The following is a 144,179-nucleotide window of genomic DNA, read 5'->3' on the forward strand; positions in this document are numbered from 1 at the left end:
ATTAAATAGGAAGTGTCAGAAAGGTTCTGACCCCGACTTCTCATAACATCATACACCTGACAGTTTAGCTCTCTCAGTAAGGAAAGTGATAATAGTTCTCTGTAGCCAGATGGAGGAGGCAGCCAGGATCTTAACACATTTCTCAAAATTGTGTTGCTAAGAAATCCCCTGTGATCAGTACCAGACATGTACACATTGTTTTCAAAAGGTGTCAAGGTATACTTTAGGACAACAAAAAATAGTTATAGTAGTAAGAAAACAAATATCATGTGGAAAACTTGGACAAAGATTTTTAAGCAGACATTTCTCAAGACATACAAGGCACAAGCTTCAGCCAGAGGCTGGCCATTCCATTGGCAAGGGCACACAGATCCCATGGAGCAGCTGTGAGGCCGAGACCCTTGCAGTTGCAGGCAGATCCCAGCCAGGGCTCCGCCCTGACTCCAGAGGCTCCTGAACACTCACCCAAGCCAAAGCCCCACACAGAAAAGAGCTGGACAGTTGCACAAGCTTCAGCCAGAGCCCTGCCATTCCATGGGTAAATATGTTCAGATCCCAGAGAGCAGCTGTGAGGCTCAGACCCTACCAGCTGCAGCCAGATCACAGCCAGGGCTCCAACAAGAACCCAGAGGCTCCTGCACACCTGAACAGGCCAAAGACCTCCCAGAAAAGAATTTCACAGGTGCACAAGCTTCAGCCAGAGGCCTGCCATACCATTGGCCACAGTCAAGGACTGCCTAGAAAAGAGCTATACAGGCACACAAGCAATATCCAGATGTTTGCCCCCATATCATTGATAAATGCATGGAGACCCTAGCCAAAACCTGTGCAGACAACAGGAACTGGGATGCACAGCCACCAGGGAAACACCCTTCCAGCTACATAGGGGCCTAGTGAGTGACATGCCTTTATACCATCCCAAGAGTGCACAAGCACCAGCCAGAAGCCCACTGAGACAACAGGTCAGCTCAGGGATCTAGAAGGCCACCTCTTTGAACCCAGAAATTGGTGTGCCAGTGAGTAGCAGATTAAAGGCTCCTTGATGCCTTGCTGAGAATTGAAGATGATTGAGTGAGCAAAAAGTCACCTCAAGAAAGGCACAGCTGGATGCATCTGTTGAAATGAAAAGACACATAAACGTGTCTCAAAACCAAACTTCTAGATCACCTAAGGCAATCCCAAAGGGCAATGAGATGGAACAATCTCATACTGAAACACCTGGATGCCCTGAACTGGGAACAAAAGCAGACCTGGAAAAAATGAAATCAGAAATAATTTCTCAGATAACAGCAGAGATTGTGCCCATAGTAAAAGGCATTATTAATAAATCTACAGTGGACACAGATGAAAAAATAGAGGAATTGAGGAACATGATGGAATCCCAAAGTAGGAAACAAACAGAAACCATAAAACAGATGCAAACAGATTTCCAGGAGATTAAAAATTCCACTGAAACTTTACACAGCAGAATGAGCCAATGTGAGGACAGAATTTCAGATGTAGAAGATAGAATCAAAATTAGTGACCAAAATTTTTTTTTCTTAAAACTAATAAGCGACCACAAGAAATTGATCCAGCACCTAGATGGGGCAATGAAGAATAACATCAGATTGATTGGAGTCAATGAAGAAACAGAAGAGAGTGCAAAGGACATTAAAAAAAGTACTTTTCACATAATTAATGGCAGAAAATACTCCAAATAGGGGAAAAGAATTTCACATACAGATAAATGAGGCATATAGGGCTCCAACTAGCCATGGTAAAAAAATCTACACATACCATAAAATAGTTAAGATTCCAGAAGCCCAACAGAAGAATAAAATTCTACAAGTAGTTAAAGAAAAGAAACAAAACACATACAAAGGAAAGACCATCAGAATCACAGCAGACTTCTGGATGCAAATTCTCAAGGCAAGAAGAGCTTGGAGTGACATATTTTAAGCTATAAAGGAAAACAGCCTCCAACCAGATTGATGTACCCTGCAAAGCTATCTTTCAAAATTGATGGAGAAATAAGATACTTTCATGACAAAGACCACCTTAGGAACTTCATGAGTACCAAACCAGATTTCCAAAAAACTTTAGAAAATGTCCTAAGAAAAGACAATGAGGATCACATCCCCAGGAAGTCCAGGAGAATGAATCTATTGGGCATGACAAAAAATTAAATGCAAAGGGGGAGAACCCAAAAAAGGAAACAGTCATGACAATGATAAGTCAATAAGGATTAGATACAACCATCAATGTTAATGGTCTCAATTCACCAATCAAAATAAATACAATGGCAGAATGGGTCAAGAAGTAAGATCCAACAATATGCTGCATATAAGAAACACACTTAATTCAAAAAGAAACTCAAAGACTGAAAGTTAAAGAGTGGAAAACAATGCTCCATGCAACAGGAACCCCCCAAAAACCAGGACCAGCTATCCTCTTTGCAGACCAAGTGGATTTCAAACCAACACTGATTAAGAGAGTCAAAGAAGGACACTACATCTTTGTGAAGGGAACAATCCAAGAGGAAAAGATGACAATCATTAATATATATGCAGCAAGCATTAATGCACCCAAAGATATAAAACAAATATTAATCAACAAGAAAAATCATATAAGCACTAATACAAAAGTAGTGGGGGACCTCAATACCCCACCGTGACAAATAGGTAGAAATACTATAACTCACTCAAACTCTTGAACAAATGAACTTAACAGATGTTTACAGTGTTCCACCCCACAAAATCAGAATGCACATACATTTCAGCTGCATATGGGTCATTCTCTAAATTACACCACATACTTGCTCATAGACCATGTTCAAGTAAGTGCAAAGGAATTGAAGTTATCCCCTGTATATTAACAGGCCATAGTGTGATGAAATTAAAGATCAACAGCAAAAGAAACCACACGAGTTTCATGGAAATTGAACAACACACTTCTGAATAACCAATGGATCACAGAAGAAATTAAAGAAAAAATCATACAGTTCTTAAAATTAAATGACAATGTCAATACAACATATCAGAATCTATGCGACACAATGAAAGCATTCTTAAGAGGAAAATTCATGGCAGGGAATACTCACATTAGGAAAAAATGAGCTCAATTACACAACCTGATGCTGAACCACAAACTTCTAGAAGAAGAAGAGCAGGACAAACCCAAAGCTCATATAAGGGAGGATATAAAGGTCATGGCAGAAGTGAATGCAATGGAGACTAAGAGAACAATACAAAAATAAATGAAGCCAAGAGTTAGTTCTTCAAAAGAATAAATGAAATTGACAAACCCTTAGCCAGTCTGATCAAAAACTGGAAAGAAAATGCCCAAATCCATGCAATTAGGAATGAAAAGGATGAAATTACAATGACCCAGCAAAAATCCTGAGGCTCTTCAATCCCTACTTTGAGAACCTATATGCCAATAAGATGGAAAATACAGAAGAAATGGACAAATTCCTAGATACATATGAATTACCAAAGTTGAACCAAGATGACCTAAAAATTCTAAATGACCCAATATCAATCAATGAAATTGAAAACATAATTAAAAACTTACCAACTAAGAAAAGCCTGGGTCCTGATGCTTGCACTGCTGAACTCTACAAGGCATTTAGAGAGGAAATCCTGCCAATATTGTTTAAAATCTTCAATGAAATTGAAAGGGGAACAACATTGGAAGGAAGCATCACCTAGATCCCCAAAGCAGAGAAAGACCCAATTGCAAAAGAGAACAATAGGTCAATTTCACTAATGAACATAGATGCAAAAATCCTTAATAACATACTGGCAAATAGAATGAAGAAAATCATCAAGAAGATCATACACCCTGACCAAGTGGAATTCATCTCAAGGATACAGGGATGGTTCAACATATGCAAATCAATAAATGTAACACACTAGACTAATACAGCCAAGGGAAAAAAACCATATGATCACCTGAATAGATGTAGAAAAAACATTTGACACCTTCCAATGTGCATTTATGATAAAAACTCTCCAAAATATTGGAATAGAAGGTCTCTACCTCAATCTGATAAAAGCCATCTATGAAAAACCAATAGCCAATATCAAAACAAATAGTCAAAAACTGTAATCTTTCACACTAAAATCAGCAACAAGACAAGGATGTCCACTATCACCACCCCTGTTTAACATAGCTTTGGTAAAATTGCCCACAGCAATTAGACAAGAGATAGAAATAAAAGGAATATAGATAGAAAATGAAGAAGTCCAATTGTCATTATTTGCAGATGATATGATACCCTATAGAGAAGATACTAAGAATTCTACCAAATTCTTCTACACTTAATAACCAAATTCAGTAAAGTAGCTGGATACAAGGTCAACACACAAAAATCAATAGCTTTCCTGTACACGAAAAACAGACTCTCTGATAGAGAAATGGGGCAATCAATTCTTTCACCATAGCATCCAAAAAATTGAAATGGCTAGGAATCAACCTAACCAAGGAAATCAAAGACCTCTACTCTAAAAATTATAGCATTCTGAAAAAAAGATTGAAGAGGATATCAGAAAAAGGAAAGACATCCCTTGTTCCTAGAAGAATCAACATAATAAAAATGGCCATACTTCCAAAACTGCTATATAGATTCAGTGCAATTCCAATTGAAATCCCAGCAGCATACTTCACAGACCTGGAGAAAACAATCCAAAAATTCATTTGGAAGGAAAAATGACTTAGAATAGCAAAAGCGATAATAGGCAATAAAGACAAGGTAGGGGCTATCACATTTCCCAGCTTGAAACTCTACTATAAAGCCACTGTGATAAATACAGCATGATACTGGAAAAGAAACAGACCCGAGGACCAGTGGAACAGATTAGAAGATGCAGAGACAATGCCAGACACACTCACCAACCTTGTCTTCCACAAAGGAGCCAAACACCCTCACTGGAGGAAAGATAACCTGTCTAATAAATGGTGCTGGAACAATTGGGTCTCAACATTCCAAAGATTAAAATTAGACCTATATGTCTCACAATGTGCTAAACCAAAACTGAAATGGATTAAAGATCTAAGTATTAAAACAGAATTGCTGAACTGGCTGGAACAGAGGTTACATAGAACTCTTGAAGACATTGGTGTAGGAAAAGATTTTACAAACAAAACCTCAGTTGCCATTAAACTAGCACAAACAATAAACAAGTGGGATCTCTTCTTACTAAAAGCTTCTGAACAGCAAGAGAAACAACCAGCAGTGTGAAGAGACAACCCACAATGTGGGAAAAAAAGGTTCACCAGCTGTCACTCAGAAAAAAGGTCTACTATCTAGAAAGTATAAAGAACTTAAAAAATTCCAACCTCCCAAATTTAAAGACTGAAACCAAAAATGGGCCTCTCAAATGAACAGACATTTCTCAGACAAGGAAGTAGAAATAGCAAATAAGCATATGAAAAACTGTTCAACATCACTGGTCATTCCATTGAGAGATCCCAATGAAAACAAGGCTGAGATTCCACCTCAACCCAGAAAAAAATGGCTGCCATCATGAAATCAACCAATAACAAATGCTGGCCGGGCTGTGGGGAAAGAGGAACCCTATTCCACTGCTGGTTGGAGTGTAGACTGGTGCAACCACTGTGGAAATCAGTATGGACATACCTCAAAGAACTAGGATTGGAAGTCCCATTTGACCCAGCTATTCCCCTGCTGAGTATCTTCCCCAAAGAATTAAAAGAATTGTAACAATGATATATGTGCACCCATGTTCATAGCAGCACAATTCATGATAGATAAAACTTGGAAGCAGCCCGATTGCCCATCAACTGAAGACTGGATAAAGAAAATGTGGTTTTTTTATAAAGTGGAGTATTACTCAGCCATAAAGAATGAGAAAGTAGAGACATTTATAGCTAAATGGATGCACACTGAGGTGGTATTATTAAGTGAAATAAATAGGACACACATGTGTAAACACTGAATAGTTTCTCTAGTGTGATAAACTGAAAGTGAAAATAAGGACTAAAAGGTTTAATAGATAATGTGAAATAGGAAGAAAAGGGGCAAAGGGGAAGGGGAAATGGGAGGTGCAGGGCAAAGTAAAGAAGAGAATGGCAATAATATGTGAAAATGAAAGAATGGAAACAAAGTCTTTGTAGATAGGAAGGGGTGGAGGGGTTCAAAGGAGGGCAGGGGAAGGGGGAAAAAATAAGAACCAAGGAGAGATTATGTAAAGGTGCAAATTTCCAATGATGAATGTCTTTATATTGTATACCTTAAATTTACCAATAAAATTAATAGAAAGAAAGAAAGAAAGAAAGAAAGAAAGAAAGAAAGAAAGAAAGAAAGAAAGAGAAAGAAAGAAAGACATACAAATAGCCAACATGTATATGGAAAAATTCTCAATTCCATTAAGGACTGAAGAAAAAATATTAAAACCATAATTAAATATCACCCGATGGCTATTACATTGCTATCAAAAAGAGTTAAAAATTATTTTGAAAGAGGTGTGGAAAAAGGGAAGATTTGAACACAGTTGATAAGAATGTAAATTAGTATAGCCATTGTGAAAACCAGCATAGATGTTCTTCAACATTTAAACATAAAACAAAATATGCAGTCCCAGTTCTGGGTATATGAAGGACAGGAACATCTAATCATTGAACAGATATTTCCATCACAAAGTTCATTGAAGTTATATGGACAATTTCCAAAATATGGAATCAACCTAAATGACCAACAAGAAATGAATGGATAAAGAGAATATGGTATATGATGCAATGGAATACTATTTGATCTCTACAAAAGAGGAAGTGCTGTCATTTATGTTAAGTAAAATATGTCAGACACAGAATACAGATGCTGCAAGATCTCACTGATATAGGGAATCTGAACAACATTGAACTCTAAATGTAGAGAGCAGAGTGATGGTTACCAAGGGCTAGAATGAGGATATGACAAATTGTTGATCAAAGAATACAAATTTTCATTAGGAAATGAGGAACTCTGAGAATCAACTGCTCAGGGAGCCTGAGGCTAGGAGCAGGGAGCTGAGCACTGCAGAATCTGCTGTAGTTGACCGGATTCTTGCACAGAAATAGATGAGGTGATCCTTGCTCTGCACTGTTAGTTGGAGTGGAGGCTTGAGTTCCAAGTCTGAATCTGTGTCAGCTGAAACCAGAATGATCATCACACCTGTGAATTCATTCCCTTATTTCAACCCAATATTAAATGAATAACTGATTCCACATGAAAGCTATTTTTCAGAGAGCAGTACTTATTTCTTCCATCTCACTCCCTTATTTTGGCTTTGCTGCACCTGCACTGAGCTTGTCTGAATATGTGTAGCTAGATATTGGACCTTCTGTGTCACAAAGCCTTTGAATGCAGGGTCACATACATAACTATCTGAAGCAGCAAAATAACTTAAAGAGGTGGCTTCTATCATGACTTATTTTCTCTAAGGGTCATTGAGAAATACACTGTTAACTATGAAGCATATCAAGATTTTATGGCAACATTTACATCAGCTAAAACTTTCAAAGTATTTTCTTACTGGAAGAGATACAGAGGATGTATTAGAATACATGAATTCTCCAGCTTTGAGAAATAATTTAACCAACAGAAATTTGATCATATAAGGTGGTTCTTCCAAATTAAAGATACAGCTTGACATCTTTTACTACTTTGCAATTAGAGAGGCACATTGATTAGACATGTACTTTCTCTTAGAAGTAATACATGTTACATCTGAGGGTGATGGATTTAATGCACTTGTCAGGAAGGTTGAAAACCCCCAAATTTACTGGAACCCATCGCCTGGTACAGATATTCAATTGGTTCACACAGGTATGTATGTGATCCTGTACCCCGAGGCTTTCAAACACACAAGATCCAATATGTAACTAAACAGGACCGTAGGAGCTCATTGGAGCCAATGGCAAGACAAATTAAGGAAGTAACCTTGGAAGACCATAAGCACTGTTCATATTTTCCTTAAAAACCGTTCATTCTTGTAGAAGCAGTTATTAAATTAATATGGGACTGAAATTCAGGGATTGAATTATAGAAGGAAGACCATTATGGTCCATCAGACAAAGACTCAGGTCTTGATCAAAGGCTTCCACTCCAATTGAAGTGAGAAACTATGGTTGTCTGTCTTTTTAAGAATTAGAACAGCTACAGTGAATTTTCCAGTTCCAATTTCCTTCCTCTAAGCCTCAGAATTCCCTGGGTAGAGAACCTCAGACAGTAAGAAAGGACATCTTTGCTAGTGGTTGGTGAGGGAAGTTGAAATGCTTCCGATTTCAGGCTGGATTAGATATTACTTGATTTACTTAATATGTCACAATGTGCAACTCCTAGCTTATCAATCATTACATTTTGAAATTTTTAATTTTCCCATTAGAGGTCTTCATATCACTCAGCAGTCAGCTACTCTTTCTTGGAAAGATCCAAGTGTTGTTCCTTGAGGGATTGCTCACAGGACAAAACCTGTTCAGCAGAGATTACTTCACTTGAATTTGTTCCAAATATCCTCACAAACTAATCTGTTAAAAGTAGTGATGATGCAAGAAAGTCAGAGTGGATCTGCACATGTATACAGAAGAATTATTTTCCTGTTGGGGTGATGCAAGAGATTTCTCTCAGGTCAAATTCAGTACAAGTTGGGGACGTGTCTTCAGCTTGCATGCAGTCCTGGAAGTTGGTGGAAGGTCTCTATTTTCTGGGATGAGATTGGGAAGTATAGTCACATATTTTTAATTAGGAAGAAACAGGCCTTAAAAGATGTGACTTAAATGACTGAAGAATTCTGCTTCTGTTTGTAAGAAACTCCTATGATTCACTTTTTGAAGAAATTAAACCCCAGCATTTGCTCACTAAGTACATGGCTTATTGCTCAGGCACATTAGTGTCTTTGAAAAATCCCAAAAGCACAATCCTTTTTGGTTACTTCACCACGATTAACTGAAAAGGGAAAAAACATATAACTAAGTTTTTCTTATTGGTGACATCATGTATTGAATTGACCAAGAAGGTTTCCACTTAGTAGGTCACCTTTTTACCTTATTATGGAAACATCGCAACTTTATTTTTCTTTGAAGGTGTTTTCCCTGCAGGTGGGAATATACAACACTTTACACTTCTGAATGAGATGATAGGAAGTCTGTTGAGAAAATATGTTAGCTGTAGCCTCTTGATACTAGTCAGCTATGCATTATCTCCTGTTTTGTGAGATATTTTCAGTCAACCTCAGTAATAGAAACATTGATTTTCAGGACCACGGACAAGACCCAAGATGAAAGTTTATAAAAATGACAAGGGAAACTGAAGGAATACTCCTGTGATAGAGTGAAATATAGGTAATATATTGAAAGTGACACAGGAGGTAAGTGAATTAGGAAAATTAAGTTGCAAAAATATAGAAATTAATCACAGTATACCAAATATGTACAAAATATATTTTGTTGTGTTGAAGCCTGGTAGGTGTTTATTTTCCATTTTGCCACATAACAAGTGAAATGTATTATAAGTACAACAAATAAAACATTGGATTTATGACTCTATGGGATATTGTACTTTTCAAGATAGGTTGACTCAGAAGTATAATTATTTTTAGATATATTTGAAATAGAGGTTTTTAAATTGTATAACATAACATGAGTTTCAACAGTGCAAGGGAACAAGTGTATATTTTTTGTGTAAGCTTAATATGAGCTCCTATATATTAATTTCAAGATCATCTCAGCAAACATACTACTGCATATATTTAGAGAAACCTATGATGAAGGAAGTGTCTCATCTATGGTCACTTGTTATTGTAATGTACAAGATAGAGAACTTTTTCAATTCCAGGGTTTTATGAAATATTCTTAAATTTTTATTTTTTGAAGGACTTAATGGTTTATGTTGACAATATAATCATACCACTATTCAACTTTGTAGCATCAAATCTTTGATAACTTAACTATATGGTAGAGAGTGGAGTTTAATTGCTCTACTTTTTGTATTCTTCAAATATTTATTCTGGCCTGCTGAAGATTTGTCTCAGTGAAACCCAGAATTGCTAAAGAAAACAGACACAAAACACTGAAGAGAGGAGTGGAAAAAGAGAATTGTACACAGACTACTTTGTATTCCTATGATCTTCAACAGCTGTGCCCTTTTCTCTATAAAGCTTCAACAAAGGCAGGTTTCTTGAATGTGATGCAAACAGAACTGTGAATGTGACAGGAGGGAGAGTCATTACAGGTGGCTTCAAGGACAGCTTGGACTTTTTCAGCAGGGCTTCCCCTACTACCGCAACCATGTGTGTTGGATCCTCCTGCTTCCTCCTACTCAAAATACAATTGTTCATACATAAATATTGCTAGTACTTATATATTAAAATATGTAATCTGAAGACATACAATTTTACCTTATTCCCCCAAAAGGGTTCATGAGTTATACCTGTACTATTCTTCATCTCCTGTACTATGTCAATAATTCTTATTCAATTGAGAGATTCTGGTGATCTACTCTGATACAATGCTCACAGTGGACCATTCAAAAATGTTAAAAATGGGTATCAGTTATTTAAATTTTACTTGGTACCCCACAGTAGTACATATATTATTACATATAGTAATAACTCCAAGAGGAGATCCTCTGAGTATCCTCATGCTAAAAGAGATGAACTGGAAACACAGGGACATTTAGCAAGTTGCCTAGATAGAAAAGGAATTAATCTGGGATTGAACCCCAAGCTCTAACTTCTCCAGCATGTACATTACTCTTGACTCAGCTATGCACCCTCTCTCTCTCTCTCTCTCTCTCTCTCTCTCTCTCTCTCTCTCTCTCTCTCTCTCTCTCTCTCTCTGAGGATATTTTGGATGCTGTCTAGGTTGATACTGAATGAAAATCTAGAGACATTATTTGGTTACTGTAGTTGTGATATCCAATTTAACACTAGGTAGTTTTATTCAGGGTCCAGTGATGGGCTAGAAAACTTTTACTTGATTATGTAAATGTGAAAAAAGAGGAAAATGTCAAGAGATGAAAAGACTTATGGGCTGTACTGATAGTGTTGTACAAAGCACAATTGGGCACATTCTGAGATTGTCTAGTCCTTTCCCTTTGATTTTCAATGTGAAGACTGAAGCACTTATAATATCATTTAAAAAGTGACTCAAATCTATGCTCTCTCACACAAAGTGTGCACTTATGCCTTCAGGAGGCTGTTCTTTGAGTCTACATCGAGATGTTCTATTTCACAGCACTCTCAATAGTTAAACATTACATAAAATACTCTCTTACTGTTCTCTACATCTCTGTTTAGGTTTTCTTTTCATTGTCCCTCACTACCTATTTCACCAACGAGTTCTGAAAAAAACTAGTACTTGGTGCTAGTGCAGTAGCCAGTGACAGTCATGGGTCAGTTCAGGTTAGTTAAAAAATTCACTAAAATCAGGAGAGTGTATATAAACTTGTGAGGAATTTGGTACAAGCAAGGAGGAAATGAAAGGAATCAGAGCTCTCAAAAAGCAGGAAATGAGAATCATACAAACATTTTGCTACAAAGAGTAGTGTGCTGAGTAATTTTGTAATTTTTTTGTACAGTCCCAGTTAGGACTGTTAGTATGGAATGAGAGATTATAAATACTCACAGTCCTTTTGGATTTGCATGACAAAAGGCTCATATTGAAGTATCATGGTATTGACCTTCTAAGACAGATATCACTTTTGGTGTGGAACAGATTTTCTTGTAACATTATTCCCTACAAATCTATGAATGTGAAAGACTGAATCTATGTTAGTGAATATATTTAGTGTGCATTTCCACTGCTAGAGGGTAGGTTTCTTGAAATCAAAAGCCTTTCTTCTCTTTGTCCTTTCTGATTTCTGTGTCATACAGTAACATATTTGAAAGGAAGTGTGCAATGTGTGAATGACCATGATGCCTTCATCTTTCTCCTGTACAGATATCCACTGAAAAAGAACCTCTGATTTGTAAGCCTAACAAAATCCTTCAGGGACAATTAGAATTATCAGCAGGTCTAGTGGGCTATTTGGAAGAGGATCTCAGTTGATGCTTACACAGTGTTTACTGTGTGTTCACCGCTGTGGAAGATATGATAATGAAGATGCCCTCTGTGACACACTGTGCCATTTTCCTGTTCACAGTTTCATGACAGGTCCTGTTCTCCTGAGCATGCTTCTCTGAAGCAAGCCTTCTAGAAGACTGAATGGAGCACGGTAACAATGTCACAAAATTTGTCCTCCTGGGCCTCACTCAGGATCCCCGTGCACAAACAGCATTATTTGTCATGGTTTTACTCATCTACACTGTGACAATGCTGGGCAACCTGCTTATCCTGGTGACTGTCCTTGCCAGCCCTTCCTTGGGCTCCCCGATGTACTTCTTTCTTGCCAACCTTTCACTCCTAGATGCTGTGTATTCCACTGTCTTCTCACCCAAGTTTCTGATAGACCTGCTCAGTGATAGAAAGACCATTTCCTTCACAGCCTGTATGGCCCAGCTCCTTATAGGGCACTTATTTGCTGGTGCTGAGATCTTCCTTCTGGTGGCAATGGCCTATGACCGCTATGTGGCCATCTGTAAGCCTCTGCACTATTTGACCATCATGAACCAGCGGGTTTGCATCCTTTTTTTGGTTGTGTCCTGGGCTGGAGGTTTTACACACTCTCTGATTCAACTTGTGTTTGTGTATAATCTTCCCTTCTGTGGCTCCAATGTCATCGATCACTTTACCTGCGACATGTACCCATTGCTGGAGCTTGCATGCACTGACACTGAACTTATTGGCCTCTCTGTGGCCGCCAATGGTGGAGCCATGTGTACGGTGGTCTTCATCCTCCTCCTTATTTCCTATGGAATCATCCTAAACTCCCTTAAAACTCACAGTCAGGAAGGGAGACGCAAGGCCCTTTCTACCTGCAGCTCCCACATCACTGTGGTTGTCCTCTTTTTCATTCCGTGTATTGTCCTGTATGTTAGACCTGTCTCCAACTTTCCCTTTGATAAGTTCATAGCCATTTTTTATACCCTGGTTACTCCTATGTTAAATCCTTTAATATACACTTTGAGAAATTCAGAGATCAAAAATTCTATGGAAAAACTCTGGTGTAAGAATTTAACTATGGAGAGAAGCTGTTAGTCATTTTGATGTAAGAAACATGCAATAAATCCTAACAAACAATGATGCTGTCATCTCAGATGTTTAGGGCTGCCTCTCTTTATTTACACGAAACCACTAAAGAAGAAGTACAAGTTATCCTTTGTGTTGTAACTATAGTAGTAGAGTTTGTGGAGATGTGGCGAAAGCACCACTTTTTGTTCTTTTATGTGTGAAGATAAGGAGAAACCTCAACACAGTACACCTTCTAACTTGCTTTTTTCTGTTTAGATTAAAATAGGACTTTTTAAAAAACGGATGCTTTCTTTTTAAAGAAGAAAGAAGGTACTTTTGGAAATTTTCTGTGACCTACCTTCATGAGAAAGGAAGATGTCTAATGCTCATATAATTTCTGGATCTAAAGAAGTTTTCAACTTGTTATGTTCATTTTTTCATCACTATAGCAGATTTGTTAGCTGCCCTATGACCTTTGTTTTAGAATTACTTCTATTCCTCAGGTTCAAAATCTATGTGTTTTCAGTTCAGAGTTTTTGGATAGAAGGTGATATTGTGTTCAGCTAAAAGTATCATCAGTGGACAGGTTTTTTTAAAAATGAGATCCAGTTGACGAGGAAACCAGATTGAAGTTCTTTATTACAATTTGATGTTTTGTTTCAGAAAGCCATAAGGAACCAAGTTGGAATTGTAGTGTTTTGACAAGTACCCACTGTCATGGAACCATCACATTCAAAAGTTTTCAATGTTTATCACCCTAAAATATTTTCTTGCTACATACTGCTTTTGTAGTCAATTTGTCTCACTCCATTATGTCCTGGAAAATACTCATACATATCTGTCCTAATTTTGCCTTTCCCAAATTATTGCTTTAATAAATATGAGCCACACAGTATTTAGCCCTTTGAATCTGGCTTCTTTCTTATAATGCATTTGAGGTCTTTGAGTATTCCTATAGATATCAACAGATAATTTATTTTTACTGATGTATACTGCTCCTGTTTACAAACATATCATAGTTCGTTTAACCTTTTTTTTTTCTTGGTACTGGGGACTGAATTCAGGACCTTGTGCTTCTGAGATAGGTACAGTGCCTCTGAGCTAAATCCCTGGCCCCTCTAGTTTTGTTTTTTGAGAAACCTCCTTACTGACTTCTATAGTCACTGTACAAATTTAGAGTTCCAACAAGAGAGCACAAGTCTGTCTTTTCTCTTCATCCTCTCTGACATTTTTTAGAAGAAAATATTTTTATTAAAATCTCAATCATTTTAAAAGCAAACTTTTGTAGATATGAAAGGAAATGGCTGAAAAGGATTTATTTTTTTTCCTTAAATTCTTTTATTGGTACATTGTAGGTATACAACACAATTACATTTCTCATTGGGAACTGTACCTTTACATGATGCATCTTGGTTCTTATTTTTTCCCCATTCCTAGCCCTCCCTTCACCCCCTCCACCCTTCCCTATTTACAAAGAGTTTATTTCCATTTTTTCCATTTCTCATCATTTTTCCTTTCCCTTCTTTCCTTTCCCCTGCCCCTCCCACTACCCCTACCCCTTTGGGCCTTTTCTTCCTATTTTGCATTATCGATTATTCATTCTAATCATTGGTACATTTTAGGTATACAATATAATGACATTGACATTATTTATCTTGGTCTGTTCCATAATAGCCATCCTAACAGATGTGAGGTGATATATTGAAGGTCTTTTGATTTGCATTTTTCTGATGATTAGTCAAATTGAGAATGATTGCATGTACCTAACAGTCATTTTTGTTTTCATTTGAAAACGTCTATTGATATACTTTCTTCACTTTTTCTTTTTCATAGTTTTCTTCCTTTCTTGATATTGTTTTATAATTTTCTGATTTTTTTTGACTTTCACTTTTTACCAGATACATGAAACACTGGAAAGGTGTACAGAGAGGAAAGCTTACTGTAATAAAAGATGACATTCTAAAAAAGAAAAAAGATGTCACAAAAATAACCAGATTTTACACAAAAGAAATGAGAAAAAGAATAAATCAGCTCCAAGTTAGCAGAGAGAAGGAACTAACACAGATAACCACAGTGACAAATTGAGTACTTCATACACAAAAGCAGAAAAAAAATCAAGAGAACAAAAAGTTGATCTTTTAAGAGGACAAAACAAAAGTGTCAGGTCCTTAACTAATTTTATTTTTTTTCTTTGTTTACATTTATCATTGGGTGTTTGTACCTATATATGATGTATCTTGGTTCTTAATTTTTTCCCCATTACCTGTGCACCCTTCACACCCACCACCCTTCCCTATTTACATAGACTTGTTCCATTTCTTTCTTTTCTCATAATTTTTCCTTTCCCTTCTTTCTTTTCCCCTTCCCCTCCCACCACCCCTACCCCTTTGGATCATTTCTTCCTATTTCAAATTATCAATTATTCATTTTAATCATTATAATCCTTATTTACATTTTCAGTTTGTCACACCAGAGAAACTATTCACTATTTACACGTGTGTGTACTATTTATTTCACTTAAGTGTATGCCCTCAATATGCATCCATTTAGCTATAAATGCCTCTAGTTTCCAGTTCTTTATGGCGGAGAAGTACTCCATTTTATAAAAAAAAAAAAAAAACACTTACTTATCCAGTTTCCAATTAAAGGGCACTTTGGCTGTTTCCAAGCTTTAGCTATTACAAACTCTGCCTATAAACATGTGTGCACATATATTGCTGTGGTATGATTGTTTTAAATCTTTTAGGAAGATACCCAGCAGGGGAATAGCTGGGTCAAATGGGACCTCTAGTCCTATTTCTTTGAGGAATCTCCATACTGATTACCACAGTAGTTGGACCAGTCTGCACTCCCATCAACAATGGAGAAGGGTTCCTTTCTCCCCACAACCCCGTCAGCATTTGTTATTGGTTGGTTTCTTGATAGCAGCCATTCTTTCTGGGGTGAGGTGGAATCTCAGTGTTGTTTTCATCTGCATCTCTCGAATGACCAGTGATGTTGAACATTTTTTCATATGTTTATTTGCTGCTTTTACTTCTTTGTCTGAGAAATGTCTGTTCATTTCAGATGCCCATTTTCTTTAGTTCTTTTATTGGTACATTTTAGGTATACAACTTGTTTACATTTGTCATTGGGTGTTTGTACCTGTACATGATGAATCTTGGTTCTCATTTTTTTCCCCATTACCTGTGGACCCTTCACTCCTCCATCCTTCCCTATTTAGATAGACATCATTTCCATTTTTTTCTTTTATCATAGTTTTTCCTTTCCCTCTTTTCCTTTCCCATTCCCCTCCCTTCACCCCTTCATCTTTGGACCTTTGTTCCTATTTCAAATTATCAATTATTCATTTTAATCATTTTAACCATTGTTTTCACTATCAGTTTCTCACGCTAGGGAAACTATTTGGTGTTTACACATGTGTGTACTATTTGTTTCACTTAAGAGTATGGCCTCAATATGCATCCATTTAGCTATAAATGTCTCTAGTTTTTCTTTCTTTATGGCTGAATAGTACTCCATTTTATAAAATAAAACCACATTTTGTTTATCAGATACCCATTTTTGAATTGGGTCTTTGAATTTGGGGGATCTGATTTTTTTCAGTTCTTTATATATTCTAGACAGTAGACCTTAGTCTGAGGTACAGCTGCTAAAAATTTTTCCCACCTTGTAGGTTGTCTCTTAGTTCTGTTGGTGGTTTCTCTTGCAGTACAGAAGCTTTTTAATAAGATGAGATCCCAGTTGCTGGTTTTTTGTGCTAGTTTCTGATATACTGAGGTTTTGTTCATAAAGTCTTTCCCTATGTCAATGTCTTCAAGAGTTCTATCTAACTTATTTTCCAGCAAGTTTAGTGTTTCAGTTTTTATATTTAGATTTTTAATCCACTTTGATCTTAGTTTAGTGCATGGTGATAGATATGGGTCTAGTTGTTATCTTTGGCAGGTTGAAATCCAGTCTTTCCTACACCATTTATTAAACAGGCTATCTTTCCTCCAGTGGGAGTGGTTGGCTCCTTTGTCAAAGATGAGGTGGCTGAGTATGTCTGGAGTTGTTTCTGCATCTTCTAATCTATTCCACTGATCCTCAGGTCTGTTTCTTTGCCAGTACCCTGATGTTTTTATCACAGTAGCTTTGTAGTATAGTTTCAAGTTTGGGATTGTGATACCCCCTGCCATGTCTCTGTTGCCTAGAATTTCTTTTGCTATCCTGGTCTGTTCTGGTACCAAATGAATTTCTGGATGGTTTTCTCAAGTTCTGAGAAGTATATTATTGGAATTTCAATCAGCATTGCATTAAATCTATATAACAGTTTTGGAAGTATGGCCATTTTCAGTATATTGGTTCTTCCTACCCAGGAGCAAGGGATGTCTTTCCATTTTCTTATATTGCCTCTGATCTCCTTTTTCACAGTGCTGTAGTTTTCACTGTAGAGGTCTTTTGCTTAGCTAATTTTAATACAGAAGAGAAAATTCAAATAAATAAAATGAGAACAAGAACACACAATACAATATAAACTTGAGAAATGATAAAGATCATAAGGGATTATTCTGCACAATTTTAGGCCCCAAATAGACATATATCCATTACATCCAAGAACTGGACATAGTACTGGAAACATAACACCTAAGAAGCCTGAATGCAGAGGAACCCGAACTCTTAAGCAGACCAATAAAACATAAGGCTGAGTCAGTAATCAAAAAACTCACAAGTAAGAAAAGCCAAGACCTAATTTTCTTCATTTTCTAGTTGTAAGTTCAGATGTCAACTGAAAAGGCACCTGCTAAACCATGCACTCACCAAATTCACCTGTGTTACAGGTCATTTTTTTAAAATATATTTTTAATAGTGCTCATTGGTTATACAAAACTTTGGACTTCAATATATTTTCATAGATCCTTAGAATATATTTTGATCCTATTCATCTCTTGTAGTAGCCTCCCTTCCAGATATTGGTCATGATTTTAATGAGAATTTTTGTTTATTTCATTTGTTTGCAGATTTGATTTTCCTTTTTGGTGATTTGGCCTTGTTATTCATTGATGATATCTTCCCCAGAGGATAAGTTCTTGTAAATCTTTTTCTATGTAGTTATTATCCTCACAGTGTCTCTGGAGGGGCATAGTCTACCATCAGAAGGATGCTTACAGTCCCAATGAATTTAATTAATGGAAAATTCATCCCTGGAGATGTGATAAGTGAAGGACTGAGCAATATGTTCAGTGTTTTAAATGTTGATTAATTGTCCACAGACTTTTGCCCTTACCCTTTAGAATGTTCAGCTATATCAATATTCACTGTTTTCCTAGGAATTGAAATGATAGTCTTAAAGCAGGATAAGATAGGGATGAAAAATTTCTCTATCTTTTCGTTCACCCTAAATTCCAATATCCAGGATGAAGCTAGACCAGTACATCTGACTGTGAATCAAAATATTTTAAAGTCTATTTAATTCTTTCACTTTTATTCCTATAAAATACAAATTGCAAATATGTGTCTTAACAATTTGTGATGCTCTATCACAAATATTAGTTTTTTAACATCAAAATGCTCATTTAGTGTTTGGTTTTAGGAGAAATTTTGCCAATAGTGATTTTAGGTGTCTTTGATTATAATCAAGATTCAGATTCATGAGTTTTCAGGACATTCTTGATATTAACTTTAAAAAGTGAAGCAATTTTCTGCAAGCTTGAAGAATCAGACTTTTAATACACGCAATGGAGAGAATAAGTCATATGGAGATGTTTCAAGGCACCATGATGGTGCATGTGTTGTTTTGCTGCCTGTATTTCCTGAGATGGCTTTGGTGTGTGAAGCCCTCACCTTTTAAGAGCACTGAACTCTACACTCCGCACTCAGGAGAGCCACCAAAATCAACAACTTGGACCAAATGACTGTGTCCTTATGCAGGTAACTGAGGAAGGGTGTTTACTTGTATGATTCTGTACTAGGTTTGACATTGTACTACTAGAGTACATGGGTGACATAGGAACTCATAATCTATTAAAAGTCCAACATAATTCTAATGATCAGTTATATATTAGGGAGTCCTATGTGATTGCTAAAATGTGTGTTCACTGATTCTAATCTTTAATAATCTTCTTGGATATTTTAATATAATAAAAATACAGAATGATATGAGCATCTTAAACCTCTGTGTTCTTACAAACTAATTTCCATTGTAACTAGTTGGAGAATATTTTAGTGTCCAGGTTTTGTTAATCTCTTGACAAGATCAACTGAGATGCTTTCTAAAAGTTCTCTAGAATGTTAAAAAATAAAGGATTGTTTAGCATCTGTAGAAGCTAAAGAATGATGTCAGAGAATGTAACATAATAATTGAGTGAGCCCGCTTTTAGTTTAATTCATGGAAATGTTGGCCAAAGTAAGGAGATTCGGACTGATCTCCGGCCTTAAAAAAGTGAAAGGGTCTGCAAAGTAAGAGCAGAGAATTGAGTTGAAGCATGTACGTGAAAAAGCTATGAGGGCAAAGGAAAGAACTTTTAAAACAGAGGTATGGATACACCATGTAAATATGCAGTCAGAATGGTGCAATGTAGGGAGGAGAACTGATGATGTGGAAAGTGGAGGACCAGTGATCTGAAGAGGGATGCAGAGATGAACCTGCAGGAACAGAAACATGGGCCAAGGTTGGGAAGAAAGAAAATCCATGCATTTGGGGGCAAATTGTAGAATTTATGATAGAGGTACTACAAAAGTAAACATATATTTAGAGAGTAACTGTCATGAATAAGATTATTTAAAGAAGTATCTGGGTTAGTGACTGTTGATCCAACTTATAATATAGTTGTTCTCCCTGGATATGAAGACTTCTTTGATTTCTTTCTTTTTTTTTTTTTGGTTAATTTTATTGGTACATTTTAGGTATACAATATAATGACATTCATCATTGGAAATTTGCACCTTTACATAATCTCTCTTGCTTCTTATTTTTCACCCATTACCCTGCCCTCCCTTTAACCCCTCCATCCCTACCTGTTCAAAAAGAATTTGTGGCCATATTTCCACCACTCCCAGGCCAGATGAAGGGGCTTCTGGGCCATTGTTCCACCGCTCCCAGCTCAAAAGAGGTGAGCCACATGGAGGCCAGAAGCCACCCTCAAAGAGAAATGAGAAGACATGTAAACAAGTCTCAAAACCAGGCTTAAAGATCACCTACAGCAACCCCAAAGGAAAATGAGATGGAACACTCTTATACTCAACCACCTGGACTCCCTGAACTGGTAACAAAAGAGAATGTGGAAAAAATGAAATCAGAAATAATTTCCCAGATAACAGCAGAGATTGTGCTCATACTACAAGACATGATTAATAAATTTAGAGAGGAGCTGAGGAACATCATGAAATCCCTACACAGGAAATAAATGGAGTCCATAAAACAGATGCAAACAGATTTGCATGAGATTAAAAACTCCATTGAAAGTCTACAGAGCAGAATGAACCAATGTGAGGACAGAATTTCAGATATAAAAGATAAGATTTCAATTAGTGACCAGTAAAAGAAAAATTGCTTCAAAATTGTAAGGGACCATGATAAATCAATCCAGCAGCTGCTAGACAATTCAAAGAAGAAAAATATAAGACTGATTAGAGTCAAGAAGAAACAGGACAGAGTGCACATAACATAAAAAAGACTCTTCACAGAAGTAATGGCAGAAAACTTCCCAAGCAGGGGGAAAGAACTTGACATACAGATAAGTGAGGCATATAGGACTCCAAATAGCCTTGATTAAACAAAAAAATCTACACATAGGCATATAATTGTTAAGATTCCAGAAACCCAACAGAAGAACAAAATTCTTCCAACAGTTAGAGAAAAGAAACAAATCACATACAAAGGAAAGCCCATCAAAATCACAGCAGACTTGTCAAAGCAAACCCTAAAGGCTAGAAGAGCTTGGAGTGATATATTTGAAGCCCTAAAAGAAAACAGCCTCCAACCCAGATTGATGTACCCTGCAAAACTATCTTTCAAAATTGATGGTGAAATAAGATTCTTTCATGACAAAGAGCACCTTAGGAACTTCATGAATACCAAACCAGTACTCCAAAACATTTAAGACAATATCCTATGAAAAGACATTGAGGATCACAACCCCAGGAAGCCCAGCAGAATTAATCCTTTGGGAGCAACAAGAAATTACATGCAAAGGGGGAGAATCTAACAAAAAAAAAGTCCTGACAATGATAAGTTAATACATATCTGCACTGGCTATTTATCATCTTCTTATGTCTACTTTTTAATTGGGTTGTCTACTAATAAGCTATAAGTGTTCTATATATATTCTGGTCTTAGGTTATATGTGTTATAAATGTGGTCATTTAAGGATTAATTTTCATTTTCTTAACGATGTCATTTAAAATTCTAAATTTTGATGGAATCTCATTTATCAATTTCTTTCTTTTATACATCATGTTTTGTGCATACTAGGAAATTCTTGCCTACCCTAAATTCAAGAACATTTTCCCTTATGCTTTCTTCTTAAAGTTTTATAGTTTTAGTCTTTCATATTTAGGTTCATACACCCTTTCAAGGTAAGTTTATATATGGAAATAAAAGGTTGAGGTTAATTTTTTACATACGAATACCTGGTGTTCTAGTGCCATTTGCTGAAAACATTCTTTTCCTCTGCTGTTGAAGTAAGTTTATGTTCTATAAAATGTTAATGTTAAATAATCTTTCAAAACTCAGTGGACCACATATTTTTGGTTCTATTTCTAGATTCTCTGTTTTATTCCATTGATCTATGTGTCTTTCCTTATGCCAACATTGTCTTGATTACTACAGCTTTAGAGGAAGTCTTAAAGTTAGGTAATGAGTGTCTTCCAATACTGTTTTTTTTTTTTTTACTTTTCTAGGCCCTTTGTACTCCTACATAACTTTTAAATTTCCAATTCTTCATTTATAGCAAGTATACATAAACCTGAATTTTTATATATACCTTATGTTTTCTAACTCTGCTAAATTCGAATACAAGTGTTAGGGGCTCCTAGAGATTTCTTAGTATTTTCTCTGTAGATGATCATTTCATCTACATATAAAGATCTTACTTCTACCTTGCCAATCATATACTAATTGCTTATTTTTATTGCCAGACTATTTTGGTTTGGGGTTATGTTCCAAAGTTTAATGGACAGATGAAGAGTGGGCATATTTGCCCTTGTTCCCCACCTTAGGGAGAAAGCATTGTATCTTTTCCATTCATGTAAGCTATTTTTGCTAGAAGTATGGAGTACATGGCTTATCTGTTGAGAAGGTTCTGTTTTACTTCTAGTCTCCTGATAGCTTTTACCATGAACAGCTGTAAATTTAGTCCCATACTTTTTCTGCAACTATTGACAGGATCATATGGCTTTTTCCTTTACTCTGATAAAATGTTACTTATAGGGGTGGATCTTCCAATGGTGAACCAACAGCGTCATCCCTATAATAAAACCACTTTCTACATACTGTCAGATCTGACTTCTAATAGTTTGTTTTGTTAAACAAATTTGTATCTATGTTTGTACTTTTTTATTCTATTATATTTATTCACTTTTGGTATTAGCACAATGCTGATTTCCTAAAATGAGGGGAGAAGTCTTCCTTTATTTTTTGCTGTAAATGTTTGATATAATTCATCAGTTAAAATGTATATGAGCCTGTTGTCATATGGGTAGGTTTTCAAGCTAGGAATATACTTTCTTTAATAGGTACTGTTCAAATTTTATATTTCCTCCAGAGTCAGTTTCATTAATTTGTCTTCCAAGGTACTTCTTAAAGTTGTCAAATTTATTTCAAGAAAGATTTTTGTAATATGCATTCTATATCCTTTGAAATTCTGGATCCATCCCAGGCTCCTAGAGCCAAGAAGGTGAGCCGGTCCCAGCACCGGGAAGGAAGCTCCCCGCCTCCATGCCAGGCTCCTAGGGCAGTGAAGCTCAGCTGGTCCCAGCACCCAGAAGGAAGCTCCCCAGCCTCCATTCCAGGCTCCTAGGGCAGTGGAGCTAAGATGCTCCCAGCACCCAGAAGGAATCTCCCTGGCTGCCATCCCAGGCTCCTAGGGCCAAGAAGGTGAGCTGGTCCCAGCACCCAGAGGGAAGCTCCCCAGCCTCCATCCCAGGCTCCTAGGGCAGTGAAGCTCAGCTGGTCCCAGCACCCAGAAGGAATCTCCCTGGCTGCCATCCCAGGCTCCTAGAGCCAAGAAGGTGAGCTTGTCCCAGCACCCAGAAGGAAGCTGGGACAGAAGCATCAGGGCCCTGAGCAGCGGACCAAGGCAGTGTGTGCAGAGTGAGGCCTCAGAAGGCTCGCTTGAGTCGGTGCTCACTTTCTGTGCCAGGTATTGGGAGTGTGGGCTCACTGTCTCCCCCAAGGCTGAGTGAGCTGCTTCTGTAGTTGTTGAGCAACCAGTGCCCAGCAAGCTCCCCATGTGTTTGGACCCGGCTGTGCACAGAGCAAAGGGCTCCGACATTTTGCATCGCTGTTGTCCCAAGCTTGGCCACAGAGATCCCAGCAGACGCGCTTTGCTTCCAAGGTTGCCACTTGGTTCCCCGGGCTCGCCTCACTTGCCACACCCCAGCTGGTAGCTAGAGGGCCACGTGGCCCTGAAGAGTTTCACTTCACTTCCCTCTGTTTTGGTTTTGCCATCAGGGCCTTATTTCCTCTTATTGCTTATAATTCATTGTGTTATTTCATCAGTGCATAGTGGTTACATTCATGATGAGGTCGGTACATTTAAAGAGTGGAATGCAAATCAGGCCCCACCTGGGGCTTTGTGGGGAAATCTGTAAACCATGGATTGCTCTCAAAGTCACTTCTATGGAGCACACAGTCCCTGTCCCCTGGCATTGCCAGCTCAAGGCCCTGTTATGTCTGGATGATCCTTTCTTTGTGGCCAGTGCAGTGGGCCGTGGGCCACAGGGTGAGGGCCCAGCAGCATCTGGCCAGGATGGGGTGCATGTCTGTGGTCAGGAAGGGATTCCAGGACAGTGTGGTGCAGTCAGTAGCTGCAGCTGTGCATGGACACCAGAAAGATGGTTCCTGCAGGTTTGCAGGTGCAGCTCTGACGTGGGGCTGTGTACACCTTGCAGCCTGGTGCAGGATTTGGGGCCCCAGGAGTGAGGTCACCCAGGGACAGACTCACCGTGCTCTCTGCCCAGCTCAGCATGTGGAGAGGAGGAAAGCCCTCAGGGACTGCACACACCAGGGCAGTGTGGGAGGGAGGTCAAGTCTCAGCCTGTAGTCACCCACCCAGAATGATGTCACTCACCTGGCATGAGGCAGAGACTCACTGGCCTCTCAGGGAGCAGCACCCCCTCTGGTGGAGCCCATAGCCCTAGCCAGAGATGCTGACCTGACCCAAGCATTAATGGTGGCCACCCAGCCATCGGGATCCATTCGTTTTTCAGAGCCGCTCAGTGAAGCCAGGTGAGGTGGTGCAGCTCTGCTACCCAGCACTCTGGGGGGCCCAGTCTGGGTGACGGCAACTTAATGAGAAGACTCTGAAAATCACTGTCACATATTAAATGGGCTGCTGATGTGGCTCAGTGAGAAGGTCCTGAATTTAATCCCCAGTACTGAAAATAAGTTTTACTGATTTGTAAAGACCTCAGTCCATGGGCAGGGCTGGGCCATACACCCCCAGGAACCTCCAGCCTCTGCTGTCCAGGATGCTCTGTGGTTTCATATTTTAAAAGTAAAATTTAATAGAGATGGAGAGAATGTTCGTCCATCTCCAAGTAGACAGGCTGGGGCTGTGCTGTCCTGTCCCTCTGCCCTCTGAGCAGAGACAGACAGCAGCCAGATCAGACTGTCCCCGGGTGAGCCCAAAGACCTGTGGAGCTGATGTCCAGGAGGTCACCTGAAGCTCGGCCAGGATGGCGTGCTCTGCCCTGCAGACTCCGCAGAAGGAGCCCATCACTGGCCCCGCTCCTGTGACTGTGACCAGAGTCTCTGCTGCCAGGCTTCCACCCTAAAAAGGAGCATTGATGACACAGACACTGGGGACCCTGGAACCAGGAGGGCAGAGGCTGCTGAACCAACTGTGTCACTGGGGCCCTGAATGTGTGGGGTTGAGCTTGACAGGCCAGGTCCCCAAGCACATAATGAGATGGTAGGAGAGCTGAGGCCTGGTGCATCCCCTCCCAGCAGGGAAGACACAGCCTGAACCCTGAGATGCAGACAGGGAGGGGATGCCTAGGGGAGGCCATGGCCCAGTGGGTTTCCTGCTATGGTGCCCTTCGCCTGTCCTTCATTCAGACTGCACACATTATCTTACTGTGATAAATACATCCTGTCTGGCAACACAACCTGGATTACCTACTGAAGAAGCCAATGAAAAATGGCTGGGATCTTTCTAGGGTTTCCCCTTCTGCATAGTGCAAGATTCATCAGCCCCTCTCACGACCGTGTGGCCAAAGGCAAGTCCAACTCACTGGTGTGAACCCTGCAGGCCAGGTGCCCTTGGGGACATGAGAAGAGCAGTGGCCAGGGGCGTAGGCAGGAGCCATCAAGCACAGTGCTCTGCGGATGGGTGCACATGGGAGAAGGCACTTCAGGCCACCACGCTGACCCTTTTAAACACTAAAAGTTTAAGTTTTATTAAAAGCTAGTTCTATTATTTATATAAATCCAAGGAATAAGGGCAAGTGTAAATACCAAAACAAGAGCCAGCATGAGTGAGGGGAACAGTGGGAAGGGGCCAGGACCTGGCCCCAGGCAGAGCTCAGGAGGTGACATCGACCACCGTGCAACCACCGGGTGCCCCAGCACTGCAGCAGGTGAAGGGGCTTCCACAGACTCTGGCTGTGGTCCCAGCACTGGGCAGGAAGCTGCAGGTGGAGCTGGCTCGGGCTCCACACATGGGACTTCAGCTGGGGCTGGACCTGGTCCTGCAGTTCCAAGAGAAGAAAGTCACCAACTGTCCATGTTCCCTCCCAGGGCAAAACCTCCCCACTGCCCATCAGACAGCTCTGCACACAAAACCTCCCCAGGAAGTCCTACCAGACCGTGATGGCTGAGGTGTCAGTGATCCCAGGTCACCCCAGCACCCGGAAGCTGTCTCTGTGTCTAAAGGCCCATCCCTCCCCTCATGCCCACAGGCCCACACCCCATCCTCCTCACCCGTGGGCTGTGCCTCAGTGGGCTCAGCTTGCTCCAGTTGGGCGAGGAGTTCAGCTGGTGGATTCTCCTGGAAGTGTAGCTCCACCAAGAAGTGGAGGACCTGGAAAGGCAGGTAGGAGGCAGAGTAAGAGAACATGCGGAGATGGACAAGTAGGCCTCCTGCCAGGCTGCGTGTGCTCCAGAAAAAGTCAGGCCCACTTCCTGGTCCTGAGAGGCTGCCCGGCTGTGCTCACTGCCACCTTTGCAGGTGGCATAGCCCCTGTGGGTACCATATGGGCCCTGGCCAGGAGTTGCCCTGAGGTGACACGGCAGAATAAAGCTGTGACAGGATGGAAGTGACACAGTGTCCTGTGTGCAGCTCTGTGGGGACAGTGCCCGGCAGCTGGCAGCAAGCACAAGGCTCTGCCTGACCCGTTTGTGCTGTTTCTGCCCCGGGTAACCTTGTGCTCCTGAAACACAAACAGCTCTGTCTCAAGCTTCTACCCCAGAGGACAGGAGAAGGCCCTGCAGGCTGTGGATCATCACTGGGCACGGCCCTTCTCCTCCTCTCAGCCCAGTCCTGGGGGCACAGGCCAGGGCCCCAGGCTCACAGCCTCCCACACCTGCCCCTGCCCAGGAGGAGCCTCCCTCATGACCTTTTCCCCCACCCTCCTCAAAGTGAGGAAGCTGGGTGGGAGTTACACAAGGGACTCACAATGGTGGCCGGGCCTAACTGGACCTGTCCTGGACTCGGTGGCCCTGAGTGTCCGGAGTCCAGGTCCAGGGAGATCTTCCCTGGGCTCCCGCTCATCTCAGGTCCCCAGGTCTCTGGGTCTGGTGAGACCTGCCCTGTGCTGCTCCTGAAGGCCAGGCAGTTCCTGGTGAGTGGCCTGAAGCATGGGGACTTAGCCATCCATCCTCTCACTCATGCCCAAGTGCTTTCCCTGTGTGGGGTCCTGTTGCTGCAGTCTCAAGGCCTGGGAAAGCAGCACAGCATGATCACTGCTGACTCTCTCCAGCCAAGTGAGTGTTAGGCAGCTGTCGCTGGACTGTGGTGCCCATTGACTCCAGGGTTCCGAGTTCTGTTTCTACTTGTTACCAAGGAAGTGAGGTCAAAGTGCTAGGGTCATAAGCCAAACTGCCCCCTCTGATGAGAAGATCCCGAGGTCCCTTCCTTTTGTAGTGGAACACATCTATCTGTGTGCTCCTTAGAAATAGCAATGAGAAACCAGAAAAACTGCCTGTGATGTTAGAGTTTGATGAATCAGAAGTTTTAATTTGGCAAATGTGTAGATGCTTAAGATGCAGCAGGCACAGGGAGAAGTGTGCTTTCCCATCCAAAGGGTCCATTCTCTCTCAAGACAGTGCTCATGTCAGCACTTAGAGATCTGATGGATTTGAGGATGATTTTCTTTCCTGGGTTGACTTCAATTGCCTTTCAATTCCAATAGGGACTATGGAGATGACCCCAAAATGTCCAATACAATTTTCTTTAAAGGATACAAAAGTTTCAGCTGATAACCCCTGGGTGGCCAGGAGTGGAGGATTCACAGCAGGTCGTAACTTTCAAGTGCCCATGGATAGCTACTTAAGCACAGATACGGAACTCAACACAAAGTGCAGTATGCAGTGCAGAGACAGTGTGAGGGGACAGCAGCCTTTGTGAAACCTCCCACCCAGCGGAGGTGCAGAACACTTTCATGCATCACTTGGGAAAGTCTCTTGTGGCGCTGCTATCCCCTCCTGTCCCCTCATCCCAAGCTGACCATGTGCTTTGTGTCCCTGGTGGAGTAGAGAGGGTGAAGCTGGAACCATTCAGTATAAACGTTTCTGGCAGGTCTTCTTCAAGCAGTAACACCAGGCTGGGATCCCTGCTCTGCCTCAGTGGTGGCACCGTCATGGGGGTGGAGCACAGCTGTCCTGCATCCTCTGCTGATGGCCATTCCTTCGGATCCCAGATTGACCAATGAGCAGTTCCCACCAGCATCACTCAGGCAGGTGTCTTTTCAACCATGGATTCTTCTTCCAGGAGACACACTTGCATGTCTGTTTATTTGCTTTATATCACTATTTTTTGCCTACTTTTTTATTTACAACATTTCATTCCCCTTTGATGTTTCTAATGAAATCTAATAATAAATTCGGGTTATTATCTTAAAAAAAAAAGAATTTCTGTAAAATCTGTGGTAAGGTAGTCTAAATCTTGATATGGTAATTTTTAAAATGTATAATTGATATTTTGTAATAGGAAGAAAAGGTCTAAAGGAGTAGGGGAAGTGGGAGGGGTAGAGGAAAGAAAGAAGGGAAAAGAAAAAATATGAGAAAAGAAAAAAAATGGAAACAAAGTCATGCAAATAGGGAAGGGTGGAGGGGGTAAAGGGGGGGAAGGGAAAAAAAATAATAACCAAGATACATCATGTAAAGGTACAAGACCACAATGATGACTATAACTGTATTTTATACCTAAAATATACCATTAAAGGTAATGGAAAAAAAAGAAGCAAAATCCATTGATATGCTGCATACAAGAAACACACAATTCAAAAAGAAACTCATAGACTGAAAGTTAAAGGGTGGAAAACAATATTCCATATGATGGGTACCCAACAAAAAGAAGGAGTAGCTATCTTCTTCGCAGATCAGGATTTCAAACCAACACTGATTGAGACAAAGAAGAACACTACAGCCTTATAAAGGGAAAAATCCAATAGGAAGAGATGACAATCATAAATATCTATGCACCAAACACTAGTGTGCACAACTATATAAAACAAATACTAACAGACATGAAAAGTCATACATGCACTAATGGAATAGTAGTGGAGGACCTCAATATCCCACTGTAAAAAATAGACAGATCAACTAGACAAAAAATAAGTAATGAAATACTAGAACTCAATCGAACTCTTGAACAAATGAACTTAACAGATGTTTACAGACTCTTCCACCCCACAAAATCAGAATACACATTCTTCTCAGCTGCACATGGGTCATTCTCCAAAATCGACCACATGCTTGTTGCCAAAACATATTTAAATAAGGGCAACGGAATTGAAGTTATTCTCTGTATATTATCAGACCATAGTCTGATGAAATTGGAGATCAATAGGAAAAGAAACTGCAAAAATTTCATAAACACATGGAAATTGAACAACACACTTCTGAATAATGAATGAATCACAGAGAAATTGAAGAAGAAATCAGACAGTTCCTACAATAAAATGACAATGCCAGTACTACATATTGGAATCCATGAGGCACAACAAAAACAGTCTTACGAGGGAAATTCACAGCAGTAAACACTCACATTAGGAAAACAGAGGGAGCTTAATTACACAACCTGATGCTGAACCTCAAGCTTCTAGAAAAAGAAGAGCAGGACAAACCCAAAGCTCATACAATTATAAAGATCAGAGCAGAAATCAATTCAATGGAGACTAAGAGAATAATACAAAAAATCAATGAAGCCAAGAGTTCGTTCTTCAAAAGAATAAAAAAAAATGACAAAACTTTAGCCAAGCTTATCAGAAAAAGAAAAGAAAAGGCCCAAATCCATGCGATTAGGAAGGAAAAGTATTAAATTACAATGGATCTAGCAGAGATCCAGAGGATCATCAATATCTACTTCCAGAACCTATACGCCAATAAGATGGAAAATACAAAAGAAATGGACAGATTCTTAGACACATATGAATTACCAAAGTTGAACGAAGAAGACCTAAAAATTTTAACAACCCAATATCAATCAGTGAAATTGAAAATGTAATTAAAAACTTAACAACTAAGAAAAGCCCAGATCTGGATGGTTCACTGCTGAAATGTACAAGACATTGAGAGATGAGCTACTGCCACTACTGTTTAAACTCTTCAATGAAATTGAAAGGAAACAATACTCTCAAATACATTCCTGGAAGCAAGCATCACCTTGTTCACTAAAGGAGGGAATGTTCCAACCAAAAAAGAGAACTGTAGGTCAATCTCACTAAAGAACATAGATACAAAAATCCTTAATAAGATAATGCCAAATATAATGCAGAAGATCATCAAGAAGTTCATACACCCTGACCAAGTGGGATTCATCCCAGGGATGCATGGATGGTTCAACATATGCAAATCAATCAATGTAATACACTATATCAATACAGCCAAGGACAATAGCCATATGATTATCTCCATAGATGCAGAAAAAGCACTTGAAAAAATTCAAATGCATTTATGATAAAAAAAAACCTACAGAAAATTAGAATAGACAATCACTATCTAAATCTGATAAAAACCATCTATTAAAAACCAGCAGCCAATATGATACTAAACGGTCATAACCTGAAATCCTTTACACTAAAATCAGGAACAAGACAAGGATGTCCACTATCACCATTCCTGTTCAATATACTTTTGGAAATATTAGCCACTGCAATTAGACAAGAGAAAGAAATAAAAGGAATAATGAAAGGTTATGAAGAAGTCAAATTGTCATTATTTGCAGATGACATGATACTCTATATAGAAGATGCCAAGAATGCCACCGAAAGTCTTCTAGACTTAATAACCAAATTCAGTAAAGTAGCTGGATACAAGATCAATACACAAAAATCAATAGCTTTCATTTACACAAACAACAGACTCACTGAGACAGAAATAGGGCAAACAATTCCTTTCACAATAGCGTCTGAAAAACTGAAGTACCAGGGAATCAACCTAACAAGAAATCAAAGACCTCTTCTCTGAAAATTATAACACTCTGAAAAGAGAGACTGAAGATGATATCAGAAAATGGAAAGACATCCCCTGCCCCTGGGCAGGAAGGATCAATATAGTGAAAATTGCCATACTTTCAAAACTGCTATATAGTGGCAGCCCTTGAATTCCAAGCAGTGGCCACCCTTTGTCATCCCATACTCTAATTCTTTATTCTTGATATAATTCTTTCTCCAACAAGTAGTAGATTATAAACTAGTATAACCATTATGGAAACAATGTAGCAATTCTTCTAAAAGCTAATAAGAGAATTTATATTTGACTCAGCTATACCTCTTGTGAATATCTTTCCCAAAGAGTTAAAGACATCAAATTACATTGATATATGTTCTATAGGACTATGTGCTATGGTGTAATGAAACTGCAAAATACTGAAGAAACAAATCAAAAGATATCAACTCAGTCAGTCTTGTTAAGGGATTAGAAATACCTGCACACTAAAATATTCTACAAATAGTTAAAATGAAAATTGGTTTGTAAGTACACTGGGGTTCAAGATGCACATATCATTCTGCATTTTAAAGGATACATTTTTTTGGTACTGGGGATTGAACTCAGGTTCTTGCACTTTTGAGACAAGCAACGCAACCACTGAGCTAAATCCCCAGCCTCATTCTGCATTTTTATAGCACTAAAATATCCAGGAAGTTTATTAAAGATTAGAATCACTGAACACATAATTTAGTAATCACATAGGACCCCCTAATATAACTTATCATGGGAATTATGTAGAATTTTTAATAGATTATGAGATCCTCTGTTACCCATGTGCTCACACCCCTCCTCAGTTACCTGCATAAAGACAGTCATTTGGTACAAGTTGTACATTTTAGTGCTCTTTCCCAAGTGCGGAGTGTAGAGCTCAGTGCTCTTAAATAATAAGAGCTTCATGCAACAAAGCCATGTCAGGAAAAACAGGCAGCAAAACAGTACATGCACCATCACGGTGCCTTGAAATGTCCCCATGTGACTAATTCTCTCCATTGTTCATATTGAAAGTTTGATGATTCACACTACAGGTAAAAAAATGTTACCTTTTAAATTGCCACACTTTTAAAAATTAATATCAAGAATGCCCTGAAAACTCAAGAATCTGAAGCTTGATTATAAGCAAAGATACCTAAAATTTTTATTATTGGCAAAATTTCTCCTAAAACCAAATACTGAGTATTTCAAGGTTGAAAAAAGTCACATTTGTGAGAGAAAGCATCGCAAATTGTTGACACATATTTGCAATTTGCAATTCAAAGCAACAACAGTGAAAGTATAAAAAAGACTTTAAAATATTTTGTTTCACAGTCAGGGGTACTGACCTGGCTTCATCCTGGATACTAAAATTTAGGATTAACTAAAAGATAGGGAAATTTTTAATCCCTATCTTACCCTGCTTTGAGTCTATTATTTCAGTTCCTAGGAAAATTGAATACTGATATAGACAAACATTCTCCAAGGTAAGGGTAAAAGTCTGTGGACATTAATCTACATTTAAAACACTGAACATATGGCTCATTCATTCAATTATGGCATCTCCAATGGTGAATTTTCCCTTAATTAAATTCATTGGGACTTTAAGCATCATTCTGATGATGGACTATGCACCTCCAAAGATACTGTGAGGATAATAACTACATAGAAAGAGATTTACAGAAACATCCTCTGGAGAAAATATCATAAATGAATAACTTGAGGGAAAATCAGCAAAAAGGAAAAATCAAATCAGGACACAAATAAAATATGTAAAAATTTTCAATAAAATTATGACCAATATCTGGAAGGGAGGCTACTTTCAAGAGATAAATAGAATCAAAATATATTCTATGGATCTATGAAAATATCACCAAATCCCAAAGTTGTATAAAATTAATGAGCACTATTAAAATATAATTTGAAAAAATAATCTGTAATATAGGTGAACTTGGGAAATGTGTGGTTTAGCATATGCCTTTTCAGTTGACATCTGAACTCACAAGGAGAAAATGAAGAAAATTAGTTCTTGGCTTTTCTTACTTGTGAGTTTTTTGATTACTGACTCAGCCTTATGTTTTATTGGTCTGCTTAAGCATTCTGTTTCTTGTGCGTTCAGTCTTGTTAAGTGTTATGTTTCCAGTACTAAGTCCAGTTCTTGGATGTAATGAGCATATATCTATTTGGGACCTAAAATTATTCAGAATAATCCCTTAAGATCTTTATCATTTCTTAAGTTTATATTATATTGTGTGTTCTTGCTCTTCTCATTTTATTTATTTGAATTTTCTCTTGTTTTAAAATTAGCTAAGAACCTGTCAATTTTGTTTTACCCTCTTAGAAGACCAATTTTTTGTATTCTTGATATTTTTCTGTTGTTTTGTATTAAGTATTTCATTTGTCACTGTACTAATCTGTATTATTTCCTTCTCTCTGCTAACTTGGAGCTGATTTGTTCTTTTTCTCATTCCTTTTGTGTAAAATCTGGTTATTTTTGTGACATCTTTCTTCTTTTTCAAAAGGTCAGATTTTATTACAGTAAACTTTCCTCTCTGTACACCTTTCCAGTGTTCCACGTATCTGGTAAAAGGTGAAAGTCAAATATATCAGAAAATTATAAAACATATCAAGAAAGGAAGAAAACTATTAAAAAGGAAAAATTGAACAGAGTATATCAATAGATGTTTCCAAATGAAAACATCTAAATGACTAATAGGTACATGAAACAGTTCTCAATTTGACTAATCAGCAGAAAAATACAAATACAAAGACCTTTAATATATCACTTTACATCTGTTAGAATGACTATTATGGAATAGACCCAAGATAACAAATGTCACTGGGAAGAAGAGAAAAGCCAGCCTTGTGCACTCTTATTAGGATTCTAAACTGGTACAGTGATTATAGAAGACAGTATGGAGGTTCCTCAAAAAACAAAAGTAGAACTACCATATCATCTGGGAGTCCTACTTCTGGATATTCATTAAAAGGCCAAAAAAAAGGATCTTATACAGATCTGCACTTCCATGTTCATAGCGGCAATATTCACAAGAGCCAATATATGAAAACAGCAGTGTCTATGCCTCAATAAATGGATAAACAGAATTGCATATATGAAATGTATGTATAACTATCATTCAATTATATTGTATATTACAATATATGATAAGTTGGTAGGTAATATATAATCCAGTACCTTGGTTCAGAAATGCTTCTGTCTGTGAACAATTAAATAAAGGAATGGAAGCATTCTACAAAATTTTGCTTCCTTTCCAAACTCTGCATGGGTAGTGGAACACAATTATGGCCATCTTCCCCAGAATCATGGAACACATTAAGTGTGTGAACCCAGGTAACACTGATAGATGTTGTCATATTAATTACAATAATCATAAACTACTTATATGATAAAATACTTTATTGTATATGTTATTTATAAAATCAATATAAGGAATATTATTTACCCTTAAATAAGAATGATATGCTGTTATTTATGATACTATAAGTGAACCTGAAGAATGTATTACTGTAAGTACACCTTATAGTGCCTCATCTCACTTATATGTGGGATATAAAATAGTCTCACAAAAAAAGGGAGCGGGACTGTGCCTATCAAACCCTGCAAGGTTGGATATATGAGAAAAATGATTACAACATTTTACAAACAGCATAGTAGCTACAGTTAAGAAGACTATATTGTATATCTGAAATTTGATAAAAGATGATATTACATACTTAAGCAGGGTAAAATGGTCGACCTTAAATGATCTAGCCACAATAAGTGAAAGAAAATATTGATTAACTGAGGTGATAGATGTATTAACTTGATTGTGATGATTATTCCATAGTACATACACCTATCAAAACATCAATAGTATGCTCTCAGTATATGTGATTCATTAATAGAACTGGAAAAAAGAAAATAATACTAAGAGTACTACAAAAATAAGGCTACTTCTCAAAACAACATTTCTTTGCAGTTTTTTTCCTGCAGAATATATTCCAGTAGAGATTGACAAACTATTAAGTTTCAAATTCACTTGGATTGTTTAATTATTAAATGTTTGGGGAATATTTTAAATATATTTTTGTTCTCAATTTATGATCCAGTTCCTCACTGTCACTTATGTCTTCTATATGATTTAAGTCCTTTGAGATGTATAGCAATGTATGTTGAATGTTCCATGAGAACAGGGGGATATACAGAGAAATCTCACATCTGTTTTCTCTTGTTTCTTTTCCAATACACATTCCAGCAATGGCCCCTTGAAAACTAGATACACAAGAAATATTTTAGGAGCAAACCAGGCTATATTTGCATTTTAATCAAGGTCTCCACTGACTTTTACTGAAAGCTGAAAACCTGTAAGCCACTTGATATAGTTCCTTGAAACTATAAAACACAGAAGAAAGAAATCAAAGGAAATCAAAACACAAGGTATTTCACCACAGCTGTGAATAGGAAGAATCATTATCATTAACATGTCCTTTCTCCTCTGATTCATCTACAGAAGCAAAAATATTCTTAATAACAATCCATTGATTTCTTACAAAAACTGAGATGGTTCAAGAATTTGTATGAAAATATACAAGAACTAGAATAGCTAAAATAATGTTGAAAAAAACTGAAGTTGAAGAACTCATACTACAGGATTTCTACACATACCATAATATGCAGTATTGAAGAAAATTTATATATAAATATAGGAATAGTTAGTCCAGAAATAGATCCACACACTGGATGGATGATTGTTTTACAGAAGTGCAGAGAGATGGAGAAATAGTAGCCTTTTCAGAAATATTGCTTAATAAATTGGATATACACTTACAAAAAATAAACACTGACTGCTACCTTACACCACAAAAAAAAGTTAACACAAAAATGACTTGCAGACCTAATATTAAGAAAAAACTATAAATGGTCTAAAGTGGGACATCAGAGAAGATTTTTGTGAGTTTGGGTTGCACAAAGATTTCCTAAACGTAGCAAAAATGATTGACAAAAATGAAGTTATTAATTGTACACCATAAAAACTGACACATTTTATTGAGCAGATAATTTTAAGAGAACAAGAAAACAAATCATTGATGGGGCAAAATATATGCAAATCATAAAGCTGATAGAGAATTTGTTTCCAGGATGTATAACAAACTCAACTTTCAGTAGTAAGAACTCGATATAGGATGAGCAAAAAAAAAAGCACTTAAACAAGATACATAAAAAAAAATTAAGCACATGGAAAGATGCTCAATATTATTAGTCATTTAAAAATGAAAATTAAGGCTATAAAATGATATCATTGGGCCGGGGATTTAGCTCAGTGGTTTCTCCGCCTGCTGAGCAAGTGCAAGGACCTGAGTTTGATACCTGGTACCAAAAAAAAAAAAATGATATCATTACCCATCAATTCAGATGACTAAAATTTAAATATCTCTTCAACACCAAGTTCTGACAAAGAGAGAGACAACCTAAAAAAATATCATTTTTGCTGGCTGGAAAACAAAGTTAAAGACTTTGGAAAACAGTTTGGCCATTTCCTACAGTGAGTCAAATATTCACTTATGATAGAACCTGTGACTTCTATTCCTAGATATTTACCCATGTAACAAAAACGTTTGATTAAGGGGAAGCTTATCCATTAACAAACATTATGTATTATCATGTCAGAACAGTTTCATTCATAATTTCAAATATCTGAAAAGAACCAAAATATCTGAATTGGAAAAGGTATTAAAGGGGTTAAACAAACTATGAGATGTCTGTAAAATGGAACACTATTCAGCAGTAAAATTAAATGATCTGCTGATATCTATAGGAATACTCAAAGAATTCAAATGCATTATAAGAAAGAAGCCAGATTCAAAAGGTTATATACTTTGTGGCTCTAGTTTATTAATGCAAAATTTTGGGAAAGGCAAAATTAGGAGGAAAGAAATGTATAAGTGTTACCCAGGAGATAATTGAAGTAGACAAATTGACTACAAAAGGAGAATGTAGGATGAAAATATTTTACAGTAATAAACATTGAAAACATTTGACTGTGATGGTTCCACAACAGTGGGTACTTGTCAAAACACTACAATTCCAACATAGCTCCTTATGGCTTTCTGAAACAAAATATTGAATTGAAATAAAGAACTTTGATCTGGTTTCCTCATCAACTGGATGTAATTTTTTTTTTTTAAAAAGAGCTGTTCACTGACGATATTTTTAGCTGAACACAATATCACCTTCTATCCAAAAACCTTGATTGAAAATACATAAATTTTGAACCTGAAGAATAAAAGTAATCCTGAAGTTCATAATGCAACTAACAAATATGCTATAATGATCAAATAATGAACATGACAAGTTCAAAACTTCACTTTTTTCACACAAATTATCTGAGCAATAGACATCTTCCTTTCTCATGAATGTGAGTCATAGAAAATTTCCAAAAGTACCTTCTTTCTTCTTTGCAAAGATAATGACCACTATTTTGAAAGTCCTATTTTAATCTAAACAGAAAATAGAAAGTTAGAAGGTATGCTGTGCTTAGGTTTCTCCTTATCTTCACACATAAAAGAATAAAAAGTCGTGCTTTTACCACATCTTCCACAAAATCGACTACAATAGTTACAACACAAAGGATGACTTGTATATCTTCTTTAATGGTTTTGTATAAATAAAGAGATGCAGCCCTAAACATCTGGTGAGGTGACAGCATTATTCTTCCTTATGATTTAGTGCATGTTTCTTCCATCAGAATTAGTAACAGCTTCTCTCAAGAGTTAAATTCTTACACCAGAGTTTTCCCATAGAATTTTGGATCTCTGAATTTCTCAAAGTGTATATTAAAGGATTTAACATAGGAGTAACCAGGGTATAAAAAATGGCTATGAATTTATCAAAGGGAAAGTTGGAGACAGGTCTAACATACATGACAATACAGGGAATGAAAAAGAGGACAACCACAGTGATGTGAGAGATGCAGGTAGAAAGGGCCTTGCGCCTCCCTGCCTGACTGTGAGTTTTAAGGGAGTTTAGGATGATTCCATAGGAGATAAGGAGGAGTATGAAGACCATTGTACACATGGCTCCACTATTGGCGGCTACAGAGAGGCCAATAAGTTCAGTGTCAGAGCATGCAAGCTCCAGCAATGGGTACATGTCACAGACAAAGTGATCAATGGCATTGGGGCCACAGAAGGGGAGATTATACACAAACACAAGTTGAATCAGAGAGTGTGTAAAACCTCCAGCCCAGGACACTACTAACAAAAGGATGCAAACCCGTTGGTTCATGATGGTCAAATAGTGCAGAGGCTTACAGATGGCCACATAGCGGTCATAGGCCATTGCCATCAGAAGGAAGATCTCAGCAGCAGCAAATAGGTGCTCTGTAAAGATCTGGCCCATGCAGGCTGGGAAGGAAATGGTCTTTCTATCACTGAGCAGATTCATCAGCAACTTGGGTGAGAAGACAGTGGAATACACAGCATCTAGGAGTGAAAGGTTGGCAAGGAAGAAGTACATTGGGGAGTCCAAGGAAGGGCTGGCAAGGACAGTCACCAGGATAAGCAGGTTGCCCAGCATTGTCACAGTGTAGATGAGTAAAACCATGACAAATAATGCTTTTTGTGCACTGGGATCCTGAGTGAGGCCCAGGAGGACAAATTCTGTGACATTGTTACCATGCCCCATTCAGTCTTCTAGAAGGCTTGCTTCAGAGAAGTAGGCTAAGGAGAACAGGACCTGCCATGAAATTGTGAACAGGAAAAAGACACAGTGTGTCACAGAGTGCATCTTCATTATCATATCTTATACAGCGGTGAACACACAGTAAACACTGTGTAAGCATCAACTGAGATCCTCTTCCAAATAGCCCACTAGACCTGCTGATAATTCTAATTGTCCCTGAAGGATTTTGTTAGGCTTACAAATCAGAGGTTCTTTTTCAGTGGATATCTGTACAGGAGAAGATGAAGGCATCATGGTCATTCACACATTGCACACTTCCTTTCAAATATGTTACTGCATGATACAGTAATAAGAAAGGACAAAGAGAAGAAAGACTTTTGATTTCAAGAAACCTACACTCTAGCCATGGAAATGAACACTAAATATATTCACTAACACAGATTCAGTCTTTCACATTCATAGATTTGTAGGGAATAATGTTACAAGAAAACCTGTGCCACACCAAAGGTGGTATCTTTCCTAGCAGGTCCAGTCAATACTGTGATACTGCAGTATGAGCCTTCTGTCATGCAAATCCAAAAGAACTGTGAGTCTTTATAATCTCTCATTCCATACTAACAGTCCTAACTGGGACTGTACAAAAAACTACAAAATTACTCACACACTTCTCCTTGTAGCAGAAACTTTATGAATCTGATTTTTGCTTTTTTGAGAGCTCTAATTCTTTCCATTTCATTCTTGCTGCTACCAAATTTCCCACAAGTTTATATACACTCTTCTGATTTTACTAAATTTATTTTACCTGAAATGACCCATGACTGTGACTGGCTGCTGCATTAGCACCTAGTACTGCTTTTTTACAGAGCTCCTTGGTGAAATAAGTACTGAGGAAGAATGAAAACAAAACCTTAAAAAAGATGTAGAGAAGAGTGCTTAACTGCTGAGAGTGCTCTGAAACAGAACATCTCTATGTAGACTCAAAAAAATAGCCTAATGAAGGCATAAATCCATACTCAGTATGAGACAGTATAGATTTGAGTCATTTTTTAAATACAATTACAAATGCTGCAGTCTTCACAATGGAAACCAGAGGGACTGGACTGGACAATCAGAATCTGTCCAATTTAGCTACGTACAACACTATCAGTAGCACCCTCCAGGCTTTTCATCTGTTGACATTTTCCATGTTTTTCACATTTACATAATCAAATAAGTTTCCCAGCCCATCACTAGGTCCTGAAAAAAGCTATCCAGTGGCAAATTGGATATCACAACTACTGTAACCAAATAATGTCTCTAGATTTCTCATTCAGTATGAACCTACACAGCATCTAAGACATCCTCTTAGGGAGAGCATAGCACAGTCAAGAGTAGTGTGCATGTTGGAGAGGCAGCATTTGTTTTTCAATCCCAGATTAATTCTGTTTCTATCAAGGTGATCCGCAGCAACTTAATAAACATCCCTGTGTTTCTATTTCATCATTTTTAGCATGAGGATACTCAAAGCATCTACTCCTAGAGTTATTACTATATGGGCAGTTTCTAGGTTACTGTGGGGTACCAAGTAAAATTTAAATAACTGATACCTAATTTTGACATTTTTGAATGGTCCACTGTGAGCATTGTATCAGAGTAGATCACCAGAATCTCTCAATTAAATAAGAATTATTGACATAGGACAGGAGGTGAAGAATAGTATAGGTGTAACTTATGAACCCTTTTGGCCAAATAAAGTAAAATTGAATGTCTTTGGATTATATATTTTGTTCTGTATAAGTACTGGCAATATTCACCTATGAACAACTGTGTTTTTATGAGGAGCAAGCAGGAGGATCCAACACACATGATTGCGGTACTAGAGGAAGCCCTGCTGAAAAAATCCAAGCTGCCTTTGAAGCCACTTGTAATGACTCTCCCTCCTGTCTCATTCACAGTACTGTTTGCATCATATTCAAGAAACCTGCCTTTATTGAAGCTTTATAGAGAAAAGGGCACAGCTGTTGAAGGTCATAGGGATATGAAGTAGTCTATGTACAGTTCTCTTTTTTCACCCCTTTCTGCGGTGCTTAGTGTTTTTATTTTCATTAGCAATTCTGGGTTGCACTGATCAAATCTTCAGCTGGCCAGAATAATTGTTTGCATAACAGAAAAAGTAAAGCAAGTAAACTCCACTTCATACCATATAGATTACTATCAAAGATTTGATACTACAAAATGAAGAATAATATGATTATACTGTCAACCATTAACTCTTTCAAAAATACAATTTTAAGAACATTTGATACAATCCTACCATTGAAAAAGTACTCTACATGATGCTTTACAATAACAAGTGACCATAGATGAGACACTTCCCTAATCATAGGTTTCTCTAAATATATGCACTGGCAAGTTTGATGGGATGATTTTGAAATGGATATATAAAAGCCCATATCAAGCTTACAGAACAAAACGTACACCTGATCCCTTACACTGTTGAAACTCATGTTATGTTATACAATTTTAAAACCTCTAGTTGAACTATATCTAAAAATAATTATACTTCTATGTGAACCTATCATGAAAAATATAATATCCCATAAACTAGAGAAATAAATCCAGTGTTTTCTTTGTTCTACGTGTAGCATGTTTCCCTTGTTATGTGGCAAAAAGGAAAATAAACACCTATTAGGCTTCAACATTACAACAAAACATATTTTGTACATATTTGGTACATTCTGATTAATTTGTCTATTTTTCCAACTTAATTTTTCTCATTCACTTACCTCCTATGTTACTTTTAATATATTAGTGGTATTTCACTTTACCACAGAAATATTCCTTTAGTCTCCCTTTTCTGTTGTTTTTATACACTTTTGTCTTGAGTCTTGTCCGTGGTCCTGAAAATCAATGTTTCTATTACTGAGGGTGACTGCAAATACCTCTTTTGCCTGTGTGCCTTCACAAAACACAAGATAACGCATAGCTGACTAGGAGATTCAGAAATACTATCAAGTGACTACAACAAACAAATTTTCACAATAGGCTTCCCATTCTCTCATTCAGAACTGTAAAAGAAGCCAAGCCAATACCTAAAATGCAAATACATTTAAAGATATGGGTTGTATATTCTCACCTGCTGGAAAGCCGTCTTCATAGAAAAATATAGATATGTTTGCACAATTAGGTTAAAAATTGACCTAGTATGTGGAAACTGTCTTGACCAAATTCAATATATGATGTCACAAATAGACAAAACTTAGTTCTATGTTTTTCTCTTTTCAGTTAATCATGATGAAGTAACCAAAAAGGATTGTGCTTTCAAGAATTTTCAAGGACACTGATATGCCTGAACAAGAAGCCATGTACTTAGTGAGCAAATTCTAGGGTTTAGTTTCTTCAAAAAAGTGAATAACAGAAGTTTCTAACAAGTAGAATCAGAATTCTTCACTCTTTGAGTCACTCAAGTCGCATATTTTAAGGCCTCTTCTTTCCTAATTAAAAATATGTGACTATTCTTCCCAATCTCATCCAGGAAATAGAGACCTTCCACCAACTTCCAGGACTACATGCATGCTGAAGATACACTCCAACTTGGACTGAATTTGACCTGAAGGAAAACTCGTGCATCATTCCAACAAGAAAATAATTCTTCTGTTTACATGTGCAGATCCATTCTGACTTTCTTACATCATCACTAGTTTAAATAGATTAGTTTTTAGAATATTTGGAACAAATTCAAGTGAAGTAATCTCTGCTGAACAGGTTTCTTTCTGTGAGAAATCCCTCAAGGAACAACACTTGGGTCTTTCCAAGAAAGAGTAGCTGACTGCTAAGTGATATGAAGACCTCTAATGTGAAAATTAAAAATTTAAAAAGGTAATGATGGATAAGCTAGGAGTTGCACATGTGACACATTAAGTAAATCAAGTAATATCTAATCCAACCTGAAAGAAGAAGCAGTCCAACTTCCCTCACCAACCACACACTAGCAAAGATGCCCTTCCTCACTGTTTGAGGGTTTCTACCCAAGGAATTCTGAAGCTTAAAGGAAGGAGCTTGGAAGTGGAAAATTCATTGCAGTTCTTCTAAGTCTTGAAAAGACAGACAACCATAGTTTCTCACTTCTTTTCTGTTCTGTTTTTGTTTTTATTTTCTTAGTGAACAAAACTTTTTTAAAATTGATTCTATGGGTACATTTTAGGTATACAATTTAATAACATTCATCATCGGAGATTTCTACCTTTACATAATATACCTTGATTCTTATTTTCCCCATTTCCCTGCCCTCCCTTCAACCCCTCAGCCCTCCCTATTTACAAAGACATTTTTTCCATTTCTTTCATTTTCTCCTATTAATTCCATTCCCTTCTTTCCTTTCTCCTACCCCTCCCAATTCCAACTACCCTTTGCACTATTTCTTCCTATGTCACACTATAATACATTTTGATCATTATTTACACTTTCAGTTTATCACACCAGAGAAACTATTCAGTATTTACCCATGTGTATCCTATTTAAGTTTCTCACTTCTATTGGAGTGGAAGAATTTGATCAAGGCCTGACTCTTTGTCTGATGGACCATAATGGTCTATCTTCTATAATTAAATTCCTTAATTTCAATCCTATATTAATTTAATAACTGCTTCTATAAGAATGAAAATTTCTTTTTAAAAATATGAACTGTTCTTATGATCTTTCAAGGTTACTTCCTTAATTTGTCTCACCATTGGCTCCACTGAGCTCCTACCATCTGGTTTAGTTACATATTGGATATTCTGTGTCCTAAAGTCCCAAGGTACAGGGTCACAAACATACCTGGCAAAACCAGGTAAATATCTGTTCCAGGTGATGGGCTCCAGTAGAATTTGGAAGTTCTTAATCTACAGAACAAGTGTAATAAATCCAGCAACCTCAAATGTAATGTGTATGACTTCTAAGAGAAAGTGCATATCTAACAATTTTGCTGCTCAAATTGGTAAGTCATAAAAGATGTACAGATGTATCTTTAATTTGGAAGAAACAACTAATATAATCAAACTTCTCAAGGTTAAATTATTAATCAAGATGGAGAATTTATGTGTGCTAAGGCATCCTCTGTATCTCTTCCAGGAAGAAAACACTTTAAAAATATTAACTGAAATAGATGTTGCCAGATATGCTTCATAGTTAAAGGCATATTTCTCAATGACCCATAGGGAGAATAAATCAAAGGAACCACCTCTTTCAATTCTTTTGCTGCTTCAGGTAGTTATGTATGTGACCCTGCATGCAAGGCCTTTATGTTGCAGAAGATTCAATCAATGTGTAACTACACATATTCATAAAAGCTCAGGGCAGATGCAGCAAAGCCAGGAAAAGGGAGCAAGAGGGAAGAAATAAGCACTTTCCTAATAAACTTTCTGATGCAGAACCTCAAACTCCAAGAAAAAGAAGCACAAGACAAACCAAAAGCTCATACAATGGAGGAAATCATGAAGATCAGAGCAGAAATCAATACATTGGAGACTAATTGAATGACATAAAAAAATCAACAGATCGAAGAGTTGTTTCTTCAAAAGAACAAATAAAATTGACAAACCCTTAGCCAACCTTATCAAAAAAAAAAGAAAAGGTTTAAATCCATGCAATTAGAAATGAAAAGGGTGAAAGCACAAGAGATTAAACAGAAATCCACAGGATGATCAATACCCACTTCAAGAAACTGTACTCCAATAAAAAGGAAAAGGAAGAAGAAATGGACACATTCCTAGATACATATGACTAACCAAAGTTGAATGGAGAAGATATAAAAATTCTAAACACCTCAAATTCAATCAGTGAAATTGAAAACATAATTACAAATATACCAACAAAGAAAAGCCCAGATCCTCATGGCTTCACTGCTGAATTCTAGAAATTTAGGGAACACCTAATAGCACCACTTCTCAAATTCTTTCATGAAATTCAAAGGGAAGCAATACTCAAAAATTCATTCCTGGAAGCAAGCAATACTTTGATTCTGAAAGCAGAGAAGGACCAAGACACACCAGAGAACTACAGGCCAAAATCCCTAATGAACATAGATTCAAAAATTCTCAATAAGATACTGGCAAACAGAATATATAGAATCATCAAGAAGGTCATACTTTGTGACCAAGTGGGACTCATCCCAGGGACACAAGGATGGTTCAACATATGAAAATCAATAAATGCAATACAATATATTAGCAGACTCAGGGACAAAATCCACATGATCACCTCATTAAGTGCAAAAAGGCATTCAACAAAATCTAACACCTATTCATGATAAAAACTCTATAGAAAATTACAGTAGATGGTCTTTATCTCAATCCGATAAAGGCTATCCAAGAAAAACCAAAAGCCAACATCATATTAAATGGTCAAAAACTGAAATCTTTCATGCTAAAATCAGGAACAAGACAATGATGTCCACTATCACCACTCTTTTTCAATATAGTTATAGAAACATTACCACAGCAATTAGACAAGAAAAAGAAATAAAAAGGAATAAAGATAGGAAAGGAAGAAGTTAATCTGTTATTATTTGATGATAACATGATACTGTACATAGAAAGCCAAAAAAAGCTCTGCTAAAAATCTTCTAGACGAGGTGAAAGATTCAATAGAGTAGCTGGATACAAGGTCAACACTCAAAAATCAATAGTCTTCTTGTACACAAATAACAGGCTCACTGAGAGAGAAATTAGGGAAACAGCTCCTTTCACAATAACATCCAAAAAAATGAAATATCTAGGAATCAATCTAATGAAGGGAGTAAAAGACCTCCACCTAGAAAACTGTAGGACTCTGGAAAAAGAGATTGAAGAGGATAAAAGAAAATGGAAAGACATTCCTTGCTCCTCAATAGGAAGAACCAATGTAGTAAAAATGGCCATTCTTGCAAAACTGCTATATAGATTCAATGCAATCCTGATTCAAATCCCAACAGGATATTTCACAGAACTAGAGAAAACAATCCAAAAATTCATTTGGAACAAGAAGAGACCTATAATAGCAAAAGCATTTCTGGGCAACAGAGACATGGCTGGGGGTATTACAATACCCAACTTGAAACTATACTACAAAGCTACTGTGATAAAAACAGTATAGTACTGGCAAAGAAACAGAGTTGAAGACCAGTGGAACAGATTATAAGATGCAGAAACAACTCCAGACACATTCAGCTACCTCATCTCTGACAAATGAGCCAACAAACCTCACTGGAGGAAAGATAGCTTCTTTAATAAATGGTGCAGGAAAAACTGGATTTCAACCTGCCAAAGATTAAAACTAGCCCCATGTCTTTCACCATGCACTAAAGTACAATCAAAGTGGATCAACCATAAAAATATTAGGCCCTGACCCCAGCAGCTTGAACCTACAGTCCCAGCCAAAGTCCAGCCTGAAAAAGAGCTGCACAGGCACACAAGCAAGAACCAAAGGCCCATTCTTCATCTGTAAGTGCAGGCAGATCTAAGGGAGAAGCCCAGATGGGTCAGAATGGTATAGTTGCTGGCAGGTCCTAGTCAGTGCCCAGCCAGGACCCAAGCAGCTCAGACTCACAGGCCCAGCCAAAGGAAAAGAGCTGTAGAGACACAAAAGCAACAGCCAGAGGCCTGCCCTAATACCATTGGTAAGTGAGGGCAGACCCCAGCCAGAAGCCCTCTCAGACACCAGCAACTGGGGTGCACAGCCCTGAGCCAAAGGCCATCCTAGACAACAGCTATGTAGGGGGCAAGACTCAGCCAGAAGCATGCCCAGATACCATCCCAAGTGCCTACAGGCCCCAGGACAACAGGGCCTGGACAACAGAGCAACACAGGGATCCAGAGGGCCACCATTCTGAACCAAGGAAGTGGTGCAGTGGTGAGCAGCAGAGAAAAGGCCTCTCAGTGGCTTACTGAGAATTAAAGACCACTGGGTGTGCAAAAAGTCACCTCAACAGGTGCAGCAGGTTGCATCTCTTGAAATGAGAAGACGCATAAACAAGTATCAAAATCAGAGTTCCAGATCAACTAAGGCAACCCCAAAGGGCAACAAGGTGGAACAGTCTGATATGTAACCACCTGGACTCTCTGAAATGACAATGAAAGAGGGTCTAGAAAAAAATGAAATCAGAAATAATTTCTCAGTTAACAACAGAGATAGTGTTCATAGTGCAAGACATGATTAATAAGTCTAGAGTAGACACAGAAAAGAAAATAAAGGAGCCGAGGAATAGGATGGTATCGCAGTATAGGAAAAAATGGAATCCATAAAACAGATGCAAACAGATTTCCAGGAGATTAAAAACTCCATTGAAAGTTTATGCAGCAGAATGAGCCAATGTGAGGACAGAATTTCAGATATAGAAGACAGGATTGCAATTGGTGACCAGGAAAATAAAAATTTCTTAATAGTAAGGGACTATGAGAAATCAATCTAGCAGCTGCTAGATGATCCAAAAAAAAAATAATAATAATAAGACTGACTGGATTCAATGAATAAACAGGAGAGAGTGCAGATGACACTTAAAAAATCTGTTCACAGAAGTAGTGGCAGAAAAGTTCCCAAGCAGGGGAAAAGAACTTGTCATACAGATAAGTGAGGGATATGTTAATCCAACTAGACATGATCAAAAAATATCTACACCTAGACCTACAATAGCTAAGATTCCAGAAACCCAACTAAAGAACAAAATTCTACAACACTTAGAGCAAATAAACAAATCACATACAAAGGAAAGCACATCAGAATCACAGCAGACTTCTCAACACAAACCATCAAGGCTAGAAGAGCTTGGAGTGACATACTTCAAGGCCAAAAGAAAACAGCCTCCAACACAGACTGATGTACCCTGAAAAATTATCTTTCAAAATTGCTGGAAAAATAAGATTCTTTCATGACAAAGAGCACTTGAGGAACTTCGTGAATAACAAACCAGCACTCCAAAAAATTTCAAACAGTATCCTAGGAAAAGACAATGAGGGTCACCCCGTGAAGCCCAAGCAGAATGAATCCATCAGGCACAACAAGAAATTTAACACAAAGGGGGAGAATGCAACAAAAAAGTCATGACAATGATGTCAATACATATCAATTATAACCATCAATGTTAATGGTCTCAATTCACCAATCAAAAGAAATAGACTGGCAGAATGGGTCAAGAAGCAAGATCCAACAATATGCTGCATTCAAGAAACACACTTAATTTAAAAAGAAACTCATAGGCTGAATGTTAAAGGGTGCAAAACAATACTCCATGTGACAGGAACCAAAACAAAAGCAAGAGAAGCTACCCTCTTTGCAGATCAAATGGATTTCAAACCAACACTAAGAGAGACAAAGAAGGACCCTACATTCTCGAATAGGGAAAAATTCAAGAGGAAGAGATGACAATCATAAATATATATGCACAAGATTTTGGGGGTTTTTTCCATGCAGCCCCAGTGGCTATGTACTAGCTGTTCGATAGGAAGTGAAGCCCCAGACAGCAGCTGCAGCAGGGTTGTGAGGAGCAGCAAGGGGGAGCAGGCAGCAGTGGTGGTGGTGGTGGCGGGTCAGTGAGCAGCTGGAGAGAGCAGACCCAGGGCAGAGCACCTGTAGGCACAAGCAGTGGCCCCCCACCATGGCAATTTGCAAGAAGAGCCCCAAGAGCTACCCAGTCCTGAGCCACAAATTCATCCTGCAGAATCACACAGATATCATGTCCTGTGTGGCGATGATCTTTCTTCTGGGGCTTATTTTGGAGATAACAGCAAAGGCTTTTATCATTTTTGTTAGTCTTCAATACAATGTTACCCTCCCTGCAACAAAAGAACAAGCTACAGAATCAGCATCCCTTTATTGCTATGATATCAAAGATTTGGCTACAGTTTTCTTCTACATGCTAGTGGCGATAATTATTCAAGAGCATGTGAAACTATTCGGTGTTTACACATGCCAAATAGTTTCTCTGGTGTGAGAAACTGAAAGTGTAAATAAGGACTAAATGTATAATAGGTAATGTGAAATAGGAAGAAAAGGGGCAAAGGGGAAGGAAGTGGGAGGGATGGGGAAAGGATAGAAGGGAATGGGATTAATATGAGAAAATGGAAAAATAGGAACAAAATCTTTGTAAACAGGGAGCACTGGAGGGGTTGAAGTGAGGGCTGGGCAAGGGTGAAAAATAAGAACTAAGAGAGACTATGTAAAGGTGCAAATTTCCAATGATGAATGTCATGATATTGTATAGCTAAAATGTACCAATGATTAGAATGAATAATCGATAATGCAAAATAGGAAGAAAAGGTCCAAAGTGGTAGGGGTAGTGGGAGGTGCAGGGGAAAGGAAAGAAGGGAAAGGAAAAAATAATGAGAAATGGAAATAAAGTCTTTGTAAATAGGGAAGGGTGGAGGGGGTGAAGGGAGGGCTAGGAATGGGGAAATCATAAGAACCAAGATGCATTATGTAAAGGTACAATTCCCAATGAGAAATGTAATTGTGTTGTATACCTACAATGTACCAGTAAAAGAATTTAATACAAAAAAAAGAGCATGTGTAGGAAAATTAACAGATGAGTGCACTTCTCCAAAATGAAATACAGCAGGTTTAATGAATCTGGTCAGTTTAGTACATTCTACCTTTTTGCTTGTGTTTGGGGTACATTCATTCTAATCTCTGAAAAGTATATCTCAGATCCAATGAACTTGTGGGAGCTTATTCCCATAATCTCATGACATTTCACATGAAGTTTTTCTACATATCACAGTTGGTTTACTGGTTTCATGCTTTCCCTGAACACTACCTCCAGAAAACCAAAAACAAAGATAGTCCTCATCAGCTTGACTACATTGGTCTTTACTTCTTTCCCACTGCTGGAGCTTATCTTTTGAACCTGAATCATCAAGGACTTGTTCTCCGGTGCTGCATTCTTTTGTTGAATTTCTTTTCCAAATTTCCAGACTTTTATTTTAGTGATGAAAAATATCAAAAAGGATTTTCTTTGTGGACAGTTCTTTTTGTTTTGGGAAGACTTCTGACTTTAATTCTTTCAGTACTCACTGTTGGTTTTGGCCTTGCAAAATCAGAGAATCAGAAGCTGGATTTCAGCACCAGAAACTTCAATATATTGGCTGTTAGAAGTGCTGTTATGGCATCCATTTGTATTACTTGAGCATTCGTGATGTGGAAGTTTATTAATTTTCAGATTCAAAGGTACAGGGAACACTCTACTTTTCAGGCACCAGCTGTAAGGAAAAACCACCAGTGACTAAAGGCAGCCAGTCTTCTAGAAAAGGAACAGATAATGATGTGAATGGAACACTGACAACAAAGGGAGCAGACTCTCCCTGTAATAGAAAAGAGAAATCTGCATAATGAATTAGAAACTAATTGATCAATGTCCCAAAAGAAGTCTGCTTTTTACTATATCTTTCAGCACTAGAGATTTTTCTGTTGTTCGAAATACAGTTTCTGCTCTTTGATTCTTGCTATTGTACTGTTTCAGGCATTTTTGAAAAGGGCATTTGACACTAAACTAAAATCAAAATGGATTAAAGATCTAAATATTAAAATAGAAACTCTGAACCAGTTGGAACAGAGATTAGGTAGAACCCTTGAAGACATCGGTGTAGAAAAAGATTTTATGAACAAAACTTCAGTTGCCCGTGAACTAGCACAAACAATCAACAAGTGGGATCTCTTCTTATTAAAAGGTTTCTGCACAGCAAGAGAAACCACCAGCAGTGTGAAGAGACAACCCACAATGTGGGAAAAATTCTTCACCTGCTCTCTCTCAGACAAAGGTCTACTATCTAGAATCTACAAAGAACTTACAAAGATCAGACTTCCCAAATTTAAAGGCCCAATCCAAAAATGGGCATCTGAAATGAACAGACATTTCTCAGATAAAGAAGTAGAAATAGAAATAAATACATGAAAAAATGTTCAACATCACTGGTCATTCGAGAGATGCAAATGAAAACAATGCTGAGATTCCACTTCACTCCAGAAAGAATGGCTGCCAACATGAAATCAACCAATAACAAATGCTGCCGGGGCTGTGGGAAAAGAGGAACCCTGCTCCACTGCTGGTGGGAGTGTAGACTGGTGCAACCACTGTGGAAATCAGTATGGAGATACCTCAAAGAACTAGGACTGGAAGTCCCATTTGACCCCACTATTCCACTACTGGGGATTTTCCCCAAAGAATTAAAAGAATCATACCAGAGTGATATATGTTCATAGCAGCGCAGTTTATAATAGCTAAAACTTGGAAACAGCCCAAATGCCCATCAACTGGAGACTGGATAAAGAAAATGTGGGGTTTTTATAAAATGGAGTACTACTCAGCCATAAAAAATGAGAAATTAAAGACATTTATAGCTAAGTGGATGCACATTGAGGTGAAACTCTTAAGTGAAATAAATAGGACACACATGTATAAATACTGAATAGTTTCTCTGGTGTGAGAAACTGAAAGTGTAAATAAGGACTTAATGTATAATAGGTCATGTGAAATAGGAAGAAAAGGGGCAAAAGGGAAGGAAGTGGGAGGGCTAAGGGAAAGGATAGAAGGGAATGGGATTAATATGAGAAAATGGAAAAATAGGAACACAATCTTTGTAAATAGGGAGCACTGGAGGGGTGGAAGGGAGGGCTGGGCAAGGGTGAAAAACAAGAACCAAGAGAGACTATGTAAAGGTGCAAATTTCCAATGATGAATGTCATTATATTGTATACCTAAAATGTACCAATGATTAGAATGAATAATCAATAATGCAAAATAAGAAGAAAAGGTCTAAAGGGGTAGGGGTAGTGGGAGGGGCAGGGGAAAGGAAAGAAGGGAAAGGAAAAATGATGAGAAATGGAAAAAATGAAAATAAAGTCTCTGTAAATAGGGAAGGGTGGAGGGCTTGAAGGGAGGGCTAGGAATGGGGAAAAAATAAGAACCAAGATGCATTATGTAAAGGTACAATTCCCAATGAGAAATGTAATTGTGTTGTATACCTACAGTGTACCAATAAAGGAATTTAAAAGAAAAAAAAAGAAAAGGGCATTTGAGGGGAGGATGATTATTATGAGTGAAAAAATATTTTAGCTTAGACTAAGCCACCTGCCTTCAAAACAGTTTAGGGACGACCACATGTTTTATTTTGTTTTTTAATCTTCAAAAACTTTTCTAATGATTTAGAGGAGAAAAAAAACTATTTGCAGAAATCCCACATATCAGTTAAACAATTTCTTGCACTCACCAATTTTTTATATCAGCAAAGAGACCTGTTCCAACAAGGTCATACTTTTTAAGTCATCTTTCAGGGTAAAATGGTAATACTATAAAGTCAGATGTCAAACTTTAATATGTTTTTAGTGTTCTTTATTTTATGAATATTTGTAGCCTTTACATCTGGAAAAAGGAATTTGTAAAATCACCAAAATAATCATGCCCTTTATTTTATACATAATGATTGTGAGTGTTAATCTCCCATTTTAAAAATGCATACTAATGATTACAACATGTGAAGATTTATTGCCATATATAAAGGATCAAAATATCTTAATGTAAAAATACTTGTGAAGTGAAATCTTTCTTGTGAATTTTCAATACTTACCAACTGGTAATCAAAATATTTACTGTGAAAAGGAAAATCCAACTTATATAGTCCTTTTTGATATGTTTATTAATAATGATTCTTATTGGGGACTTATCATAAGTTTCATATGCACAACATCTTAGAAATATCCTGTACACCCTTCTAAAAGACAATGCCTACTTGATTTATATCTATAAATAATTTCAGGTAATTATATTTGGAAAACTAATACACTAACTTTAAAGAAATTGAAAATTCAGGTGGATAGTCTTACAAAAGACTGCTTTATGTCACAAGTATAGCTTTGGTCCCATCTTTAATTGAGAAACATTTATCTGTATAAACCATGTTTTTGGATAAATATATATATGTGTGTGTGTGTGTGTGTGTGTGTGCGTGTGTGTGTGTATGTATCTCTACAGAAAGGCTCTAAAAATGTTTGAGTAAAATATTTGATTGCCTTTTCAATAATTATCCTTTAAAACCCTTATAGATATATTTGGTTTGTCTGTCTTTATAGCATATATAGTGCACCTTTTGGTGTTCATGTCTTCTTTGCCTCTTTTCTCCTCTCACCAGCTAATACATGATCTTGCCATTTTTAGTGCAAAGTTACAGATCAGCTCTGTGTTATAAGTTACCATGCTGCTAGAAAGTGTGCTTTCTCTTTCCAGCTGTTTACCTACTTCCTGGAAAAAGTAAGCTCACTGTAGCATAAAGGAGTTTCAGTGGAACCATATTTTTGCTATAAAAACTGGCATTATATTGAACTATACATTGAGAAATAAGTCAAAATAAAAAGGTCCAAAGATGAAGGAGTGAAGGGAGGGGAAGGAGAAAGGAAAAGAGGGAAAGGAAAAACTATGAGAAAAGAAAAAAAAATGGAAATGAAATATATGTAAATAGGGAAAGGCGGAGGAGGTGAAGGGCACACAGGTAATGGGGAAAAAAAATAAGAACCAAGATATATCATGTACAGGCACAAACACCCAATGATAAATGTAAACGAATTGAATACCTAAAATGTACCAATAAAAGAAAAAATATTCTAACTTTCACCAAATACTACTGTACCCAACAATATAAAAGAAATTCTACTGGACATGAAAGATCAAATAAGCACTAATACAATAGGACTGGGGAACCTCAATACCCTACTATCACAAATAGATAGATCAATGAGACAAAAAATAAAAAACAAAATACTAAAAATTAATCTAATGCTTGCACATAAAACTTAACAGATGTTTACAGAGTGTTCCACCCCCTCAAAATCAGAATACACATTCTTTTCAGCTGCACATGGGTCGCTGTCCAAAATATACCATGTACTTGCTCATAGAAAATGTTTGAGTAAGTGCAAAGGAAGTAAAGTGACCCTCTGCATATTAACAGACCACAGTGTGATGAAATTGGAGATCAATAGCAAAGGAAACCACAAGAATTTCATACACACAGAGAAACTGAACAACACACTTCTGAATAACCAATGGGTCACAGAGGAAATTAAAGAAGAAATCAGACAGTTTCTACAATTAAATGAAAATGCCAATACTACATATTAAAAGCTATGGCACACAGTGAAAGCAGACTTATGAGGCAAATTCATAGCAGTGAATACTCATATTAGGAAAACAGAGCAAGATCAAATGAACAACCTGATGCTGAACCTCAAGCTTCTAGATAAAGAATTGCAGGATATTTAGCTCAGTGGTTCTGGCTCCTGGCTGCCTTGCAAGTGCAAGGTCAAAAGTTTGATCCCTGGTACAAAAAAAAAAAGAATAACAGGTCAAACCCAAACCTCATACAAGGAAGGAAATTGTAAAGATCAGAACAGAAATGATTTCAATTGAGACTAAGAAAATAATACAAAAAATCAATTAAGCACAGAACTGGTTCTATGAGAAAATAAGCAAAATTGACAAACCCTTCCCAACCTTATCTGAAAAAGAAAGAAAAGGACCCAAGTACAAGAAATTAGGAATGAAAAGGATGAAATTACAATGGACCCAGAAGAAATCCAGAGGATCAATACCTACTTTGAGAACTGATAAACCAATAAGATGGAAAACACAGAAGAAATGGACAGATTCCTAGATACATATGAATAACCAAAGATGAACAAAGAAGACCTAAAAATTCTAAACAACCCAATATCAATCAATGAAATTGAAAATGGAATTTAAAACTTACAAAGAAGAAAAGCCCAGGTCTGATGACTTCAGTGCTAAATTCTACAAGACATTTGGAGAAGAAACATTGCCACTACTGTTTAAAATCTTCAGTGAAATTAAAAGGGAATTAATATTCCCAAATTCATTCCTGGAACCAAGCCTCACCTTGATCTCCAAACCAGAGAAAGACACAACTGAAAAAGAGAATGATAGGCCAATCTCACTAATGAACATAGATAGAAAAATCCTCAATAAGGTACTTGAAGACAGAATGGCAGAAGATCATCAAGATCACACACCCTGTCCAAGTGGGATTCATCCCAGGGATGCAGGGATGGTTCAACATATGCAAATCAATATATGTAATACACTATATTAATAGAGCCAAAGAAACAAACCATATGCTCATTTCATTAGATGCAGAAAAGCATTCGACAAAATCCAACACATATTCATGATAAAAACCCTACAGAAAATTGAAATAGATGCCCTATCTCTACCTGATAAAAGCCATCTGTGAAAAACCAACAGCCAATATCATACTAAATGGTCAAAAACTGAAAATTTTCATGCTAAAATCAGGAACAAGGCAAGGATGTCCTCTAGCACCATTTTTGTTCAATATTAGTTTTGGAAATATTAGTCACAGCTATTAGAAAAGAGAAAGAAATAAAGGGAATAAAGACAGGAAACAAAGAAGTCAAATTATTATTTTCAGACAATGTGATAGTCTACATAGAAAACCCTAAGAACTCCACCAAAAGTCTTCTAGACCTAACAACCATATTCAGTAGAGTAGCTGGATACAAGGTCAATGCACAAAAATCAATAGCTTTCCTCTACACGAATGACAGACTCACTGAAAGAGGAAGTGGAGAAACAACTCCCTTCACAATAGCATCCAAAAAAATGAAATAACTAGGAATCAACCTAACAAAGGAAATCAAAGGCCTCTACGCTGAAAACTATGGCACTCTGGAAAAAGAGATCAAAGAGGAGATCAGAAAATGGAAAAACATCCCTGGCTCCTGGGTAGGAAAAACCAATATAGTGAAAATGACAATCCTTCCAAAACTGCTATATACATTCAATGCAATCCCAATTGAAATTACAGCTGTATATTTCACAGACATTGGAAAACAATGCAAAAATTAATTTGGAACAAGAAGAGACCTAGAATAAGAAAAGCAATTCTAGGCAACAAAGACAAGTTAGTGGGTATCACAGTCCCCAAAACTAGACTATGAAGCTACTACTATACTATACTTGAAACTGTACTACAAAGCTACTGTGATAAAAACAGCATGGTACTGGCAATGAAACAGACCTGAGGATCAGTGGAACAGATTAGGAGGTGTAGCAACAATTCCAGGCACACTCAGCCACCTCATCTTCCACAAAGGAGCCAAACACCCTCACTGGAGGAAAGATAACATCTTTAATAAATGGTGCTCCAAAAATTGGGGTACAACTTGTCAAAGATTAAAAACTAAATTTATATCTCTCAACATTCACTAAACTAAAATCAAAATGGATTAAAGAACTAAATATTAAAACAGAAACACTAAACCAGCTGAAAGAGAGGTTAGGTAGAACTCTTGAAGACATTGACATGGAAAAAGATTTCATGAACAAAACTTCAGTTGCAAAAGTGATCTAGCAAAAAGAATCAACAGGTGGTATCTCTTCTTATTATAAAGCTTCTGCACAGCAAGAGAAACCACCAACAGCATGAAGAGAGAACCACAGTGTGGGAAAAATATTTTACAAGCTCTTCCTCAAATAAAGGTCTACTGTCTAGAATAAATAAAGAACTTTTTAAAAATCAGACCTTCCAAATTTAAAGATCCAATCCAAAAATGGGCATCTGGAATGAACAGACATTTCTCAGACAAAGAAGTAGAAATAGCAAATAAACATATGAAAAAATGTTCAACATCACTGGTCATTCGAGAGATGCAAATGAAAGCAAGGCTGAGATTCCAACTCATCCCCAAAAGAATGGCTGCTATCAAGAAATCAACAACGGAGGGGCCGGGATTTAGCTCAGTGGTTTTGCTGCCTACTGTGCAAGAGCAAGGACCCGAGTTCGATCCTCAGTACCAAAAAAGAAAAAAAAATTCACCAATAAATTCTGGTGGGGCTGTGGGGACAAAAGGAACCCTTCTCTACAAGAGTGTAGACTGGTTCAACCACTGTGGAAATCAGTATGGAGATACCTCAAAGAACTAGGATCAGAGGTCCCATTTGACCCAGCTATTCCTCTGCTTAGTATCTTCACCAAAGAAAGAAAGAAATCAGTGATAATATGCCCACCCATATTCATAGAAGCACAGTTTGTAATAGCTAAAACTTGGAAACAGCCCAATTGCCCATCACCCGGAGACTGGATAAAGAAAATACTGAATTATTTCTCTGGAGTGAGAAAATGAAAGTGTAAATAAGGACTAAAAGGTATAATAAATATGAAAAAGGAAGAAAAGGAGCAAAGGGGAGGGGAAGTGGGAAGGGTAGGGGAAAGGAAAGAAGGGAATGGAATTAATATGAGAAAATGAAAAATGGAAACAAAATCTTTGTAAATAGGAAGGGATAGAGTTGAAGGGAGGGCAGGGGAGTGGGGAAAAATATGAATCAAGATACATTACGTAAAGGTGCAAATTTCCAATGATGAATGTAACTGAATTGTATACCTAAAATCTACCAATAAAACTAATTTTAAAAAATACAGAAGATCCAGTATGTAATGAACCATATTCAAACATGCTCAGAGCAGGTGAAGCCAAGACAAGGTAGTAAGAGGGAAGAAATAAGGACTGCTCTCTTTGGAAAATAACTCTCATGTGAAATCAGTTATTCAATTAATACTGAATCAGTTATTCAACTGAATCAGTAGTTCAATCAGTTATTCAACTAAAATTGGATTGAAATTAAGGATTTGAATTAACGGATGTGATGATCATTCTGGTTTCAGCTGACACAGATTCAGACTTGGAACTCAAGCCTCCACTCCAACTAACAGCGCAGAGCAAGGATCACCTAATCTATTTCTGTGCAAGAATCCGGTCAACTACAGCAGATTCTGCAGTACCCAGCTCCCTGTTCCTAGCCTCAGGCTCCCTGAGCAAATGATTCAAAGAGTTACAGTGGGGCTGTTGTTAGCTGGCCTGGGGTAGGAGAGAGAACTGGAGCTGCTTTCCCTTCATGCTGGTTAAATTTACTTGCCTGGCATAAATAGTTCATGAAGTGTGCACCTCATAGTTTATAAATCATCATGCTGAAAATTTTTTACATTACAGGTCTTCATATCACTGAGAGTCAGCTACTCTTTCTTGGCAAAACCCAAGTCTTTTTCCTCTAGGGATTTTGCATAGGAAGAAACCTGTTCAGAGGCGATTACTGCATTTGAATCTGTTCCAAATATTCTAATAAATCTATTAAATCTATTTTAATAGTGGTGATGCAAAAAGTCATAGGCTGTATCTGCACATATAAATGGAGGAATTACTCTCCTGTTAGAATGACACAAGAGGTTCCTGAAAACTCAAACTCTGCCCAAGCTTGCATATGCGTTCAGCAGGCATCTAGTCCGGGACATGTCATGTTTTCTTATTGTATTATCATTGCTTTTAGAAATTGGTGAAAGTACTCAATTTCCTGGGATGACATTGTGAAGATCCAGAGACCATGTTTTTAATTCCTAAAAAAAACAAAAAAGAGGCCTTGGAAAAAGGTCATTTGGATGGCTACAACATGGAAGAGCACTGCTTCTACTTGTGAGAAACCTTTACCATCAACATTTTCAAGAAACTAAATTTCAGCCTTTGCCTTGTTAGGTACATGGCTTATTTACAAGGTATAACAGTGTTATCGTAAACCATGAAAGCAAAGTCCTTTTCAGTTGTTTGACCATAATTGAGTACAAAGAGAAAATTTCACTGAACAAACTTTTGTGTTGTTAAAGTTTTAAGACCTTTTCAGTTGTTTGACCACAACTGAGTAAAAATAGAAAATTTCATGGAACAAATTTTGTGTTGTTAAACTTTTGTGTATTTGTGCCTCTAAATAATGGATTTGGATCAATTAATTTACACTAACAAGGTCAATTATTTACATTATTGCATCAAGTTAGCATTTTCATGAAGATGTTTTCTGAGCAGCTGAGAATATTCAATTACATTTGCACAACATATTGACATTAATTTGAACACTTTTACACTTCTGAAAGGCTGAGATAACAGGAAGCCTGTTGCAGAGTGTTTCCTGAGGCCACTTGGTACTATTTCTGAATCCCCTGGTCACCCATGTGCTACCATGATGTAGAAGGACAAACAGGGATATGTGGTACCTGTAGTCACCTTCCATAAAACAGGCATTGATTTTCTGGGCCAGGGGCAAGATTCAAATTTTTTCCAGAGAAAGGAAGCTAGTTGAATATTCCTGTGATTCACAGAAATCCAACCAATGTTTTCAAGGTCTTATATTCTCATTGGAGGTCCCTGCTTAGGAAAATTAAGCCTTAAAGGCACAGAAAATTAATAAGAATATACAAAGTATATTTGGTTTTCATGTTGAAGCCTGATGGATGTTCATCTTGCATTTTTGCCAAATAACAAGTTGAATATGTTAGAAATATAACAAACCAAAGGATGTATTGTTTTAGTTCTTGACATGATATTGTCCATGATAAGATAACACAGAACATGATTAATTCTTTTTTATTTTTATTTTTGGTACCGGGGATTGAACTCAGGACCTGGCACTTGCAAGGCAGGCAGTGGCACCACTGAGCTAAATCCCTGGCCCAGAACACAATTAATTCTCTATACATTTGCATTAGAAAGTTTAAGCTTGCATATCATACTAGGAGTATGAATACTGTAAGTGAACAAATGGAAAAAGTACTGGAAGTTTGAGAGGGAATTTTATATGTGAATCTAATATCCCAGCAGACATGATAATATGTACACACAGAGAAACCCATTAACAAAGAAGAATCTGTGACTGAAATTTATAAAATTGGTATTATCTTTTTAAAAACATGCTCTTAAAAGCTGTATTAATTTTTTCTAGAAAGTGTTAGCTGAATGGCTTAAGTTGAAGACACTATTGTACTGCCCTTCATGATATTAAATATTTGATATGTTAAACTCTGATATACAGTATACTTTAAGAACTCTCTTACCATATTATGCAAATAATTAAACTTGCCAATAGACTTGACCTTGTGAAATCTAGCATGGATCATTAATGAGAGTGAGGTCACCTAATATTGCAGAAAGCAAGATGTAAAACAAGAGAACTGGATTTTGATTATTTATTCCCTTACATTTTCAGCAGGTGTGCCCTTTTTGTCTATACCTGCAACACTTATAGATCCTCTAAATCGGACTGAAAGAGAAATGTGAAATGGACACATTAAAGTTCACCCACAGCTGGATTCCTAAGAGGACTCAGATTCTGCACATTTTCCTCCACTATCAAATCCATTTTTAAAACACCTTTAAAAGAAAAAAATACTAAATGCAGCATGATGTCTTTATCTCCTGTTGCTTCCCTGAAGTCAAAATGCATTTGTTCACAGGTAATCATTGCTTGTACTTCCATATATTGAAAGAGATATTTCCTAAGACATTGACTTTTATTCCCTAAATAATTTATGTGGTACAGTTATACTCTTCTTTAAATCGTGGAATGTCAATAATTCTTATTAGGTCAATAGAGATCCTGATTTTTTATTTTGATTGAATGCTCACAAAGAAGCACTGATTGCCAATAATAAGTATCATTTATTTAGATTTTAGTTGTTGTCTAAACCCTTTACATGCAGTAATAACTTTTAAAAACAGAAGATGACCTGCGTGTCTGTGTGGTTAAATGATGAAATGGAAGCAGAGCAAGATTTACTAAACTGTCCAACATCACCTAGATAGAAAGGGAATGAACCAGGATTGCAACACAAGCATTGTAGCTTACTGTCGACCCTGTCCATGGCTGTGCTATGCTCTCTCTGCAAGGATGTCATGGGTCCTGCAAGGCACACACTCAGTGAGCCACTGAGAGTCACTGTCTGGTCGCTGCAGTTGTCTAATCCTGTTTACTACTGGATAGAGTTCTTAAAATGCAGTGATGAGGCTATAAACCCACATTGTGTTATATACATATAAGAAAAGAGTAAAATGCTAACAGCACGGAAAGAAGTACACTTGAACTAATGTTTCTGTATACATTTGGACTGGAATGGATTCCAAGATCATCTAAATTCATTCTTTAATGTGTAAAATGAGGCTCACCAGTAATCATATTTGGTAAAGTGACAGCCACTCTTCCTTCTCACTCACGGTGTGCACTTTTCCCTTGAGAATGCTGTTTCCGAAGTCTGCACAGAGAACTCCTCTTCCTGAGGACTCTGGGTTCTAAGAAACATTCTGCATGAACCCTGATAGATGTTCTCTATTGCTCAGTTTCTGTTTCCATCCTCTTTCACTACCTAGCTCATACCAAGAGTTCTGGATAAAATATATACTAACTGATAACACTAGTTGGTGACACTTAAGGGCTTGTTTAATTTTACTAGGAACAATTTCTTAAAAATCCAGATAGTGTATATAAAAATATAAGGAATTACTATAGGCAAGGATGAAATGGACAGGTAGCTCCTAATAGGCTGATACCTACAATCAGATAAAGCAATTACTACAGGCAGTAATGTGCTAAATAATTTTGTAGTTATCTGATAAATTCAAGCACCAGTCTTGTATAATTCAGTGAGAGCTATAAGCAGACTGAAAGTCCTTTGAGATGTGCAAGGGAGCTGTAGAGCATGACAAGAGCACAGTGCCTAGCTGGATGCTCCAGGACAGGTGTTAGTTCTGGAACTGAACACATCTTATGGTAAAATTGCTCCCCATGAGTACTACCAATTTGGAGGCTTGTTCTGCTACCTTATAGAGTTAAGGCTTCTTTCCATGGATAGAAGAGTAGGTAGCTAGAAAGTAATAGCCACTTCTTTGTTTGTCCTTGTTAAATTTAGTGCCAAGAAATAACGTTATTTTAAAAAGTGGTAAATGCTTGAATGATTGTGATGGCTTCACACTACTCTTCAGAGGTGCGCTGAGGCTATGAGATAAAAATGCTTACATGTAGGCCAAACGAAATCACTCTAGGGAAAACAGCATCAGTAAAACAGCATCCACTGTGCCATTTGGACAATGAACTCAATAGAGTCTTAGTAAAATGTTAGTGTGTGTTTATCACTGTGGAAGATATGGTGATAAAAATGCAATCATCCACATTGTGTCATTGTCTTGTTCCCAATTTCCTGGCAGGTCCTGTTCTCCTGAGCTGATATCTCTGAAGCAGCCTTCTAGAAGACTGAATGGAGCACAGTAACAATGTCACAGAATTTGTCCTCCTGGGCCTCACTCAGGATCCCAGTGCACAAAAAGCATTATTTGTCATGTTTTTACTTATCTACATTGCAACAATGCTGGGAAACCTGCTCATCATGGTGACTGTCCTTGCCAGCCCCTCCTTGGGCTCCCCAATGTACTTCTTCCTTGCCTATCTGTCACTCATGGATGCTGTTTATTCCACTGCCATCTCACCCAAGTTGCTGATAGGCCTAATCAGTGATAGGAAGACTATTTCCTTCCCAGCCTGCATGGGCCAGCTGTTTATAGAGCACTTATTTGCTGGTACTGAGATCTTCCTTCTGGTTGCGATGGCCTATGACCGCTATGTGGCCATCTGTAAGCCTCTGCACTATTTGGCCATCATGAACCGACAGGTTTGCATCCGGTTTTTGGTAATGTCCTGGGCTGGAGGTTTTGCACACTCTCTGATTCAACTTGTGTTCGTGCATAATCTCCCCTTCTGTGGCCCCAATGTCATGGATCATTTCATGTGTGACATGTACCCATTACTGGAGCTTGCATGCACTGACACCTATCTCATTGGCCTCACTGTGGCTGCCAATGGTGGAGCCATCTGTACTGTAACTTTTATCCTCCTGCTCATCTCCTATGGAATCATCCTAAATGCCCTTAAAACTCACAGTCAGGCAGGGAGGCGCAAGGCCCTTTCTACCTGCAGCTCCCACATCACTGTGGTTGTCCTCTTTTTCATTCCCTGTATTGTCATGTATGTTAGACCTGTCTCCAACTTTCCCTTTGATAAATTCATAGCCATTTTTTATACCCTGGTTACTCCTATGTTAAATCCTTTAATATACACTTTGAGAAATTCAGAGATACAAAATTCTATGGAAAAACTCTGGTGTAGGAATTGAACTACAGACACAATAAGTAAGTCTCTATGTTCAATGTGTTACCAACCCTGAAAAAACAAGAGGTAGTGAATTCCAAACAAGGATGAAGTAGCCAATTGAATGGAATTTCTAAATACACTTCACTTTATTTTTACAAAATCATGGAGAAAGCAGAAAAGAAATTCTTTGAGATTTGTATCTATCTAATAAGCAATTTCTCAAAGGTACATAAAAAGCACAGGTTTTTGTCATATTACAAGTAAAGATAAATCTAAGATCAGTTATAAGTTTATTTTTCTCAGTTTAGATTGATAATAGGCCTTCTTTAAAAATACTAACATTCTTTTTAATGATGAAAAACAATCTAGTTTTCAAAATTTACTATTAGGTACCTTCATAAGAAAGGAATATAACTAATCTATAGACAAATTTTGGGACTAAAACAGAAGTTTTTTTTAAATGTATTAAATTCTTTTATTGGTACATTATAGGTACACAACACAATTACATTTCTCATTGGGAATTGTACCTTTACATGATGCATCTTGGTTCTTATTTTTTCCCCATTCCTAACCCTCCCTTCACGCCCTCCACCCTTCCCTATTTACAAAGACCTTATTTCCATTTTTTCCATTTCTCTCAGCATTTTTCCTTTCCCTTCTTTCCTTTCCCCTGCCCCGCCCACTACCCCTACCCCTTTGGACCTTTTCTTCCTATTTTGCATTATCGATTATTCATTCTAATCATTGGTACATTTTAGGTATATACTCTTAAGTGAAATAAATAGGACACACATGTGTAAATACTGAATAGTTTCTCTGGTGTGAGAAACTGAAAGTGTAAATAAGGACTAAATGTATAATAGGTCATGTGAAATAGGAAAAAAGGGGCAAAGGGGAAGGAAGTGGGAGGGCTAGGGGAAAGGACAGAAGGGAATGGGATTAATATGAGAAAACGGAAAAATAGGAACAAAATCTTTGTAAATAGGGAGGACTGGAGGGGTTGAAGGGAGGGCTGGGCAAGGGTGAAAAATAAGAACCAAGAGAGACTATGTAAAGGTGCAAATTTCCAATGATGAATGTCATTATATTGTATACCTAAAACAGAAGTTTTTTAATGGTATCGTTCATTATTAATCACCAGAACAGATTTATGTATCTGCATTATGCACATTGATTTAGGATGATTTCCATTCCTCAGCTTAATGTTATACATTCAGTTCAGGTTTTTAGAGAGAAAGTAATATTGTGTTTAGCTGAAGACACTATCAGTGAGGTTATGCTAGATGGGATGGGGTCCATGAGGAAACCAAATCACAGTTCTTAACTACAGAATAGATACACTGTTTCAGAAAAACTAGATAAGTCCAGTTGGAAACCTGTTTTTATGGTGCTCCTTCCTAGTTAACTTGTGCAATTTTATGACAGTTCAACGAACAGGTATTTCTTATTTTGCCTTCATGAAGATGAAGAAATTGGTAAAGAAATATGTTCTCCATGCAGCTTTGTCCCAAAAGGCTGTAAACAATTTCAACAATTTATTCATAGACTTGAAAGGTTATTTTGTTGATGAAGAATTTTGCCTTTTAACTTTACATAATAAAGAAAAAAACAGATTTTTGGGGTCTGCCACCCTCTTGGAGCAACACAAATCAGGAAGAGGATAGAATGACTTTCATTGCTATATGGAAACATCCCTGATGATTTGTAAGAACTGTCTTTTTAAAAGTTATTTTTGCATATTCAATATATACAATCTGATAGTGTGGATACATACAGGTAATAAAAATGTTTCAGGAGTCAATCGAATTGACATATCCAACACCTCAGTAGTTACCCAAACTCCTTGCTTCTGCTGGAAGAGCCAGTAAGATCCACTCCTCTAGCGTAAGTCCCCAGTGCAGTGCAGTTTCATTTCCAGTCCTAATGCACATTAAGGCGATACAAAGAAGTAGATACAGGAGTGGGTGAAGACTAGAAATCTAGTGCCAATGCATTTACTTTTCTAACTAAATATATATTTTAGCTCTTTTGTTAATTTAAAATGTAGTTTTCATTCATATGCAATAGTATGTACAAATTATTTATAAATTTTGTTTTCTCTTGGCTAAAATATTCTTTGAGTAGCACTGAAAATGTCTGTGTGGACCTTCCTGATTCCAGTCCAGTCATCGCAATCCTAAGCTTCTTGTGACTAACAACTCAAAATAGTTTAAATACAAATGGATATTTTCTTAAATTATTTCATATACATTTCCTTATTAGTTGCCTTCATTAAAATTATATTATGGAAGACAACATCTTCTGAATTTTGCATCCACAATGTTCATTTTCTAAGATCTGGTCACATTGTTGCATATCATTTTAGACCTAACCATTCCCCTGCTGAACCTCATTTCCTGAGTGAATATATCACATATGATGCATCCATTCAATCCATGATCAACGGGGTTGTTTCCTGTTTTTACATTTCAAATAGTCTTCACACACACATCAGGAGAGAAATTACTTGGTGTTAAGCAAGATTTTTATACATTAACTTTTACAGATTTTCCCTCATGCTGTGTTATAAGTTGTGCTGCAACCAGCAGTGCATAACAGTTCCATTGCTCAGTCGGGCATATGCTGCACACCTGTAATCCCAAACTCTGGAGGCTGAAGCAGGAGGATCACTGCAAGTCTGAGGCCAGGATGAACTACATAGTGTGTTCAAGGTCAGCCTGGACTACATAGTGAGATTGCCTCTAAAAACAAAATAAAACAACAACAAAACCGTTCCATTGCTTTCTCACAATTCTATTTATGGAACACAAATGATACCATTCCCTGTCACTTCATGTTTATTTTGTAGTCCAGATCTTCTTCATGGCAGTTTTCATCTCTGCATTTCTCAAAGTATAAATGAGGGGGTTCAGCATCGGAGTGATTACAGTGTAAAATATAGCTAAGTACTTATCAGTGGGCAAGGTAAATGGAGATCTCACAAAGAGAACAATGCAAGGAACAAAGAAGAGAACCACCACTGTGATGTGGGAGCCACAGGTGGATAAGACCTTGAGCCTGCCTTCCTGACTCAGGTTCTTCAGTGAGTGCACAATGATCCCATAGGAGATTAATAAGAGAGCAAAGATGACTGTATAGATCGCCCCATCACTGACCAGCACTGTGAGGCCAGTAATGTAGGTGTCAGCACATACAAGTTTTAATAAGGGGTACATGTCACAGATGAAGTGGTCGATGACATTGGGGCCACAAAAGGGAAGATTATAAACAAACAGAATGTGCAGTATAGCGTGCACAAAACCCACAACCCAGGACAACACAAAAATTGAACACACACCCTTCGGTTCATGAAGGTTGTATAATGCAGGGGTTTGCAGATGGCCACATACCGGTCGTAAGCCATGACCCCCAGGAGTATGACTTCAGCACCGCCAAAAAAATGTTGAGAAAAGCTGTGCCATACATGCTTGGAAGGAAATGGTTTTCTTGACATGGAGTAGGTCTATTAGCAAATTCGGGGTAGCTGTGTTAGAATAAGCAACATCCATAAATGATAAGTAGCCAAGAAAGAAGCACATTGGAGAATCCAAGGCTGGGCTGAGCATGACAGTCACCATAATGAGTAGGTTGCCTGCCATTGTCACCACGTAGATCAGCAAGAACACAGCAAATAATATTTTCTGACCCTGGAGGCTCTAAGTGAGTCCCAAGAGCAGAAACTCAGTCACGTTGTTCCCTTGGTCCATACGTCCTTCTGTGTGTCCTCTTATCACTTCTCAGAACAAAATTTTCTGTGAAACAAATTATTACTAATAAGTTTAAGAAATTTTAGGATGCTTATTCACTCCTTAAATAGGCATTATAAATATTCTGTTCCTGAACTGTCCTTTCCATAAGGATTCAAATATCATGAAGCATAGAGCCTAACTTTAGAAATCTTATAGAATAATCATGACGGATATAAAAAACCAGACACCTGTTCAAAAAGAACAGTCTGTGAAAGAAAAATGAGTCTCCCACATCTAGCTTGTGTCTGGAAGCTAATGGAAGTGCACACAGTGCTAACACCATAAAGAAAAAACAAAGATGGATTAAATATTTAATGTAACACAACAGCAAGACGTTTTTATGTTTTACCTTCTCATTTACAAAATAAATGTGATTTTCTACATTCTTGGCATAGAAGAAAGTTCTCAGCCAATAGAAATCTCAGGTTGACACATGGACTATTTTTAAATTTTTTAAGAATGTACCAAAGGGTTCAATAAATGAATACACAAAAGCAGTTTATGGAGCAGAAGAGGAGAAGAGAGGAAAACAAATGAGGAGAGGAGAGGAGGGAAAGGGAGGTGAGCAGGACAGTGACAGAGATGACAAAAGACAGAGACAGGAAGACTGAACACACAAAATACAAACCCTAAGTGGAATCACCTTCACTAGCACAATCTTCTCTTTAAAATAATCCTCGTGATGGCTGTTGCTCTCTAAATCTCTACCGACATTTACTTCATCAGATTCATAAATTCTGCCCTGCTCTCTCTTCATAGACATGGAAGACCTTTGTTTTTCACTATGGCCTGTGTCTGTGCTCATGCAGTTGATTTCATTGTCTTTATTACTCCTAACACTGCTCTTCCAGTCTTCCCTTCTATTTCCTACATCCTTCTCTCTCCTATATGGCAGCCTTCTCTCAGCATATTCACACAGTATGTGTTTATGTTTTAAAATTCTATCCTTTCACCTCACGTCTCTTTCAAGCAAGCATCAAATGCAATTCTCTTCTATGGTATACAAACCCCATCTCTTAAGCCCAAAGTCAGTTTGAGCTCTGCTCTTACTTGTCACAACATTCTTTTGAATTAACCAAGGAGCTGGCTGACTCAAGTAATATCACATTACATTCTCTAAAGTCAGTCTTTAACTTCAACAGATGCCATATAATACTTTACTTTTTAACATTTCAAACAATGTTCAGAAGACAGCTCCATTGACCCTATCAAGAAATCGACAAATGCCTGCTCACCAAAGAACTCCCAAACGGTTACACAGGCAACTAGTTTGTAAGAACACTGATCGTTAGAGAACGAAAATTTATTCTACATTTTTATACTTTTGAAATATGCAAGTGGCATGCTCAATAATGGAATCAATATACACACATCTTAGCAATAACAAAGGACCCCACCACTTTACTACCAGAATCATATAAAACTTTTTAAAGACTATGAGTACATATGTCATCAGTGTACATAGTGAAAAGCCTTCCTAGACTCATACAAGTACATGACTATCCTGAGTTACCTGCACAAGGACAGAGTCATTTGTTCCCAGTTCTGTGTTCTGCTGCTTCTCCTTGGTCCTAACCAATAACAGTTTCATGCACCAATGCAATCTCTCCTTATACAGAAAGCAACATAATGCAGGTACCATAGCTGTACCTTGGAATATTTCCAGTGACCAATTCTTTCCATGCTATCAGGAAGGTTAATTCGTTGGGCATTTTTAAAAGATTACTAATATCAACAATGTCCTGTAACCTCAAGAAATCAGAATCTCTTATACAGAGACCCAGATCTTTATTTTTGGCAAAGTTGGTCCTTAAACAAACAAATATTAAATAAACATTTTGAAGTTAAAAAAGTTTTGTTGAAAAGGAATCATGAATAGCTGAGACATATATTTGGAATTTATAAAAAGTAAAACAATGATCTTGCGTTCAGAATATTTGGATTTCCAGTCAGGTACATTGGCCTGACTTCATATACCATGGTTGAATGTAGAACCAACTAAAGAATGAAGAAAAATTGAATCCCTATTCTATCATGCCCTGAGTATATCATGTTTATTGCTAAGAAAAGAGTTACATGACTACTAGTATAGATGAACATTCCCCAAGGTAAGGACCAAGACTTTGGACATTTTATCTGTATTTCAAACACATTGCATATGATTGAATCATTCAATTGCTCTATCTCAATGGGAGATGTTTCCTTAATTAACCCAATGAGACCTTAAGCAGGATTCTGAGGGTAGGCAATGCACTGAGAGGTCAGAAGAATAAAAATGATCTAGAACATGATGTCCACAGACAGGCCCTCTGGCGGAAATTATCATAATTGAAAAACTTGAGGTCACATCACAAACAGGGAAAAATCCAGTCTGGGAAATATACAAAACTCTCAGTAAAATCCTTTCTTGGGCCAGGGATGTAGCTCAGTGGCACCACACATGCTTGGCAATACAAAGTCCTGAGTTTGATCCCTAGTACCTGGAAAAACTTCTTTCTTATTGGTTTAAGGAAAGAAAATAGTGAGTATGGATATAGACAAAATATGTAAATGTTACCGTTGCCCATATTCTCACCTCTGGTCTTGGATATTTCATTCTTATGAGGTTTTTGACTATTGACTCAATCTTCTTATAAATTATTGGTTAAGTATTTTATTTCATCTGGATTCAGTCTTGTTAGGTAGTGTGTTTCTAGGACCTTATCTATTCCTTGGAATATATATTTTTTATATTTATATTATAATATTGTATTATATTATATTTAATTTATATTATATATATTACACATAATGTATAATATATTATATATATTTTATACATTATATATGTGAATTTTTAATTCTTTTGTGACAGTGGGGTATTGAGTTCACTCTGTAGTCTTATGTTACTGGTTATTTTATTTTTAATGTCTGTTAATATTTGTTTTATGTGTTTTGGAACACTAGTATTTGGTGCATATATATTTATGATTGTCATTTCTTACTCTTGGATTCTTCTATTTACATGGGTGTAGTGACTTTCTTTGTCTTTCTTAAATGGTTTTGGTATGAAATTCACTTTCTGTATAAATAGGATAGCTACCCTTGCTTTTACTCATGTTCCTGTCACATGGAGTATTGCTTTCTACCCATTGATGTTCAGTCTATGAATTTCTTTTTGAATTAAGTGTGTTTCTTGTATGCAGCATACTGCTGGATCTTGCTTCTTGATCCATTCTGCCAGTCTATTTCATTTCATCAGTGAATTGAGGCCATTAACATGGATCATTATAGCTAATATGTATTGACTTACACTTCTCATGAGATTTTCCTATTGTTGGCTCTTTTCGTTTTTATATTTCCCCCTTTCCATGTAATTTCTTGCCTTGCCTGATGGTTTCATTATGTTGGGCTTCACAGAGTAGAGAAGCTCATTGTTTTCTTCTAGGATATTGTTTAGAATTTTTTGGAATGCAGGTTTGGTATTCATGTAGTTCCTTGGGTATTTTTTGTCATGACAGTATGCTATTTCTCCATTGATGAAAAATAGTTTTGCAGGATATATTAATCTGGGCTGGAGGTTGTTTTCTTTTCTCTTTTTCTTTTTTTTTTTGGTGCCAGGGATCGAATCCAGGACCTTGCGCTTGCGAGGCAGGAGCCGGAACCACTGAGCTAAATCCCCAGCCTAGGTTGTTTTCTTTTAGCACTTAAAATACTTCATTCCAGACTCTTCTTGACTTCAGGGTTTATTTTGAGAAGTATGCTGTGATTCTGATGGGCTTTCCTTTGTATGTGATTTCTTTCTTTCTCTAACACTTTTCAATATTTGTTCTTCTGTTGGGTTTCTGGAATCTTGACTATTACATGCCCAAGTGTAGTTTTTTTTAACCATGGCTAGTAGAAGTCCTATTTCCCTCATTTAACTGTATGTCAAATTCTTATCCCCTTCTTGGAAAGTTCTCTGTCATTACTTTTGTGAATATTTTTTTATGTCATTTGCATCATCTCCTGCTTTCTCGTTGACTCTGATCAGTCATCTTGCAGCTGCTGGATTGATTGCTCATGGTCTCTTGCAATTTCTAAGAAATCACTCTTTTCATAGTCACTAACTGTACTTCTCTCTTCTATATCTGATATTCTGTCCTCAAATTGGCTCATTGTGCTGCATTTTCTTTTAGTAGAGTTTGTAATATCCTACATACCTGTTTGAATCTCTTTCATGGATTCAGTTTCACTTGCTAGTATTTAGAACAGTTAGAGAATGCTTACTTCTCAGAGGAGTCTTCCAGGTCTAGCTGATCTTCGGGCTTTGAGTCTGTAATGACCCTTAGGCAATCACATATATCACTGTAATTTGATGTCTTTAACACTTTGGAGAAGTTATTCAGAAGAGAAATAGATGAGTCAAATATATATACTCTTATTAGTTTTTTTAGGAATCTCCACACTGATTTCCATAATGATTATACCAGTCTATAACCTACAGCTCCTTGGGGAAATAATTCTTTCAAGACTAAAGAATTCAACTGTCTGAGGACTGAGGGTTGACCCTGCTAGGACTGCAAGGGGTGCCTCCAAGCCTTCCTCACAGCAGAGGTGCGTGTGGCCAGAAAGTCCAGTGTTATGAGCTCCAGAAGATAGTGCAGTGGTGAGCAAAACAGAAAGGCCTCTCTGAGGCTCACTGTTGAAAATGGAAACCCACAGGGAAAGCGAAGAGATCCACTGTAATAAAGACTCACTGGACTGCAGCAGTTGGAGACTTGGTGGGATCAGCATCTCCTACTGGAAATCAGACTCATTGTGGAGAAATCTGGGCTCCAACCTGCAGGAGAACCTTGCAGAGTTCAAATCTGTAGGAAGTCAGGCAGCTCAATTCTGGCCTTGAAGCCAATAACCAGCCTGAATCTCAGTGTACCATGGCTAGCTCACTGAAATTAATTGACTCTGATCTGCACACTGCTGGTCTCATTTTAATTTTATCCAGTGACACTAAAAAATTAAAAACACTTGCACACTAAAATATTCTCCAACTAGTTACAATTGAAATGGTTTGTAAGAACACTGAGGTTTGAAATGCGAAAGTCATTCTGCATTTTTATAATATTAAAATGTCAAAAAAGATTATTAAAGATTAGAATCAGTGAACACATATTTTAGTAACCACAAAGTACCCCCTAATATAACTGATCATCAGGGTTATATAGAATTTTTAATAGAATATGAGTTCCTACATCACCCATGTAGTGTAGTTGTACAACATAAATCCTATTACAGAATCATAAAAGTGAACACCCTTCCTCAGTTACCTGCATAAGGACACAGCCTTTAAGTCCAAGCTGTAGATTGTAGTGCTCTCTCCTAAGTGTGGAGTGTAGAGTTAGGTACTCTTAAATGATAAGAGCTTCATGCACCAAGGCCATCTCAGAAAATACAGGCAGTAAAACAACATACACCCATCATGGTGCCTTGAAATGTCTCCATGTGACTAATTCACTCCATTGCTCGTCTTGAAAGTTTGATTCTTCCAACTTTCAGGAAAAAGTGTCACCTTTTAAATTGCAGCACTTTTTAATATTAATATCAAGAATTTCCTGAAAACACAAGAATCAGAACTGTAATTATAAACAAAGATACCTAAAATTTTCATTACCGGCAAAATGTCTCCCAAAACCAAATACTAACTGAGCATTTCAAGGTTTAAAAAGTAACTTTTGTGATAGCATCACAACTTCTTAAGATGCATATTTGTAATTTCTATTTTATAGCAATAAAAGTGAAAGAATAAAATACTCTAAAATATTTTGTTTCCCAGTCAGGTGTACTGGCCTGGCTTCATCCTGGAAACTGAAATTTAGGATGAACTGAAAAATAGGGAAATTCTTAATCCCTATCTTCTCCTGCTTTGAGTCTATCATTTCAATGCCTAGGAAAGCAGTGAATACTGATGTACAAAACATTCTGCAAGGTGAGGTCAAAAGTCTGTGGACATTAACCTGCATTTAATACACTGAACATATGGCTCATTCATTCAATTATGGCATCTCCAATTGTGATATTTCCCTTAATTAAATTCATTGGGACTTTAGGCATCATTCTGTTGGTAGACTATGCACCAATAAAAAAAGAAAAATTAACCTATAGAGATGCTGTGAGGATAACAACTACATAGAAAAAGATTTACAAATCATACCATAGTGATATTTGGTCACCCATGTTTATAGTGGCACAGTTTGTAATAGCTAAAATTTGGAAACAGCCCAATTACCCATCAATAGGAGACTGAATAAAGATGTGGGGTTTTTATCCCCGGCATATTATCAGACCAGAGTGTGATGAAATTGGAGATCCATAGCAAAAGAAACTCAAAAAATTTCATAAACTCATGGAAATTGAACAACACACTTCTAAATAACCAATGGGTCACAGAGGAAATTAAAAAAGAAATCAGACAGTTCCTTCAATTAAATGACAATGACAATACAACATATTGGAATCTATTGGACACAATGAAAGCAGTCTTATGAGGGAAATTCATAGCAGTGAATACGCATATTAGGAGAACAGAACGAGCCCAATTCAACAACCTGATGCGAAACCTCAAGCTTCTAGAAAAAGAAGAGCAGGACAAGCCCAAAGCTAATACAAGGGAGGAAATTATGAAGATCAGAGGAGAAATCAATGCAATGGAGACTAAGAGAATGATACAAAAAATCAATGAAGCCAAGAGTTGGTTCTTTGAAAGAATCAACAAAAATTGACAAACCTTTAGCCAATCTTGTCAGAAAAAGGAAAGAAAAGGCCCAAATCCATGCAATTAGGAATGAAAAGGGTGAAATTACAACAGACCTGGCAGAAATACAGAGGATCATCAATATCTACATCCAGAACCTATGCGCCAATAAGATGGACAGCACAGAAGAAATGGACAGATTCCTAGATACATATGAATTACCAAAGTTGAACAAAGAAGACCTAAAAACTCTGAGCAACCCAATATCAACAAATGAAATTGAAAATGTAATGAAAAACTTATCAACTCAGAAAAGCCCGGGCCCTGATGGCTTCACTGCTGAATTCTACAAGACATTTAGAGAGGAACTGCTGCCACTACTGTTTAAACTCTTCAATGAAATTGAAAGGGAAGCAATATTCCCAAATTCATTCCTGGAAGCAAGCATCACCTTGATCCCCAAAGCAGAGAAAGTCCCTACTGAAAAAGAGAACTATAGGCCAATCTCACTAATGAACATAGATGCAAAAATCCTTAATAAGATACTGGCAAACAGAATGCAGAAGATCATCAAGAAGATCATACACCCTGATCAAGTGGGATTCATCCCAGGGATGCAGGGATGGTTCAATATATGCAAATCACTCAGTGTAATACACTATATCAATAGAGCCAAGGACAAAAACCATATGATTATCTCCATAGATGCAGAAAAACCATTTGACTAAATCCAACATGAATTTATGATTAAAACCTCACAAAAAATTGGAACAGATGGTCTCTACCTCAAACTGATAGAAGCCATCTATGAAAAACCAACAGCCAATATCATACTAAATGGTCAAACACTGAAATCCTTCACACTAAAATCAGGAACAAGACAAGGATGTCCACTATCACCACTCTTGTTCAATATAGTTCTGGAAACATTAGCCACGGCAATCAGACAAGAGAAAGAAATAAAAGGAATAAAGATAGGAAATGAAGAAGTCAAATTGTAATTATTTGTGGATCACATGATACTCTATATAGAAGACCCCAAGAACTCCACCAAAAGTCTTCTAGACTTAATAACCAAATTCAGTCAAGTAGCTGGTTACAAGGTCAACACACAAAAATCAATAGCTTTCCTCTACGCGAATGACAGACTCACTGAGAGAGAAGTAGGGCAAATAATTCCTTTCACAATAGCATCCAAAAAACTGAAAAACCTAGGGATCAACCTAATGAAAGAAATCAAATACCTCTTCTTTGAAAACTATAGCACTCTGAAAAGAGAGATTGAAGATGATATTAGAAAATGGTCAGACATCTCCTGCTCCTGCTCCTGGAAGGATTAATATAGTGAAAATGGCTATACTTCCAAAACTGCTATTTAGATTTAATGCAATTCCAATTGAGATCCCAACAGCATACTTCATGGACCTTGAGAAAACAATCCAAAAATTCATTTGGAACAAGAAGAGACCTGGAATAGCAAAAGCAATTCTAGGTAACAGAGACATGGCAGGGGGTATCACAATCCCCAACCTGCAAGTATACTACAAAGCTACTGTGATTAAAAACAGCATGGGACTGGCAAAGAACGAGACTTGAGGACCAGTGGAACAGATTAGAAGATGCAGAAACAACACCAGACACACTCAGCCATCTCACCTTCAATAAAGGAGCCAAACACCCTCACTGGAGGAAAGATAGTCTCTTTAACAAATGATGCTGGAAAAATTGGGCTTCAACTTGCCAAAGATTAAAACTAGACCTGTATCTCTCAACATACACTAAACTAAAATCAAAATAGATTAAAGATCTAAATATTAAAATAGAAACTCTGAACCAGTTGGAACAGAGGTTAGGTAGAACCCTTGAAGACATTGGTGTAGGAAAAGATTTTATGAACAAAACCTCAGTTGCCCGTGAACTAGCACAAACAATCAACAAGTGGGATCTCTTCTTATTAAAAAGCTTCTGCACAGCAAGAGAAACCACCAGCAGTGTGAAGAGACAACCCACAATGTGGGAAAAAATCTTCACCTGCTCTTCCTCAGACAAAGGTCTACTATCTCGAATCTATAAAGAACTTAAAAAGATCAGACCTCCCAAATTTAAAGACCCAATCCAAAAATGGGCATCTGAAATGAACAGACATTTCTCAGATAAAGAAGTAGAAATAGAAATAAATACATGAAAAAATATTCAACATCACTGGTCATTCGAGAGATGCAAATGAAAACAATGCTGAGATTCCACTTCACTCCAGAAAGAATGGCTGCTATCATGAAATCAACCAATAACAAATGCTGGCAGGGCTGTGGGGAAAGAGGAACCCTGCTCCACTGCTGGTGGGAGTGTAGACTGTTGCAAGCACTGTGGAAATCAGTGTGGAGATACCTCAAAGAACTAGGACTGGAAGTCCCATTTGACCCCGCTATTCCACTGCTGGGGATCTTCCTCAAAGAATTAAAAGAATCATACCATAGTGATATATGTGTGCCCATGTTCATAGCAGCACAGTTTGTAATAGCTAAAACTTGGAAACAGCCCAAATGCCCATCAACTGGAGACTGGATATAGAAAATGTGGGTTTTTTATAAAATGGAGTACTACTCAGCCATAAAAAATGAGAAATTAAAGACATTTATAGCTAAGTGGATGCACATTGAGGCAATACTCTTAAGTGAAATAAATAGGATACACATGAATAAATTCTGAATAGTTTCTCTGGTGTGAGAAACTGAAAGTGTAAATAAGGACTAAATGTATAATAGGTAATGTGAAATAGGAATAAAAGGGGCAAAGGGGAAGGAATTGGGAGGTCTAGAGGAACGGATAGCAGCGAATGGGATTAATATGAGAAAATGGAAAAATAGGAACAAAATCTTTGTAAATAGGGAGCACTGGAGGGGTTGAAAGGAGGTTTGCGCAAGAGTGAAAAATAAGAACCAAGAGAGACTATGTAAAGGTGCAAATTTCCAATGATGAATGTCATTATATTGTATGCCTAATATGTACCAACGATTAGAATGAATAATCGATAATGTAAAATAAGAATAAAAGGTCCAAAGGGGTGGGGTAGTGGGAGGGGCAGGGGAAAGGAAAGAAGGGAAAGGAAAAATGATGAGAAATGGAAAAAATGGAAATAAAGTCTTTGTAAATAGGGAAGAGTGGAGGGGGTGAAGGGAGGGCTAGGAATGGGGAAAAAATAAGAACCAAGATGCATTATGTAAAGGTACAATTCCCAATGAGAAATGTAATTGTGTTGTACACCTACAATGTGCCAATAAAAGAATTTAATAAAAAAAAGCTTTGATTTTTTTTTTATAAAATGAAGTACTACTCAGCCATAAAGATTGAGAAATTAGAGAAATTTATAGCTGAATGGATGCACATTGAGGCCATACTCAAGTGAAATAAATGGGACACACATGTGTAAATGATGAATAGTTTGTTTGGTGTGAGAAACTGAAAGTGTAAATAATGAACAAAAGTGTATAATAGATAAAGTGAAATAGGAAGAAAGTGTCTAAAGTGGAAGGGAAAGTGTGTGGGGTAGGGAAGAAAAAGAAGGGAAAGGAATTAATATGAGAAATGGAAACAAAGTCTTTCTAAATACGGAGGTGTGGAGGGATTGCAAGGGGGAAGGGGAATGGGGAAAAAGTAAGAACCAAGATACATCATACAAATGTACAAATGCCCAATGATGAATATTATCATATTTTATACCTAAAATCTACTAATAAACTTAATGAATAAAAAAGGATTTACAGAAACTTATCCTCTGGGAAAAAATGTTATAAGTGAATAACTTGAGGCAAAATCATCAAGAAGGAAAAATCAGATCTGAATACAAATGAAATAAGTAAAAATTCTCATTAAAATCATGACATATCTGGAAGGGAGGCTACTACGAGAGATGCATAGAATCAAAATATATTCTATGCATCTATGAAAATTCATCAATGTCCAATTATAAAATCAATGAGCACTACTAAAAATATAATTTTTAAATGACCTGTAATGTAGGTGAATTTGGTGAATGCATAGTTTAGCAGAAACCTTTTTAGTTGACACCTGAACTCACAGCAAGAAGTTGAAGAAAATTAGTTCTTGGCTTTTCTTACTTGTGAGTTTTTTTATTACTGACTAAGCTTTGTGTTTTATTGGTCTGCTTAGGCATTCTGCTTCTTCTGTATTCAGGCTTCTTAGGTGTTATGTTTCCAGTACTAAGTCCACTTCTTGGATGTAATGGACATGTGTCTACTGGGGGCCTAAAATTGTTTGGAATAATCCCTTATGATCTTTATCATTTCTCAAGTTTATATTATATTATGTATTGTTGCTCTTCTCATTTTATTTATTTGAATTTTCTCTTGTGTATTAAAATTAACTAAGAACCTGTCAATTTTATTGTACCCTCTTAGAAGACCAACTTTTTGTTTTCTTGTTTTTTGCTGTTTTTTATTTATTATGTATTTGATTTGTCACTATTCTCATCTGTATTTTTCCTTCTTTCTGCTAACTTGGAGCTGATTTGATCTTTTTCTCATTCCTTTTGTGTAAAATCTGGTTATTTTTGTGAGATCCTTATTCTTTCTTAAAATGTCAGTTTTTATTACAGTAAACTTTCCTCTCTGTACACCTTTCCAGTGTTCCATGTATCTGTTAAAAAGTGAAAGTCAAAAAAATCAGAAAATCATAAAACAATATCAAGAAAGGAAGAAAACTATGAAGAAGAAAAAGGTAAAGAAAGTATATCAATAGATATTTTCAAATGAAAGCATCAAAATGGCCAATAAGTATATGAAACAGTTCTCAATTTGACTAATCAGCAGAAAAATACAAATACAAAGACCTTCAATATATCACTTTACATCTGTTAGAATGGCTATTATGGAACAGACCAGGATAACAAATGTTAGTGAGGAAGAAGGGAGAAGACAGCCCTGTCCACTCTTGTTGGGACTCTAAATTGGTACAATGATTATAGAAGACAGTATTGAGGTTCCTCAAAAACTAAAAGTACAACTACCATACCATCTGGGAATCCTACTTCTGGATATTCATTAAAAGGCCCCCCCCAAAAAAAGAATCTCATGGAGCTATGCACTTCCATGTTCATAACAGCATTATTCACATAACCCAACATTTGAAAACAGCAGTGTCTACTGCTTAATGAATGAATAACCAGAGTAACATATATGTAATGTATGTATAACTATCATTCAATTATATTGTATGTTATAATATATGATAAGTTGGTAGGTAATATATAATACAGTACCTTGGTTTACAAATGTTTTGTTTGTGAACACTTCAGTTCACGAACAGTGTATTAACAGAAGCATTCAGCAAAATTTTGTTTCATTTTGCAAACTTCACACAGGGTAGAGAGCAAAAGCAAAGCCATCTTCCCCAGAATCACGGAACAAATTGAACGGAGTGTGAACCGAGGTACCATTGATAGATGCTATCATATTAATTACAATAATTATAAAATACTTATATAATAATTTTAATGTATATGTTATTTATAAAATACACTGGTGGAATATTATTTATTCTTAAATAAGCAAGACATGCTGTTATTTATGATAATAGAAGTGAACCTGAAGGATGCATTACTGTAAGTATGCCTTATAATGCCTTATCTCAGTTATATATGAGATATAAAATAGTCTCACAGGAAAGGGAAGCAGAACTGTGCCAATGAAACCCTGCAAGATTGGATATGCAAGGAAAACAATTATGACATTTTGCATGCAGCATAGTAGCTACAGATAAGGCTATATTGTATACCTGAAATTTTCTAAAACATTATATTGCACATTAAAATTGGCAAAAATGGTACATCTTAAATGTTCTAGCCACAATAAGTGAAAAAAAATGATTAACTGAGGTAATAGATGTATTAATTTGATTGTGATGACAATTCCATAGTATATACATGTATAAAAACTTCAAGTCTATGCTTTAAGTATATATGATTCATTAATAGAACTGGAAAAATACAGCTAATAATACTATTGGTACTAATAAAATCAGACTACCTCTGAAAACATTTCTTGGTGGTTTTTATTTCCTGTAGAACATACTTCAGTAGAGACTGACAGATTATTATGCTTCAAATTCACTTGGATTATTTAATTAATAAATGTTTGGGGAAATTTTTATGTATATTTTTGTTATCAATTTATAATCCACTTCCTCACTGTCAGGTATGTCTTCTATATGATTTAAGTCAAATGAGATATACAGCAATGTGTGTTATGAACCCATGTGCTGTCTATTTTGGAGAATGTTCCATGAGTACATATCTATGGGGATATGTAGAGAAATCTCACATCTGTTTTCTCTTTTCTGTTTCTGTTCTGATACACATTCCAGCAATTGCCCCTTGAAAACGAGATGATAAGCAGGACTTATTTTAGGAGCAAACCAGGCTACATATGCATTTTAATCAAGGTTTCCAATGACTTGTTCTGAAAGTCAAGAACCTGTAGGCCAATTCACATAATTCCTTGAAACTACAAAACACTGATGAAACAAATCAAAGAAAATCAAAACACAAGGTGTTTCACCACAGCTGTGAATAGGAAGACTCATTATCATTAACATGTCCTATCTCCTCTGATTCATCTACAGATTCAAATACATTCTAAACAACCCATTGACTTTTTTGTAGAAACTGAGAACCTTGTTCAAGAATTTTTAAAACACAGAAGAACTAGAATAGCTAAAATAATTTTGAAAAGTAACAAAGTTGAAGAACTCATACTACTGCATTTCTATACATACCATAACACGCAGTAATGGAGAAAATTTATAAGTAAACACATGAATGAATAGTCCAGAAATAGAACCACAAACTGTATGGATGAGTGTTTTAGAGAAGCACAGAGATAGAGAAATAGTAGCCTTTTCTGAAACAGTGCTAAAGTAATTGGATATCCACTCACAAAAAGGAAACACTGACTGTTACCTTACACCACAAACAAAAGCTAACAAAAAAATAACATGCAGACCTAACATTAAACCAAAAACTATAAATGGACTAAGGGGGAATATCAGAGAAGATTTTTGTGAGTTTATGTTACACAAAGATTTCCTAAACATGGCAAAAATGATTGACCCAAAATGAAGTTATTAAATGTACTCCATAAAAACTGACACATTGGCTACTGTACCACTGCTCCCAGTGAAAAGGAGGCTTCTGGGGCACTGTACCATCACTCCAAGCCCAGAGGAGGCTTCCGGGCCACCATACCACTGCTCCCAGCTCAGAGGAGGTGAGCTCCATTGGTGCCAGTAGCACACAAACCCCTTCCCCATACATAAACCCCCACCTGCCCCACCACAGTCTAAATGAGAAGACACATAAACAAGTCTCAAAACCAGAATTCCAGATCACCTACAGCAACCCCAAAGGGAAACAAGATGGAACAATCTGATACTCAAACACCTGGACTCCCTGAACTCGCAACAAAAGAGGATCTGGAAAAAAAGGAATCGGAAATAACTTCTCAGATAACACCAGAGATTGTGCTCATAGTGAAAGACATGATTAATAAATCTAGAGAGAACTGAGGAACATGATGAAATCCCAATATAAGAAGCCAATGGAATCTGTAAAACAGATGCAGATTTCCAGAAGATTAAAAATTCCACTGAAAGTCTACACAACAGAATGAGTCAAAGTGAGGATAGAATTTCAGAAATAGAAGGTAAGATTGCAATTAGTGACCAGGAAAAGAAAAATTGCTTTAAAATTGTAAGGGACCATGGAAAGTCAATCCAGTAGCTGTTAGACAATCCAAGGAAGAATAATATAAGACTGATTGGAGTCAACAAAGAAATAGGAGAGAGCACAGATGACATAAAAATACTGTTCACAGAAGAGATGGCAGAAAACTTCCCAAGCAGGGAAAAAGAACTTGACACACAGATAAGTGAGGCATATAGTACTCCAGCTAGCCTTAACCAAAAAAAAATCTGGACAGAGGCATTTAATTCTTAAGATTCCAGAAACTCAACAGAAGAACAAAGTTCTACAGGCAGTTAGAAAAAAGAAACAAATCACATACAAATGAAAAGGAACCCTTCTCCATTGTTGTTGGAAGTGCAGACTGGTGCAACCACTGTGGAAATCAGTATGGAGATACCTCAAAATACTAGGAGTAGAGTTCCCATTTGATTCCCCTTCTGGGTATCTCCCCAAAACTATTAAAGAATCATACCACAGTGATATATGTGCACCTATGTTCATAGCTGCACAATTTGTAATAGCCAAAACTTGGGAGCAGCCCAATTGCCCATCAACTGGAGACTGGATAAAGAAAATGTGGTTTTTTTTAATATATAATGAATTACCACTCAGTCATAAAAAATGAGAAATTAGAGACATTTATAGCTAAGTGGATGCACATTGAGGCCATACTCTTAAGTGATATAAATAGGACACACATATGTAAATACAGAATAGTTTCTGACGTGTGAGAAACAGTAAGTATAAATAAGGAGTACAAGGTATAATAGATAATATGAAATAGGACAAAAGGGGGCAAAGGAAAAGGGAAAGTGGGAGGGGAAGGGGAAAGGAAAGAAAGGAATGTAATCAATGTGAAAAAATGGAAGCAAAATCTTTGTAAATAGGGAAGGATGGAGGGGTTGAAGTGACGGCAGGGGAATGCAGAAAAAATAAGAACCAAGAGAGATTATGTAAAGGTGCAAATTTCCAATGATGAATGTAAGTGTATTGTATAACTAACACATACCAATAAAATTAATTTAAAAATTAAAAAATAAAAATATGTGCCTATCCTTCCCAATCTCATCCCAAGAAATAGAAACCTTCCACCAACTTCCAGGACTGCATGCGTGCTGAAGACACACTCCAACTTGGACTGAATTTGACCTGAAGGAAACCTCTTGTGTCATTCCAACAGGAAAATAATTCTTTGTTTGCATATGCAGATCCAATCTGACTTTCTTGCGTCATCACTACTTTTAACAGATTTGTTTTTAGAATATTTAGAACAAATTCAAGTGAAGTAGTCTCTGAGGAATAGGTGTCTTCCTGTGAGCAATCCCACAAGGAACAACACTTGGGTCTTTCCAAGAAAGAGTACCTGACTGCTTATGTGATATGAAAACCTCTAGTGGGAAAATCAAAAGTTTCACAATGTAATAACTGATAAACTAGGAGTTACACATTGTGACACATTAGGTAAACCAAGTAATATCTAACCCAGCCTAAAAGAGGAAACAGTCAAACTTCCCTCACCAACCACACACTAGCAAAGATGTCCTTCCTTACTGTCTGAGGGTCTCCACCCAGGGAATCCTGAGGCTCAGGGGAAAGAACTTGGAACTGGAAAATCCATTGTAGTTGTTCTAATTCTTGAAAAGACAGAGAACCATAGTTTCTCACATCTGCTGGAGTGGAAGCTTTTGAGCAAGGCCTGAATCTTTGTCTGATGGACCATAATGGTCTTTCTTCCACAATTAATTTCTATCCCATATTAATTTAATAACTTCTTCTACAAGAATGAAAGATTCTTTTAAAAAATATGAACAGTTCTTATGGTCTTTCAAGGTTACATCCTTAATTTGTCTTGCCATTGGCTCCACTGAGGTCCTACCCTCCAATTTAGTCATATATTTGATCTTGTGCTTCCTAAAGTTCCAAGATACAGGGTCAGAAACATACCTGGCTGAACCAGATAAAGATCTGTACCAGATGATGGGCTCCAGTGGAATTTGGAAGGTTTTAACCTACCTAACTAGTGTATTAAATCCAGCAACCTCAAATGTAATGTGTATGAGTTCTAAGAGAAAGTCCAATCTAATCATTTTGCTACTCAAATTGGTAAGTCATAAAAGATATACAGATGTATCTTTAATTGGGAAGAACCACTTAATATAATCAAACTTCTCAGGGTTAAATTATTAATCAAGATGGAGAACTTTTGGGTCTGATAGCATCCTCTGTATTTCTTCCACTGAGAAAATACTTTGAAAATATTAACTGATATAGATGTTGGCAGATATGCTTCATAGTTAAGGGTGTATTTCTCAATGACCCCTAGGGAAAATAAATCAAAGGAACCACCTGTTTCAATACCTCAACTGCTTCCGGTAGTTATGTATGTGATCCTGCATCCAAGGCCTTTATGACACAGGTCCAATATGTAACTAAACTTACTCAGACAATCTCAGGGCAGCTGCAGCAAAGCCAAGAAAAAGGAGTAAGGGAAAAATAAGCACTGCTCTCTGAAAATTAACTTTAATGTGGAATCAGTTATTTGATTAATATTGGATTAAGATTAGGGATTGAATTAACAGATGTAATGATCACTATGGTTTCAGCTGACACAGATTCATAGCAGGAACCAAAGTCTGCACTCCGACTAACAGTGCAGAGCAAGGATCATCCAATCTAATTCTTTACAAGAATCAGATCAACTGTGGCCGATTCTCCAGGGCACAGCTCCTGGCTCCTACCATCAGGGTCCCTGAGTAGATGCTTCTCAGTGTTAGAGTGAGGCTGTCATTAGCTGGTCTGGGGTGGGTGAGAGAACTGGAACTGCTTTCTCTTTATCCTGGTTAAATTTACTTGAAATAGATAAATTTTAAAGCAACACAATTGCCCATCAACTGGAGACTGGATAAAGAAGATGTGGTTTTTCTATAAAATGGAGCACTACTCAGCCATACAGAATGAGAAAACAGAGACATTAATAGCTAAATGGATGCATATTGAGGCCGTACTCTTAAGTGAAATAAATAGGACTCACATGTGTAAATACAAAATAGTTTCTCTAGTGTGAGAAACTGAAAGTGTAAATACAGATCAAAATGTATAACTGATAATGTGAAATAGGAAGAAAAGGTCTAAAGGAGTAGGGAAAGAGGGAGGGGTAGGGGAAAGGAAAGAAGGGAAAAGAAAAAATATGACAAAAAGAAAAAAAGGAAACAGAGTCTTTGTAAATAGGGAAGGATGGAGTGGGTGAAGGGAGGGTAGGGGAATGGGGAAAAAAGTAGAATCAAGATATATCTTGTAAAGGTACAAGATCCCAATGATGAATGTAACTTTATTGTATACCTAAAATGTACCAATAAACAATGAAAATTTAAAAAAATTCCATTGAACATTTGCTCAGCAGAATGAACCAATGTGAGGACAGAATTTCACGTATAGAATATGACTCCAATTAGGGACCATAAAACAAACATTTCTTTAAAATACTACAGAACCACTGTGGAAATCAGTATGGAGATACCTCAGAGAACTAGGAATGGAAGTCCCACTTGACCCAGCTATTCCCCTGCTGGGTATCTTCCCCAAAGAATTAAAAGAATCATGCCACAGTGATATATGTGCACACATTTTCATAGCAGCAAAATTTGTAATAGCTAAAACTTGGAACCAGCACAACTGCCCATCAACTGGAGACTGGATTAAAAAAATGTGATTTTTTTAATAAAATGGAGTACTACTCAGCCATGAAAAATGAGAAATTACAGACATTTATAACTTAACGGATACATATTGAGGCAATACTCTTAAGTGAAATAAATATGATACACATGTGTAAATACTGACTAGTTTCCGTAGTGTGAGAAACTAAAAGGGTAAATAAGGACTAAAAGGTATAATAGATAACGTGAAATAGGAAGAAAAGGTGCAAAGGGGAAAGGAAATTGGGAGGGGTAGAAGAAAGGAAAGAAGGGAATGGAATTAATATGAGAAAATGAAACAAAGGACACAAAGTCTTTGTAAATAGGGAAGGATGGAGGGGTTGAAGGGAGGGCAGGGGAATGGGAAAAAAATAAGAGCCAAGATGGATTATGTAAAGGTGCAAATTTCCAATGATGAATGCATTATATTGCATACCTAGAAGGTACCAATAAAATTTATTTTTTAAAATATGGACATATTGGAGAAGTAAAATACACAATTAACTTTAATTCAATAAAATTTAGATGAATCAAGCTGATTTTGAGTTCCTTGGACTATTATTATAATTTTTACTAGTTCTACTTCAAGAATAAGCCCTTTTATGCTCTCAGGAGAAAGCCTGCTTGTTTACAAAGGATATTCTTCTTGGCAAACCACTAATTTGATTTGTTTTCTCTCATGATAAAGGAACTATTGAAACTTGCTCTCAGATTTTCAGGTATTCATTTATGGCTTTTAGAAATATTCCATACTTTTGAGAGAAGAGACACAAAACGGACTTGCAGGGCTTCAAAGTCATGGTGCCTTGGCTGGGGTGCAACTCAGTGAGGAATCTGTGGCCATTTCATTGCTGTTTTAAAATATTGTTTGTCATCACTAAATATTTCGACTCATTTCTTATTAATCGTTACACTTTGGAGTCTTTTCACATCAGAAGTTTTCATATCACTTGGCAGTCAGCTACCCTTTCCTGGCAAAACCTGTCTTTATCCTCTAGGGATTATCACAGGAGGAAACCTGTTCGGGAAGATGACTTCACTTGGATCTGTTCCAAATATTCTAACAAATGCATCTATTAAAAATAGTGGTGATGGAAAAACACCATCAACTGTATCTGCATGTGTAAATGGAATAATTACTCTCCTGTTAGAATGACCCAGGAGGTTTCCAAAAACTCAAATTCTGCCCCAGCTGGAGCATGTATTCAGCTGATATCAGGTCCTGGAGGTATGGTGCTTTCTTCTTATATCATCGTTGTTTTTAGAAGTCAGTGGGATAACTAGGTTTCTTAGGATGAATTTGGGAGATAAATGGATATGTTTTTAATGGGGAAGGAAAGGGGTCTCAGGAAAATGCCACTTGAATGAAAACCAAAGAGTTCTGCTTCTACTTATGAGAAAAAAACCTTCATCATGATTGTTTCAAAAATTGGAATCCCAGCCTTTTCCTTGTCGGGTACAAGGCTTATCGATCAGGCACATGAATGTCACTGGAAACTCTGAAAGCAAAGCGCTTTGTTATTATTTTATCATAAGTGATTGAAAATAGAAAAAATCACAGAGCCAATTTTTGTGTTGTGAATTTTTTTATTTATGTGGCCATCAAATAATACATTTAGCCATGAAATTTCCCACTAGTTAGGTCAACTTTTTACATAGTTGAACACATACCAGCTTTCTTCTCCTATAAAGTCATTTTCCCAGCAGGTGAAAATTTTAAACTACCTTCCTATTATAAATATTAACATATTGAAATGTCTTTATGTGTCTATAAATCTCATGACGCTGCACAACAGCTTTTGCTCTGTTAGGTACAGAACTTAATAGGTAAGTGAATGAACAATATCGTAAACCTCCATGTAAAGTTTTTTATTTTATCATCATATTTGAGAACCTTCTGTAAAACTAATTTTAGTGTTGTTTAAAGTTTTCTTTATTCTACCAAATAATGGGTGTTGCTAGGTTAATTTCCACTGATTAGATCAAATTTACATAGTCATGCAAGCATAGAGTGTTTGTTTTTCCATGAAGGAAATCTCCCAGAGGTGAGAATATTCAATGACTTTCATACACTAAATGCTGTCATTTAAATGTCTTTTATCTTAGGCATCTGCTTCATACAATTTAAAATTTCTCTGAGAGACTGAGGAAATGGGAAGACTATTTGGAAGTATGGAAACTGTAACCAGTTGTGACTATTTCTAGATGCACTGATTTCCCCTCCCCATATTCATATGTTTTATAATCACATGGAGCTACCTGAGACATCAGCAGTTATCCTCAGTGAAAGAAACCTTGACTTTCCAGACACAGGAACGGATGTAAACTGTGATCGTACAACTACTGACAGTGGAAACTCGCTGAAAATGGGTGTGATGCACGGAAATCCACCAGTGCCTTACACTCTCATAGAGGTATCTGACTTGGACTGACAAAGCCAGCAAAGCACAAATATTCATTAGAGCAGGAAAACTATATTTGTTTTAGTTTTACACTTGATAGGTTATTTTACATGTAGTTAATGATAAGTGATACAAATTACATGTAAAACAAATAAACTGATAGATTTTTTTACCTTACAATATTATATGTTGCATAATATGCTAATAAAGAAGTATAATATCTTTCACGTATATATGTATATTAGAAAATATAAAATTATAAATCTTATCAAATATACTAGAAAATAATGGAATAAATGTCTATTGGCTCTGATGGTTTATGTAGGCTTTTATGGGTGAATCTTAAAATTATTCTACCAAACATGTGCAGACTTATACACAGAGACATAAGTGATGAAGGAAATAACTCACCTGCTGCCATTTAGTTTTATAAAACTGTTATTATAAAGTACCATATAGAGCATTCTTGCTACTATGATGTTATGTTTTGAAGCAAAATAACATTTAAGAACCTATGATAATGTTTTTCTAGAAGAATTTTAAAAGTTCAACTTGAGAGATGAGTTATATAGTATCTCTCAGTTTTTTCATGACGTGCATGATAGATCAGAGCATGCTATATGTACCTTATTTTTAACACATAGATAATGAAACTGACTAATAGATTTGTTCTGTTGAAATGGAAGCTGGTAATTCAGGAGAGTGAACATTTCAGAAAGTAAGTTGTGAAAATCAGAGCGCTGGACAGACCCTTTTTATCTTCAACAGGCACGGTCATTTGGCCCACAGCTTCCACGGTGGCTCATCTCCTGAATCAGGCGGGAGGAGTGCTGTGAACAGACTGAAGAAGGTTCCTCACAGCTAGCCTCAAGCACACCTCAGACTCTTCCTGCACACATCTTCCTCTCCTAGCACGTCCATGTGAGTGGAATTCTCTTGCTTCCTGCCACAATACGTCACAGGTAAGCAGTGCTAATACTGATACATAATAAAATAGGAAATTCCTAAGACACACAATTTTAATCTATGCCCCCAAAAGGGTGATGGTTATAAATACACTATGTTTTGTGTCCTACACTATGTCTATTGCTCTTATTAAATTGTCAGAGATTAATGCTTCTAGTGAAACAGTGAAAAACAGTAATAATAAATAAGTTTTTAGATTTTCTCCGATGTCCTACAGTGTTCTGGACACTTTACATGTAATAAGAATAACCTTAAAATGTAGATGTTGCAGGCATCCCCACACTAAGATGAGGAACTGGAGGCAGAGGGATGTTTATTAAGCTGCCCAGTGTCTCTGAGGCAGTAGGGAACTAAGCTGGGATTGCAACACCAGCACTGCAGCCTAGCGGCCACAGTGCTAATGACTGTGCCTCCCTCTCTCCAAGGATTCTTGGGTCCTGCTTAGGTAGACACTGGATGGAAAACTTAGAGTCATTATTAGGTCCCTCTCAACATTGCATCTCATTTACTGCAGCCTGGCAATTTTGAAGTAACAGTAATAAGCTTGCAAATTGCTATTTACTGATTAAATATGAAAAATAGTAAACATCAACAGACTAAGAAGCTGTAGCCCTGCTCTACTAGTGTTGTGAATAATTGGAGTGGAAAGCATTCTGACCTCTTGTAATTCAACTCCTTCATTTTTCAATGTGCTGAGAAGTATCTGTGGTCATGTTTAGAGAATCACTCAAATCCATTCCTTTTCAAGCTGAGTGAGGATGGACTTCTCCCTCCAGTAGACTGCTTTTTTGAATCTGCACTCTGAATTCTCTTTTTCAGCATCCTCAGTACATAGGGAGTCTTAAACACAACACCATGTCACACTATTCTCTACCCCTTTTCACTTTCTATTTTTCTCCTTTCTCTAGCTTACTCTAAGAGTCTTGAAAATCAAATAGAGTACCAGCTTTTAATGCATTGCTTGTTTGTAGGCATGAATTACTTCAATTCTGTTACAAATAATTGCTGACAATCAAGATAAAAAAACTAATTTGCTAGGTACTTGGTATAGGAAAAAGTAAAATGGACAGGATTCATATTTAAGTAGAGTAATTGCTCCAGGCATCAATGTGCTATATCATTTTGCAGTTATTTGATACAAGACTGAACGCTCTTTGATGTATGAAACACTGACCATCTAGTGTGGGAGGGTGCAATAGTATTCAGCTGAATATCGCAGAAGAGGTTATGTCTTTGGTGTCGTATAGATCATATGGTAGTGTGATTCCACACAAATACTGTGAACTAAAGTCACTGAGTCTATGTTAGATCACATGTCTAGAATTTATTGTGACCACTAGAGAGAACATGCTTGGCATCAGGAACACTTTCCCTGTTCATCACTGCTGACTTCTATGTGAAGACATGACATATTTAATAAGGAGAGTTATTAAATATGTTAACGGTGATTGGGTTTTTTACTACTCTTCTTTATAGACTATCATCTATGACAGTGATAGAACCAATAACAGTAGGTCTTCACCCAAAAAATCATCTGAGGAGAAATAGAATAACCAAGAAAAGTTTATTGGGCTTCTTAAATAGAAAAATGATTATTTTTATATTAATGATTGATGATATAAAATGATTATTATTTATATTAACTAAATGATTGCTGTGTGCTCACCACTATAAAAGGCATAGGAGGAAGATGTGCACTATGACAGAAGGTACCCATGGTCCTATTCGCAGTTTCTGGGCAGGTACTTTTCCTTGAGCTCCATCTCTGAAGCAAGGCTTCTAGAAGACTGAATGGGGCACAGTAACAATGTCACAGAATTTGTCCTCCTGGGCCTCACTCAGGATCCCAGTGCACAAAAAGCATTATTTGTCATGTTTTTAATCATCTACATTGCAACAATGCTGGGCAACCTGCTCATCATGGTGACTGTCCTTGCCAGCCCTTCCTTGGGCTCCCCAATGTACTTCTTCCTTACATATCTGTCACTCATAGATGCTGTTTATTCCACTGTCTACTCACCCAAGTTGCTGATGGACCTGCTCAGCGATAAGAAGACCATTTCCTTCTCAGCCTGCATGATCCAGCTCTTTATAGAGCACCTATTTGCTGCTGCTGAGGTCTTCCTTCTGGTGGCAATGGCCTATGACCGCTATGTGGCCATCTGTAAGCCTCTGCATTATTTGACCATCATGAACCGACGTGTTTGCATCCTTTTCTTGATAGTGTCTTGGGCTGGAGGTTTTGTACACTCTGTGATTCAACTTGTGTTTGTGTATAATCTCCCCTTCTGTGGCCCCAATGTCATGGATCATTTCATGTGTGACATGTACCCATTGCTGGAGCTTGCATGCACTGACACCTACCTAATTGGCCTCACGGTGGTGGCCAATGGTGGAGTTATCTGTACAGTGATCTTCATCATTCTCCTCATCTCCTATGGAATCATCCTAAATGCTCTTAAAACTCATGGTCAGGGAGGGAGGCGCAAGGCCCTTTCTACCTGTGGCTCACATATCACCGTGGTTGTCCTCTTTTTTGTTCCCTGTATTTTTGTTTATGTTAGACCTGTTTCTACCTTTCCTGCTGACAAATATATCAGTGTGGTTTTTACAGTTATTACTCCTATGCTGAATCCTTTAATATACACCCTGAGAAATTCAGAAATGAAAAATGCTATGAAAAATCTCTGGTATCGGAAGTAAAATACTGATGGAATATAAATGTGTGACTGACTCTCAGGTTATTTGCTAGGAATTCCAAACCATACCATAAAGTCGAACAAAGATGCTGTTGCCAACACAATTGAGTCTCTATGACTGCTTCTATTTGTGATGTAAATTCATCAAATAGTATAATAAATTCTCTTTTGTGATTAATGTCAATCTTATACAGAATAAGAGAGGATGAATAAAAGATATTTGTCCCACTGGAAAAAAAAGGTGTTTGAAACTTTGTTTTTCAATTTTTATTAAAATGAGATTTAAATTTATAAATAATGAAAATAAACTGTCCTTTATGACAACAAAAATTATTTATTACATTATGTCATAGATCCTGCAGCCATTTCAGAAGTAACTTTTTTAAATTTTTATTTTCCATTAGTACATGTTTGAAGGACATAGTAGCCACATTTCTCATAATAGCTGAATCTTGGAAGCTTCTTATATGTCTATCAAGAAATAAATGGGTAAAAATATATATAGTATTTGAATACAATGGAGTACTACTCTGCCATAAAGAATGATAAACTCAAGTCATTCATAGGGAAATGGATATATCTTGAGACAATAATGTTAAGTGAAATAAATAAGAAACAAAGTTTTGAAGATTGCATGGTTTCTCTTATGATGGACACATACAACATAAGTGAATAAATAAATAGCAAAATAAAATATAGATGAAAGGAGCTAGGGAGACAGATCTTTTGCAAATGGGAATGGGAATGGGACTTAGAGATGGAGGGGAGGGAAGGAAAGGAGAGGAAAGGGATTAAAAAAAGAATTGAAAAATGTTGAGGCTACTTCTGAAAGCTTCATATCATCCAAATTAATGAGAAAGAAATCTGCCTGATACTTAGATGAATTTTTCTAAGAAAAAGAATGAGTTTTCATTTTTATGTTAATTATTCTGTTATCCCAGCAACTTTTGTAGCTGCCTTTGAGTGCTTGGTTACTGCAGATGCACTGTGCTTTGGAAAACACTCCAATCCAATTTATCAGCATGGTTTTGTGATTCTTCTCACTATTTATCACTTTTTTTTTTGGTACTGGGAATCGAACTCGGGACCTTGCGCTTGCAAGGCAGGCGCCAGAACCACTGAGCTAAATCCCTGGCCCCTCACTGTTTATCATGTGCATTTTTATATTCTTCTTTTATCTTCATGAAAGAAAAAATGAGTAGAAAAAAATATATATATAGATATATACATATATATACACATATATACATATATACATATATATATATGTATATAGACAGTTTCCTAAATCGGCTGCAATATAAAACATCATAAACTGGGAAGAAGATAGAATTGCTTTCATTACAAGATGAAACATCACATATACTTTTTAAGAATTTCCTTTTCTAACTGAAATTCTTCATGGCAAGTAGGATATTTATACTTCTCTTTTACAGGTGATTTCATGTTTTCGCTGAGGCTGTCCTATGAATTACAATGACTAGCAATGTAGTGTAGTTCGGTTGCTCTACATCCACTGATAAAATGCCTGACACTGGAAAAAAATAATTTCCAGTAAACACATGAAAATATGTTCAACTTCAGAGGAAATACAATGGAAATTATTTTTTCTATCTTATATGAAATATATAATTATATTTTTGCTGTTCATTTGTTTTTTTATTATTAAATTTTTGGCATTTTTTGTATATCTTGCATACTAATTCTTTATTGTGTATATGTCACAAAATCTCTATTTGTTGTTTTACTCTTGTTACTCTATTATTTCATTAGATGAACAGGAAATTCCATTGCAATTTCATTGTTTTTAATGATTTGTTGTTTTAAATTGAGAAAATTGAATATATTTATGATGCATAATACATTGTTCATAGCTGACTGCAAAGTGATATGAAAATCTTTAATGCAAAAATTAAAAGTTTCACATTATAATGTTTGATAAGCTGGGAGTTGCACATTGTGACACATTAAGTACACCAAGTAACATCTAATCTAGCCTAAAAGAAGAAGAGTCCAACTTCCCTCACCAACCGCACACTAGCAAAGATGCCTTTCTCACAGTTTGAGTGTCTCTACCCATGGAATTCTGAGGCTCAGAGGAAGGAACTTAGAATTGGAAAAGCCATTGTAGTTCTAATTCGTGAAAGATCAATGCCCATTCTTTCTCACTTCTATTCCAATGGAAGCTTTTGATCAAGCCCTGAATCTTTGTCTGATGGACCATAATGGTCTTCCTTCTACAATTCAATCCCTTAGTTTCAATCCTGTATTAATTTAATAACTGCTTCTATCAGGATGAAAGTTTGTTTACAAAACTATGAACAGCAGTTCTTTTGGTCTTCCATAGTTACCTCCTTAATTTATCTTTCCATTGTCTCCACTGAGCTCCTACCCTCCGGTTTAATTGTATCCTGAATGTTTTGTGTTCCAAAGTGCCAAGTTACAGGGTCACAAACATACATGGCTGAACCAGATAAAGATCTCTTCCAGGTGATGGGCTCAGGTAGAATTTGGAAGGTTGTAACCTACCTAACAAGTGCCTTAAGTCCAGCAACCTCAAATGTAATGTGTATTACTTCTAAGAGAAAGTGTACCTCTAATCATTCTGCCTCTCTAATTCATAAGTAGTAAAAGCTGAACAAATGCATCTTTAATTTGGAAGAACCACCTAATATGATCAAACTTTTGTTGGTTAAATTATTACTCAAAAATGGAGACTTTATGGGTGCTAAAGCATTCTCTGTATCTCTTCCAGTAAGAAAATACTTTGAAAGTATTAACTGATATAGATGTTGCCAGATGTGCTTCATTGATAAGGGCATATTCTCAATGACCCATAGGGAAAATAAATCAAAGAAACCACCTCTTTAAATTCTTTTACTGCTTTAGATAGTCATGTAAGCGACCCTGCATCTATGGCCTTTGCAACACAGAAGGTCCAAATGCATGCAGATCCCAGTAAGAAGCCAGTGTGGACCTGAGCTGTGTGGTTTCAGGCAGGTCCAACCAGGGCCCCGCCCCGACTACAGCCACATGAATCCACTGGCCCCAGGTAAAAAGCTGCCTGGAAAAGGGCTACACAAGCACACATACAGCAACCAGAGACCTGACCCAATATCATTGTTAAGTGTGTGCAGATCCTAGCCAGAAGCCCGCTCAAACTCCAGCCACTGTGATGCACAGCCCCCAGCAAAGGTCCTCCCAGACAACAGCTACATATCAGGGCAGGCCCTAATGAGAGGCATGCCTAGATACCATCCCAAGTGTGTACTGGCCCCAGCTGGAACCCCGCCCAGACAACAGGACAGCACAGGGATCCAGAAGGCAACCATTCTGACTCCAGGAATTGGTGCACTGGTGAAGAGCAGAGAAAAGGCCTCTTGGTTGCTTGCTGAGAATTGAAGACCCCTGGGTGAGCAAAAACTCACCTCAAAGGTGCAGCAGGCTGTATCTGTTGAAATGAGAAGACAGATAAGCAAGTCTCAAAACCATGCTTCCAGATCACCTAAGGCAACCCCAAAAGGCACTGAGATGAAATGATCTGATACTCAACCACCTAGACTCTCTGAACTGGCAACAAAAGAGGATCTGGAAAAAATGAAATCAGAAATGATTTCTCAGATAACAACAGAGACTGTGACCATAGTGGAAGACATGGTTAATAGATCTAGAGCAGACACACATGATGGTTTTTAACTAACATGTATTATATTTATACTCATCTTATACTCGTCATGACATTTCCCTATTGTTGACCCTTTTCTTTTTAATTTTTCCCTCTTTTCATGTAATTTCTTCCCTTACCTTATGGCTTCATTCTGTTGGACTTCATAGAGTTATGACCCTCATTGTTTTCTTCTAGGATATTGTTTAGAATTTTATGGAATGCTGGTTTGGTATTCATGTAGTTCTTTGGGTGTTCTTTGTTGTGAAACTATGCTATTTCTCCATCAATGTGGAAAGTTAGTTTTCCAGGATATATTAATTTGGATTAGAGTTTGTTTTCTTTTAGCATTTAAAATATTTCATTCTAGACTCTTCTTGCCTTGATGGTTTGTGTTGAGAAGTCTGCTTTGATTCTGATGGACTTTCCTTTTTATGTGACTTCTTTCTATTCTCTAAGTTTTTAATATATGTTCTTCTGTCAGGTTTCTGGAATCTTGACTAGTATATGCCCAAATGCAGACTATCTTGACCATGGCTAGTTGAAGTCCTATTTGCTTCACTTATCTGTATGTCCAAAAATTATCCCCTGCTTGGGAAGTTCTGTGCTATTTCTTCTATGAACGTTTTTTTTTTAATGTCATTTGCACTATCTCCTGCTTTTTCATTGACTCTGATCAGTCATCTAGCAGCTGCTGGATTGATTATTCATGGTCCCTTACTATTTAAGAAATCATTCTTTTCATGGTCATAAATCACACTCCTGTCTTCAATATCTGATATTCTGTCCTCACATTGGCTCATTCTCCTGCATATACTTTTAGTGGAGTTCTTAATCTCATGGATATCTGTTTGAATCTGTTTCATGGATTCCATTTCTTTCCTATGCTGGGCATTCATGGTTTCCATCATGTTCTTCCCCCAATGTCCAGTACTGGGAATGAAACTCAGGAACTCGCACTTCCTGGGCAGGTACAGTGCCACTGAGGTAAATTCCTGGCTCCATCATGTTCCTAAGCTCCTCTATTTTTTTTAATCTGTTTCTGTTCTGGAGTCACTTTCATTCTGGTCACCATATCTGGACTTATCTGGGAGGTTATTTCTGTTTTGACTTTTTCTAGAGCCTTGTTCATTCATTTGTCACTTCCTTTGTTATTAGTTCAGAGAGTCCAGGTAGTTGACTTTTGGGATGTTCCACTTTGTTGTCCCCTGATTTGCCTTTGGCAAGCTGGAAGTCTGGCTTTGCCTCTTGTGTAGATGGCTTCTCATTTTTTATAAGATTACCAGGATCTATCTCTGCAGGTAAGTTGGCAGGAATTTAATTTCTTTATTAAATTAGATTACATTTTCATTAAGGAATGCTTATTTTTATCTCCTATGTAAAATGTTGATTTAAGAACCTACTCCTTCCCAATAGGCTTTGTTCATATTTTTAACATTTCCATATTTTATTGGGACATTTTATGTGTACAATATAATGACATTCATCATTAGAAATTTGCACATTTACATAATCTCTCTTGGTTCTTATTTTTCCCCCTTTCCCTGCCCTCCCTTCAATGCCTCCATCCCTCCCTATTTCCAAAGAATTTGTTTCCATTTTTTTCATTTTCTCATGTTGATTCCATTCCCTTCTTTCCTTTCCCCTACCCCACCCAATTCCCCTTCACCTTAGCCTTTTTTCTTCCTATTTCACATTATCTATTATACCTTTTAGTCCTTATTTATACTTTCAGTTTCTCACACTGCAGAAACTATTCGGAATTTACACATGTGTCCTATTTATTTCACTTAAGAGTATTGCCTCAATGTGCATCCATTTAGCTATAAATGTCTCTAATTTCTCATTTTTTATGGCTGAGTAGTACTCCATTTTATTTTAAACACACACACACACATTTTCTTGATCTAGTGCTCAGTTGAAGGCCATTTGGGATGTTTCCAGTCTTAGCTTTTAAAAACTGTGCTGCTATGAACATCAGTGCACGTATATCACTATGGCATGATTTTTTTAATTCTTTGGGGAAGATACACAGCAGGGGAATAGCTGGGTCAAATGGGACCTCTATTCCTACTATTTTGAGGTATCTCTGTACTAACTTCCTCAGTAATTGCACCAGTATGCACTCTCCCCAGCAGTGGAGAAGGGAAACTTTTTCCCCAGAACCCCAACCACATTTATTGGTGGTTGATTCCCTAATAGTGGCCATTCTTCCTGGCATGAGTTGAAATCTCAGCCCTTTTTTTGCATCTATTGAGTGCCCAGTGATTTGAAAATTTTTTCATATGTTTATGTGCTATTTCTTCTTATTTGTCCGAGAAATGTCAGTTTATTCCATTTTTTTTTTAAGATGCAATCTTACTGTGGGCTTTTTGTTTTTGTTTGCTTGGTACCAGGGATCAAACTCATGATGTTGGGCTTGTGAGGCATGTGATGGAACCACTGAGCTAAATCCCCTGCCCATGTCTGTGCATTTCTGATGTCCATTTTTGGATCGGGTCTTTAAATTTGGGAGGTCTGATTTTTTTAAGTCCTTCATAGATTCTAGATAGTAGTTCTTTGTCTGAGAAACAGCAGGTGAATATTTTTTGCCAAATTGTGGCTTGTCTCCTCACTCTGTTGCTGGTTTCCCTTGCTGTGCAAAAGCTTTTTAAGAAGAAGAGATCCCACTTGTTGATTGTTTGTGCTAGTTCACAGGCAAATGAGGTTTTGTTCACAAAATCTTTTCCTACCCCAATGTCTTCAAGAGTTCTGCCTAAACTCTGATCCAGCTGGTACAGCGTTTCTGTTTAAATATTTCGATGTTTAATCCATTTCAATTTTAGTTTAGTGCATGGTGAGAGATATAGGTCTAGTTTTAATCTTTGGCAGGTTGAAATCCAATTTTTACATTACATTCATTAAAGTGGCTATCTTTCTTCCAGTGAGGGTGTTTGGCTCCTTCATCAAAGATGAGGTGGCTGAGTGTGTGTGGAGTTGTTTCTACATCTTCTAATCTGTTCCACTGATCCTCAGGTCTGTTCCTTTGCCAGTACCATGCTGTTTTTATCATAGTAGCTTTGTAGTAGAGTTGCAGGTTGGGGATTGTGATACCCCCTGCCATGTCTCTGTTACCTAGAATAGCTTTTGCTCTTCTTGCTCTCTTCATGTTCCAGTGAATTTTTGGATTGCTTTCTCAAGGTCTGTGAAGTATGCTGCTCGGATTTCAATTGGGCTTGCATTGAATCTATATCACAGTTTTGGAAGTATGGCCATTTTCACTATGTTGATCCTAATTTGCCCTTTTTCTCTCTCAGTGAGTCTGTTGTTTATTTACAGAACAGCTATTGATTTTTGTGTGTTGACCTTGTATTCAGCTAATTTGCTGAATTTGGTTATTAAGTATAGAAGACTTTTGGTGGAGTTCTTGAGATCTTCTATATAAAGTATCATGTTATCTGCAAATAATTACAATTTGAATTCATTTCCTGTCTTTATCCTTTTATTTCTTTCTCATCTAATTGTTGTGGCTAATTTTTCCAAAACTATATTGAACAAGAATGGTGATAGTGTCTTGCCTTATTCCTGATTTTACTGTGAAGGATTTCAGTTTTTGAACATTTAGTATGATATTGGCTGTTGGTTTTTCATAGATGGCTTTTATCAGATTGAGGTAGAAATCGTCTATTCCAATTTTTGTAGGGTTTTTACCATAAATGAATGCTGAATTTTGTCAAATACTTTTTCTGCATCTATTGAGATGAGCATATGGTTTTTGTCCTTGCCTCTACTGATATAGCATATTACATTTATTGATTTGCTTATGTTGAAACATCCCTGGCATCCTTGGGATGAATCCAACTTGGTTAGGTTGTACTATCTTCTTGATGATCTTCTGAATTCTGTTTGCCAGTATCTTATTAAGGATTTTTGCATCTATGTTCATTAGTGGGAGTGGCCTATACTTCACTTATTCGGTTGGGTCTTACTCTGCCTTGGGGTTCAAAGTGATGCTTGCTTCCAGGAATGAATTTGGCAGTATTACTTCCCTTTCAATTTCACTGAAGAGTTTAAACAGTAGTGGCAGTAATTCCACTCTAAATGTCTTGTAGAATTCAGCAGTGAAGCCATCAGGACCTGGGCTTTTCTTAGTGGTAAGTTTTTAATTATGTTTCCAATTTCATTGATTGATATTGGGTTGTTTAGAATTTTTAGGTTTTCTTCGTTCAACTTTGGTAATTCATGTTTATCTAGGAATCTGTCCATTTCTTCCGTGTTTTCCATTTTATTGGCCTATTGGTTCTGGAAGTAGGTATTGATGAACCTCTGGATTTCTGCTGGGTCCATTGTAATTTCACCCTTTTCATTCCAAGTTGCATGGATTTGGGCCTTTTCTTTCCTTTTTCTAATAAGGTTAACTAAGGGTTTCACAATTTTTGGTTGTTGTTTGAAGAAGAAACTCTTGGCTTCCTTGATTTTTTGTATCATTCTCTTAGTCTCCATTTAATTAATTTCTCCTCTGATCTTTATAATTTCCTCCCTTGCATGAGCTTTGGGTTTGTCCTACTCTCATTTTTCTAGAGTCTTAAGGTTCAGCATCAGGTTGTTTAATTGGGCTTGCTCTGTTCTTCCAATATGTATATTTACTACTGTGAATTTCCCTCGTAGGACTGCTTCCATTGTATCCCATAGATTCCGATATGGTGTATTGTCATTGTCATTTAACTGAAGGAACTGTCTGATTTCTTCTTTAATTTCCTCTGTGACCCATTCGTTATTCAAAATTGTGTTGTTCAATTTCAATCTGTTTATGAAACTTTTGCAGTTTCTTTTACTATTGATCTCCAATTTCATTGCACTATGGTCTGATAATATACAGGGGATGACTTCAATTTCTTGGCACTTAAATATGTTCTTTGAGTGAGTATGTGGTCTATTTTGGAGAACAACCCTGGTGCATCTGAAAAGAATGTGTATTCTAATTTTGTGGAATGCCACACTCTGTAAATTTCTGTTAAGTTCATTTGTTCAAGAGTTTGATTGAGTTCTAGTATTTTGTTGCTTAGTTTTTGTCTAGTTGATCTATCTACTTGTGACAGTGGGGTTTTGAATTAGTGCTTATATGATTTTTCATGTCCCTTAGTATTTGTTTTATATAGTTGGGCATACTAGTGTTTGGCGCATAGACATTTATGATTGTCATCTCTTCCTTTTGGATTGTTCCCTTTACAAAGCTGTAGTATCCTTCTTTGTCTCTCTTAATCAGTGTTGATTTGAAATCCACTTGATCTGCCAAGAAGATAGCTACTCCTGCTTTTTTTCATGTTACCATTGCAAAGAGTATAGTTTCCCTCCCTTTAACTTTCAGTCTATGAGTTTCTTTTTGATATAAGTGTGTTTCTGGTATGGAGCATATTGTTGGATCTTGCTTCTTGACTAATTCTGCCAGTCTATTTTTTTATTGGTGAATTGAGACCATTAATACTGATGGGTATAACAGATACATATTGACTTATCATTCCCATGACTTTTTCTTTTTGTTGGATTCTCCCCCTTTGCATTTAATTTCTTGTTGTGCCCTATGGATTCATTCTGCTCAGCTTCCTGTGGATGTGATCCTCATTGTCTTTTCCTAGGGTATTGCCTTAAATTTTTTGGAATGCTGGCTTGGTATTCATGAAATTCCTGAGGTGCACTTTGTCATGTAAGTATCTTATTTATCCCTCAATTTTAAAGATAGTTTTACAGGGTACATCAATCTGGGTTCGAGGCTGTTTTCATTTTGGGCTTGGAATATGTCACTTCAAGCTCTTGTTGCCTTGAGGGTTTGCATTGAGAAGTCTGCTGTGATTCTGATGGTCTTTCCTTTGTATATGATTTGATTCTTTTCTCTACCTGCTTATAGAACTTTGTTCTTCTGTTGGGTTTCTGGAATCTTAAACACTACATGGCTATGTGTAGATTTTTTTTTGGTCAAGGCTAGTTGGAGTCGTATATGACTCACTTATCTGTATGTCAAGTCCTTTTCCCCTGCTTAGGAAGCTTTTTGCCATCACTTCTGTGAGGTTTTCTTTTTTCTGTCATCTGCACTCTCTGGTTTCTACATTGACTCTAATCAGCCTTATGTTATTCTTCTTTGCATTGCCTAGCAGCTGCTGGATTGATTTCTAGAGGTCCGTTCCAATTTTAAAGCAATTTTTCTTTTCCTGGTCACTACTTGCCATCATATCTTCTATGTCTCAATTATGTCCTCACATTGGCTCATTCTGCTGCATAGACTTTCACTGGAATTTTTAATCTCCTGGAAATCTGTTTGCATCTGTTTTATGGATTCCATTTGTTTCCTATGTAGAGATTCCACCATATTCCTCATCTCCTCTCTGGATTTATTAATTATGTCTTTCACTATCGGCACAATCTTCTGCTGTTATCTAGGAAATTATTTCTTATTTCATTTTTTCCAGATCTTCTTTTGTTGCCAGTTCAGGGAGTCCAGGTGGTTGAGTACCAGAGTGTTCCATATCATTTCCCTTTGGGGTTGCTGTGGGAGGTCTGGAGGTCTGGGTTTGAGACATTTTTACATGGCTTCTCATTTTGAGTGGGTGGGTGTGCTGTTGGCACCCACACATGTCACCTCCTCTGTCCTGGGAGCAATGGTGCGATAGCCCGAAACCTCCTCCTCTTCACTAGGTGTGGTGGCAGGTTGACCTATAAGCCTCCTCCTCTGTTCTGGGACTGATGACATCTTGACCTGGAAGCCTCCTCCTCTGTGCTGGGAGTGGTGGCACGTTGGCCCAGAAGCCTCCTCCTGTGTGCTAGGAGTGGTGATACCACTGTTTTTGCTTTGATATTTTTGGTTTAATTTCTGGGTTGATATTTGCATATTGCTTATTCTGAGTATCTTTATTGCTAGTATTTAGAATCCTTGTGGAATGATTACTTCTCAGAAGGGTCTTCCAGGTGTAACTGGTCTTTGGGCTTTGAATCTCTAATGCCCCTTAGGCAATCTTTGTTTTGGTATATCAGGAAGCACAATTCACTAGAAAAATCCTGTCAACTTTACTCAAATAATACAAACAGCATCAACTATAGCATGAAACACAGCTTAGAAAAAGGGGAAATTGTGCTAGCTCTTACTTTGGTAACTTTAAGTGCATGAACTAGACTTGTGGTAATATATCAAAATCAAGGACCAAATAGAAATATGTTTGCAGTAAATAAGCCCTTCAGTATAGCAAATTTACCCTCCAGGATCATTTCTTAGAAAGAGTTGGGGGGAGAGAAACAGAAGGAGGTGGAAAGGTTTGAAATAGGGCTAGAGGACACAGGAAGATCATGAAACCATTGCAAAACTGGTGAGGACAGGAGGAAAAGAGAGAATGAAGGAACAAAAACAAGAAGAGAACAAACTAACAGCAACAGGAAAGCTAGAAACTGTATTCACTCTGGTATAAAATTAAGAACAATCAAGGAAAAATAAGGAATAGGACAAAAACAGGAACAAGAAAGAGAGAAGTGAAAAAAAGAAGAAAGGAGAAAGGAAAAAATGACCCCTTTAAGGTATGTCTCTGTTGTCACTGGTATCCAGTGTTAGCACCAGCATGCAGATCCACGTCAATTTATCTGAGAGAGCCAGCCAGAGTACACTGAGATTCAGGCTGGTTTCTGGCTACAAGGCCAGAATTGAATTCCCTGACCTCATAGGGTTTTCAACTCTGCAAGGTTCTACTGCAGGTTGGAGCCATGCTTTCCCCCACAGCAACTCTAGTTTCCAGTAGGAGATGCTGATCCACCCAACTCTCCAACTGCTGTAGTCCCCTGTGTCTTTATAACAGTGGATCCGTTTGCTCTCCCAGTGGGCTTCAGTTTTCAACAACGAGCCTCAGAGAGGCCCTCTCTCTGTTGCTCACCACTGCACTATCTTCTGGAGCTCATAACACTGGCCTTTCTGGCCACAGGCACCTCTGCTGTGAGGAAGGTTTGGGAGCACCCCTTGCAGTCCTGGCAGGGTCGGCCCTCAGTCCTCATGCAATTGAATTCTTTAGTCTTGATACAGTTATTTCCCTGAGGAGCAATAGGTTATAGACTAGTATAACCATTATGGAAATCAATGTGCAGATTCCTCAAAAAACTAATAAGAGCATACATATTTGACTCACCTATTTCTCTTCTGAATAACTTCTCCAAAGTATTAAAGACATCAAATTACAGTCATATATGCACTATATGACCATGTGCTAGGGTATAATGAAACAACAAAATACCGAGGAAACAAATCAAAAGGAATCCACTCAGTTGATCTTGTCAAGATCAACTAAAACATTAAAAATACCTGTACACTAAAATATTCTCCAACTAGTTACAAATGAAATGAGTTTGTAAGAACACTGATGTTTGAAATGCTAATGTCATTCTGCATTTTTATAATATTAAAATGTCAAAAAAGATTGTTGAAGAATTTAGGATGAACCAAGAGATAAGGAAATTCTTAATCCCTATATTCTCCTGCTTTGAGTCTATCATTTCAATTCCTAGGAAAAGAGTGAAAACTGATACAGTTGAACATTCTGCAAGGTAAGGGCAAAAGTCTATGGACATTAATCTGCATTTAATACACTGAACATATGGATCATTCATTCAACTATGGCATGTCCAAGTGTGATTTTTTCCTTCATTAAATTCATTGGGACCTTAAGATCCTTCTGATGGTAGACTGTGCACCTCCAGACATGCTGTGATGAAGATACCTACATAGAAAAAGATTTACACATTATACCACAGTGATATATGGGCACACACGCTTATAGTGGCCCAGTTTGTAATAGCTAAAGTTTAAAAACAGCCCAATGGCCCATCAACTGGAGACTGGATAAAGAAGATGTGTTGTTTTTATAAAATGGAGTTCAACTCAGCCTTGAAGATTGAGAAACTGGACACAGGTTTAGCTAAATGCATGCACATCGAGGCTATAAACATGTGAAATGAAAGGGACATGTGTAACTATTGAATAGTTTCTTTGGTGTGAGAAACAAAGTGTAAATGAGGATCAAAATGTATAATAGATAATGTGAAATGGGATGAAAAGGTCTAAAGGGGAAGGGGAAGTGGGTGGGGTAGAGGAGAGGAAAGAAGTGAAAAAATAAATGTGAAAAAAGGAAAGAATGGAAACAAAATCTTTGTAAATAGGGAGGTGTGTAGGGGTTTCAGGGAGGGAAGGGGAACAGGAAAAAAATAAGAACTAAGATCTACCATATAAAGGTACAAATTCACAATGATGAGTGTCATCATATTATATACCTAAAATGTACCAATAAACTTAATGAATAAAAAAAATTACAGAAACATCCTCTGAGAAAAATGTTGTAAGTGAATAACTTGAGGCAAAATTATCAAAAATGCAAAATCAAATCTGCACACAAATTAAATAAGTAAAATTCTCATTAAAATCATGACTGATATCTGGAAGGGAGGCTGCTACAAGAGATGCACAGGATCAAACTATATTCTATGGATCTACAAAACTACATCAAAGTCCAAAGTTTTGTGAAATTAATGAGTACTATTAAAAATATAATTTAAAGGGCTGGAGATTTAGCTCAGTGCTTCCACCACCTGCCTCGCAAGCACAAGGACCTGAATTTGATCCTCAGTACCAAAAAAAATAATAATCATCATCATCATTTTTTTAAATGCCATGTAACACAGGTGAATTTGGTGAATGGATAGTTTAGCAGATTCCTTTCCACTTGACATCTGAACCCACACGGAGAAGATGAAGAAAATTAGTTCTTGGGTTTTCTTACTTGTGAGGTTTTTGATTACTGACTCAGGCTTATGTTTTATTGGTCTGCTTAGGCATTCTGCTTCTTCTACATTCGGGGTTCTGGGGTGTTGTGTTTCCAGTACTAAGTCCACTTCTTGGATGTAATGGACATATGTCCATTCGGGGCCTAAAATCGTTCACAATAATCCCTTATGATCTTTATCATTTCTCAAGTTTATATTGTATTGTGTGTTCTTGCTCTTCTCATTTTATTTATTCGAATTTTCTTTTCTGTATTAAAATTACCTAAGGACCTGTCAATTTTGTTTTGCCCTCTAAAAGATCAATTTTCTGTTTTCTTGACTTTTTTCTCTTGTTTTGTATTAAATACTTGATTTGTTAATGTACTAATCTGTATTACTTCCTTCTTTCTGCTATCTTGGAGCTAATAATGTTCTTTTTCTCATTCCTTTTGTGAATATCTGGTTATTTTTGTGAGATATTTCTTCTCTTTTAGAATGTCAACTTTTATTACAGTAAACTTTCCTCTCTGTTCACCTTTCCAGTGTTCCATGTATCTGGTAAAAAGTGAAAGTCAAAAAAATCAGAAAATCATAAAACAATATCAAGAAATGAAGAAAACTATGAAAAAGAAAAAAGTTAATAAAGTATATCAATAGATGTTTTCAAATGAAAAAGAAAATGGCCAATAGGTACATTCCACAGTTCTTAAAATGACTAATCAGCAGAAAAATACAAATCCAAAGACCTTCAATATATCACCTCACATATGTTAGAATGGCTGCTGTGGAACAGACCCAGAATAATAAATGTCAAAGAGGAAGAAGAGAAAAGGCAGCCTTATGCACTTTTGTTGAGACTCTAAATTTGTAGCGTGGCTATAGGCAGGGAACCTGGCACATCCAGCCCGTGCCAGCCAGGCACATCCATGGATGCCGAAGAGGGGTCCCCAGTCATAGGGAGCCTGCCCCATCCAGCCCAGGCCCCCCACCCTGTCAACGATCCACTTAGGTTGCCTGCAGGACCCTGACCTCCTCTAGCTTCTTGGCTGTACTGCCACCTGGTTCCACACTACAAAGACACAGGGGAAACCAGACCAGCAGACCACTGTACTGGGTAAGTTGGAGGGATTATTACTTCCCTTCGGAACCAGGACTATCTTCAGGGGAAGGGCAGCTGGAACCTGCAGTACAAACCTGCAGAGTTCAACCCTACAGTGAGACAGGGAGCTCAACTTGGGACTTGCAGCCAGAAATCTGCCTGAATCTCATGGGTCTGTGACTGGCTTGCTGAGACTCATTGACTTATATCTGCACACTCCTACCCACGTTGTCTATTGTGATAGCAGAGACCTACTCTGAAGGAGGCCCTTCAATTTCATTTTTATTTTTTATTTCCAGTATTAGTATTATTGATTTGTTTTTTCTCCTCTTATCTTAAAATTTTTTTCCTACTGTTAGCAAATTTTTTTCTCTCCTTTTCTTTCTTTTTTCTTTTCTCTTTCCTTTCTCTCCCTCTCTTACACTCACTCTCTTGCTGTCCCACATTGTTCATCTTCCATTTTGTTCCTGTTCTGGTCCTCATTCAGATTTCTGCTTCATTTTTCTATTATTCTATTTTTCCTTCTCTCACATGTGTCCTCTGGCCTCACTGCTAATTTTCCCCTATCCTTCTACCTATCAATATGTCCCTCCCCAACTCCTTCTAACTCCCCATCCTGAAGGGTAAAGTTGTTATATTGAAGAGATTTTTACAGTATAAACATATGTTGGGGAGCCAATCCCAGCACCCAGAATTAGGATTCCCCTACCGCCATTCCAGCACTCCTAGGGCAGAGGAGGTGAGCTGCACAGGGGCCTGCATCACACCACCCACCCCGTGGAAATGAGAAGACATGTAAAAAAATCTCAAATACAGACTCCAGATTACCTACGTCAACCCCAAAGGGAAATGAGATGGCACAATCTAATACTCAACTACCTGGACTCCCTGAATTGGCAAGAAAAGAGGATTTTGAAAAAATGAAATCAGAAATAATTTCTCAGATAACATCAAATATTATGCCCATAGTGCAAGAGGTGATTAACAAATCTAGACCAGGCAAAGATTAAAAATAAAAGAGGACCTAAGAAGCATTATGGAATCCCAACATAGGAAACAAATGGAATCCTTAAACAGATGCAAACAGATTTCCAGGAGATTAAAAACTCTATTGAAAGTCTATGCAGCAGAATGAACCAATGTGAGGACAGAATTTCAGATACAGAAGATAAGATTGCAACTAGTGACCCGGAAAAGAAAAATTGCTTCAAAATTATAAGGGACCATGAGAAATCAATCCAGCAGCTGCTAGACAATGCAAAGAAGAATAACATAAGACTGATTGGAGTCATTGAAGAAACAGGAGAGAGTGCAGATGACATAAAAAAGCTGTTCACAGAAGTAATGTCAGAAAAATGTCAAGCAGGGGAAAAGAACTTGACATACAGATAAGTGAGGCATATAGTACTCTAAACAGCCTTAATAAAAATAATCTACACATAGCTATATAATAGTTAGGATTCCAGAAATCCAACAGAAGAACAAAGTTCTACAAGCAGTTATAAGAGAAAAGAAACAAATCACATACAAAGGAAAGTCCATCAGAATCACAAAAGACTTCTCAGTGCAAACCCTCAAGGCAAGAAGTGCTTGAAATGATGTATTTCATGTCCTAAAGGAAAACAGCCTCCAACCCAGATTGATGTACCCTGCAAAACTCTCTTTCAAAATTGAGGGACAAATAAATACTTTCATGATAAAGAGAACCTTAGGAAATTCATAAATACCAAACCAGCACACCAAAAATTTTAGACAATACCCTAGGAAAAGACAATGAGGATCACAATACCAGGAAGCCCAGCAGAATGCATGTGTTGGGTGGGACAAATTAAACACAAAGGGGGAGAATCCAACAAACAGAAAAAGTCATGGCAAGGCTTTTAAAACTTTTAACTTCACCTCCCTAATGAGTGTATAATTCTATCGTGTTATTTTACTGATTAGTATTTTTCTGATTCTAGGGTTGCACACATTTCCTTGTGCTGTACTGGCTATTTATCATCTTCTTGTGTCTAATTTTAATTGGTTTTTCTATTAATGAGCTGTAAGAGTTCTTTATATATTTTGGTCATAGGTTATATGCATTGTAAATATGGCCTGTTTAAGGACTACTTTTCATTTTAATGATGTCATTTAAAGTTCTAAATTTTGATGGAATCTCATTTATCAATTTTTTTCTTTTATTCATCACTTTTTCTCTATCCTAGGAAGTTCTTACCTACCCTAAATTCATAAACATTTTCCCTTATACTTTCTTCATAAAGTTTTATAGTTTTAGTCTTTCATATTTTAGTTCATATATCCTTTCAAGTTATTTTTAATGTATGGAAATTAAGGGTTGAAGTTAACTTTTTATATATGGTTACCAGGTGTTCTAGAGCCACTTGCTGAAAACACTCTTTTCCTTAGCTCTTGAATTGAGCTTATAGTCTATAAAATTTTAATGTTAAATAATCTTTCAAAACTCTGTGGATGATATATATGTGGTTCTATTTCTAGATCCTTTGTTTTATTCCAATGATCTATAGGTTGTTCCTTACACCAACACTGCCTTGATTACTGTAGCTTAAGAAGAAGTCTTATAATTTGGTAGCAAATGTTTTCTAATACTGTTCTTTTTTTTCTTTTTACTTTTCTAGGTCCTTTGTACTCCTACATAACTTTTAAATTTCAATATCTGATTCTTTATTTATAGGAAGTATACATAGACCTGAATTTTTTAATATACCTTGTGTTTTCTAATACTGCTAAATTCAAATACAAGTTCTAGGGACTCCTAGAGATTTCTTAGTGTTTTCTCTGTAGATGATCATTTCATCTACATATAAAGATTTTGCTTCTACCTTGCCAATCCTATTCTAATTGTGTCATTTTACTGCCAGACTATTTTTGTTTAGCCCTATGTTTCAAAATTTAATGGACAGATGAAGAGTAGGCATATTTTCCCTTGTTCCCCACCTTAGGGGAAAAGCATTGTATCTTCTCCATTCATATAACACGTTTTTGCTGGAAGTATGGAGTATAAGTCTTTAATCTGTTGAGAAGCTTCTCTTCTACTTCTAGTCTCCTAATAGCTTTTACCATGAACAGCTGTAGAATTTAGTCTGATACTCTTTCTCCAACTAGTGACAGGATCATATGGCTTTTCCTTTCCTCTGATAAAATCATAATTTCTTGGGGTAGATCTTCTAATCCTGAACAAACACTGCCATCCTTCTAATAAAACCACTTTCTACATACTGCCAGATCTGACTTCTAATAGTTTGTTTTGTTAAACAAATTTCTATCTATGTTCATACTTTTTTCTTTTATTATCTTTATCCAGATTTAGGATTAACACAATGTTGATTTCCTAAAATGAGAGGGAAAGAGTTCCTTTTTCTCTCTGCTTTAAATGTTTCTTTTTTTTGTTTTAAATGTTTGATATAATTTATCAGTTAAAACATATGAGCCTGTTGTCATATAGGTAGGTTTTCAAACTAGGAATATACTTTCTTTAATGGGTGTTATTCAAATTTTATATTTCCTCCAGGGTTAGTTTCATTAATTTATCTTCCAAGGTACTTCTTAGAAGTTGTCAAATTTATTTCAAAACAAATTTTTGTAATATGCTTTCTATATTCTTTTAAATTCTGTAAAGTCTGTGGTAATGTCTCCTCGATCTTGATATTGTAATTTTAAAAATGTATAATTGATATTGTGTAATAGGAAGAAAAGGTCTAAAGGAGCAGGGGAAGTGGTAGGGATAGGGGAAAGGAAAAGAAAAAAATATGAGAAAACAAAAAATGGAAACAAAGTCTTTGCAAATAGGGAAGGGTGGAGGGGGTGAATGGAGGGCAGGGGAAGGAGAAGAAATAAGAACCAAGATACTCATGTAATGGTCCAAGATCCCAATGATGTATGTAACTGTATTTTATACCTAAAATGCACTAACAAACTTAATGAGGGAAAAAAGCATATGCTGGGGTTTCCTCAATTTTGATTTAATTCACACAGTTAAAGGTGATAGATCAATAACTACCACAAAATGTCATTCTCTAAGATGTACTTGATGCTATGGTGTTGCTGATTGTATCACTCGGGGTAAGGTATTGTTATTGATCTAGTCAGTGGTCCTTCCTGGTATAATTAAAATGAGATAGCCTCAGAGTCATTAGAGACTCGAAACCTAAAGACCAGCTATATCTGGAAGACACCACTGAGAAGCAATCATTCCATAAGGGTTCTAATTACAAGCAACAAATATACTTACTGTGAACAATTTCGAAGTATCAACCCAGGAGCTAACCAAGGACAGTACCAAGGACAGTACCAAAAACAAAAAGGAGAAGACATTTCAGGAAGGCACAAACTCAGATTTCCACCCCACCAATGGTAAACCACGGGGAAACAAGGTGGAAAAGTCTGATAATCAACCACCTGGACACCCTGAACTGATAGCACAGGAAGTAACAAAACAGATGAATGAGGCTCTAGAAAAATTCAAAGCATAAATAATCTCCCAGATATCTACAGAGATGGTGAGCAGAGTAAAAGACATGATTAGAGGCTCTAGAACAGAAACAGATTAAAAAATATAGATGAGCTCAGAAACATGCTGGAAGCCATGAATACCCAGCATAAGAAAGAAATGAAAACCATGATTGCTCAACATAAGAAAGAAATGGAATCCATGAAAAACATTCAAACAGATATTCAGGAGATTAAAAACTCCACTGAAAGTATGCATAGCAGATTAAGGGAATCTGAAGATAGAATATCAGATATAGAAGACAAGATCGCAGTTAAGAACCACAAAAACAGAGATTTCTTAAAAATAGTAAGGGACCATGAGAAATCAATCCAGCAGCTGCTAGATGATGCAAAGAAGAATAACATAAGGCTGATAGGAGTCCATGAAAAAACAGGAGAAAGTACAATTGACATTAAAAAAACTGTTCACAGAAGTGATAGTGGAAAACTTCCCCAACAGAGGTAGAGATTCAGACATACAGATAAGTGAGGTATATAGAACTCCAACTAGCCATAATCAAAAAAAATCCACATCTAGGCATATAATAGTCAAGATGCCATAAACCCAACAGAAGAACAAAATCCTACAGGCAGTTAGAGAAAAGAAACAAATCACCTACAAAGGAAAGCCCATCAGAATCACAGCAGACTTCTCAACACAAACCCTCAACTCAAGGAGAGCCTGGAGTGAAGTATTTCAAGCCCTAAAAGAAAATAACTTCCAAGCTACACTGATGTATCCTGAAGAATTATCTTTCAAAATTGATGGGGAAATTAGATACTTCCATGATAATGAACACCTGAGAAATTTCATGAACACCAAACTAGCACTCCAAGCAATTCTAAACAATATCCCAGAAAAAAACAATGAAGTTCACAACTCCATGAGGCCCAACAGAGGGAAGCCACCAGGCAAGGTAAGAAACTAAAGGGAAAGGGGAAAAAATAAATAAAAGAGCCCACCAAAGTAAAACATCATTACAAGGATGAATCAATATCTATCAATTATAACCATCAATGTTAATGGCCTCAATTCACTAATCAAAAGAGACAGAATGGATTAAGAAGCAAAGTTCAACAATATGCTGTATACAAGAAACACACTTAACTCAAAAAGAAATTCATAGACTGAAAGTAAAAGGATAATACAGTGACTATAGAACATGGTATAAATGTTCCTCAAAAAACAAAAGTAGAACTACCATGCCATCTGGGAATCCTACTTCAGGATATTCATGAAAAAAACACAGAAAAGGATCTTTACAGATCTGCATGTCCATGTTCATAGCAGTGATAGTCACAAAATCCAACATATGAATATAGCAGTGTCTATTGCTAAATGAATGGATAGCCAGAGTAACACATATGTAATGTTATGTATAACTATCATTCAATTTTATTGTATATTATAATATATGATAAGTTGGTAGGTAGTATATAATACAGTACCTCTGTTCATAGTGCTTCTGCTTGTGAACAATGCAGTTCATGAAGAGAAGCATTCAGCAAACTTTTGCTGTTTCTCAAACTTCGTATAAAGTGTGGAACACAAGCACGGCCATCTTCCCCAGAGTCATGGAAAAACTTAAGTGTATGATCCCAGGTACCACTCAGAGATGCTGTCATATTAATTACAATAATCATAATCTGCTTATATGCTAAAATATTTCATTGTATATATTATTTATAAAGTACATATATGGAATATTATTTACCCTTAAATAAGCATGTTATACTGTTATTTATGATGATATAAGTGAACCTGAAGGATATATTACTGTAGGTATGCCTCATAATGCCTTATCTCCCTTATACATAGGATATAAAATAGTCTCACAGGAAAGGAGAGCAGAATTGTGCCAATCAAACCCTGTAAGATTGGATATGCAAGAAAAATGATTAATGCATTTTATACAGCATAGTAGCTACACTTAAGATGATATTGTATACCTGGAATTTTCTAAAACATTATATTGCATACTAACATTGGCAAAAATGGTAGACCTTAAATCTTCTAACCACAATAATAAGTGAGAGAAAATATTGATTAACTGAGGTGATAGATGTATTAATTCAATTGTAATGATAATTCCATAGTATGTACACATATCAAAACAACAAGACTATGCTTTAAGTATATATGATTCATTAATAGAACTGGAAAAATACAGCTAATAATACTATTGGTACTAATAAAATCAGACTACCTCTAACAACATTTCTTGGTGGTTTTTCCTTCCTGTAGAATATATTTCTGTAAAGATTGACAGATTATTATGTTTCAAATTCTTATGGGTTTATTAGTAAATGTTTGGAGAAATTTTTATGTATATTTTTGTTATCAATTTATAATCCACTTCCTCACTGTCAGGTATGTCTTCTATATGATTTAAGTCCCAAGACATATATAGAAAAGTGTGTTATGAACCCATGTGCTGTCTATTTTGGAGAACGTTCCATGAGTACATATCTATGGGGATATGTAGAGAAATCTCACATCTGTTTTCTCTTTTCTGTTTCTGTTCTGATACACATTCCAGCAATCGCCCCTTGAAAACTAGATGATAAGCAGGACTTACATTAGGAGCAAACCAGGCTGAATTTGCATTTGAATCAATGTTTATATTGACTAGTTCTGAAAGTTAAGAACCTGTAGGACAATTGATATAGTTCCTTGATACTACAAAACACTGATGAAAGAAATCAAAGGAAATCAAAACACAAAGTATCCCACCACAGCTGTGAATAGGAAGACTCATTATCATTAACATGTCTTATCTCCTCTGATTTATCTACATATTCAAATATAATCTAGAAAACAACCCATTGTTTTATTGGCACAAGCTGAGGAGCTGGTCCAAGAATTTGTATCAAAATACAGAAGAACTAGAATAACTAAAATAATGTTTAAAAAGTCCAAAGTTGAAGAACTCATGCTACTGCCTTTTTATACATAGCATAACATGCACTGTTGGAGAAAATGTATATGTAAACATATGAATAGATAGTCCAAAAATAGATCCACACACTGATTGTTTTAGAGCTTGCAGAGAGATACAGAAATACAAACCTTTTTGGAAACAGTGCTGAGGTAATTAGATGTCCACTGCAAAAAGTAAACATTGATTGTTACCTTACACCACAAACAAAAGTTAACACAAAAATGACTTGCAGACCTATGGTTTAATAACCAAAAACTAAAGGGATAAAGGAGAACATCAGGGAAGATTTTTGTGACTTTGGGTTGCACAAAAATTTCCTAAACATGGCAAAAATGACTGACAAAAAAATGAAGTTATTACTTGTACTACATAAGAACTGAAACATTTTATTGATCAGATACTTTTAAGAGAATGAGAAAACAAATCACTGATGGGGGGAAATATATGCAAATCATAAAGCTGGTAGAGAATTTGTTTCCAGGATGTATAATAAACTCAACTTTCAGTAGTATGAACTCAATAAATAATGAGCAAAAAAACATTTAAACAAGATATACAAAAGAAAATTAAACACACGGAAAGATGCTCAATATTATTAGTCATTTAAACATGAAAATTAAGGCCATAAAAAGATATCATTACACACCAATTCAGATGACTAAAATTTAAATAACTCTTCAACACCAAGTTCTGACAAAGAGACAACCTGAAAATATCATTTTTGCTGGTGGAAAACAAAGTTAAACAGTTTGGCCATTTCCTACAGTGAGTCAAATATGCGTTTACGATAGAAACTATGTCTACTATTCCTATATATTTATCCATGTAGCAAAAACTTATGATTAAGTGAAAGCTTATCCATTAACATACATTATGTATTATCATGTTAGAACATTTTCGTTCATAATTTCAAATATCTGAAAAGAACCAAAATATCCAAATTGGAAAAGGTTTTAAAGGGGTCAAACAAGCTATGAGATGTCTGTAAAATGGAACACTATTCAGCAGTAAAATTAAATCTGGTAATATCTATAGGAATGCTCAAAGACTTCAAACACATTATAAGAAGCCAAATTCAAAGGGCTAAATACTGTGTGGCTCATATTTATTAATACAACATTTTGGGAAAAGCAAAACTAGGACAGATATGTATGAGTATTTTCCAGGACATAATGGAGTGAGACAAATTGACTACAAAAGCAGTATGTAGCAAGAAAATATTTTAGGGTGATAAACATTGAAAACTTTTGAATGTGATGGTTCCATGACAGTGGGTACTTGTCAAAACACTACAATTCCAACTTGGCTCCTTATGGCTTTCTGAAACAAAACATCAAATTGTAATAAAGAACTTCAATCTGGTTTCCTCATCAACTGGATCTCATTGTTTAAAAAAAAAAATGTTCACTGATGATACTTTTAGCTGAACATAATAGCACCTTCTATCCAAAAACTCTGAACTGAAAACGCATAGATTTTGAACCTGAGGAATAGAAGTAATCCTAAAACAAAGGTCATAGTGCAGCTAACAAATGTGCTATAGTGATGAAAAAATGAACATGACAAGTTCAAAACTTCTTTAGTTCCAGAAATTATCTGAGCGTTAGACATCTTCTTTCTCATGAATGTGGGTCATAGAAAATTTCCAAAAGTACCTTCTTTCTTCTTTAAAAAGAAAGTATCCACTTTTTTAAAAGTCCTATTTTAATCTAAACAGAAAAAAGCAAATTAGAAGGTATACTGTGCTTAGGTTTCTAATTATCTTCACACATAAAAGAACAAAAAGTGGTGCTTTTTCCACATCTTCCACAAACTCTACTACAATAGTTACAGCACAAAGGATAACTGGTACTTCTTCTTTAATGGTTTTGTATAAATAAAGAGATGCAGCCCTAAACATCTGGTGAGGTGACAGCATTATTCTTCCTTATGATTTAGTGCATGTTTCTTCCATCAGAATTAGTAACAGCTTCTTTCCATAGTTAAATTCTTACACCAGAGTTTTTCCATAGACTTTTGGATCTCTGAATTTCTCAAAGTGTATATTAAAGGATTTAACATAGGAGTAACCAGGGTATAAAAAATGGCTATGAATTTATCAAAGGGAAAGTTGGAGACAGGTCTAACATACATGACAATACAGGGAATGAAAAAGAGGACAACCACAGTGATGTGAGAGGTGCAGGTAGAAAGGGCCCTGCGCCTCCCTGCCTGACTGTGAGTTTTAAGGGAGTTTAGGATGATTCCATAGGAGATAAGGAGGAGGATGAAGACCACCGTACAGATGGCTCCACCATTGGCCGCCACAGAGAGGCCAATAAGTTCCATGTCAGTGCATGCAAGGTCTAGTAATGGGTACATGTCACAGAAAAAGTGATCAATGGCATTGGGGCCACAGAAGGGGAGATTATACACAAACACAAGTTGAATCACAGAGTGTGTAAAACCTCCAGCCCAGGACACTACTAAAAAAATGATGCAAACCTGTCGGTTCATGATGGCCAAATAATGCAGAGGCTTACAGATGGCCACATAGCGGTCATAGGCCATTGCCACCAGAAGGAAGATCTCAGCACCAGCAAATAAGTGCTCTGTAAAGATCTGGCCCATGCAGGCTGGGAAAGAAATGGTCTTCTTATCACTGAGCAGGTTCATCAGCAACTTGAGTGAGAAGACAGTGGAATAAACAGCATCTATGACTGACAGATTTGCAAGGAAGAAGTACATTGGGGAGCCCAAGGAAGGGCTGGCAAGGACAGTCACCATGATGAGCAGGTTGCCCAGCATTGTCACAGTGTAAAGGAGTAAAAATATGACAAATAATGCTTTTTGTGCACTGGGATCCTGAGTGAGGCCCAGGAGGACAAATTCTGTGACATTGTTACTGGGCCCCATTCAGTCTTCTAGAAGGCTGCTTCAGAGATGCAAGCTCCGGAGAACAGAACCTGCAAAGAAAGTGTGAACAGGAAAATGGCACAGTGTGTCACTAGTGTGTCTTCATCATCATATCTTCCACCATGGTGAACACACAGTTCACATTGAGTAAGCATCAACTCTGATCCTCTTCCAAATAGCCCGCTAGCCCTGTTGATAATTCTAATTGACCCTGAATGATTTTGTTGGGCCCACAAATCAGAGGTTAATTTTCAGTGGATATCTATAGAGGAGAAAGATTCGGGCATCATGGTCATTCATACATTACACTCCTTCTTTCAAATATGTTACTGCATGACACAGATATCAGAAAGGACAGAGAGGAGAAAGACTTTTGCTTTCAAGAAACCTACTCTCTACCCATGGAAATGAACACTAAATATATTCACTAACACAGATTCAGTCTTTCACATTGATATATTTGTAGGGAATAATGTTATAAGACAATCTGTGTCACACCAAAAGTGAAATCTATCCCAGAAGGCCGAGGTCAATAACATGATACTGCAGTATGAGCCTTCTGTCATGCAAATCCAAAAGGACTGTGAGTCTTTTAAAATCCCTTATTTGGGCCGGGGATTTAGTTCAGTGGTTTCGCCACCTGCTGTGCAAGGGCAAGAACCCAAGTTAGATCCCAGGTACCAAAAAAAAAAAAATCCCTTATTCAATATTAACAGCCTAAACTGGGACTGTACAATAAATTACAAAACTACTCAGCACACTGCTCCTTGTAGCAAAAACTTGTATGACTCTGGGTTTCTGCTTTTTTGAGAGCTCTGATTCTTTTCATTTCATTCTTGCTTGTACCAAATTCCTAACAAGTTTATATACACCCTCTTGATTTTAGTAAATTTTTTAACTAACCTGAACTGACCCATGACTGTCACTGGTTACTGCACTAGCACCTAGTACTGCTTTATTTTCAGAACTCCTTGGTGAAGTAGGTAGTGAAGGAGAATGAAAAGAAAACCTAAACAGAGATGTAGAGAACAGTAGGTGAGAGGTTTTTATGTAATGCTTAAGTATTGAGAGTGCTCTGAAATAGAACATCACTACATAGACTCTGAAAATATTCCCGACTGAAGGGATAAGTTCATACTCAGAGATGGCATAGATTTGAGTCATTTTTTAAATGCAATTAAATGCTGCAGTCTTCACATTGAAAACCAAAGGGACTGGACTAGACAATCTCAGAATCTGTCCAATTAAGCTATGTACAACAGTATCAGTACAGTGTTCAAGTCTTTTCATGTCTTGACATTTTCTTCTTTTTTCACATTTACATAAGCAAATAAAAGTTTTCCAGCCCATCACAGGGTCCTGAAAAAAGCTAAACAGTGGCAAATTGGGTATTACAACTACAGTAATCAAATAATACCTCTAGATTTCTCATTCAGTATGAACCTAGACAGAATCTAAGACATCCACTGGGAGAGAGCATATCACAGTCAAGAGTAGCGTGCATCCTGGAGAGGCAGCACTTGGGTTCCAGTCCTAGATTAATTCTGTTTCTATCAAGGTGACACTTAGCAATGTAATAAATGTTCCTGTGTTTCTATTTCATCATTTTTAGCATGAAGATACTCAGAGCTTCTGCTCCTGGAGTTATTATTATACATTCAGTTTCTAGACTACTGTGTAGTACCAAGTAAAATTCAAGTAACTGATACCTAATTTTAACATATTTGAATGGCCCACTGTGAGTATTGTATCAGAGCAGGTCACCAGAATCTCTCAGGTGAATAAGAATTATTGACATAGGACAGGAGATGAAGAATGGTACAGATGTAACTCATGAACCCTTTTGGGGGAATAAGTTAAAATTCTATGTCTTCGGATTACATATTTTATTATATAAGTACTAGCAATATTTATGTATATACAATTGTATTTTGAATAGGAGGAAGCAGGAGGATCCAACGCACGTGGTTGTGGTAGTAAGAGGAAGCCTTGCTGAAAAAGTCCAAGCTGCCTTTGAAGCCACCTGTAATGACACTTCCACCTGTCTCATTTACAGTACTGTTTGCCTGACATTCAAGAAATCTGCCTTTCTTGAACCTTTGTAGAGAAAAGGGCAGAGGTGCTGAAGATCATAAGGATACAAAGTAGTCTATGTCCTGTCCTCTTTTTTTCACCCCTTTCTGCAGTGCTTAGTGTCTTTATTTTCATGAGCAATTCAGGGTTTCATTGAGAAAATCTTCAGCTGGCCAGAATAATTGTTTGCATAATAGAAAAAAGTAGAGCAATTAAACTCCACTTCATATGCTATAGTTTATGTTATCAAAGATTTGATACTACAAAATTGAAGAATAGTATGACTATACTATCAACATCAACCATTAACTCTTTCAAAAACTAAAATTTTCAGAACATTTGATACAACCTTACAATTAAAAAAGTACTCTATTTTGTACTTTACAATAACAAGTGATCACAGAGGAGACACTTCCTTGATCGTAGATATATTTCTCTAAATATGTGCACTAGCATGTTTCCTGGGATGATTTTGAAATTAATATATAGAAGCCCATATCAAGCTTACCACAAAAAATATACGCCTGTTCCCTTACACTATTAATACTCAGGTTATACAACATTAAAACTTCTGCTTAAAATATATTTAAAAATAGTTATACTTCTGTGTGAACTTATCACAAAAAATGCAATATCCCATAAGCCAGGGTAATAAATCCAGTGCAACATGTTTCATTGTAATGCAGCAAAATGGAAAATAAACACCTACCAGACTTCAAAACTACAATAAAATATATTTTGTGTATATTTGGTATATTCTGATTAATTTCTGTGCTTTTGCAACTTAATTCTCATAATTCACTTACCTCCTATGTCACTTTTAATATATTAGCTGTATTTCACTCTATCACAGAAGTATTCCTTCAGTTTCCCTTTTTTTCAGTTTCCAGTTTTTCATACACTTTTGTCTTGGGTCTTGTCCTTGGTCCTGAAAATCAATGTTTGTATTACTTAGAGTGACTGCAAACACCTCTTGTTCCTGTGGGCCTTTACTAAACTGGAGATAATGCATAGCTGACTAGGAGATCCAGAAACAGTATCAAGTGGCTACAGAAAACATATTTCACAACAGACTTCCCATTCAGAAGCGTAAAAGAAGCCAAGCCAATACTGAAAATGTGAATACATTAAAAATATGGGTTGTATATTCTGGCTGCTGGCAAAGTGTCTTCATAGAAAAATAAAGATGCTATGTTTGCACAACTAGGTAAAAAATTGAACTAGTAAGTGGAAACTTTCTTGGCCAAATTCAATACATAATGTCACAAATAAGAAAAAATTACTTCCATGTTTTTCTCTTTTCAGTTAATCATAGTGGAGTAACCATAAAAGATTGTGCTTTCAGGATTTTTCAAAAATACGATTGCCTAATCAATAAGCCATGTACTTAGTGAGTAAATACTGGGGTTTAATTTCTTCAAAAAGTGAATCATAGAAGTTTCTCACAAATAGAAGCAGAATTCTGCAGTCTTTCAGCCATTTAACTTGCATCTTTTAAGGCCTCTTCCTTCCTAATTAAAAATATGTGCCTATCCTTTCCAATTTCATCCCAGAAAATAGAGATCTTCCACCAACTTCCAGGATGACAGAAGACACACTCCAACTTGGACTGAATTTCACCTGAAAGAAACCTCTTGTGTCATTCCAAAAGGAAAATAATTCTTCTGTTTACATGTGCAGATCCACTCTGACTGTCTTGCATCACCACTACTTTTAAAAGATTAGTTCCTCAGAATATTTGGAACAGATTCAAGTGAAGTGATCTCTCCTGAACAGGTTTCTTCCTGTGAACAATCACTCAAGGACCAACACTTGGGTCTTTCCAAGAAAGAGTAGCTGACTGCTAAGTGATGTGAAAGCCTCTAATGTAAAATTAAAAATTTCAAAATGTAAGCTAGGAGTTGCACATTGTGACACATTAAGGAAAGCAAATAATATCTAATCCAGCCTGAAAGGGGAAGCAGTCCAACTTCCCTCACCAACCGCAGACTATCAAAGATGCCCTTCCTCACTGTATGAGGGTCTCTACCCAAGGAATTCTAAGGCTCAGAGGAAGTAAGGTGGAACTGGAAAATCCATTGTAGTTTCTCTAATTCTTGAAAAGAGAGGTCACTGTAGTTTTTCACTTCTTTTATATTTTGTTTTGTGTTTATTTTTGTTTCCCCCCCACCCACGGAGAAAAACTCTTTCTTTAAAATTATTTTTATTGGTACATTTTAGGAATACAATGTAATGACATTCATCATTGGAGATTTGTACCTTTACATAATGTATCTTAATTATTATGTTTTCCTATTCCTGAGCCCTCCTTTGAACCCTTTCACCCCTCCCTATTTATAAACACTTTTTTCTATTTTTTATCTTATCATATTACTTCCATTCCCTTCTTTCCTTTCCCCTACCCATCCCAATTCCCCTACCCCTTTGCACATTTTCTTCCTATTGCACATTACCTGTTATACATTTTGATCCTTTTTTATACTTTCAGTTTCTCACTCTAGAGAAACTATTCCATATTTACACATGTGTGTCCTATTTAAGTTTCTCACTTCTGTTGCAGTGGAAGATTTTGATCAAGGCTTGAATCTTTCTCTGGTGGACCATAATGCTTTTCCTTCTATAATTAATTTCTATCCCACATTAATTTAATAATTGCTTCTACAAGAATGAAAGCGTTTTTTTTTAAATATGAAGAGTTCATATGGTCCTCCAAGGGTACTTCCTTAATTTGTCTTGCCATTGGCTCCAATAAGCTTCTACCATTCGGTTTAGATACTTATTGGATCTTGTGTGTCCCAAGTTCCAAGGTACAGGGTCACAAACATACCTGGCTGAACCAGATAAAGATCTATACCAGGTGATGTGCTCCAGTAGAATTTGGCATGTTGTAACCCACCTAATAAGTGTATTAAATCCAGCAACCAAAAATGAAATGTGTATTACTTCAAAGAGAAAGTGCACATCTAATCATTGTGCCTCTCTAATTGGTAAGTAGTAAAAGATGTACAGATGTGTCTTTATTTGTTTTTGGCTTTGGTTTTTTTGTACTGGGGATTGAACTTGGGACCTTGGGCTTGAGTGACAGGTGGCAAAACCACTGAGCTAAATCCTCAGCCCTAGGTGGACAGATGTATCTTTGGTTTGGAAGAACCACCTAATATAATCAAACTTCTCAGGGTTAAATTGTTACCCAAAATGGAGAATTTGTGTGTGCTAAGGTATCCTCTGTATCTCTTCCAATGAGAAAATACTTTGAAAATATTAACTGATATAGATGTTGCCAGATATGCTTCAGAGTTAAACGTGTATTTCTCAATGACTCATAGGGAAAATAAATCAAAGAAACCACCTGTTTCAGTTCTTCTGCTGATTCAGGGAGTTAGGTATATGACCCTGTATCCAAGGCCTTCATGACACAGAAGATCCAATATGTAACTAAACATATTCAGACCATCTCAGGACAGGTGCATCAAAGCCAAGGTAAGGGAGAAAGAGGGAAGAAATAAGCACTGTTCTAATAAATCTTCTAATGCAGAATCTCAAGCTCCTAGAATATGAAAGCAAAACAAACCTAAAGCTCCTACAAGGGAGGAAAAAATAAAAATCAGAGGAGGAATCAATGCAATGGAGACTTAGAAAATGATAAGAAAAATCATTGAGTTGAAGGATTGAGTTTTCGAAAGAATAAATAAAATCAACAAACAGCCAACATTATCCAAAAAAAGAAAAGGCTCAAATCCATGGATTTTAGGAAAGAAAGGGGTGAAATCACAATACATACAGCAGAAATCCAAAGGATCATCATGACCTACTTTGAGAACCTGTATTCTAATAAAATGGAAAACACAGAAGAAATGGAAAGATTCCTAGATACATATCAATTACCAAAGTTGAATGAAGAACATATAAAAATTCTAAGCACCCCAATTGTAATCAGTGTAATTGAAAACATAATTACAAATTTTCCAATAAAGAAAAGCCCAGCTCCTGATGGTTTCACTGCTGAATTCTACAAGAAATTTAGGGAGGAGCTAATGCCACTACTTCTCAGTCTCTTTAATGAAACTGAAAGGGAAGCAACACTCCCAAATTAATTCCTGGAAGCAAGCATTACTTTGATTCTCGAAACAGAGATAGACCAACAAAAACAGAGAACTACAAGCCAATCTCTGTAATGACCATAGATGCAAAAATCCTCAACAAGATACTGGCAAACAGAATATAGTGGATCATCAAGAAGATCATGCATCCTGAACAAGTGAGATTCATCTCAAGAATGCAAGGATGGTTCGACATATGTAAATCAATAAATGTAATACAGTATATTAACAGACTCAAGGACAAAAACCATATGATCACCTCAATAGATGCAGAAAAAGCATTCGTCAAAATCCAACACCCATTCATTATAAAATCCCTACAGAAAATTGGAATAGATGGTTTTTATCTCAATCTGATAAAAGCTATCTATGAAAAACCAACAGCCAGGACACCTTGGCATGCCAACCAGCCACCAGCAGCATAGCAGCACAGGCTGAGCAGTCCTGGTCGGCTGGAGCACCACTCCGTCAGGCTCACCATGCCCACCTGTAACCAGTGAGACAATAAGGACCCTTCGGCACACCCACCAGCTACCAACATACTCCCTCCACCCCCTGCCTCTGGCCTCTTGGCTCTACAAGCACCTGCTTCCACACTACAGAGCCACAGGGGGGCATAAAGGTCATTGTCCTGAGCTGCAGATGTGAACAACAGAGAGAGGGTCTCTCTCAGGCTCCTTGATGAAAACTGAAGCAGACTGGAAAAGTGAAGAGAATCTCTGTAATAAAGGCACACCGGACAACTGTACTTGATAATTTGGAGGGATCATCATCTCCCATCAGAACATGGACTATCATAAGGGGAAGAGCAGCTGGAACCTGCAGTATAACCTTGCAGAGTTCAACCCTACAGAAGGACAGGGAGCTCAACTTGAGAATTGCAGCCAGAAATCTGCCTGAATCTCACAGGTGTGCAACTGGCTTGCTGAGACTCATTGGCTTATATCTGCACACTGCTGCACATGTTGTCTATTGTGACAGTAGAGACATACCCTGAAGGAGGCCCTTCATTCTTGTCATTGATTTGTTATTTTCAAAATTATCACTATTTTTTGTCTTATTTTTAATTACTTCTTCTTTGTCTACTCTTCTCAAATTTTTATTTTTCTCTTTTTTCTTTCTTTTCTCTTTTCTTTCTCTCTCTCTGCCTCACTCCCTTGCTGTCCTACATTGTTCTTCATCTCCCTTTGTGTACCTGTTTTGTCCCTAGTTCATGTTCCTTCTTTATCTTTACTTTCTTTGCTTTCCTTCTCTTGCCTGTGCCCTCTGGCCTCACTGCTAATCTTCTCCTTCTACTTTCCTATTGCTCCCTTCCCAACTCCTTCTAACTCCCCATCCCAAAGGGTAAAGTTGCTACATTGAAGAGTTCATTTACTAAAAATATATGTTAGGTCTGTCCTTGATTTTGATTTAAATCACACAGTTAAAGGTGATAGATTAATAACTATCACAAATTGTCATTTTCTATGATGTACTTGAAGCTATGGTGTTGCTGAGTGTATCACTCGGGCTAAGTTGCTGTGATCGATCTAATCAGTTGTCCTTGCTGGTATAAAGAAAATGAGACAGCCTCAGAGCCATTAGAGACTGAAAACCTAAAGACCAGCTGTATCTGGAAGACACTTCTGGGAAGCAATTATTCCATAAATGTGCTAAATACATCAACAAAGATATTTACAATAAGCAACTTCAAGCTATCAACCCAGAAATTAAACCAAAGTCAGTACCAATAACAAAAATGAGAAGACATTTAAGTAAGGGACAAACTCAGGCTTCCATCTTACAAAAGGCAATTTCTGAGGGAAATGAGGTGGAAAAGTCTGATAAGCAACCACCTGGACACCCTGAACTGATAGCACAGGAAGTAACAAAACAGACAAATGAGGCTCTACAAAAATTCAAAACAGAAATAAATTCCCAGACAATTAAAGGTATGGTAAGCAGAGTGAAAAACAAGATTAGAGGCTCTAGAACTGAAACAGATTTTTAAAAAGATAAGCTGAGAAACATGCTGAAACTCATGAGTGCCCAAAATAAAAAAACAAATGGAAACCATGATTGCTCAACATAAGAAAGTAATGGAATCCATGAAACAGATTCAAACAGATATTCCAGAGATTAAAATCTCCATTGAAAGCATGCAGAGCAAATTAAGGGAATCTGAAGATAGAATATCAGATATAGAAGACAGGATTGCAGTTAAGGACCATGAAAACAGAGAACTCTTCAAAATAGTAAGGGATCATGAGAAATCAATCCAGCAGATTCTAGATGATGCAAAAAAGAATAAAATAAGACTGATAGGAGTCCACAAAAACACAGGAGAAAGTACAATTGACATTAAAAAACTGTTCACAGAAGTAATAGTAGAAAACTTCCCAAACAGAGGTGGAGAATTGGACATACAGAAAAGTGAGACATATAGAAGTCCAACTAGCCATGATCAAAAAAAATCTATACATAGACATACAATAGTCAAGATGCCAGAAACCCAACAGAAGAACAAAATCCTACAGGCAGTTAGAGAAAAGAAACAAATCACCTACAAAGAAAAGCCCATCAGAATCATGGCAGCTTTCTCAACACAAACCCTCAAATCAAGGAGATTGAAGCATTTCAAGTCCTAAAAGAAAATAACTTCCAACCTAGACTGTTGTATCCTGCAAAATTATCTTTCAAAATTGATGGGGAAATTAGATACTTCCATGAAAAAGAACACCTGAGAAATTTCATGAACACCAAATCAACACTCCAAAAACTTTACATAATGTCCTAGGAACAGAAAATGAGGATTACAACACCAGGAAACACAGAAGGATGAATCAATCGGGCACGACAAGAAATTATATGTAAAGGGGGAGAATTCAACAAAAAGAAAAAATCATGGCAATGATTTGTCAATACATATCAGTTATAACGATCAAAGTTAATGGTCTCAATTCACCAATCCAAAGAAACAGACTGGCAGAATGAGTAAAGAAGCAAAATCCAACAATATGCTGCATACAAGAAACACACTTAATTCAAAAAGAAACTCATAGATTGAAAGTTAAAGGGTGGAAAAAATACTCCATGCATTGGGGACCTGAAAAAAAGGAGGAGTAGCTATCCTCTTTGCAGATCAAGTGGATTTCAACCCAACACTGATTAAGAGAGACAAAGAGGACACTGCATCCTTGAAAAGGGAACAATCCAAGAGGAAGAGATGACAATCATAAATATCTATCACCAATCATTAGTGTGCCCAACTATATAAAACAAATGCTAATGGACATGAAAAGTCATATATGCATTAATACAATAGTAGTGGGGGACTTGAATATCCCACTGTCACAAATAGATAGATCAATTAGAGAAAAAACAAGTAATGAAATACTAGAACTCAATCAAACTCTTGAACTAATGAACTTAAGAGAGTGTTCCGCCCCACAAAATCAGAATACACATTCTTTTCAGGTGCACACAGGTCGTTCTCCAAAATAGACTACATAGCCACTCATAGAACATGTTTAAGTAAGTGCAAAGGAATTGAAGTCATCCCCTGTGCATTATCAGACCATAGTGCAATGAAATTGGAGATCAATAGCAAAAGAAACTGCAAAAATTACATAAACATATGGAAATTGAACAAAACGCTTCTGAATAACAACGGGTCACAGCAAACTAAAGAAATCAGACAGTTCATTCAATTAAATGGCAATGACAATAAAACATATCAGAATATTTGGGAGACAATGAAAGCAGTCTTACAAGAGAAATTCACAGCAGTAAATAAACATATTAGAAAAACAGAGTGAGCCCAATTAAACAACCTGATGCTGAACCACAAGACTCTAGAAAAATAAGAGCAGGACAAACCCAAAGCTTATACAAGGGAGGAAATTATGAAGATCAGAGAAGAAATCAATTAAATGGAGACTAAGAGAATGATACAAAAAAATTAATGAAGCCAAGAGTTGGTTCTTCAAAAGAACAAATAAAATTTCCAAACCCATAACCATACGTATCAGAAAAAGGAAAGAAAAGGCCCAAATCCATGCAATTAGGAATGAAAAGGGTGAAATTACAATGGACCCAGCAGAAAGCCAGAGGATCATCAATACCTACTTCAAGAACCTATGTGCTAATAAGGTAGAAAACACAGAAGAAGTGGACAGATTCCTAAATACATATGAATTACCAAAGTTGAATGAAGAAGACCTAAAAATTCTAAACAACCCAATATCAACCAATGAAGTTGAAAACGTAATTAAAAACTTATCACCTAAGAAAAGCCCAGGTCCTGATGGCTTCACTGCTGAATTCTAAGAGACATTTAGAGAGCAACTACTGTCACTACTGTTAAAACTCTTCAATGAAATTGAAAGGGAAGCAATACTCCCAAATTCATTCCTGGAAGCAAGCATCACCTTGATCCCCAAAGCACAGAAAGGCACAACTGAAAAAGAGAACTATAGGCCAATCTCACTAAAGAACATAGATGCAAAAATCCTTAATAAGATAATTGCAAATAGAATGCAGAAGATCATCAAGAAGACCATATACCCTCACCAAGTGGGATTCAACCCAGGACTGCAGGGAATGTTTAACATACACAAATCAATCAATGTAATACACTACATCCATAGAGCCAAGGACAAAAACCATGTGACTATATAAATAGATGCAGAAAAATCATTTGACAAAATCCAACATGCATTTATGATAAAAACCTACAAAAACTTGGAAGAGATGGTCTCTATCTCAAACTGATAAAAGCCATCTATGAAAAACCAACAGCCAATATCATACTAAATGGTCAAAAACTGAAATCCTTCACACTCAAATCAGGAACAAGACAAGGATGTCCACTATCACCACTCTTGTTCAATATAGTTTTGGAAACATTAGCCACAGCAATTAGACAAGAGAAAGAAATAAAAGGAATAAAGATAGGAAATGAAGAAGTCAAATTGTCATTATTTCCAGATGACATGATGCTCTATATAGAAGACCCCAAGAACTCCACCAAAAGTATTCTAGACTTAATAACCAAATTCAGTAGAGTAGCTGGATACAAGATCAACAAACAACAATAGCTTTCCTCTACACGCACAATAGACTCACTGAGACAGGAATAGGGCAAACAATTCCTTTCACAATAGCATCCGAAAAACTGAAGTACCAGGGAATCAACCTAACGAAAGAAATCAAAGAACTCTTCTCTGAAAACTATAGCACTCTGAAAAGAGAGATTGAAGATGATATCAGAAAATGGAAAGACATCCCCTGCCCCTGGGCAGGAAGGATCAATATAGTGAAAATTGCCATACTTTCAAAACTGCTGTATAGATTCAATGCAATCCCAAGTGAAATGCCAGCAGCATACTTCATGGACCTTGAGAAAACAATCCAAAAATTCATTTGGAACAAGAAGAGACCCAGAATAGCAAAAGCAATTCTAGGTAACAGAGACATAGCAGGGGGTATCACAATCCCCGACTTGAAACTATACTAAAATCTACTGTGATAAAAACAGCATGGTACTGGCAAAGAAGCAGACCTGAGGGCCAGTGGAACAGATTAGAAGATGCTGAAATAACTCCAGACACACTCAATCATCTCATCTTTGGTAAGGGAGCTAAACACCCTCACTGGAGGAAAGATAGCCTCTTTAACAAATGATGCTGTAAAAATTGGGTTTTAACTTGCCAAAGATTAAAAGCAGACCTATGTCTCTCACCATGCACTAAACTAAAATTGAAATGGATTGAGGATCTACATATTAAAATAGAAATGCTGAATAACCTGGAACAGAGGTTAGGTAGAATTCTTGAAGACATTGGGGTAGGAAAAGATTTTATGAACAAAATCTCAGTTGCCCGTGAACTAGCATAAACAATCCACAAGTGGGATCTCTTCTTATTAAAAAGCTTCTGCACAGCAAGAGAAACCACCAACAGTGTGAAGAGACAACCCACAAAGAGGGGAAAAATCTTCACCTGCTGTTCCTCAGATGAAGGTCTACTATCTAGAATCTATAAAGAACTTTAAAAAATCAGACCTCCCAAATTTAAAGACCCAATCCAAAACTGGACATCTAAAATGAACAGACATTTCTCAGACAAAGAAGTAGAAATAGCAAATAAACATAAGAAAAAATGTTCAACATAACTGGTCATACAAGGGATTCAAATGAAAACCATGCTGAGATTTCACTTCACTCCAGAAAGAATGGCTGCTATCATGAAATCAATGAATAACAAATGCTGGTTGGGCTGTGGGGAAAGAGGAACCCTGCTCCACTGCTGGTGGGAGTGTTGACTGGTGCAACCACTATGGAAATCTGTACGGAGATGGCTCAAAAAACTAGGACTGGAAGCCTCATTTGACCCAGCTATTCCCCTGCTTGGGATCTTCCTCAAAGAATTAAAAGAATCATACCAGAGTGATATATGTATGCCCATGTTCATAGCAGCACAATTTGTAATAGCTAAAACTTGGAAGCAGCCCAAAGGCCCCTCAACTGGAGACTGGATAAAGAAAATGTGGTTTCTTTATAAAATGGAGTAATACTCAACCATAAAAAATGAGAAATTAAAGACATTTATTGGTAAATGGATGCACATTGAGGCGATACTCTTAAGTGAAATAAACAGGACACACTTGTGTAAATAACAAATAGTTTCTCTGGAGTGAGAAACTGAAAGTGTAAATAAGGACTAAAAGGTATAATAGATAATAGGAAATAGGAAAAAAGGGGCAAAGGGGAAGGGGAAGTGGGAGGGGTAGGGGAAAGGAAAGAAGGGAATGGATTTAATATGAGAAAATGAAACAATGGACACAAAGTCTTTATAAATAGGGAGGGGTGGGGGGGGTTGCCAGGAGGGCAGGAGAAGGGGGAAAAAATAAGAACCAAGATGGATTATGTAAAGGTGCAAATTTCAAATGATGAATGTCATTATATTGTACACCTAAAATGTACAAAGAAAATTTATTTTTTTTAAAATATGTATATGCTAGAGAAGAAAAATACACAATTAACTTTAATTCAATAAAATTTAGATGAAGGAAGCTGTGTTTGAGTTCCTTTGAATATTATTGTAATTATTATTAGTCCTAGTTCATGAGTAAGCCCCTTTATGCGCTCAGGAGAAAGCCTGCTAGTTTATGAAGTATATTCCTCTTGGCAAACCACTAATTTTCCTCAGGATAAAGGAACTATCAAAACTTTCTCTCAGATTTTCAGGTTTCCATTTATGACCTTTAGAATTATTCCATATTTTTGAGAGAATAGAGTGAAAATGGACTTGGGGGATTTCAGAGTCACCATGTCTTGGCTGGAGTGTGAGTGGGTGAGGAATGGGGGCCCATTTCATGCGGGTTTGAATATTCTTTGCCTTCACTAAATATTTCAACCCATTTCTTATTAATCATTACATGTTGGAATCTTTTCACCTCAGAGGTTTTCATATCACTTGGCAGTCAGCTACTCTTTCCTGGCAAAACCCATGGCTTAATCCTCTAGGGATTATCACAGGAAGAAACCTGTTTGGGCAGATGACTTCACTTGAATCTGTTCCAAATATTCTAACAAATGCATCTATTAAAGATAGTGGTGATGGAAAAACATCATCAACTTTATCTGCTTGTGTGAATGGAATAATTACTCTTCTGTTAGAATGACCCAGGAGGTTTCTAAAAACTCAAATTCTGCCCCAGCTAGAGCATTTATTCAGCTAATAGCAGGTCCTGGAGGTGCAGTGCTTTCTTCTTATATCATCCTTCTTTTTAGAAGTCAGTGGGATAGCTAGGTTCCTTAGGATGAATTTGGGAGATAAATGGACATGTTTTTAATGGGGAAGGAAAGGGGCCTTAGGAAAATGCCACTTGAATAATGACCAAAGAGTTCTGCTTCTACTTGTGAGAAAAAAAACTCCATCATGATTGTTTCAAAAAAAGGAATCCCAGCCTTTACTTGTGAGGTACAAGGCTTATCGATCAGGCACATGAATGTCAATGGAAACTCTGAAAGCAAAGTCCTTTGCTATTATTTTACCATAAGTGATTGAAAGTAAATAGAAATCACAGAGCCAATTTTTGTGTTGTGATTTTTTTTATTTATGTGACCATCAAATAATACATTTAGCCATGAAATTTTCCACTAATTAGGTCAACATTTTACAGAGTTGAACACATAGCAGCTTTCTTTTCCTATAAAGTCATTTTCCCAGCAGGTGAAAATTTTAAACTACCTTCCTATTATAAATATTAACATATTGAAATGTCTTTCTGTGTCTATAAATCTCATGAAGTTGTATGTCAGTTTTTGCTCTGTTAGGTACAGAACTTAATAGGTAAGTGAATGAACAATATCATAAACTTCCTTGTAAGGGTTTTTTTAATTTCTTCATCATGTTTGAGAACATTCTGTAAAAATAATTTTAGTGTTGTTTAAAGTTTTCTTTATTCTACCAAATAATGGGTGTTGCTAGGTTAATTTCCACTGATTAGATCAAATTTACATAGTCATACAAGCATAGAATGTTTGTTTTTCCATTAAGGAAATCTCCCAGAGGTGAGAATACTCAATGACTTTCATACACTAAATGTTGTTATTTAAATGTCTTTTATCTTAGGCATCTGCTTCATACAATTTAAAATTTCTCTGAGAGACTGAGGAAATGGGAAGACTATTTGGAAGTATGGAAACTGTAACCAGTTGTGACTATTTCTAGATGCACTGATTTCCCCTCCCCATATTCATGTGTCTTATGATCACATGGAGCTACCTGAGACATCGGCAGTTATCCTCAGTGAAAGAAACCTGGATTTTCCAGACACAGGAACTGATGCAAAATGTGATCGTACAACTACTGACAGTGGAAACTGGCTGAAAATGCGTGTGATGCACGGAAATCCACCAGTGCCTTACACTCTCATAGAGGTATCTGACTTGGACTGACAAAGCCAGCAAAGCACAAATATTCATTAGAGCAGGAAAACTATATTTGTTTTAGTTTTACACTTGATAGGTTTTTATTTTACATATTGTCAATGATAAGTGATACATATGGAATGTACAACAAACTAATGGATTTTTTACCTTATGATACTATATGTTGATTGTATGCTAACAAAGAAATATAATTTCTTTCAGGTATATATTTCTATTAGAAAACATAAAATTACACATCTTATCAAATATACTGGAAAATAATGGAATAAATGTCTATTGGCTCTGATGGTTTATGTAGGCTTTTATGGGTGAATCTTAAAATTATTCTACCAAACATGTGCAGACTTATACATAGTCTGCTGCCATTTAGTTTTATAAAACTGTTATTATAAAGTACCATATAGAGCATTCTTGCTACTACGATGTTATGTTTTGAAGGAAAATAACATTTAAGAACCTATGATAATGTTTTTCTAGAAGAATTTTAAAAGTTCAACTTGAGAGATGAGTTATATAGTATCTCCCAGTTTTTTCCATGACATACATGATAGATCAGAGCATGCTATATGTACCTTATTTTTAACACATAGATAATGAAACTGACTAACAGATTTGTTCTGTTGAAATGGAAGCTGATAATTCACGAGAGTGAACATTTCAGAAAGTAAGTTGTGAAATCAGAGCGCTGGACAGACCCTTTTTATCTTCAACAGGCACGGTCATTTGGCCCACAGCTTCCACGGTGGCTCATCTCCTGAATCAGGCGGGAGGAGTGCTGTGAACAGACTGAAGAAGGTTCCTCATGGCTGGCCTCAAGCACACCTCAGATTCTTCCTGCACATGTCGTCCTCTGCTAGCACGTCCATGTGAGTGGAATTCTCTTGCTTCCTGCCACAATACGTCACAGGTAAGCAGTGCTAGTACTCATATAAAACAAAATAGGAAATTCCTAAGACACGCAATTTTAATCTATGCACCCCAAAGGGTGATAGTTATAAGTACACTATGTTTTGTGTCCTGCATATGTCTATTTTCCTGATTAAATTGTCAGAGATTAATGCTGCTAGTGAAACAGTGAAAAACAGTAATAATAAATAAGTTTTTAGATTTTCTCCGATGTTCTACAGTGCTCTGGACAATTTACATGTAATAAAAATAATCTTAAGATGTAGATGCTGCAGGCATCCCCATGCTAAGATGAGGAACTGGAGGCAGAGGGACATTTATTAAGCTGCTAGTGTCTCCGAGGCAGTAGGGAACTCAGCTGGGATTGCAACACCAGCACTGCAGCCTAGCAGCCACAGTGCTAATGACTGTGCCTCCCTCTCTCCAAGGATTCTTGGGTCCTGCTTAGGTAGACACTGGATGGAAAACTTAGAGTCATTATTTGGTCCCTGTCAACATTCCATCTCATTTACTACAGCCTGGCATTTTTGAACTAACAGTAATAAGTTTACAAATTGCCATCTACTGATAAAATATGGAAAATAGAAAACATCTACATACTAAGAAGCTGTAGCCCTACTCTACTAGTGTTGTGAATAACTGGAGTGGAAAGCGTTCTGACCTCTTCTAATGCAATTCTTTTACTTTTCAATGTGCTGAGAAGTAACTGTGGTCATGTTTAGAGAATCACTCAAAACTATTCCCTTTCATACTGCGTGAGGATGGACTTCTCCCTCCAGTAGACAGCATTTTGGAATCTCCACACTGAATTCTCTTTTTCAGCATCCTCAGTACATAGGGAGTCTTATACACAACACTGTGTCACACTATTCTCTACCCCTCTTTTCACTTTCTATTTTTCTCCTTTCTCTAGCTTACTCTAAGAGTCTTGAAAATCAAATAGAGTACCAGCTTTTAATACATTGCTTGTTCCTAGGCATGAATTACTTCAGTTCAGTTACAAATAATTGCTGACAATCAGGATAAAAAACTAATTCGCTAGGTGCTTGGTATAGGAAAAAGTAAAATGGACAGGATTCATATTTAAGTAGAGTAATTGCTCCAGACATCAATGTGCTATATCATTTTGCAGTCATTTGATACAAGACTGAACGCTCTTTGATGTATGAAAGACTGACCATCTAGTATGGGAGGGTGCAAAAATATTTATCTGAATATCCCAGAAAAGGAGTTGTCTTTAGTGTCGTATAGATCGTATAGTAGTGCAATTCCACACAAATACTGTGAACTAAAGTTACTGAGTCAATATTAGCTCATATGTCTAGAATTTATTTTGATCATTAGAGAGAACATTACTTGGCATCAGGAACACTTTCCCTGTTCATCACTGCTGACTTCTATGTCAAGACATGACATATTTAAAAGGAGGATTTATTAAATATATGAATGGTGATTGGGTTTTTTACTACTTTTCTCTATAGACTATCATCTATGACAGAGATAGAATGAATAACCGCGGGTCTTCACCCAAAAATCATCTGAGGAGAAATAGAATCACCAAGAAAGGTTTACTGGGCTTTCTGAAATAGAAAAATGATTATTTTTTATATTAATAATTGATGATATAAAACGATTATTATTTATATTAACTAAATGTTTGCTCTGTGCTCGCCACTGTAGAAGGCATATGGAGGAAAATGCACACTATGACAGAATGTACCCGTGGTCCTATTCAGAGTTTCTGGGCAGGTCCTGTTCTCCTGAGTTGACATCTCTGAAGAAGCCTTCTCAAAGATTAAATGGAGCACAGTATCAATGTCACAGAATTTGTCCTCCTGGGCCTCACTCAGGATCCCAGTGCACAAAAAGCATTATTTGTCATGTTTTTAATCATCTATGCTGTGACACTTCTGGGCAACCTGCTCATCATGGTGACTGTCCTCGTCAGCCCCTCTTTGGGCTCCCCAGTGTACTTCTTCCTTACATATCTGCCACTCATAGATGCTGTTTATTCCACTATCTTCTCACCCAAGTTGCTGATGGACCTACTCAGTGATAGAAAGACCATTTCCTTCTCAGCCTGCATGATCCAGCTCTTTATAGAGCACCTATTTGCTGCTGCTGAGGTCTTCCTTCTGGTGGCAATGGCCTATGACTGCTGTGTGGCCATCTGTAAGCCTCTGCATTATTTGACCATCATGAACCGATGTGTTTGCATCCTTTTCTTGATAGTGTCTTAGGCTGGAGGTTTTGTACACTATGTAATTCAACTTGTGTTTGTGTATAATCTCCCCTTCTGTGGCCTCAATGTCATGGATCACTTTGTCTGTGACATTTACCCATTGCTGGAGCTTGTGTGCACTGACACCTACCTAATTAGCCTCACAGTTGTGGCCAATGATGGAGTCATCTGTATGGTGATCTTCATCCTTCTCCTCATCTCCTATGGAATCATCCTAAATGCTCTTAAAACTCATGGTCAGGAAGGGAGGCGCAAGGCCCTTTCTACCTGTGGCTCACATATCACCGTGGTTGTCCTCTTTTTTGTTCCCTGTATTTTTGTTTACGTTAGACCTGTTTCTACCTTTCTTGCTGATAAGTATGTCAGTGTGGTTTTTACAGTTATTACTCCTACGCTGAATCCTTTAATATACACCCTGAGAAATTCAGAAATGAAAAATGCTATGAAAAAACTCTGGTATAGGAAGAAAAATACCGATGGAATATAAATGTGTGACTGACACTGAGGTAATTTGCTAGGAATTCCACAACCATACCATAAAATCTAACAAAGATGCTGTTGCCAACACAATGGAGTCTCTATGACTGCTTCTATTTGTGATGTAAATCCATCAATAGTCTTTTGTGATTAAGATCAACCTTATAGAGAATATGAGAGGATGAATAAAAGATATTTGTATCACTGAAAAAAAATAAAAGGTCGATTTGAAACTTTGTTTTTCAATTTTTTTGAAAAGAGACTTAAATTTATAAATAATGAAAATAAACTGCCCTTTATGACAACAAAAATTATTTGTTACATTATATCATAGATCCTGTAGCCATTTAAGAAGTGACTTTTTTCAATTTTTATTTTCCATTAGTACATGTTTGAAGGACATAGTAGCCACATTCCTCATAATAGCTGAATCTTGGAAGCTTCTTATATGTCTATCAAGAGATAAATGGGTAAAAACATATATAGCATTTGAACACAGTGGAGTACTACTCTGCCATAAAGAATGATAAACTCAAGTCATTCATAGGAAAATGGATATATCTTGAGACCATAATGTTAAGTGAAATAAATAAGAAACAAAGGTTTGAAGATTGCATGGTTTCTCTTATGATGGACACACACAACATAAGTGAATAAATAAATAGCAAAATAAAATATAGATGAAAGGAGCTAGGGAGACAGATCTTTTGCAAATGGGAATGGGAATGGGACTTAGAGACGGAGGGGAGGGAAGGAAAGAAGAGGAAAGGGATAAAAAAAAGAATTGAAAAATGTTGAGGCTACTTCTGAAAGCTTAATATCATCCAAATTAATGAGAAAGAAATCTGCCTGATACTTAGATGAATTTTTCTAGGCTAAAGAATGAGTTTTTATTTTTATGTTAATTATTCTGTTAGCACAGCAACTTTTGTAGCTGCCTTTGAGTGCTTGGTTACTGCGGATGCACTGTGCTTTGGAAAACACTCCAATCCAACTGATCAGCATGTTTGTGTGATTCTTCTCACTGTTTATCGTGTGCATTTTTCATATTCTTATTTTGTCTTCATGAAAGAAAAAATGAGTAAGGAAAATGTGTATATATCAGTTTCCTGTATATATATATCAGTTTCCTCAATCCTGTTGCAATCTAAAACATCATAAACTGAGAAGATAGAATTGCTCTCATTACAAGATGAAACAGCACATATACTTGATAAGGGTTGCCTTTTCTAACTGAAATTCTTCATGACAAGTAGGATATTTATACTTCTCTTTTACAGGTGATTCCATGTTTTTGGTGAGGCTACCCTATGAACTACAATCTGACTAGCAATGTACTGTAGTTCAGTTGCTCTACATCCACTGATAAAATGCCTGACACTGTGAAATGCTTAATATTTTTGTGAATGTAATGGGTGCATGACTGTCTGTTCACTGTGCTTTTAATTTGCATTGTATTTCCTCTGAAGTTGAGCATATTTTCAAGTGTTTACTGGCAATTATTTGTTCTAATCTTCTATGAAATGCATATTTATATTTTTGCTGTTTGTTTTCCTATTATTAAAATTATTGGCATTGTTTATATTTCTTGTATACTAATTATTGTATATATGTCACAAAATCTCTATTTGTTGTTTCACTTTGTTACTATATTATTTCATTTGATGAACAGGAACTTCCTTTGTGATTTGATTTTTTTAATGTTTTGTTTTGTAAATTGAGAATTGAATATATTTATGATACATAATACATTGTTTTGAAATATATACATATTGTAGAATGTCTAGGTTAAGCTAAATAATATATTATTACCCAAACTATTTTCTTTTGTGGTGAGAACAATTACAGTCTACTCTTACCCCTTTTTAGGAAAATACTATTTCAAGAAAATTGTACATTTCTGTTAACTATAGTCACAATGTTGTTTAATACAGCTCTTGACCTATTCCTCCTACCTGAACTTTTATATCCTTTTACCATTTCCACATGTCCTCATTGGTTAGCTAATTCCTGGTAACCAATATTCTACTGTCTAATTTTATGCGTCTAATGTTTTGTAATTCACACATAAATGAAAACTTGCAGTATTTGTCTATCTGTGCCTGACTTGTTTCATTTAACATACTCATCCATGTTAGTGTAAATGATAGAATTTCATTCTTTTCTAAGGCCGAATAGTATCCAGCCATATTGCCCAGAGCCCTGGTACTCTGGGAGGTATAGTAGATTTCCCACCAAGAGACCAATCAAAATATCTAGAAATAGGCTTTGCAAAAGAGAAGGCTTGTGAGAACTAACTGGCACTAACAGGGAAACAGAGTTAATTGCAACTCTAGCAGGGAGGATCTACAGGAAGTGTGTATGCGTCCAACAACACTTCATGGCAAAATCCCACCAAGAGTGGTACAGGTCAGCAGCAGCACCTGGCCCAAATCCCACAGGAGAATTGCTCACCTGGTGCTACAGGACAGGAGTACAAGTCAAAGGTCCCACTGCAGCAAATTCTCATGGGAGGAGCATACAGGTCAATGTCTCCACCAGACCAAAATCCATGATAGACACAGACCAGTCAACAGGTTTTGTGGCCAAGGTGACAGACAGTTGGATGAATTGCTCAGCCACAGCTCCACTCTGGGTTCCTCCAGGGAGAAGTTTTAGAGATTAATCTACATCACAGGGACATCATTAGTTCTTTGTTCATATGTATTCTGCAGCCATTTCATGAGCTGTTCCATTGTCTGTTAGGTCCACTTGGTGCATAGTGTAATTTATCTCTAATATTTCTTTGCTGATTTTCTGTCCATTGGTGAATAAGGGACATTGAAATCCTTGCCTATTGTTATTTTGGAATCTATCTTTTTCCTTTGTATCTAATATTTTTTCTGTCTTATTTCTTTGGATTTTTTTACAAGAAGACAAATATTTCCATACATGAATATAACCTTCATAATATTGATAATGTCACTACAAAGACAAATGGACAGCCGAAATTAAGTTCAGCTATAATAAATGTAAATCTCTACTGGAATATACTTGACAGACAAAAGGCACTGCAGGGGCCAGGGATTTACCTCAGTGGTTCCACCACCTGCCCCCAAGTGCAAGGACCAAAGTTCAATTCTCGGTACCAAAAAAAACAAAAAGGCACTGCAAAGAAATGTTAAATTGCACTGTATAGTAATCATATTTTAATAGTATCATTAGTATTGTTTTGCTTTTTTTACTTTTTTATTTTTCAGGTTTCTTCATGCATAATTGACAAATACAAACAATAGGTGCTTCTGGTGTACAGTGTGATGTATTGATATATATAGTGAAGTGATCAACACAGTTAAGCTACATGACACATCCAACACGTCAATCATTAAAATTTTTTATTAACTTTTTGTGTTGAGAACCTTTAAGACCTTCCCTCTTATCAAAATTCAAGTATACTATAGATTATTATCAACTATATCATGCAGTATTTGTCTCTGTATCCAGTCTTATCTTAACATAATGTCCTTCAACTTCAACCTTGTCACAAGTGATAATATTTCTTACTCAAAGTATCTTAGATACTCAGTAGGGCACTTGCATCTGAGAGCAGCACTGGGAGACCCTGGGGAGAGATAAGCAGATTTGCTCTGAAATTTTACCATTTGTTTGGGTTCTATTTTTAATATTATGGATTATGCTTTCCAAAGTAAAACTGGGGCACTAAAAATTTTATATGTAATGTAAATGAAATTAAAGAGGAGTCTGCATAGGATTTAAATATTTTACTACTATAATGAAAACAACATAAAAGAAAGTCTAAGGTACAAAAAAACTAAATGCAGAAATTAAATAAAAACCAGTGTAATGCTCTAAACTGTCATTCACAAATGTATTACATATTATTTATTGACTCCCTACTATATATGCTTCACAATTTACTAGGTACAGTGATGAGACATCGCACTGCAGCAGAGAAACATATTAACGGCACGGGCATACAGAGCCTTCTTTAACTGCATTTACTGAAAAGCTCTGGAAGGAAGAGAAGTTAGCATGTGATTTCAGAAGGCTATGGATCCTAAGGATATAGCATTGCAGTCAAATGAATCCCCTCATAGTGGGGATCACTTATCCTATACAGCTCTCCTTGTCCAGAGTTTTTTCATAGCGTTTGTCATGTCTGAGTTTCACAGGGTGTAGATTAGGGGGTTCAGCATGGGGGTAATGACGGTGTAAAACACACTCAGTGATTTGTCTATGGGGAAAGTCTTAGCTGGTCTCACATACATAAAAATACAGGGAACAAAGAAGAGAACAACCACAGTGATGTGGGAGCCACAGGTGGAGAGAGCTCTCCACCTCCCTTCCTGACTCAGGTTCTTGAGAGAGTGGAACATGGCCCCATGGGAGAGGAGCAGGAGCACAAATGCCGTGGAGCTGACTAGTCCTCCATTGGACACCACTAAGAGGTCAACAACATGGGTGTCGGTGCAGACGAGTTTCAGCAAGAGGTACATGTCACACATAAAGTGATCGATGACATTGGGGCCACAGAAAGGAAGGCCATACACAGGGCTGAGCTGAATTATTGAGTGTAAAAAGCCTCCAGCCCAGGACACGGCCAGCAACACCACACACACGCACTGCCTCATGAGAACCAAGTAATGCAAGGGCTTACAGATGGCCACATAGCAGTCACAGGCCATCACCAGCAGGAGGAAGACCTCTGAGCCACCAAAGAGGTGTTCTGTGAGGAGCTGAAGCATACAAACCCTGAAGGATATGATAGTTCTCCCAAAGAATAAGTCTGAAATCAACTTTGCAGAAATGGAGGATGAATAAACAATGTCAATAAGTGATAAGTTAGAGAGAAAGAAGTACATTGGTGAGTCTAGGGTCCTGCTGACAGTCACAGTCACGATGATGAGCAGATTTCCCACCATGGTCAAAATGTAGAAGAACAAGAACATGACAAAAAAGTGCTTTCTGCCACTGTGTATTCTGTGTGAACCCCAAGAGGATAAAGTGAGTCACATTGTTCCTAGGTTCCATCTCTTCCCCTTCCCGGCTTCAGGTATGAAAAGCAGTTTACCTGGAAAACAATGAAAAGTAATGAGAGCATTATGTTAACTTTTTTTATTCATGAACTAAAAAAGGTTAGCTGCCTGCATCAGACTACCTGCTGAGGACATCTGGGTTCCTGAGCAGAGTAAGACAGAGTCCCCTTTCCTTAGTGGTTTGATACATGACGAGCATAGACAATTAAAGACAAATTTAATTATTTTTTTGAGGGTTACATTATTTCCTTTATTTTTTTGTATTAAATTCTTTTATTGGTACATTGTAGGTATACAACACAATTACATTTCTCATTGGGAATTGTACCTTTACATAATGAACCTTGGTTCTTATTTTTTCCCCATTCCTAGCCCTCCCTTCATGCCCTCCACCCTTCCCTATTTACAAAGATTTTATTTCCATTTTTTCCATTTCTCATCATTTTTTCCTTTCCCTTCTTTCCTTTCCCCTGTGCCTCCCACTACCCCTACCCCTTTGGACCTTTTATTCCTATTTTACATTATCGATTATTCATTCTAATCATTGGTACATTTTAGGTATACAATATAATGACATTCATCATTGGAAATTTGCACCTTTACATAGTCTCTCTTGGTTCTTGTTTTTCACCTTTGCCCAGCCCTCCCTTCAACTGCTCCAGCCCTCCCTATTTACAAAGATTTTGTTCCTCTTTTTCCATTTTTTCATATTAAACCCATTCCCTTCTATCCTTTCCCTTAGCCCTCCCACTTCCTTCCCCTTTGCCCCTTTTCTTCCTATTTCACATTATCTATTATACATTTAGTCCTTATTTACATTTTCAGTTTCTCACACCAGAGAAACTATTCGGCATTTACACATGTGTGTCCTATTTATTTCACTTAAGAGTATTGCCTCAATGTGCATCCACTTAGCTATAAATGTCTCTAATTTCTCATTTTTTATGGCTGAGTAGTACTCCATTTTATTAAAAAACCACATTTTCTTTATCCAGTCTCCAGTTGATGGGCATTTGGGCTGTTTCCAAGTTTTAGCTATTACAAACTGTGCTGCTATGAACATGGGTGCACATATATCACTGTGGTATGATTCTTTTAATTCTTTGGGGAAGATCCCCAGCAGTGGAATAGCAGGGTCAAATGGGATTTCCAGTCCTAGTTTTCTGAGGTATCTCCATACTGATTTCCACAGTGCTTGCATCAGTCTACACTGCCACCAGCAATGGAGCAGTGTTCCTCTTTCCCCACAGCCCTGCCAGCATTTGTTATTGGTTGATTTCATGATAGCAGCCATTCTTTCTGGAGTGAAGTGGAATCTCAGCATTGTTTTCATTTGCATCTCTGGAATGACCAGTGATGTTGAACATTTTTTCATGTACTTATTTGCTATTTCTACTTCTTTGTCTGAGAAATGTCTGTTCATTTCAGATGCCCATTTTTGGATTGGGTCTTTAAATTTGGGAGGTCTGATCTTTTTAAGTGCTTTATAGATTCGAGATAGTAGACCTTTGTCTGAGGAAGAGCGGGGGAAGATTTTTTCCCACATTGTGGGTTGTCTCTTCACACTGCTGGTGGTTTCTCTTGCTCTGCAGAAGATTTTTAATAAGAAGAGATCCCACGTGTTAACTGTTTGTGCTAGTTCACGGGCAACTGAGATTTTGTTCATAAAAAGTTTTCCTACACACATGTCTTCAAGAGTTCTACCTAACCTCTGTTCCAACTGGTTCAGAGTTTCTATTTTAATATTTAGATCTTTAATCCATTTTGATTTTAGTTTAGTGCATGGTGAGAGATACAGGTCTAGTTTTAATCTTTGGCAAGTTGAAACCCAACTTTTCCAGCACCATTTATTAAAGAGGCTATCTTTCCTCCAGTGAGGGTGTTTGGCTCCTTTGTCGAAGATGAGATGGCTGAGTGTGTCTGGCGTTGTTTCTGCATCTTCTAATCTGTTCCACTGGTCCTCAAGCCTGTTTCTTTGCCAGTACAATGCGGTTTTTAGCACAATAGCTTTGTAGTAGAGGTACAGGTTGGGGATTGTGATACCCCCTGCCATGTCTCTGTTACCTAGAATTGCTTTTGCTATTCTGGGTCTCTTCTTATTACAAATGAATTTTTGAATTGTTTTCTCGAGGTCTATGAAATATGCTGCTGGTATCTCAATTGGAATTGCATTGCCTCTATATAGCAGTTTTGGAAGTATGGCCATTTTCACTATATTAATCCTTCCTACCCAGGAGCAGGGGATGTCTGTCCATTTTCTGATATCATCTTCAATCTCTCTTTTCAGAGTGCCATAGTTTTCAGAGAAGAGGTCTTTGATTTCTTTCTTTACGATGATTCCTAGGTATTTCAGTTTTTTGGATGCTATTGTGAAAGGAATTATTTGCCCTATTTCTCTCTCAGTCAGTCTGTCATTCGTGTAGAGGAAAGCTACTGATTTTTGTGTGTTGACCTTGTAACCAGCTACTTGACTGAATTTGGTTATTAAGTCTAGAAGACTTTTGGTGGAGTTCTTGGGGTCTTCTGTATAGAGTATCATGTCATCTGCAAATAATGACAATTTGCTTCTTCATTTCCTATCTTTATTCCTTTTATTTCTTTCTCTTATCTGATTGCCGTGGCTAATGTTTCCAGAACTATATTAAACAAGAGTGGTGATAGTGGACATCCTTGTCTTGTTCCTGATTTGAGTGTGAAGGATTTCAGTGTTTGACCATTTAGTATGATATTGGCTGTTGGTTTTTCATAAATGGCTTCTATCAGTTTGAGGTAGAGACCATCTATTCCAATTCTATGTAGGGTTTTTATCATAAATGCATGTTGGATTTTGTCAAATGCTTTTTCTGCATCTATGGAGAGAATCATATGGTTTTTGTCCTTGGCTCTATTGATATAGTGTATTACATGAATTGATTTTCATATATTGAACCATCCCTGCATCCCTGGGATGAATCCCACTTGATCAGGGTGTATGATCTTCTTGATGATCTTCTGCATTCTGTTTGCCAGTATCTTATTAAGGATTTTTGCATCTATGTTCATTAGTGAGATTGGCCTATAGTTCTCTTTTTCAGTAGGGACTTTCTCTGCTTTGGGGATCAAGGTAATGCTTGCTTCCAGGAATGAATTTGGGAATATTGCTTCCCTTTCAATTTCATTGAAGAGTTTAAACAGTAGCGGCAGCAGTTCCTCTCTAAATGTCTTGTAGAATTCAGCAGTGAAGCCATCGGGGCCCGGGCTTTTCTTAGGTGATAAGTTTTTAATTACATTTTCAATTTCATTGGGTGATATTGGGTTGTTCAGAATTTTTAGGTGTCCTTCATTCAACTTTGGTAATTCATATGTATCTAGGAATCTGTCCATTTCTTCTGTGTTGTCCATCTTATTGGTGTATAGGTTCTGGAAGTAGGTATTGATGATCCTCTGGATTTCTGCTGGTGTCTATTGTAGTTTCACCCTTTTCATTCCTAATTGCATGGATTTGGGCCTTTTCTTTCCTTTTTCTGACAAGGTTGACTAAAGGTTTATCAATTTTTTTTGATTCTTTCAAAGAACCAACTCTTGGCTTCATTGATTTTTTGTATTGTTCTCTTAGTCTCCATTACATTGATTTCTCCTCTGATCTTTATAATTTCTTCCCTTGTATGAGCTTTGGGGTTGTCCTGCTCTTCTTTTTCTAGAAGCATGAGGTTCAGCATCAGGTTGTTTAATTGGGCTCATTCTGTTTTCCTAATATGCATATTCATTGCTATGAATTTCCCTCGTAAGACTGCTTTCATTGTGTCCCATAGATTCTGATATGTTATATTGTCATTGTCATTTAATTGAAGGAACTGTCTGATTTCTTCTTTAATTTCCTCTGTGACCCTTTGGTTATTCAGAAGTGTGTTGTTTAATTTCCACGTGATTATGAAATTTTTGAGTTTCTTTTGCTATGGATCTCCAATTTCATCGCACTATGGTCTGATAATATACAGGGGATAACTTCAATTCCTTTGCACTTACTTAAACATGTTCTATGTGTGAGTATGTGGTCTATTTTGGAGAATGACCCATGTGCAGCTGGGAAGAATGTGTATTCTGATTTTGTGGGGTGGAAGACTCTGTAAACATCTGTTAAGTTCATTTGTTCAAGAGTTTGATTGAGTTCTAGTATTTCATTACTTATTTTTAGTCTATTTGATCTATCTGTTTGTGACAGTGGGGTGTTGAGGTCCCCCACTACAATTGTACTAGTGCATATATGACTTTTCATGTCCATTAGTATTTGTTTTATATAGTTGGGTGCACAAGTGTTTGGTGCATAGATATTTATGATTGTCATCTCTTCCTCTTGGATTCTTCCCTTTACAAGGATGTAGTGTCCTTCTTCATCTCTCTTAATCAGTGTTGGTTTGAAATCTACTTGATCTGCCAAGAGGATAGCTACTCCTGCTTTTTTTTTGGGTTCCTGTCGCATGCAGTATTGTTTTCCACCCTTTAACTTTCAGTCTATGAGTTTCCTTTTGAATGAAGTGTGTTTCTTGTATGCAGCATATTGTTGGATTTTGCTTCTTGATCCATTCTGCCAGTCTGTTTCTTTTGATTGGTGAATTGAGACCATTCACGTTGATGGTTACAACTGAAATGTATTGACTTATCATTGCCATGACTTTTTCTTTTTGTTGGTTTCTCCCCCTTTACATTTAATTTCTTGTCATGCCAGATGGGTTCATTCTGCTTTGCTTCCTGGGGTTATGATCCTCAATGTCTGTTCCTAGCCTATTGTGTAAAATTCTTTGGAGTGCTGGTTTGGTTTTCACAAAGTTCCTAAGGTGCTCTTTGTCATGAAAGTATCTTATTTCTCCATCCATTTTGAAAAATAGTTTTGCAGGGTACATCAATCTGGGTTGCAGGCTGTTTTCTTTTAGGGCTTGGAATATGTCACTCCAAGCTCTT

The 144,179-nt window shown here is 36.9% G+C and overlaps 8 protein-coding genes and 2 pseudogenes across 8 annotated transcripts; 5 read left to right on the top strand and 5 right to left on the bottom strand.

The window, feature by feature from the left end:
* The first annotated feature begins 12,186 nt into the window (after positions 1-12,186).
* LOC101721136 (olfactory receptor 4A5-like) lies at positions 12,187-24,214 on the top strand. The gene is made up of 3 exons (XM_087204845.1): positions 12,187-13,087; positions 15,196-15,251; positions 23,792-24,214. Exons 1-3 carry the CDS (start codon positions 12,187-12,189, stop codon positions 24,212-24,214), a joined length of 1,380 nt encoding a protein of 459 aa, XP_087060971.1.
* A 1,458-nt stretch (positions 24,215-25,672) lies between these two features.
* LOC101721502 (uncharacterized) lies at positions 25,673-27,266 on the bottom strand. The gene is made up of 3 exons (XM_004852596.4): positions 26,910-27,266; positions 26,216-26,315; positions 25,673-25,983 (listed from the first exon to the last, which is right to left on the bottom strand). The coding sequence occupies exons 1-3, from the start codon at positions 27,105-27,107 to the stop codon at positions 25,694-25,696; spliced, it is 588 nt and encodes a 195-aa protein (XP_004852653.1). The 5' UTR covers positions 27,108-27,266; the 3' UTR covers positions 25,673-25,693.
* A 10,398-nt stretch (positions 27,267-37,664) lies between these two features.
* LOC101721854 (olfactory receptor 4A5) lies at positions 37,665-38,600 on the bottom strand. The gene has a single exon (XM_004852597.4). The coding sequence runs from the start codon at positions 38,598-38,600 to the stop codon at positions 37,665-37,667; it is 936 nt and encodes a 311-aa protein (XP_004852654.2).
* A 9,586-nt stretch (positions 38,601-48,186) lies between these two features.
* Positions 48,187-49,916, top strand: LOC101722214 (translocating chain-associated membrane protein 1-like; annotated as a pseudogene).
* Positions 49,917-61,681: 11,765 nt separating this feature from the next.
* LOC101724203 (olfactory receptor 4A5) lies at positions 61,682-62,649 on the top strand. The gene has a single exon (XM_004851808.4). It carries the CDS (start codon positions 61,682-61,684, stop codon positions 62,591-62,593), a length of 912 nt encoding a protein of 303 aa, XP_004851865.2. The 3' UTR covers positions 62,594-62,649.
* A 2,727-nt stretch (positions 62,650-65,376) lies between these two features.
* Positions 65,377-66,320, bottom strand: LOC101710254 (olfactory receptor 4A15). Its single transcript, XM_004875480.4, is given in 3 exon segments — positions 65,377-65,902; positions 65,905-66,020; positions 66,022-66,320. Coding segments are annotated over 3 exon segments (906 nt in total). The 3' UTR covers positions 65,377-65,411.
* A 23,364-nt stretch (positions 66,321-89,684) lies between these two features.
* LOC101710619 (olfactory receptor 4A16) lies at positions 89,685-90,641 on the top strand. The gene has a single exon (XM_004852598.4). The coding sequence runs from the start codon at positions 89,685-89,687 to the stop codon at positions 90,594-90,596; it is 912 nt and encodes a 303-aa protein (XP_004852655.1). The 3' UTR covers positions 90,597-90,641.
* A 23,892-nt stretch (positions 90,642-114,533) lies between these two features.
* On the bottom strand, positions 114,534-115,469 carry LOC101722899 (olfactory receptor 4A5). Its single transcript, XM_004852599.2, has one exon. It carries the CDS (start codon positions 115,467-115,469, stop codon positions 114,534-114,536), a length of 936 nt encoding a protein of 311 aa, XP_004852656.2.
* A 17,816-nt stretch (positions 115,470-133,285) lies between these two features.
* LOC101708084 (olfactory receptor 4A16-like) lies at positions 133,286-134,215 on the top strand (annotated as a pseudogene).
* A 4,102-nt stretch (positions 134,216-138,317) lies between these two features.
* LOC101710980 (olfactory receptor 4A47-like) lies at positions 138,318-139,236 on the bottom strand. The gene is given in 2 exon segments (XM_087204850.1): positions 138,318-139,160; positions 139,162-139,236. Coding segments are annotated over 2 exon segments (918 nt in total).
* Positions 139,237-144,179: the final 4,943 nt, after the last annotated feature.

The sequence above is a fragment of the Heterocephalus glaber genome, unplaced genomic scaffold (assembly GCF_053883595.1).
Source record: "Heterocephalus glaber isolate CG9 unplaced genomic scaffold, H.glaber_assembly_v1.0 deba00000592, whole genome shotgun sequence".
NCBI classification, from domain to species: domain Eukaryota; kingdom Metazoa; phylum Chordata; class Mammalia; order Rodentia; family Bathyergidae; genus Heterocephalus; species Heterocephalus glaber.

What these genes read in the sequence shown, in the direction of transcription:
- LOC101721502 (XM_004852596.4), bottom strand. Translation starts at nt 27,107, where the DNA reads ATGGCTAAGTCCCCATGCTTCAGGCCACTCACCAGGAACTGCCTGGCC. An exon ending in AGTTAGGCCCGGCCACCATT is followed by an intron (nt 26,316 to 26,909) that starts GTGAGTCCCTTG and finishes CTGCCTTTCCAG; the next exon opens with GTCCTCCACTTCTTGGTGGA. An exon ending in CACTGAGGCACAGCCCACGG is followed by an intron (nt 25,984 to 26,215) that starts GTGAGGAGGATG and finishes TTGGAACTGCAG; the next exon opens with GACCAGGTCCAGCCCCAGCT.
- LOC101722899 (XM_004852599.2), bottom strand. Translation starts at nt 115,469, where the DNA reads ATGGGGCCCAGTAACAATGTCACAGAATTTGTCCTCCTGGGCCTCACT.
- LOC101724203 (XM_004851808.4), top strand. Translation starts at nt 61,682, where the DNA reads ATGGAGCACAGTAACAATGTCACAGAATTTGTCCTCCTGGGCCTCACT.
- LOC101721136 (XM_087204845.1), top strand. Translation starts at nt 12,187, where the DNA reads ATGGAGCACGGTAACAATGTCACAAAATTTGTCCTCCTGGGCCTCACT. An exon ending in TTCTATGGAAAAACTCTGGT is followed by an intron (nt 13,088 to 15,195) that starts GTAAGAATTTAA and finishes CATACACAAAAG; the next exon opens with CAGAAAAAAAATCAAGAGAA. An exon ending in TAAGAGGACAAAACAAAAGT is followed by an intron (nt 15,252 to 23,791) that starts GTCAGGTCCTTA and finishes TTATTTCATCAG; the next exon opens with TGCATAGTGGTTACATTCAT.
- LOC101710619 (XM_004852598.4), top strand. Translation starts at nt 89,685, where the DNA reads ATGGGGCACAGTAACAATGTCACAGAATTTGTCCTCCTGGGCCTCACT.
- LOC101721854 (XM_004852597.4), bottom strand. Translation starts at nt 38,600, where the DNA reads ATGGGGCATGGTAACAATGTCACAGAATTTGTCCTCCTGGGCCTCACT.